This window comes from Varroa destructor, unplaced genomic scaffold, assembly GCF_002443255.2.
Source record: "Varroa destructor unplaced genomic scaffold, Vdes_3.0 BEIS01000003.1, whole genome shotgun sequence".
Classification (NCBI taxonomy): domain Eukaryota; kingdom Metazoa; phylum Arthropoda; class Arachnida; order Mesostigmata; family Varroidae; genus Varroa; species Varroa destructor.
The window spans coordinates 16,695,103-16,839,281 of NW_019211456.1; the positions used below are offsets into that span (position 1 = coordinate 16,695,103).

Below are 144,179 nucleotides of genomic sequence, written 5' to 3' on the forward strand. Positions count from 1 at the left end.
GCCCAGGTCTAGTTATTGTGGGATGTGAGTACAACACATTTTCCCTTTAAGCCAAAAGCATCGTCAGCATAAACGTAAATCTCCTTGTCCTTCTCTACCGGCTGTCGCGCTACAATTTTGCGTAATCGGAAGACCTTTCGGCACACTATCATACACGATGGCAGATGCTAAAAATCAACACCAGTTCATCGTATCAGGTTTTACAGGGTGGACTAGAAACACCCTGTAAATGGCAAACTATTAGACACTGATAGGCATTTTATTAGTAGCAGTCTATTTGCGGTCGTCGACAACCTCCGATTCATACGATATGCATATCTAATAAAAAGATAAATAAAGATAGCAACTTCAACGCAACACGTATCCTTTTTTATGATGATGCCTAAAAATTTCTGAAGGGTTCGCTATGTTTTTTGAGCATTTTGCAAATATCTGCTATCCGGTATTAGGTGTAGCAATATCACTCTTACTACACTATGTTACTGCGTATTAACTGGAACCGGTCTCTAAGATGCCCAGCGGCACAAGCTGTCACTCTAAGACTTTTCACATGACCCAATTGGTGTGTAGTTTTCGCCATTTTTTAACTTCAGTGGCTGAAACCGTCCACTACTATTCGTGTCGATTTATCCTACAAGACAGACTAGCACAGGGTATGCTGTCGACACAAACATATCATACATACGCTCCTGTGGAACATTTCTATTTCAAGCGACAGAATTCAATACTCGTCGTTATATGTAAATACAAAAAATATGTATTCTTCAACAGTCCTGCGGGTCTGAGTAAATGTAGTATAGAATTTAGTATCACATGGCCCACTTCGAACAGGTCATCAGTCCAGTCTAAATTACCCAACAAAATATATTCCTTTATATAGTCTGCTTAAATAGGTATAAGTAGTGAAATACTACCAAAAAAAGCTTCGATTCCCATTTTGACCATGCTAAATGAAACCATTTGGAAACAAAGATCTTGGTACCTTGGGAAGCGCTTATCAAACAACTAAAAAACTTGAGCCTTCCACCAAGTCTATTCTTAATCTTGTTTCGAGCGTTTTTCGTCTACTGATTACTTCAAATGATGTAAGACAACTGAGCCTAATGGGTCTAGAGTGTTCTGTCAGATCTCTTGCTCAAGAATGGTCATTTCACGACAACTATTCGATTTCAATATAGCGGAACTCCTTTAGCTGATTTGCTCTGCGCTATCCGGATTGTTGCATTTGTTGATAACCGTACGTGTTTCATAAATATACGGGATTGCTGCATACGAAGTAGGGCAAATAGTTGGTGGAAGGCACGTCTTCTGTCCGAACGATTATCTGGACGCGACTCAACCGTATCATTGTTTGTATTTTTAGATCTCGGATTTGCCAGTGGCACGACGGCCGGGCAATCGTACCTGGCTGGCACAGAAAGTGCAAAACAGGCAGGGATTACGCAGTTGAAAAGTGACTCGAGTTTTTTTTTTACAGATATTGATAAACATGGCTCCCAGTGTTATCCGTCATCAGTCCACTCCTTCAGATTGGGTGTGAATGATTAGTTTCACTATTTGTTTAAATAAAGGTCGTGAATAACCTGATTCCTATCGTTATTAAATTTTTTCGACTGATCTCTCAACAGATAACTCCCAGGCGTTTTATGTTGCGTCTCCTCCGCTGGATGTTCCTCACATGAGCATCACGCAGGTATCGCTTGATCGTGTGGTTGCAAGCCCGCGTACGCATTTGGCGGAATGCTTGTAACAAAAAACCCCACAAGGAAAGGAAATGTTTACCTGCTTATCTTTGAAAAAGCCAGTTTACAGTTATCGTTACTGTTGTAGAGCAAATATCACCTCGAGTGTCGAGCGCGAATGTTGGGCGCCATTGGCAAGCGAGCTTGCTAGCGGATTTGGTACTTCCTTCCCCGTAGCTGAGATCATGCTGCGTAATAAATGATCGACACACACTAGGGGGTAAACACCGCTGCCGTATGTCACACTTCAATTCAATACATCTTCGGTGGCATATTGCCACGAGGAAAAACCGGTCTGCTTGATTGCCTTTCCTTATTGGCGGGCACTCAAATACTAAGCCATTGGTAGGAGCTATTTTGTTTGCTTTGTCGTGTCGACACACACACACATATATATATATAATTGTTTAGATTTATTCATCTCAAAAACGATGTAATGCTTTTCCCATATGAATCTGTGTGCTTTTTAACGCGCTTAGACCATACGATGCACACTTGCGTGATACTACAACAGTGATATCAGCAATCCAGATCTTACAGTTATTTGTGAATTTATTAGTTCTAATTGGTCGTTTATATTGCGATTGTCTCGTACTCGTATGTCGACAGTCATTGCAAACTTTTTGATGGTGGATTTATAAGGTTAGAGTGAAAATCTTTGATAAACAGTACCGTTTCTTCTCCAGTAATTTACTGCGAGTCTTCTTTTGTGTAATCTTTCCGCGTCGTGTTCAGTGTTTTCTCTATCAACCCTCTGAACACATCTGGACAATTATATGGGCTGAAATCTACAACAGATTGCAAACTCTTAAGTCGATTATGAAACCTTGCGATCTTCTACCGCTGCTGTTAACTGTTTGTTGAGCAGTTTAGGGCATGTTTCGTACTAGTGCTTAAGTTTGAGAGTATAATAGTCTTTCCAGGCTGTCATATAATTTATTAGAATCGGACTCTTGGATTATATAGTGTATCGGGGGGTACTACCGCGAATACTTATGGTAACTCTCTATAGGATTTCCAGGGGTTAGCAAACACAGACGAGTTGCTTTCAGTCAGTCCGGTCAAGGGAAGTTTCGCCCCCTGAGTTCAATCTATCTGAAAGATTTCACAAGTTCACGTGATGTTCGTTTGCCTACCTAAACAATTCAAAGATAGTTCTCTAAATATGTTCTGGAGGCACATTTTTACCTCATGTGGCTGCGTCCGTTTGAGGCGGGAAATTAAAGTTGAGTTTAAAGGGTTTGCTTCTTTCTGCGAATGGGAAAGTCTTGAGATCAGTTATTTACCGTTGATCATAACTTGTTACTGATTTAACCTGCGAAGCTTCCAAGCTTGAATCCTACCCCAATTAAGAAGGAATATAGGACTACTGCAGTCGGGTAGCTCCAACTGATCATCGATCGATTTTCAATCGTCATCAGGTTTAGTTTTTGAGAAATTACGCTTGGGGAAATGAGATTCAATCGATCTCTAAAAGAGGTGACTATCTTAATAGAAACTTGTTTTTTAACGATTGTTGCCAAGCTGAAGTATCACAGCGGAATGTGTGACGTACGTTGCAAAATAGTCTGATAGTGTTTTTGTTGAGCGGCGGATTCGTCTAGCTTTAGGAACGGGTAACCTCATATACGCAATGTCACCTGGCGCCACTGTTGAGCGTGGCTTCAATTTATAGATATACGCAGTTTTCCTAGGTTCTCTGATCGTCGATCGACATCTTATCCACTCTTGCCGTTATTATTATCATCAGCATTATTATTTTCTTTTAAAAACGAAGCCCTTGAGAAGAAGTAGTTAGTTTTGATTGTTTTTTTTATTTTTACAATAATGCGCAGCTCAAAAAAGACAGTTGCTCTTCTTAATGGATTTGATCAGCCCGAACGTTAGGAAGCAGTTGCTGCCTCCACCAAGCGTCTTTAGCAGCATCTGAGTTCCTTTAAATGCATTGATGACGTTCATCCTAACGTACCACTGATCGTGAACTGACACACAATCGTGGCTCGTATCAGGAATGCTCTCTCAATTGTCTATTGGTGACAGAAAGCTAAGGGAAATACATATTTGGCCTAGACTGCATTATTCTAGTAGCTGCAAATCATCCAACGTAATACGCGCGCGTTTCTGATCGTTTGACTTGTTATCTCCGACCACGTCGGTATTGGTGCGCACAAAGAAGGCCGGCTGTTGGTTTTTGACGAAGCGTAAAAATGCGATTACCATCAGCCGACGCTACCAACGTTGATGAAAACTTCGCTATGTTGAATTCCCCTTCCAGAGTCTAGACCCAGTTCGGCCATGGGGCCGATGTGTCTGACTTAAGGTAGCGTCGACACACAAGAGAAAACACAAGCCAGCTGGCCCCGCCCCATCAAGCGATAAAGGCTGCCTATCGTGTCATTGCACTAAGACGTATCATAGAAACTGGAAACCATTGGGTGCTTGCTATAAACTTTTGTAGCGCGCGCTACTTTAAAAACACACTTCGACATATCCACACTTTTATATACAGACGGAGAAAAACGGACGGTGTTTCGGCTACAACGTCATAGTCATAATAAACAACAAACCCAGAAAACGGTCAAACTGCAGCAAAACTGTCGGCCGCTCCAGCAGCAGCGTCCATTGTGTTCTGGACTCTGTGTCCTGCATCTGTCTTCGACTGGCTATACCATGTACACTAGCTCAAAATATTTATCATTATTACTATTTGATGATATATGTAAATTGGAACTGGAGCCGAAGCTACTTTCAACGCCAGCGGCCGTACCAAGAGCGTCAAGTGTAACTCCAACTGCGCATAAGCAATCAACGGTATGCTCATATATGAGCACGCGTGGTTTACAGAAAACGCGCAGAGAACAAAATAGTACCAGGTCAATGATCTGTTTTTGTGCATCGCAAGCCCATAGGTTGGCCCAGTCCAAGCGAATGTTATTGGAGTTTCAAAAAGGGCAAGTAGTGTGCCCTATCTGAGGGGCTGAACCTCGCCTGACCTAAAATATAAAACATCGCAATTGAAATCCTTGTTGACGTTGAACTTAAATGTTTATCTTTTAATTTACTATATCACTTTCAGTAGTTGTTTTACTGAGCAGTCGATAAGTCGATTTACTAAGCGGTACATAATTGTTGTGGTGTATTAATATATCGTACACATCCTATTTTATCAACTGTACAATCTTCGCTTTATTTATTACATAATCTTGCAAACAAAAAGTAAAACACAGATAATCGGCTCTTCCTATTACAATCGTCGTAGGCATTATGCCTATCTAATCATTTAAACAACATGCGCCTATGACAAAATGCGCATATATGTACAAATAACACTGACAGTCTTATGAAAATTTTCAGTTACTCTGAAGAGTGGTGTTTTTCTACAACTAGGACAGGTAGCACAGTAACGGTAAACAGCAGACTTTTCTAAGAGCTTGCCAGTTACTTGCTTTTGTATAATAACACGTTCTTTTTCATCTTAACGCTACCGTTGCCGTTTTCAATTTTTTCACAAATAAACAAGTGGTCTTTAATTTGTGGGTAATGGCTGCTAACATTTGTAGGGAAATCAAACGGACGTTAATATAATATCATGCTGTGCTCTATCGCACTAGGTTATCATTTTTTTTGATCCGAAAGCTCCGATTCATGTATTTTTTTTTATCAAATCTCAATGAATTGATTGAATGATTGAAAAAAGATAGCCAACATCGAGCCCGATAATTCGGGATGGTTTATTCACTTAAAATAGACCTTTAATATCAGTCGTCAATCGCTTGTCTACTCAGTAGTGAGAGGAACTGCTGTTATCTGTCCGTTTGTAGATGTCGCACATATGCCCGTTTCGTATTTGTTGCCACAGTGGTATACGATAAGGAACTGCAAAGAAGAACGCCAATTGAAATACAGTCGTTTGTCCTATACAGTGTAATAAATGACGAACAATATTCATTTAAGAAATACTACAGTCAATAGATCGCACCTACTCCACTGGTGCCTCATATTTACGACGTAAGCCGCTCTGGCTCCCGATACCGCTGACTCTGACACATTGGCTTCCGATTATCAACTGGAAAACGTGGCTAACAGCTAAGCTACGGATCCGTGCATTTCGAAATAGAAATGCCACAAAGTGCGGTACTGCTATTGCCATTGTCGGCTCTGCTTGTCCTGCATACAAATCCAATATCGGAAAGCAATTGAAAGAAGATGCCACATGACGAAACGAAGGGAAAGATACAGAAGGCAACAAGATGGAACGAAACCACGACCAATAAATGTGGTTATGTCTGTGCATTTGGGTATCGTTGGCGTCGACAGAAAACGCTAACGATAGAAAGAACGTAAGAAAAAGAGAAAGGCAAAAACCGTGCGACAATTAAGCAACGCGTACCTTCCTATTTCATCCGGTACTGGTCGTTCTATTGGATAATGTATAACAGAAAATTGTTCAGCGCAATCATTTTGTGAACGTACACATTTTTAGTCTTGAGTAAGGTTAACGCTGAGCCAGCTAAACATAATCGATGCATCGCAATAGGAAAAAGAGGAAACTAACTATTATAATCACTCGTTCATTTTAGTAGAGGAACAACTAAAATGCTGCGGCCTCTCCGGACGTTGAAAGGGCAAGTCGTTTTCTTGCCGTCGGTACGGACAAATTTACACATGGAGACCTATCTCATCAACGGGAGTTTATCTCTCGAGTCGGACGCACCTATACCCCAAGCCGGTAGATAATACGCACAGGTACTTGTTTTGGGTATTTTAGATATTCAAACCGTAATTTTAAAATATAAAAATTAGGTAGTCGATTTTTCCATTTTCGTATTACGTTCTTTGTTGAAGTTAGCTATGGTATAATAACCTAGTAAAATAGAAGGAGGTAAGGGTTGTTGATTTTTCGAAAAACCAACAATGCATTTTCATTGTTGATCGTACACAGGCGTATGTACACACATACACGGACGTACATACATGCACACGCATGCACATCGTTACAATATTGGCTTCGATGTAGACTCATCGCCCAGTGTTTGATATAAATTGGAAGCTGTTTCTTTTTTTTCATTATCCGTATAATACATAACGAGACTTTCGCGTTCTGCAAACGCTGCTATCGACTCTTTCGTATTTAATCTAGTCATCGCTGAGTGTTTGGCAAAGCCTTTTGCTAAAATCATAACACCTCGTGCATGTTAACTTTGTCGTTTGCTTTACTGACCACGACGATTTGCGGATGCAGATGCTGGTGCCAGGACCGTCTACAGGGATTGTACAGTTTGACGCGCATCTGATGCGAGTAAAATCTGATAATAGTACTTATATAGTAAATACTATTCATGGGCATCCGAAGTTTCCGTTCGTCGGTAGCGTCAGCGTCACGGTCACCAGCCGAGAAATCGAACATATCGTAGATAGCAGCAGATCCAAACAACAGCCACCTCACTCCTCAGCCAAACTGGCTAAGTTGTTTCGTCAAAGGCGGGCGTCATGCGCTACTCAGAGAAAGAAATAAAAAAAAAAATCCAGCAAAGTCATGACTTGCTGCATCACTTTCTGCTGTTAATAATGACAGCGATAGCCGTATTGCTGTTGTCTCTTTGAAATCACAGTGAGTCTGTCTTCAAAAAAAAGAGATTCTCTTGTCCATGTTATTGGCGATGCGATGCCAGCGTCGGCAGTGTGCCTGTAAACGATGGTTGTCCTGATCATAGCATCAGCGACAACGACAAATAACCGTACTTTAACATCTTTTTTGACTATCAAATGCAAAACCATCTGTAAAGCATTTTCTCCTGGTTTAGAACGCAAATCTTTAGATGGCCAAGGAAAGGAACCTCAATGATGATCTTCAATTTAAGACAAGAAAAATCTAGCTCCGACCATATTCCAACGAGTTCCTCACTGATATGCCGATGCGGCTCTCGAGTATGTACATCGATAGTAGTTAGTCACATGTGATCCACAAAAAGCTGAAATGCGTTGTATACGATAGTGACTCTTGCTAGATGAGTGTATCCGTGCCAGCATTCACAGACGGTTCGGGAATTGCCGTTCAGGCAGCGTCCACAACTCTTTGCGCCCTCTTTTCGTCTGCTTGAGTAGGTCCCTTTTCTTTTTTGTTTGGAAATAACAATGCTCGACGTTGTTACAGAAGCCATAGAGAGATGACGGGTGAATGAGGCCGACGAAAAGGAAAAAGATCATCATCATCACCAATATCGTCCCGCTCTGCGGCCCCACGCTGTTGATGCTGATCCCGTAAATGTTCACCACACTCAGTTACGGTTATGGTGCGTTCTAGGCGAACGAAAACGATAAATAAATCGATCTATGGTCATCTACTTCGCTAGCAGAACGACAGAACAGAGTCATATACGTATGCTTATCGTCACAAATTGCGAAGCTAGTGCTTCGATACTACCTTCTCGATACGCTATGTGGAACCACTTTGAACGTGTTTAAGTTTGACGAGATCGAATAAGTGTAGACCTTATTTCGTCGAAACAGTCATGAGCGAGGCATCGAACATTATCGTTTCAATGTTACTCGTATTAGGTTAATAGCGAAAAGTTTACGTGTCTCCAGCTCCACCACGGTGTAAATAAATGTTTGCTCGGCCAGCGGAAAATGGCAGATATTCGTGTGGTATGAAAGCCTTTACGTATAAAGTATCTATAATTCGAAGTCTAAAAAATCCCGAAAACATGTACAACTGCACCTCATCTTCGGTATAGGTTTGTGGGGGATTTCCGGCTTCTATTTAGTCTTTTATCTTCAAGTCGTCTCTAAGTATGTCCAAAGTCAATTGAACACTCTACATTATAGAGTGGATCAGCAAAAAAGGATACGAATAGGTAAAGGCACTTTTAGAACCTACAGCGGTGAGCTCTAGCGGTGAGCGGTGAGGGTCGTCGTCCCCACTCATCGAACTCGATTTGGCTACGCTATCGACCCATTTGAAACAGGTGCAAATTGCGCCATCGTTCACCGATCAGTCGGTTAGCGTGTTGGTTACGTGCATCCGGAACGTATGTATGATCCGATTCCTCGGCATGTTGACATACATTTCAATTGTTCCGTGAAGTTAAAGATTCAATGGACTTTAACATGTATCTTGATCCGGGTATTATTGCCTTGTAACAAGGCTGGTATATAGATAAATCGTGGCTTTTCAATCGTTCGGGGTTAAGGAACAGGAAACACCATTTAGTTTTATCACAATAGTAGAAGATAATGCGAGCTACGCCCTGCTTAATCCAGCTTTAATCTACACATCGTTTACATATTGAATAGAAGAGTCTTCGTTTAAGGTATTTAAATTTCGTATTACTGGAAGTCACTTCATATAAACAGTATTTTTCGAATCCTGAAAGTGTTCTTTATTTAATAATGCTTACTAATTTAAATAGGTTATCAATGCGCGTTTGCTAATGCTGAACTCTGAATTGCTTTCATGATATCTATATAAATTTCAAGCAGGTCACGTGATGAGCCGTTAACGCCTACGGCACGTATTAAAGAAATGCTATTTTTGGCATTCAGGGCCCGTCGCCGCCCTCGTAGTGAGGCGCGAGTATAATATTTTCAGATCCAGTTGACAGCAGCGGACTGCTCTGTTTTTGGGTGGAGCTCTGATATCTCATCCGAGAGAGGTTCTGAGAGCACTCAGCCATTTTCTCCGACTTAATTAAAAAGTCAGACATTTCATCTGGGAGAGAACTATTTGATTTTAGTGTTATTATAAACAAAGTACAGAATTATATAAGTACTGGCCGGAAATGAGTGGAAACGTGATGATTTACATAGCCAGGTTGCCTTGTTTGTAATGGTTAACAGCCGTTAACGCTATGTGGTGCCAAAGATAAACATTTCTGGAGGCAAAAATATATACGCCGTACATCGCTCTATTGTAGAAACGAATTCGAGTCGTCGTACGTTGGATTACAGATAAAATTACGTCGCAATATTGTACCAAACAAAAAAAGAACAAAACTAAGCGTAGTAGGTTCATCATAAAGATAAACATAACAGGCCGCTAGACATAATTGTGAATAATAAGCATATAAAATCAAAGGCAGGAATCATTCTAGGACATTGCAATCCGGCAATTCTTCATTAGTAAGAAGAAAATAGTTAAGTGACAACATCAAGCTCAATTTCACTACATTTGCTTAATAAAAGACCCTCTGAAGTTAACAAACGGCATTAAAAACACCTTTTAGGGCTTTCCAGAAAGTGACGTCTATCGAGGTTACCCAAAAACCTCGTGCACGGAGTGCTAACGCCAACAGGAAGTTTACTTGCCGTTCAACGAATGGGCATTCCTCTACTAGGTAGATCGTAGACAGAAGCGTATCATATGCACAGAATCAGGAGCGCAAGACATCGTATAGGGTTAATTGTGCATTTTCCATACGTCAACGTTTCACAGATAAAAGAGGTTAAATAAGCCGCTTGAAGACTGTAGAGCTATTTGACTCATTTCCCAATGGTATCAAATCGACCACAAAATAATGACACTATTCCGTGACCAAACCTTGCTAAAAAATTTCAAGAAAGTACAACTAAATTTGACCTTATATATATATCTGTGGAATCGTAAGCGACTGGTCGCCGATCGTTACTTTGGATAAAAGTCCATCAATTCAAATATTTTAAGGCCAACGTAATAAAAGTCGATTGGTGGGCAACTTTAAGTTTCAATTTTTAATTTTAATGTTCAGCAGTATATATATATATATATATATATATTTCTAGTTACGTGTTGTTCTAAACAAACGCACGACGTTCGTCTATTACTTGGTAGCAGTACGTCGACCTATATAGTGCTTGACGAACGACGATAAAGTATAGCTACGTCTTGGTAGCCATTAAACTCTGAGATTAGATGATATTTGCGAAGTGACGGCGATTTGTGACAGTTATGTGGATCTGGCCACATTTTTGATGCGTGGAGAGACTACTGACTGATGAGCTTTTTCTGCAGAAACACCATTATACATAAATGCATGTTTCATCTGTTGAATTTAGCCTGTGACTACCAAATTCGTTCGGGCATACGAGCACGTGAAACGAAGTCCACAACGCCGCAAAGCGTCGTGAAGAATCCTTGTAATATTGATCCTGTATTTGAATCGAATACTGAACGTCACAGGCAGTAAATGCTTGACCTGATACTGTCCAGGACCGTTCTACTGTAATACGAGCTTCTTTGCTGTTCGCCATGATGCTTCTTGGTATCCTTAATTCAGTAGGATCATTTATATCCTGTATGCGTCTACGTACGATTTTTGTGTGTTCATGAATCATCATACCTCGAGTTATCTATCCGCACACATTTGCGTCTCCATTCATATACGATTAAAGCGTCGATTTAAAGTGGGATTATATTTATATGACATTATATGATGTCGTCGCATTGGCTAATCGCTCTAGCATCGAACAAAACTTACTTTTTGTTCAGTATCATAATCCAATAATTTTTTCAATACCGTGCACTGACATTAACAAAATAGAAGGAAGATATACTTCTAAGAGGTTAGCTCTTCGGTGCTCCGAAACCGATATCTGCACCGGCAGCACCATCGAAATAAGATGATAGACAAACGCTTTAGAGGAATGCGTTTAATCTTCTATACCTTTTTTCTGTTCTTCTTTAGGTAAATCGCACAAGTTGTCATGCTCGCAAAAATGCTCAAATCACATTTCATCGATTACCCAACCTAGATACTCTAGATATTTTCCAGCATTAATTTATGTAGCTGCTCCATTGATTCAATTATGAAAATGTATTTTTGCATTTATGATCGCAATCATTAAATATGGCAAACCTGCATCAGTTGTTATGATTTCGTGCGTCACCTGAGTGCTATGTAGCTCACTAAATTACTGTCAAGGAAAGTGTATTACATCACGTTCTATTGTGAGATTAAGTCTTTCTCTAAATAGGCCGGGGTGGTGTTTTAACAATAACGAGCCACTAGATGGGGTAGCATTCACGCAGTGATACTGCGAGTTGAAGTTATGACTGGAGACGTAGAACAATAATTCTGAGACCGTCTGGAGCATGTATTTAGCCAAATGTCCGAGACTTTACTGAGAAGTTGGTTTTTCTCCGATAATCAAGTCGAGTGCCCGGTCGAATTTTTCTGGTGATGAGAAACACAAATCCACTCAAACCTATAAGTCCAGTCGCACAGAGGACAGCGAGCGAAATCGAGGTGTACGCGAAAAGAAGGGGTAGTGGGGGGGGGGGGGGGTAACTTAGAAAAGAAAACAGAATAGATGCAACACCGAAAACTTAATCGACGCCTCTTTATGGTTACGCTTAACAAAATTCTACTTTATGCCATATTGATGCCACAGAAATGTTGAATAGAACGTTCTTGAGAATTACGCAGAAAACTTGTAAATTCGTTTTATTGTCCCAATGTATTGTGCCTTGTGAACTAAATTAATTCTGAAGAAAGAAAAGAGGTATATATCTTGAATAAGTAGGTCGTTTTTAGTAAAATAGAAAAACATTGAAACCTCAGAAGGCGTTGATTGTTGGACCTTTATTTTCAACTGTACTAGTTTCTTTAATGCAGAAGTACCGCTGAATACAAATGTCTGTAGTACATTTATAGTTCTAGTATAAAGAATGTATAGAACTGTAACTTTTGATAAATAGAAAGCACATGACGGTAAAGACGGTAATAATATTTAAGCCCCAGGCGCGTCGCAATAGATGGAACCATTTATATATAATAGATGCAGTATCGAGCGTAAGTACAATGTGGCGATCGCGGGTGAGAGTCAAGCGCTGGGGGCACTGTGCCCCTTTACCAAGTTGGTGTCTCAACTCCGTTATTTTTGGCCTCTTGGCGATTCTTATCCAACGTTCGCGGTGATCTCGGAATGACAAAGTAATTAACATAAAAAATTCAGATGCTTACATAACATGTTGTGTTCCATCAGTTTCAAACGAAACTGTCGTTTGATCTAGACAGGATTAGAGTGATTCTCATACGGCGAAAATCTATCAATCAATTGGGTGATTTCCAGTACGCTAGGCAAATACCCATAGGTAAAGCCAGTTGACATTATTCATATATCACTGCAATACCAAGTGGGCATACCACACGGGTCCAATTGTCTAAATTGGATCTTGGTTTAGGAAACGAGCTTTGGTGGCCCACCGTAACCAAACTCAAATTCGATAGCAGTTTTGGGAACTCCCCACTATCTGACCTTTATTACTTACATATAACTTTTCGGTCAGCTAAATAGACCCAGGTTGTTAGCTCTGATAGTTTTGGTACTAATAATACTGATCAGTTAACACAAGTATGATGGTAATAATGTTTATAGCGATGGCGACAGTTCCAGCTGCTACGCGTGCCATGTTTCACTTGGCATTCATATTCTGTTACGTGAAAGATTACCATCTGCCGAGGGCGACGACGACAGCTGGTTAACAAAATACACGTTTGCGCTGGCGCTACGGTGGTTATTTTTATTGCTGATACAGGACGATACGATATACGTCAGGTTATAGCAGTTTCCAGGGCCATTATTTCTTAGGTATTGTGCAAGCGACTATCAAAGCAATGTATTATATTCTATGTCTATATTACATACACTAATAACGATCAGGGAAAAAAAAGTAACTGAGAGATGATAGGTAAAAATATGGCTTTGTTGCAAAGTATCCAAATAAGCATTGGCATTTGCAGCACGTCTTTCATGCAAAGGGAACATGGCTAAGTGTTGCTGGATGTATAACGATAGGGCCTTTTTTTTAAATAGAACTATATGTAATCGTAAAGTTTCAATTGTTGCTACGCTAATTTGGCAAGAATAAGCATAACACATTCATGTAAACAAAACCGTCACTAATAAATTGAATCATACGTTCATATACCAATTTAATATTAATGATAAAATAGAAAACGCTTTTTTATTTGAAATAGTAAAAAGCTTCTTTTTTTCGTACTACAGAACGCTGTTGCGAATCCGAACATTGCTTTAAGATGCAAAATGGATGCTGATATAGAAGCGATCGATGGACGCTGAATTTCCTTCGACGACCTTATGACCTACGGCGGCCTTGACGTTTGTATAGGTGATCCCAGAGTAGCGGATTTCTGTCGAAGCTCGATCCCCACGACGCCTGATTTCCTTAAGGTGTCGCCAGATTTTAAAACGCAAAAATGAAAACACAGCAGCGTAATCTTGAAGGTGATGAGAAACCACTCGTAATTACCAGCTGAGATTTGAAGCCATTCTAAACCGTCTGCACTCGATATCTGGGCGACGTGAAAAAAACTTCCGGAAAAATTACTTGTATCACAGCTATCAAGCCTCATAAGCCGATAGATCATTAGTAAAAAACATTGCTTGTATATTTCATACTAATTATATATAAATCTATCTAAAATATAGAGGTTGTTCTACCAAATCAAGAAATTATCCTTTTTCTTTTGGAGGAAAAACGGCGTCCCTTGCTGTATATGTATGTGTGAACTATTAGCATATATATTCGTTTATCCTAATGGAACGTTGTTGTTGTTGAGACGCCGTTGGCAGTGTTAGCAATAAAGGCGCAGCTGAATGCATCTCGAGTCAGTCACTATTAAATTTCACTGAAGTATGAGGTATTCCTGAATTGGGCGTTTAAGTACCAAGGAAAGCTTGGCGGATGCATTCGTAGCTCTTAATATGCATAATCTCGAGTTGGTCGGAGAGCACGAATAGTGGTCGATTCTAGCGAAGAACGATCCGGGTGTAAAATCTTTGCTCGTCGAAAAACCCAACAGCGCGAAATTCAATTTTATCCCCTGCCTAAAACGGGTGACCCCTTATCAAATTGCGCATAAGGTAACTGCACTCTTACGCATACTCGCTTGACATTCAATATGCGATAGCAACACTCAGCAGATCGGCAACGTGTTTCCAACGCCGGGAAAATGGCTTTCCTATCGGTGACAGAATACCACTTAGATACGAACACCATCAATACTACAACAAGCTTGAGTATCATCCCTTTACACCGTCTATGCTTGCGATAGCAATCCGATGTCCAGCAGACCACGCAAAGATGGAATCCAAAGCCAACATGCCTGGGCTGCCTTGACTCAATTTTCTACACGTACGGTAGAACCCAATCCCTGTCTGGTGCGCTAGCCGCCTACGATTCCTCGCGAATTGGATGATTTTTAGCCAATAAAGGTAATATCTTGCCTCGTCTCCACAGGTATGCCCGGCTGGTTGTCAGTCGCAAGTTACTATGTTCCCAGTGCAGACAATGATATCTCCTACGCGAACCGACCAGACCCTCGAGTGTGCACTCTCGGTCGCGTACTCTGCAGATTCCTAATGCATTTGGTCGTCCACCCAACACCACGTCGAGCTGTTGTCGGCTTTCAAGCTGATACAAACGAGCTTAAAAATGCAACTCCGCTATTACGTGGAGCGGACTCGCGGGAAAGGGCTGTACATATGCCAGCTTGAACCAATACCGCAACGACCGTCTTTTTCAGGTTTGCCTCTCAGAGTTCGAGAGGTTTGTTCACCAAAAATATAACTGCACTCGGTACGCCAGGGACCATAATACCATTTTGCAAAACCATTACGGTATAGTGTATGTTTTGAGATTTGTAGACGGTTTTAACACTCTCGGCTTGAAAATGTAAAGTAAATGAACGCGGCCTATTAGCTACACGAACGTTTGACATCGGAATAACACGGAATTATTTGATACAATTTCGCTCAACAAAAAAATGTAAATGTGTCTTTATATATTGGTAGCCACTGCAGGAGTGACTGTTTGAGAACAGACACAAATTTCACTCGACCGTAAGGTCATAGTCATTTCGCTAGATACAGATCGATCTCCATTAACGATAGGAACGCGTATGTAGTAAGGAATAATACATTTGCATGACTCAGACAACTACAAAACAACGTGTGCTCTCCCGTTGACCCTGCGGGACTGACTGCAAATATGTTTCTCGAGATGCTATCTTTATGGTTCCAGTACGAGCCCATTAATTTCAATTTGTTTCTTTTCTTAGTAATCCATTTCGAAACCTGAAAGAGCCAAGATTCATGTTAGGAACTAGAATTATTCTCGAGAGGTATGTTTTGCTACTTGTTTCAAATCGTTGACCTCTCAAATATTTTGCTTGAACAGTTGCAACACACCCACATTCGCTTAGGATTTACGCGAACCAAGTGTCAGTCTAAGAATTCGCGTATCTTCCGTAGTAATGAGTCGTTGGAACGTGGACGATAAACATCCAATTTGCATCGGCTACAATCCACATTGACTACAACACAAACGTGTCAGTTGAGAGAAAAAAAAAAATAATAATGATAAGTATAGCTTAATCTGTTTTTCGCCTATCTATCTGACAGAAGAATCCGACGAGTTACCACTGACGCTATCCCAGCTGGCCGTATTGGCCAAGTTAAAACATTGTTTAGTTGAATTCAATTGGTAACGACGGTAATATTTTGTCTATCCGGTCGATCACTTTTAATAGGTCAATGGAACGTATTTGCTGATGACAAACCATTGGCTGCCATTATTGACCACTGCCAAATGGTTACTCTCCGTCCTTTTACCCGTAGACTTATCCAGGAGTTGTGTCGTCGTCCGCACGACGCTCTGGCTCATCAGGCCATCGGCACGTCGCACCGTCGGGGCACCACAACTCGCTATACCGGTTCTCCGGGCTGTCTCCGTCGATCGTCAGTCATCCTCGTTGGTCGATATCGATCGTTGGTCGACGATGCTGATGAAGGGCAAAAGAGCACTAACGATAGCCTACGGTATGGCTTGGAAATCAAATTTGCGCTGCTGGCTGAAGGCGGGAAGAATCAACAATCGCTTTTTTTTTTTTCGTGCGTCCTTTTTGCGTTTTTATTTTCGTTTCGAGCTACGCCACAGCTGCGACAGCAGAAGCAACAATAATTTAACTCTCCGTACTAGTGGGTTCCATCTTTGTTGTAAACGTTATATTGTCGTTGTAGCAATGATTGACAGTCACATAAAAATGATCAATTTAACAGAAATTAATAATACAGTTTCCTCTTATGATGGTGGTGACCGTGACAATGGCGAGGGTTACGAATATAGCTAGGCAATGCTTTCAGCTCTAAGCAGATCAGATCACCGAATAATTTGTTGAGTTGCAATACGAACATTTACGGCATACGAGAGAAACTCTTCTTGATTGATTGGCCTTATTTTCAAGATTTCAGTATCGCTTTGGCCATATCTCACATAGGCCAAATTTTTACTTTACGTTTTCTACTTGCAAAAAGCACATGCCAATCAGCTCAAACAGTAGTTCAAGCTCTCTACGTAGCTTGGTGCTAGCTCAAACAGACGTATATTATATGCCTTCGTCAGATAGCTGCTATACGAGGACCTCACAAGACTGATCATGTCAATTGTAAAAGCTGAAATATTTCATTTAACAAATACGCCTAACTGGACTCTACAGCGTCAACCATGAATAACAGTCGAAACAATGAGGCGAGCTTTGAAGCAAACCATTAAAGCGATGGCTCCTAGATACGAGTAATTAGCATGGATACGTTACTACATATCGAAGAAGCGTAGACAGATTGCATCCGCGACGAAAAAACATAGGCAAGATAGCCGACTAGACGACCGTCAAAATTTGTCGTGCACTTTATTACACACCACTAGGTACATAGCGTACCTTTATTTCATGCTTACCCTTAAAATAAATGAGTCTAGCGTTAATTAACTGGACGTTCAAGCGTTGTGACGAGATTGATAAAATCGGCAAATCACTTGAGTGAATGAGCAATAGTTTACTTCGTTGTTGGTTAGACGGTGACGAGAAATTCACTCTATTTATCAAGCATTAAATAGCCGTCACTCTACGGGAGCAGAGTGGTCGGCACAATCATCAATGTCAAATAAAAACATTATTCAGTTAGCCACTTGGTAGAACCACGGTTTCAATAGACCTAAGGATTACAGCTCAAGGTACGTTTTTATGGACGGGTAACACAGGAAGAGCTTTGCACCTCGCGAGTAGATTTTAACTTCAGCACCCTTCCCTAATTCAAAACTGTTTCGCTAACTGGGTTTCTTAGACTTGGACTTCTTTTGTCTTCTCGTGACGCCTTCGATTGGTCATTTTCTACCTACTTCAAAACATAGTCTATCTCAAACCGATTTAATTCCCCAGTATCGCTCCTATATCTCACGATATGGTTAACGATTCAAGATGCTCGAAGGTTGAAAACCGGAAGCTCAGTCGACAACTGCAACGACTTCGGATTTCACCATTTACAACTGTTTATTTTCCAAATATCAGTGAAGGCTGCTTCGATTATATATATATATATATATATATATATATATATATATAGTTTTATTACGCATATTGAGTTAAGCCTAACCGAAAGCATCCAGTTTAATTCATAGTACTAATAACATAAATATATGCACATGGATATATAAATAAATATAAACATGGATCTGATTTTACCAGTTCTACGTTAACAACCACTTTGTTTTTCTCATGACACCAGGAAGCAGAGTGTCAATCAGCTGCAAAATTGCAATCTTGATCATTTCATATGCATTGATACGCCTATGGACGATGTCTTTCACAACGCTTTATTTTGCAGTTTTTCAAGAACGTACAAACGAATTAAACTCGACTGTAGATTCATCCCCATTTGGTAAGTACGTGTATAACAGGCTGTGTTTTGGGAGTATCCTGAAATATATAACGGAAAATAAAAGAGAGAGCTAGAAGTGTATCGTATAATAAGCATGGACTCTCTTTGATCTTGTAAGTGTGGAAGGCACAGACACGATGACGACGACAACCTGCGTTGAATTTAAACTCATTTACGAATGTTCTTGACGTGTCCTTTCCCTATTCTGAAATAGAAACTCACCGAATTCAGCTCCTATTCTCGGGATGGCTTTGGTATAATACAATGTTGAGTATCGGCTTTTGACGAGGTTATATGCGCCCAACGCCCACCTTAGTTAAATACTTATTTGTTTGCCTCCTAGAACATGTGTCTTGTGTGAATACTGTGCAACAAAGGTATTGTGATATGACCCACTTAACTGGTCTGTCTGATTTCGTACGCTTAACCGCCCCTAGCTACGGACAAATCATAGAACGTTTTACCGAAGAGATTGAGCTCTGGTTACTCTGCTTCTTTCAGCCTCCGTGTCCCCCACGGGTTAGGATTTCCCTGCAATTCGTCTGTCCGTGAAGCAGACTCTCTGGGTTTTCCTTTGGAACTGCAGGGCCAAGAGATGCTGAAAAGACATTGCGACCGCAAAGCTAACGAGGAGTACAGTTGACGCACACAGGATTCCTTGGGATTTTTACGACGCTGCTGCGACAAGCAGAGGCTTATGGTGTTAGCTAGTGGCTAAGGCGGCGATAGCAGCAGCGCGAATGTCAGATCGACTCATGAAGACTTGACGCGTCACCCACGATGAGTCAACTCGTGCTTGAAAGCGTCCTAAAGCTACAGCCGAGGTAAGCCTTATGCTTTAGGCAAGGTGGCTGCACCAGACGTAAATACTCGATGCGGCAGCTTTTTCTGGTAGTTGATATTGAGCCTCAGAAATAAAAAAGTTGAGGACCTTGCCGGAACTTGTGATCCGTAGGTCATGCCAAAACGAAAATGCTTTTCCTAAGTAGAAGTCAAACTTATTAAGTTATATAATTGCATCAAAATTCGACCATGTTTACATAATCCGCTTCAAGATAGGCTAAGCCTTTTTTGACAGAAAGAAATCTTGTTGTGCTTTGCCACTATACTGGAAAAAAAGTATAGTATATATCTTTGAATTATTTTTGTGGACTACTTAGAAATACAAAAGTTATCGAAACGGTTATTAGGTATGACACAGTGAACCTATTTAGACACTTATGTTTATCATTCAGTACACATAGTGTGCCAAAGACTAAGCAAAATAGTCGATTATCAGTTCCTTGTCCTTCTGCATTAAGCGCTCGATGTCCTTAGGCGCAGCAACGCTGTTAAGAAAACGGCAGGAACTTCACTTTCAGCCTACATTCTTCTGTAAATTGATGCGTCTTCAACGCTATTATCCTTATGATCGCCAAATGCAAATGAGGGAATTAAATGATACGATGATGACGCAACGGTAGCGGTGTGAAGTATAATACCGCCATAAGAGCGAGTTCACTACAACGTATAAGCCCGTATGTATGCACAGCTCGCGCTGTTTTACAAAAGCCGAGAGGCCAGCCGCCAGTGTGACTACGCCATTACATATACATATAATCTGAAGTCGTGTGACGGGTAGCATGCTGCCAGCGGTGGCAGAACTGTGTAGTAAGCAATGTAATTGGCGTTTCAATGAAAGACAGGCAGACAATAGTGCTTCTCTCACCTTATGCGCACGCTTTCTCGTTCAAACTCAGCCTACCGTTGTATGTCGCCCGTTCGTCCCTATTTTCCGTAGAACAAGGCGTTCTTACGTGAATAAGTACCTTATTAGCAACAGGGAGCAGAAGGTGCGGTAGACGCAGAAAGGCAGGCCCAACTTTGCTGTTGCTACTGCTCTTGCTGCAGCTACGTTCGTGGCTGCTTTTCGCATAGGCAACGAGCGGAAAATGCGCCACACAGTCACGTAGATGTCATCTGTCGCACGAAACACTTCGTTGGCAGCACAGAGCACCGCGGTCACCGGGCAAAAACAGCAGCTTTTGCCTGCTGTCATCACCTCTTTCTCTGCCACCTCACCGCCACAATATCGCATCCGTTGACGCTTTGAAGAACTGGTAACCACTTTTGTTGTAGGTGCCAGCACAACGAAGCTTGCCCTCAAACACCAAAATGACAGCGAGATGTGAACGCCCCTTTCTCCTGTGGTCTCTGAGGCTACCCTGTGCTTCACTGAATTTTCTGAAGCTGTTTTTGTGCTTCTGCCGAAGCAGCTTACCAGTTGAGAAACAGAGCGACAGCGGCGGTCGCACCAACCGAAAGGCCCACCACACACCGACGCAGTGTTGATGAAGAACAAGTATACATATGACGATAGACCTACTACGCGCGGGCGAAGAGCCTTTTGCCGCCGCTCTTGTTTGTCGTCATCGTTTGGTTGCTGCTGGTTGGTTCTGCCTAGTGCGACTTGGTACTGTTTTCCGTGCGACTTCGCTATCACCGTCTCGTAGCCTTTTCGTTTTGACGACATGGATCCATCGAGCTTCTTCTCATCTCTGTCGCTGCTGTCAGCCACGACGGGGATCCCTGTGCGCCCCCACTGCCACCAGCGAACGCTGACAGGACGACAACCACAATAAAGATTGTTCTTAAGATCCTCCTCTTTGCTCTCTCTCTCTCTCTCTCTCTCTCTCTTTTTTTTTTTTTTTTTTTTTATAGATTGCTCTTGTTTTTCTCAAAAGCATCAAATGCCCAACTAGTCCGGCACAGAGGGAGATTGTGATGATGATGGTACAAATGATGCAAACTTGATGTGTGTCTGTCCGAGGGAGGAAGATGAAAACGTAAATGATGAAATCACCAATACGCCAACTTTTAGTCCGGTTTCGGTCTTTTCTTGTTGCTGTGGGGCACTAAAATCGCGTCGGCACGGTCGATGGCTGATGCATGCTCTAACTGCATACGAGGGTATCACGGTTGCGGCCATGTCAGAAAAATGGTATATGATCGTGTTGGCGGAGCCGGTAATGGTGACCGCGGCAGAGCTGATGATGTTGGCCATGGTGTGAAGTACATGTCGTCAGCAGTCCGAACATCTTCAGCAGTCTTCAACTCGACAACTTCTGACGGCAACAATAACAACATCCGTGTTGTGGGCCATATCGCGCTTTGAGCAGGTGCGAAGTGAAGACTTCTGCCACCATGTGAATCCGACAGTTTCAGGGCATTACCGCCTGTCTAGTTTGTGACGCTTCGAATACGCGTCAGGGTCAAGCTTGCTCTCCATTGCTAAGAGTCATGATTATCGTAATATAGAATCCTAATGGCGACAGTTCGTTATGATCAACGAATGGAGTAGTCAGATGTGTTAGTTGGTGAAAAGAAAAGTTGGAAAAACGCCGCACGATATTTCGGAATTTGAGTTTAAGCTAACACGAGTAATCTACAAAGGGAAAAACAATAGTGGCGGGACATTTGAAATAAATATGTGTTTTAGTCTGTGTACCTTTTTCTCATCACCATCATCGTCATCATCATCATTATCAATAGATGCACGCTTGGTTATTGATCGACAATACAATGACGATTTACGCTGTCCAAAGGAAATGTTTCCGCTATCTGTGATTGTACATGCACGCTTATATCAATAGTTATCATCTAGCTATTGATTATGTGATTGCTCTGAGCAATTGCTTTTGCCAGTATATAGCCACATGAAGGCTTGGAAGGTTCGAGCCGTGTGAACACTGATACGTCAGCGCCTTGAACTCGGTTTGATTTGCTCATTTCATAAAATTTCCACCATCGTACTATGAACATTACTTAATGTACAATAAGGTACTAATGTTGAGATATTTTATTGATTGTTTGTAATAAAAAGCACAAGGTGTCAATGATTTTATAGCGTCTAAATGGCTACTTAAGTTAATTCTTAACTATGACTGTTTTCGAAATACGTTCGAATTACGTACGAGTAACAAACATAAATTCCTAACTGTATCATTCAGTAAACTACTTAATTATTATAACCTTATTTATATATATGCATATTCATTTTCTATAAAAGATAAACAGCACTATCGATTTCTGAAAGCAGGATCCCTTTTTAGCCTGGTTATTATAAAGGGGTTTTCATATATGTGTGTTGTTATTTATTGACCAGATGTCACAGCCTGTGACAGAGAAATACATTGTCAAGAAATGAGTGTCTTTAAAAACACTCAGCTAGTAGCATTTTTGATGGGCCGGCTATTTAAATCCAATAACTGGGCTATGTGAAACGAAATCAGCTTTCTTCATAAGAAGCCATCATAGGTTCTGCTTTTCTTTAGCGGCTACAGACAATTTTCCACTGGCACATAGAGAAGCACTCATCTGCAGTAGTGAACTTCAAGATGGCACGTTTAGGCGATCGTCACCGATCGCATAGCTGAACCCTTAGGAAACTATACTCTATATCATACGGTAGTAGAAAAGAGAAAATCATGCAAGCAGAATTAGGCTGTCACCCAACTATTTCAAAAAAAGACCTTGTTCAAAAAAGCTGAGAAATGACTAAACGGAATTAGAAACGTATGAACAGGTAAATCTGATGCTTTGAAAAATGAATGCTAATACCCAGAGACAGACAATTGAAGATACTGCCGGAATGACAATAGTACGAGTCCAATAGAGGAAGCCCTATTCTGTTACATTTAGTTGATTGAATAGGGTTCAGCGCGTCATAGTACAGGGTTCTGTGCACAACCTTCGTTTGCAAACACTAAATACAGATCGAACCATAATCACGGGTTTCGGGTATAGACGGGCCACGAAAACAGCGTCGTGATTTGATGATAATCACAAGCTTGCGACCGATAGGAACATCATATATCGACACTGATCAGGAAATCTCATTATTTCTGACCATGTTTGATTATCGCCTCCGATCATCGACGTAGGCCCTAGTAGCTAACAATTTTGCCGTGATATTGAGGTCGTTGTAAGGACTCATCAATTTGATAAATAACTTTTGATCAAATCAATAGATAATGTGAAATGGCGCGACCTTAGGTCACCTGTAGGTACGTCGTAAACAGACTGATTAGAGTACCTGAGACGCAGTACGTGCGAAGAAAGGTAGTCGCCGGGTACTTCAGTTAGCGGAACAAATAATCGTTTTCAACATGGATGAGAATATTTGACATTTACTTCTTGGAAACGCGGTAATGTAGATAGATAAAGGTACGATCGAAGCCGAACACCAAAGCAATCGCCGGGAAGCCTACGGCCAGTGCTATGCGTTGCAGCTGATCAATGTGTGCTCATGGTATGTGTATATAGCCTTTGCTTTCTCGATGGTACAGTCGAAATTGCTGCATCAGGCCTCAAAATATTTACATGACAACAAATATACTTGATTTGAAAAATGTTTAAATTTACGGAGCTCGTTCCGGTACTGACCAGTTTTTTTTTAAAACTCATCTCTTAAAAAGTAGATCAGTGTCAATGAGATCCATGACGGACGTTTCGGCGGAATCTGTTCCCTAGGATGCGCTTGTATTGGCGATGAAGCTCTGCTTAAACGTTCGCACTAATGTGATCCCATCGTAGCTTCTTCAAGATAATACAGATTTAATTAAGTCAGCCTCGTAACCTGTTGACGATAGCATAAAACGAACTTCTCGTATTGCACTCGTAGCGTAAAACAATTTTCTACTTTTGAACAAAATGGCCTGGCAAGGTAAGTGAGCTACAACCAGGAAACGGATTTGAAAAAAAAAACTGTATACTTGTATTTAACTGTCATCGTTATAGCTAAGCTAGACACTATCGTCGGCCGCTATTTGACACTGGCAGAATTGAATAGCGTATCTATCATGTAGCGCATATCCGACGAAAAGGCTGCTATTTTGGCCTGCTAACGAATGAGCCTTCTGTCGGAAGTGTTGCACTTGCGAGCGACGAACGATCTCGTGAGATCACATAACTCGATCAGAATCATCATACTGAGATCAGAATATAAATACCCCAGCCAACTTCCTTTTTGGCCATTTTTGTTATGAAGGATATAAACAACAGGGGAAAAACGCAGCGATTCATGAGATCGTTAGGTAAGCGCTAATCATTAAACAATCTGCTACCATCAGTGACTCCTTACTGGTTTCTATCGTTGTATTAAGTGTTTGTTTTATTAATGCATCAAAGACACCCTCCACTGGATAGTGCACGTACGGTTAGTGAACCCATTGGAGTCGTTCAGGTCAACCAACAATCTGGCACTTTATTTTAGACTACCTGAGAATCCGATATAGTTCTAGTTGTGCACAACTATACCGCGGCTTTGCCTTCAAGTTCCCTATTTGCTACTTTTTACGTAAAAGTGTAATTAAAAAAAAAAAAGGCTCAAATTGCCTAGCTGCTGCGAGCAAACGCTTTATTTAGGCGCCGCTTATATTTTCATCATATTAAATGATATTCAACAACATATTGTTATACCATTACAAATTAAAGCCAACTGAGCGTCCTATTGAAACAACAATTTCACATGTTCATTGTCTTCGCTCGATCTTTAGCCCAAAAAAAAAAAGAAAGTTTTCTGTGGGAAGTGTTCTTCAGGTTACGGACGTATTTCGCTGAGTGGCGTGAATGGTGTGCGCACTACGCATACGGTACCAGCTGAGATTCTACGTTCTCTTTTAGCGACGGCCGCATTAATCATCGTCTCGGGAAATTGATGTGCCCATAGAATGGCAAGTAACATACGAAAAAGCTCTACTAAGCCCTGATAGAGAATTGGGACACGAAACTCGTCGGTGGGCGACAATCTAAATCTGATGATGAGGCAAGGGCCGTTAGTTGATGATCCTGCACCGTTGAAGAGTTAACAGATGATGATAGTCTTGGGGATTAACTTCTTCTTGTTGTAGGCTCACTATGAGAACAACGAAGTTATTCAAACCATTGCATAACATGTGTCCAACATGTTGAAATACAATATTGAGAGTTATAAGGGACTCAGGTTCTATTTTTTGCAGCAGGAAATTGTCATTGTTTCAAACACAGAAAGCACATTGTGCCTCTGAATGGCTGGTGATACCAGCTGGAACTTGTTTGAGAATGATAGATTAGCTTTACTTGGCCCCCGCAGTGACCGGAAGATACGATATTTCGAGGGATATAACTGCGAATTAAACTGTTAGTCCGCAGGAAAGCACCATGTTGAAATTATTTACATGACAACAAGTTGTATAATCAGTTCGAAGGGCCGATTATTCAGATTTAGTTAACCAATTCCACCGAGCTGATATAACGTCAAGACATACAGTCAGTGTGGGAATGTATGGATATCGACCTATTATACCTAAATGGACACGAATAAAGGAATATGCTTCATGAAGGCATATGGATGCACAGTAAAGCAATTAACAACAATAATGAAAGCCATCGAGTGTCTGGCCAAAGCTTCGTGCTAGTATATTCGCATTAAAGAAAAACTTGTCCCGCTTTATGGCCACCGGCGGACGTCGTTGTAATTTAGCATTGTGACACGTATGATGCGTCCTTCCAGTGTCTTACTGGCGAAAGTATCCATGGAAAAGAACTACGTGCCGCTTTCTTGAGACATCTTTTTGCCACAGTCTTTAGGCATGGGTAGGCAAACGACTCTTTGTAAGGTGATCAAAATTCAAATTGAAAATCATAGTCAATTTCAGTAAATATCTAGAGACTAAATTTGACAATTATTGCTTGTCAATGCACTGAAATCGACGTGCCGGCACATATTACCTAGTGATACGACCTACAAAATACTTCGTATCTCTAGGTCTTAGTAAACGGCCTCTAATCGTCCATAAGAGGGATCATTCATAGAAAATGGTAACCATGCGCGCCTGCATGTAGGCGCACAAGGACGAATGACATGAACGCATGGCTTGAAGAAAAACAAGCGAGATAACAGCGGTCGGCATACAATAGCGTTGCATATGAAACCTCTCCAGTATGCTAGATTAGCTTGCCATACGTTACCAAAATAACTTCCCTATTATATACGAACGATTAAACTATGGCCGTATTAAATTTTAAGATTATTCAGGTATAGTTTCCAGTGTAAGCCGCTGAAGAATGCCTCATAACAATAGCTTCAAATGTACTGCTATATACGCTGATTCTAAAATGAGCATGATTTTGTCGAAATCGTGCTCGTCTTGAGAACACGTGCCTTGGGCTTCGGAAAGGCAAACAATCACAAGAGACCGAAATAGCCTCCCGAAATAGGCCCCAGATCCATTACTTTTTTCGGGGGTGTTTTTTTCTTTTATCATGTATGCAGCACTGGGTATAAAGTGGTACTTTAGCACTCTAAGCATCTACACGTCAATGTCTGATAAGGCTTTTTTTTCTTCTGTTTAATTGCTTGTCGAATTAAAGCACGAGTTGAAAACAGAGGCACTAGCTACATGTCGTGAAATTTTATACAATTTCTTTGTCATTAATTACAACCTAAAGCGACTTGTGACGCCGCCGGTGTCGTTTACCTACAAGGCGAACTTCTGTCCCTTGTAAAATTAATGTATGATTAACGATAACTCGGCGCAATCGCTTCGGGTCACTCACCGTCCTGAGAAATCGTAGCCATGCAGGAAATAAACACATTTGTCAAAAATTGATGTTTCCATGTAATGAATCAAGAACACCAACTCGTCTGAATGGTCTGGCTGTACGTGAGGATCGAAATGTCTCTCGCTTTTTGTAGCATTAAAACGCTTAAAAAGTCGTTAACATATTTCTGCCCAATTCAGGTGTCTGAAATCGTTGACCCGAATAGCCGGGCTGATGAAAACAGATATGGACTCGAACCCAATTTTGTCTCGAACAATAATAAGAAGTGCGGATGATTACGGCGATTTCTCTCAGCATTTATACACACCACAAGGTTGATCGTGTCCATTAGGTTTGCAAAAGCGTCAATTGCGCAAGGCAGGAGGTACGGAAATGGAAAGCGGGAAAAAAAAGCGAAAATATTCTTTACTTCAGTACGCCTTACCTTATCTTTAAATGATTAGTGCGTTTATTTATAGGAACATTGCCTTTCAACGTGTTTTTTCGACGATATGCGTGTTCACGAAATACATCGTGACTGCTAGAGGATTATTCTAGAGAGTCCCACGCGAACAGAGAGAATTAAGTAATTGAACTTGATATATCATCGGTATCAATTAGCTGACGAATAGAATCAAAGTAGTTAGTGTAGCATCACTTTGTTCGTGCATGCACGCCTGTTTCGAAAAGATCAAGCGATAACCTTATTTTTCTACTGGAAATATCTATCAAACTGTAAAGAAACAACAAATACACGAATATTTACCCAACCGTGCGCAACAATTTTTGAATTACAGTTATCAGTAGCCACGTCCGCGTCATGCGTCGGACGACGATGGTTTAAAAAGATCGTGAGATTTACTTTTAGGCTTCGCACGCTACCAATTTCTTCCATAATTATAGTCATTTGAAAAAAAAAAACGCCAGTAGTCATTCTGTTAGAATTAACAACTTGTTGCTCTCAGTCTGGCATGTTTACAAATACCACCTCGCATAACCTCGTCCCGGCGTGAGAGGTGTTGGTAGGCTGTCGTTGAAGGATCGGGCGGCGTAAAATTATTTTGTTGTCGTATGATTCGTACTAGTGGGGAATACTTTTCGGAACGTCTGCCTGCCTACGTGGTGTCACGAGGCCATGGGAAACAATTTGTCTTTCGTTCTTCATAAATGAATAAGGACTGCGTATGACTCGGTTTCCCCTCAGTCCAGTCGACAAGAACAAGCTAAACTGGCAAGTACTTTAAGGAGGACTGAAAATTTCTAAAAATTATGCTAATTATTACATCAATAGAAAATGGTCCTGAAGAGACAAGAATAGGCCGTCGGTAACAAGCTGCCTTTTGGCAGATTTTCTCTATTTTCATAATCAACTCGTAATGGGACGACGTCGCAAAGTACGAAAAGGTTTATTAGAGCACCGATTACAAGTGCGTTAATTCTTGCTCGACGTGAAGATTTTAGCGACGGAAGTGCGGGACCACCCTGACAAAGTTTATCATAGTCAGAGACGAGCTCATAGTTGGTGATATCTTCAACTATACGATGCGTAAATTGGGATCCAGCCAAGCATGTCCCAGGTGAAAACACAGAATTAGCTCGACCAGCTATGGCGTCACACTTTTAGCTCTGGAAAGTTTAAACAGTCGTATTTTCAACGACTCGAACAGTGTTAATTAACGCTGCAGTTGAAAATGCCAGCACCAACGCTCAATCTGCAGCAATATATTCAAAAAAAAAAGCGATCACAGTTGGCAACGGGACGTCATGATAAGGACTGTGTATCATCAGGACAAACCGGAGTCAACGTTCTGCTACATACAGGGTGGATAAACAATAGGCTTATAGTAGAAGCCTAGACGAGAAATACCCACACACGCATTTTGTACAGTTGATTGTTCGAGTTTTAAAAATGTAAGCTCACCATTGAAGCGGGACAGGGCTAATAAGTAGGTTTACGTGCAAACACGGGAGAGAAATATTCCATAGTTATATTGTCGCAAGCTGCCCGTCACGCCTTTAATAATATACTGCGCTTCGGTGACTTTGGTCCGCTCTCGTGCTAAGTGAGAAGAAAAAACATGATACCAGTGACTCAGACTCATCACAATGCACCTTCTCTATGCATGAATGTATTACACATGTAATCGTGCATCTTAGAGTGACTTTTTTTTTTGTTGCATCGTTTGTACATGTGTCAGAATATCAACTACCGAGCATATATGGACTAATCTTGTCGTGAATAATCAGTCAAGGTGTCAGCGCTGAATAATAATAAAAACACATTTAATAAAAGTATACTGTTTTAATATAGACATTCGTATGTAACGAAAAAAATATACCGTGTATCCATCTTGCATGCCTATCTCACACTTCAATCTTAGCTTTCAGCCCATTTTTGCACAGCTTATTCTTTTCCCATTCCTGTATTATCAGCTGAATCTACTCGTGAGATGGGCATGCTTTTGGCGGTAAAAATCCAAAAAGGCCCATGTTCTGATTCATAACTGCTCCAACATACGGAGAAGCGTCCAGGCATACTTGTTAAAATGAACCAGTCCATCTAATTTGATTTAATGTACATAAATATAGCTGAAGATTTGCAATAGCTGCAAATTGGTTGAGAATAGCTAGCTTGATATTTGAATAGTTCTCAATAGAAAACACAAAACCTATTCGAATTAAAATTTTCTTTAATTAAGAAGATGTGTTATTTGCCAAATATCCGTTCCTGGTGATTCTAGTTTACAATGGATTTTTTTTTAACATTATTTAATTAGAAATACACACGTATGATGCGGTTATCATTTAACGTTGAATGTTTGTTGACGATTTATCCATGGTTGATACGACCCCACTAAAACTGCGAGACGTTGCCTTTGCACTGCACGCGGTAAGCACATGTCACGGGCCTGCCTCGCCCAGTTTTCCGACAGCGTACGCCTTTCGTTGAAAGGATTTAAAGTCATTAATTGGCACAAAGTCAAATAATCGAATCCCTTGAGGATCGATAGAATTAACAGATGGAATTCCTGCGCTATAAATTTAATTTATAATAAATTTAACAATAAAAGGAAGATGATTGAGTCTGCCTTTTTTAGCGTTTTATCTCTCGTTAGCCGTTTACCCATCGTTCACAAGTTCATAGCAGTTGAAGTTTGAAGAATAACGTTTGTGCGGCCCATTACGACGTCCAGCGTCAACAGACAGAACGAGTGAACGTGCACGAAGTGCGCATTGTTACGAAAGAAAACCAGCCCTTATTCTTCTTCCGTCTCTAGGGGTCATGACAGACCTTACGGCAAACCGTATAGCGTTATTTTTCCGAGAGAACGTGCGCCGCTACGCCAACGAAGATTATTCGAATTTCCATGAAATCATACACGATAATATTGTTTGCTTAATAACAAGCCAAACTTCGGTTGTCACAGACGACACTGCCATAGAGCTTTACATTGTAAAACGACGTCTATTTTTGGCTAGTTAATGGCATGAGCGAGGAAAATAAGTGTCAGTTAGGCCGCATGATATATTACAGATAAATAACCAACCAGCGCTAGAAACGAGTTCTCGTTTCGTAGTTACGTAGCTTCAATATCGAAGCGTCACTTCATTGGAGTAATTTGCTGATGTGTGAAATCTATCCTGTGGGTGATCGTATTTTCGATAACTCGGTCCAACTCGGTAACTTCGGTATAAAATATAACGATACATAGAATAGAATAGAATCCAACGAATAGCGATGTCAAAACTATCGACCACTGCAAGAACTGCTGAAACATTGTAAATGTCGTCAAAATAACTTTGATTGACAAAATTATTAAGGCATTATTTTTAAAATAACAATATAATTAATAATAATTTTCTTAAGAAATTCTTCGAACAACAGCCCTATACTCGATTTTAGGAGGAACAGCGGCAAATCGTTTGGCAGTAAAGGCTCGAGGCCAATGTCCATTGTATAACTACCTTATTTTAATGGCCTTCTGGCTTAGTTTAAATGGCGTACCAGTCTGTTTATTAGAAACCTATTTTAAGAAAAGAACTACGCTTTGATCTCAGACAAACATGGTAAACAGATTTAGGAGTGACCTATGCGTAGAACAGCCTTGCGGCAAACGATATATTGGACGCTATCTTCGACATGATCGATGCGCCCATACCAGACAGAAGCTAATATTTACCGACGCTTTAGTGGACAAACACTCAAAAATTACGTCCATTAAATAAAATCCTATACACAAGATAGATCTGTTGCACAGATTAGCTTCGTAAGTATCACATTCTACGAGGCACTCTATAACAGACCCAACCTGAATTTTAGGTGATAAAAGGTCTCTAACAGAATTCATGCAGTACATCGTGTCTACCATCAAGGCTCTTTCTCTCCAAGCAAAAAAGGACATAGAATAATAATAATTTTCCAGTACCGCAAATGTCATCTATTCTCTACGAAAGGATAATACGTTTTTCTACTTTTCTAATTCTAACGCTAGAATAAAGATGGTACGCTTATTTTAATCGTAAAATTTTTAAAAGAGCCTCTATATTTGCCAGTTCATCGTTGGTAAGCGGTTCGACATCCGAAGCTCTTGTTATCTAAATCCATTTTCCAATATTTAAAAAGCTATGTGTTCAGAGAAAGCAAAACGAACGTATTTCTTACGACTGTCGTTTGTATAAGATAACGAAATGTACAGTAACGCGCCACTATACAATTACTAAAATTCATATATTAGTCCCAGTTAGTTATTTTTCTGTCTGACATTTTAGGGGATATATTTAGTGAAAGTTGATAGTTTTTTCTTAATTTTCGTAAGCGTCTGTGCAAGCCTATTGTAAGGTAAGTATAAGAGTACTTATCTATGCAATAAAAGATGTTCTTCAAAGAAATAAAAGAACTTCTCTAGGGCTGGATATACTGATGAAACGTTTACCACATTAAGGATTTGGCGTTTTTAGACACGACCGTTATTAAAAGATATGGATACAAAGATGGTAAATTCAGAATAGTACTAGCGTAGCCATAAAAAGGTAAAGGGAACCATGAAGGCAAAAGCCATGACGTTTATTTATATTATTGATATATATATATATATATATATATATATATATATATATATAATATTATTGACAAATCCTACTATTTATTACCTTTATTATTTTAACATACGTTTATTCTCTATTTAAACATTATAATCAGGGAGAGCTAGAGAAATCGATCTCACTAGCGAGAGACGGCATAAGACGAGCTTCTTCTTAGTGTTAAATAACGAACGACTCTATCACCTTTCTTGCATGAAGATTTTTGCTACTATTGTACGCAAAATGTATGCTTACATGCACCCGTCATACTCTCCGAATTTAGATGTGATAACTAAATATGGACATCGATATATATATATAGAGAACACCGATAATACTGCTCAGTCGTTGTTTATACGACGTTCGACGATAACTTGTCGTAGCTCTCTTCATTTATAATAATGCAGTTGACGTTCACTGATTCGGAGTTCGGGTTGATAACTTTCTGTTGGATGTATGGAACTTAAATAGACGCTCGATCTATTGGCCTCAGTGTGTGAAACGTGACAAACGGTGCTGTCCATTTCATGATTGACAGCTACTGCCGGCAGACAGTATACCTCACCAGGGGTTTTGATACCGCTACTCAACGTATTCCTATGGTTCTATCGGAACGGATAGTTCTGTGTAGTCGATCTAGAGATACTGAGCAGAAAAACAGTTGTTAAACGCGTCGTACGCAGCTACGCAGACCTTCATTGAAAACTAAGCTTTACGATGCTCGGATTCGAGTGTGAGCTGACCTTCTGTGTTCTAGCGGTTCAAGTGCCGGACGTCAAGCCCAAAACGTAGCACGTTCGTGTCAATTAGTAGCAACATGTTATCACTATGCTGTCGCAAGGACATCATCTTTAGAGTAAAGTCCCTCGTCGAGAAATTGGTATATATAGAAACTGGTTGTAGCGAGGTTTTCTTCGCTTGCTTCATACTAGTCCCTGAGCTCAGTGACCCCGAACTCTTGAAACGTCTAATGAAAAAACGCTAGCAAATCTCTTAATGTCAATTTGATAAGAACTACAAATTGATCTGTCTACACATTAAGCCTATGCTTCATCCTGTTCCTTATAATGATGATTGCCTAAACCTATCCGAAAGCCCGTCTTATTGAGTCAGGTCATTTTATTATTCAGTCTCTGATGCCGGTTGAATCGTTTCCTCTACTATTTAATTGTTTACCGAGGCAAAGGTATTACAAATGTTCATGCAATATACCCAGCTCACAGTAGATGAAGTTAAATTGACATCAGAGAGAAAACATTACCTATAAAAGGCTATAAAACTTGGTACTCTTTCTAAAGGAATCTTTGCAGTTTTCTACTGCAGATACTTTCCTGTATCTAAGCGGCCATTGATAATTGGCAACAGAAACATTCAGCTTTCCCTAGTGCTGGTGCGTCGTAATTCATTTACGCAATAGGAATGTCAATTATTGAGTACTGCGTAAATTTCTTCACACTTCAAAAAAATATATTTCAAATAAAATATTAGATATAATTACCGAAAGGCCATCGAAATATTTTTTCTGTGTATCTTCTATGCAGTTACGAACAGTATATATGGTTCACGTATATTATACATACATACATACAAAGTGTTTAGGTAATCACTTTACGTGCACTGTTACTTATAAATAAGATATGGCCAAAGGGGAATCACGACGAATTATAGAGGTCAACATTATATTTGGATTAACAAAGAGTGGCTTATAAACACGCAGTAGATAAAAAGAAGTCCGTTATATTCTAGCATACCAGAACTTTGATTGGTGCACCAGATCTATCGTTGTGTAAAAGAATCAATTCTACAGAGAATAGTAAACTGATTATCGTAAGTAGTCAATTTTTAGCAAGCGTAAAACCCAAAATAGTTATCTAGATTGCCATGTCTGGATAAGTGCGACAGTACTATATCTTCAAATGAAGAGCCCACAATTACTAATGATAAGTCCGTCTAAAGGAATGCCCCTTAAGATACGTTTTTGAGAATGGCCAAAAACTTTCGGTGTCAACCTAGACATTCTTTAACTCTCATAACCTACAAAACAATAGTTTGTGGGTGTGCAACCCAGTGCATATGCAGTACATACTGTTAGATACTTGCCCAGTATATTGCATCAGGTGCTTCAGCGCTTAGAACTATTAATACTAAAATACCGTGAAATATATGGTCGATTTCGTTTGACCTTCTCTTATATTCCAGTAGGTTCGATGTAAGAACTCTACAGACTTAGCGCATAACGACATAATGCGTATTACAAACTAACAATATATAATTGCTTGAGGCAGAGGCAGTGGCTTGAGTATAAAATCAATTGAACGCCACCGAACCATTCACAATGGGAGTTGCTTCGCTGTTTATTCATTTGTTTAATTCGGTGATAGGCTGTATCGGCGTGTTGTGCCAAGGCGAAGGTTGGACACAGCGAGAAGAGGCGCGACGAGCGAACGTAGGACTTAGTTGGACAAGCGAGCACTGCAGATCAAGGCGAGCTGCGATGGAAAAGAAGCGAGCAAAGGAGCAGATCAAATAACGCAGATTATTATTAACCAAGAGCAGATTAAAAGTTCTCGCGCCAGGAAGTCGAGACCGGAAGCAGTCGAGCAGACGACGCGCGCGCCTTCGGCCATCCACAGAGCGGCCGTGTTTGTCCGTGTGTATGTTTCTGTTTGCCCTTTTTTACGGAACATTAACTTTGCATATCCTCTACTTCGCCCGAGGGCAGCTACTACTACAGCGACCGACAGTACTGCTTCTGTCGCTACCTTCACAAGAACCACAGCCGCCGCGACCGATTCCTCTCGCTGCATCCGTCCAAAACCGACATTCGTATCGCCGCAAACGTGCGACTAAGCAAACCGTGACACTGTGCATTTCGTCGTCCTATTCGTCCTCACGCTCGATGCCTAGAGGGTAAGGAGCGGCTTGCGTACGAGCCTGTAAAGACAGAGAATAGTCGTATGTGACATGATGGCATTCGCAAGGCTATAGTAATGGTACAAGAGACAAGTTAGCAGCTGTTCACATATTGAAAAAGAAACGATTAAGGCCTCTGAAACTTATTTTAGCTGGTGGTTTTAATCAAATTTCGTGTAGAGTTAGCTTGTCATTAAATAGGGCCATAAAATACAGTCAGTTAATATCTCGCGACGACTATCTGACACATTACGCGAATGTAAGCTACTTCTTTGGATTTTGCTTGGCAAGAAAAATGACGCCTAATAAATGACCCAGATGTGCTATTCTAAAGACGCAACTGTGCATGCGGTATTAGTTAGTGGATTAAATTCTATGTATGAAACGTCGGTACGACGCCATATTTGCTTATCTATCGCAACTCGAAGAGTTTGCCAACGGTATTCGTTTGAAACAAAGGGTGAGCGGGGAACTGAGTAAGGAAATATTGGATAGCGCCGCTGAAAACTGTAGTAGCGGAATGCTAATCTCATTAAATTTCCGGTTCTGCAATGCCGTGTTTATTTCGTTCGCCATTTCTCGCCGCTAAATCGTCATTAAAAATGTTATTAGCTATTTCCTGAACTGAACAAACGGCACAGTTAATTATGAAATTTGAAAATGAGATAGCAACGGCGTCATTTTTTCATAACGGTATAACGAATGCATCGTAATCGGATTAGCGAACATTATTTGTCTGTTTAGGTTTCTTTTTTGCAGCATTATCATATAAACTATGCCGATAAAGTAACTAACATTTCGAAGACCTCAGACGACAAGACGCTTATCATGCTCGAGCATCGAGGCAATTTCGGTACTCTAAATTAGCGCAATGCTAGTCTAAGATAGTTTATTTTTGCGCAATATTCGATTTTTAATATTCATCTAACCTTCTTGGTAGTAATGCTATGATCCTCTGACAAAGCTGCCTGTGGTTTATAGATCCTTGCGAATCCTTTATGTAAACACCCTCTTTTTAAACTGACACACAATTAGTTATGTTGTTTTTGTCAAAATCTGTATATATATATATATACACATATATATGTACGTGATCAATGAACTTTTAAAACTTGACAAGGTGATGTAGCACATTATTCCAATGAGTACCTAATAACTTTGCTAATTAGGTACTTGTTCGAACGTTTTTCGAATCTTCGACAATTGCGGCGAAACAGAAGGACAGAAAGCAACTTCGTGAGTACGCACTTCGTCATCTGCTACTGCTAAACTGACGAATGGGTAAATATTTTGTTTGCACTCGTTGAAATATGCATGGAGATCGCCCAGCTGTTTGTTCGACAGGCCAGCATCTGGCCAATTTTTTCCATCACATAATGCTATAGGCCAAGCCGTCTGTTACTGATGATGCTAAGGCTATGTCACCAATAGGAGACTTATGAATTAAGACTATTTAATTAAAAAGCGTGAAATCAAAGACTTGCTTGTCGGGGCGATGGATTTAACGTCAGGTAGCTATGAAAAATCATCATCGTCTAAAATAATTTTTACACGCAACCTATATCTCTAGAGCCCGCGATAGATATGGTAAAATAGGTATCTACGGTGTTCACGTACAGCCTGGTTATTGCGGACAAGCAAGTGTTCCGTGTATTTGAGTCTATGGCTGCAAAAAATAATAATTATTCTCTAAAGTGTAATAACATAAAAAAAACTAAGATCGAAAAAATTGTATCCGCTTTTCAAATAGTTTAATCGTAACATGCTATAAGTAAAGGCAGCTCAAAGCAAGCGGAGCTGCGCGTAATGGCATTTTTATTTTCGCAACATATATACAATGGCGTATAGCATGTCACGAAAAATGCGACTTTATCAAATAATATAATTAAACTAAAACGAGCCATATGGGAAGCAAAAAAATAAATTCGCCAATAGCTGTTTGTGGAGAGCTTCATAAACGAGTATTCACTCAAACCCTATTTGATTTTGCAAAGATATGATATATCAGGATGACGGCGCATACGAGCGAGCTGACTCGATGTTGTCAACTTATTCAAGCAAATATTAAATGAAACATTGATAAATTCACTCACTTGATTCGTTTAGCATGGCGTCCGTATATGATAATAGCTTATTGACGTTTTTTCCAGTCATTTAATTCTTTGCTTTAACGTTGTTTAGATCATAGCTTGAAACCATTACGAATACATTTCTATTAGGCCGAAGGGAGTTACGATACAACATTACATCTGTTTGTAACGCTCAACTATCTACAGTTGATAGACGTACCGTTAGATCTGCATACTATACAGACGGCCTGGAGTAATTATCTAGCGATAAGTAAAAAGACGTAAGCACTTTGTTGTTAGCAATCTAATTATTAAGTAAAGAACATCGCACCGGTCGACAAAAATTCTAATTGGACCGCTAAATTAAGGAGGCATTGATTTCGTTTGATAAGTTTGGAAGGCATTTTTCAGATTCATCTAATTTATATTAATAATCCAATCGAATTTATGGTCATGGCTCTTGGATATTTGTTTTCATTTTCTACCCTAGATGTGTATGACATTTACCTGGACATCTGTTTCAGATCTAGAACACAACAGTGACGTTATTGATCAATAATAGTGAAGCACTCCCTAAATACTGTTCTGTCGGTAGTCATTATATGATTCAGGCAAACAAAATTACCGCCTATTTTTCAGATGTGTGATACAAGCATATTTGTCACCAAGTTCTAATTGCAAGCTAACATCTTCGACTCGTCGATATAAAGGAAGAACGTTTTATATGAATGTTATCGTATGGCGAAGGCTGTTTAATAGGTATCGTGCAGAATATGAAAGGCCTTATAAAATACCTTCAGGCATCTTTCTTTGGTTTCGTTAATAGTCCACGATAAAGAACGACCTGTAACTCCGCCTGGTGGGTACCGCTATTTACATCGCCAAGTGCCAGCCTATTGCATTGTTCAATTCGCTCTTGTTATGTATCAGACCACAAAGTAATCTTAAGCGGATTAGTCCGCTTTCCCTTGTGACGTCTTCAACATCATTTTTCTAATAAGAACTCTTCCTGAAATGAACAAGTCAGTTGTTCACTATAGTAAATGAAAAACTATTCAATTTTATCGATCCCTTCCAGCACGTTGGAATTTACAAACGAATTTATCCCCTTTTACGTACAATCAAAGCTTGATAATGGTCGTGTCACAAGCGACAATTTGGTCCATACTTAGCTCAGAAGCTTCCGACAGAACATGCGCTTGCGCATGCGCATCAGCGAACTGCAGATACGGCTTTTTCCTAAAGTTGCCTCTAGGGAACGTAAATCCCTTCTGAGAACTCTAAAATCGAATACACGACGCAATTAACTATGTCGTTCTTACTGGTGACTTGTTTTGCCTTTGGCTAAGTATATTAGTGAAATCAAGTCTTAGTTATTAAAAAAAAAATGAGTAAGATCGCATTTGCTATAGCGGCAAGCAGTTCAATGGGCTGACACCCCGAGCCAATATGATGGGCCATTTTAACTAGTTCCGAGGTAAGGTGAAATACCTTAGTCGGAGGCCTTCAATCATATACACATTTAATTAGATACTGAATAAGCAGTGCAGATAAAGTTAGTTTCGTTATATATTGTATATGGATAGATAGGTTGCCTCTACCGCAGGCTTTTGAAGACATATAGTGTTCGAATAAAAAATTTTCTTAAATGAAGATTTGTTAAGTACACGAAACTTTTTCTAGATGAGACTAAAAGCGATCAAAGTATTTCATTAAATCGATCTTCATTGAACGACTCCTGCGTTGTGTCTTGAAGCGATGCAAACTCGCATAAACCCTTTCGTTGAGTCTGCTATTTATTGGATGATTACGGTGCTTAGAGACAAGCAATGTTTCGTCCTAATGTTCGCGGCCATAGGTACGGTGATGAATGAAACCTTCCGGCGGGATGCCTTGTTGAACCAAAGGAGTCAGGTTTTGGTTCTCAAAGGCGAGTACGTAAGGAATACACTGCGATGAGAGAGGCGCTGTCATCAAACACTACTGTATCTAACGGTCGTTGAATATTATACATTGCGTTTAACCAGATGTTAGCGCTTGAGCTAAATACGATCGCTATACCTCTATGCTTTGAGTTTTTACGTCCGGTAGCGCCGCTAAACGTTTCATCAGTCGGCTTGCTTCCAGCACAAAACGAAGTGTGTCTGTGCCGCTGAGATTAGCAGGCAAATACGTTACCCACTGATCTATTAGGATCTATACGTAGAGTTTTTTTCGTGACCCGACTTTAGCCACGACGACTACTTATAGGCGATCCGTGACAAACATTTTAAAGTATCTAATCTATCGTAATCATTTGTGACGAAATAAATTAAACGGTAATAGAAACAATCACTATGCCGTGTGGCAGCCTTCATTCTCCTGTGAGGTCCAAATTTCATTCCTCATTAAAAGTGATGTTGCAGTAATCGCAGCCAGAAGAGCATCGCCGTCGACTATATCTGCACCTCTGGTGAACTGTGCAGTGACTGGAAGTTATTTCTATAGATAGATAAGTTCACTATTAGACTAGTAATAGCCACAAAGCTAACATTCATGTCTGAGTTCACGTATACTTCAAAAGATGGTGCCTTACTCAAATATGGCGGAAGACCATATCGATATTGCTATTTTCATATACAAGAAGCAAGCGGCCCGACTACCGTTCGAACAGCTTAAGCTCAAGATGTTTCTGATATCATTTGAAGTATAATGGATGAGCAAATATAACGAATACTAACTAACAAATCTTAACGGCGCGAGATGATTTACTCTGTAAGGATCGATTGCGTCAAACGCTCATGTAAACAACAATTTGTGACGTTTGAACTTAGTCCTTGATGATACCAATATGCAGTCTGAGTATTTTCCAAGAGTGGCTTTCGCTGTTCAATTGACTGCTTTATGGCACTTTAACCCCTTACCCCATTCAGGTTTCGTAAAAAGTTGGTATTTTTAGAAACAACGAATTTTGCTTTTTGGTGTGTTCTTCGTTTTATCTCAACAGGTTATTATCAGTACCTATAAAACTAAAATTGTGGCTGACCTCCTGAAGCCTGAAAGGGACATTAAGGGAAATGGATCACACCATATATGCCTAGACAATAATATGTCGGCTCACGTGGAAACGGCTGAGTGCGATCGTATATTCGATCCATCAGGACAAAAGAGTACGATTTTATACATACGAAAATATTATCAGAGAAAGACTGGCCATGCCTCATGAAACTCTGAAAAAAGGTCGAGGCATGCAGCAGATCCGTTAGCATGACCTGCTTCCTAGGACAGTGAAGTTTTTTTGTATAAGTCCTGGCAACACCAATCGTTCTCATGACAATGTAAATATCGAGCTCGGAATAGACAAACACAAACTGAACCTTCCATGACTACTTGAAGGCACATACTGTCACGATGGGATCGTAATTGGCATCACTTTTCGTAGACTATTAATACTAAGACGTGATACGTGCAAAAACGAATTGCTCGTATTAAATATCCCACATTGCCTCTATAAAAGCCTAGTGGGTAACGTATTTGTATGATAATCACATTGTGGTTTAGGTTCAAAACTTGGGCACAGGCACACTTTGTGTCGTGCTGTAAGCCAACCGTGACGATTAGCGGTAGTCTCTTGCCTTCCTTGAAGTAATGCTAAAACGGCTGCACGTAGGCCTTACGAACAAGGCACAGCTAATCGTCAAGTATAGACAAAGTTTTAAAGGTATTTTTCTCTGAATAAGTATGATTTGTCAAAGGTTCTTTATTATACATCTACAAGCACCACTAAGCAATAAATAATATAGAATATGATAAATTATTTGATCTAAAAAGTTCTGCCAAAAACTAGAAATACACGGTGAGTTTAACATCGAGCTCAATGTTGCTTAAACTGTTATGAGAAGCTGTGCCTTTGCTGGTAAATTCGTGAAGAAGGGATCTCGGGTGTAACAAGAAATCCAGGCTCTATCTATCCAGATCAAATCATCGATGGATTTGAATATTAACACTATGTCTAACAAACAAAGACGTGGTGCCTACTTTGTATCAGATGTATATAGGCCGTGAAGCTAAAATAGCGTGTTGCTAGGTGCAGGAGTATACTGAATAATTTGTCGAAATAGATCATATCGACAAAGATGGAAAAGCTAGCTTTCTTTAATTCTTGAAAGGTATAAAATGATCCTTGAGAGGTTTAAGAAGATGAAAATATTTTGCAGGTTCTGTTACCTAAACTTACGCAGTTTGTTACAAAAACCCAGCTTTTTCGTACATGTCTACGTTTTCACTATAGACTTTTTTGTTAACTGAAGTGCCGTACGTACGTACGTAAAACTACAAAAATTGTTCAAGCTGCTTTTTCAAAAAAGGTATGCGTTTTTAATAGATAGTAGACGCAAAAGCTTCCTGTTTTGCTCTTTAATTTGCTGTAAATATAATCGACAATTGGTCGAAGCGCTCGCCGTTTATGTGTCTGCTAGAATGTCCTTAGGCAGCCAACGTTCAGCAAGTAGCTACCCTGTTTCTCGTGCCATTGCTTTACTATAAAGAAAATAATATCTTTTAACAGGAGGTTTGGCATTCTTAACCGTAATAAGCTCACTATTTCAATCTCTAACATATGCTAAATTATTTAACATAGCTGAATTATAATTGTAAATAGAATTTTCTTCATCACTTATCTGCTAGCATTTCTTTCTATTGGTTGCGCACCGCAGGTGGGATCAGACAACGCTTGCGCACAGATGCAGGATGTTAGTTGCCGGAGACGATGGTCAATAACTTCCGTGTTCTATTTATGAAAATTAAAACACTGAGACATACTTTTAACTTACTGTATTGGATTAGACATGATCAAAGCCATCGCATTTCGAATCGTTCCAATAACTTCGATTTGAAAAATGCCCTCGTATATTCTAATCTCACGATTCGTTTTTTTGCTGTGAAGGCCAGATGAAACTGTACCAATCCCGTATTTAGCCGTCTAGAAGATCAGATTTTATTGTGAGAAAGGTGTCACCGTTATGGATCACTGTATATTTCGCGTAAAGGGTACCCTAATGTACAACCCCTGAGATCCGCAAGGATCTGATCGATCCGTTTTTTTTTTTTTTAGCTAGCTTCGCCTCAACAGGATTTCTGTGATCTGTGGGTAGTAGTGAAGCAATCTGTGAGGGAATTGCTGATATATACAGTGTCGATTACTAGCGTCGCCACGTTAATGATGAAGCCTTCATTGACTCCTGTAGTCCCGTAACGCTTCATTTAATACATATATTATTATGAAGCTAATTTTTTGTTGACAGAATTCGTATTCGACAAAAAGCTAGGACTTTTTCGAAAATTCTAAATACTGCTCAGACAAGTGAAGTATGTCGATTATACCATTTGTATCATGCAATATTTACATGCGCCATTCTGGTCATCTGGACACTATATATTAATAGTATGAGCTTACTGCACAGGCTACCAAACTTAAACGAGCTAACAAGTACGCTGCTAATTGCATTTTTTTCGAAGCCACTGGAAAATTTAAGATGATAATAACAATAAAATAAAAAAAACTATAAGACCGTTAGCGTTAATCAATCAAGAATTAGCCGTGACTTTCAAATGCGGAAAGAGTCCCGTAAATAGTGCATGATGATAACTGCCCACTGTATTGTAAAAAGCCAAATTAAACGCGTCAGTAATTAGGTTGGACCTGTCAAGATAGGCATATTAGGACGTAAATATATCTGTATTTATTTACATTCTGATATGGCAGTTCTGATTCTTTTTTCCCAGTTTGACAACAGTATTAACAGAAAACAGTTGCTTGGGTGAGTATTCGAGAGGTATAAGTGGACGGTTCGGCGCCGAAATGTTAGCGCATGTCAACCGGTGTCGGCTTTGCATACTGTCGAAGATAGATAGGGGCAACGCTGGTGGTAAGTGCGGGGGTGTGCAATGAGAGAAACTGCACACGTTCTCGATCAGACGATAAGAGATTGTGCAATATAGCATAGAGTAGTTCTAACAGCGACGACAGACAATCGTTGCAGTATAGCCAAAAACGGTGAAAGCGCAATCAGGCGGCCGAAACGCGACAGATGCATCGATTCCCACGTTGCTACCACAGTATATACGAGCAGCAGCAATGTCCAGAAGGGACGGCAGTACATTGTACTTCATTCTGGAACAATAAGGGCTGTACCAATTGACACTGGTGGGTCCGTCTCGCTTATCTTGGCATCGTTAAGTCAGAGACACACAAAAGTTAGATAAAGGAATGCCAGCTTATATTGAAGGCTGAATAATCTATTTTTTTTTGTTCAGATAATAAGTAGCTGTAGGAGTTAATGCAATGATAAATCTGTAACATTAATATTGCTAAATACAATCTATTGTTGTCGTACTGTGCAGCGAGGCTTGCCGTTTCGTTAAAAAAACAAGCTGGTACGCAAGGATAAGAAGCCATACCAACTCTTTATCTGTCACTCTGCCAGCATAAGCGGATGGTATACAAATATGTAATTTATTCAATATTCATAGTTTTGATTCACAAGATTAGTTTCATCCAGCGTAGTATTCTATGACCGATAAGATATCTATGCGGCTGTGTGTGTTTACTAGAAATACAACGGAGCACATGATATCCTGCAGAAGCTCACATGGTAGAGATAGTAACGGTTCCCACTACGAATTGATTAGGTCAAGTGTGCAGGTCATTTTTCCTCTCCTACAAGCTCCTTAAGAATACATGACTCTGATCCCCGCGGAATGGCGCAGAAATAACGTCTAAGACTTGGGACCATAGAATCTAGTTTTAATTCTTGAGGAAATATCTAACTGATGCGGCCTTATAGTTATTACTGTTACAACAATATTAAGCAATACTATAGCACTTCCAGTTTAATAATAGTGAGATTATCTTTACGTCATTGCCTAACTAACATAAGTAGGTGGACAGTGTTGACAAAGAAAAAAAAAAAAGATAGAATATTAGCCAGCAGCTTGTAGAAGTTAGTTTCCATGTTAGTAAGATATGCCTGAATATTTATTGTGGCAAACGCATAGCGGCAAAAAAAAGCTCATCTCTGCAGTTTTAAGAGCGATTTACGTATCATCCAACGACCTTCGTAAGCCCCAGTTCTATGGCAGAGTTGTTCATTTACGCTCGATAAACTTCTTTACTGCCCAAAAGCAGTATCTATGATGAGCTGGAACTATCTCCTGCTATAGGCTATCTGCGGTGGAATGTGTGCGATAGGCCCAGTTAATGCGCTACAGATGCCCATGATCTGTACGCATATGCTTCAAAACGTCTTTATATAGGTCTCCACTTTCTTCTGCTCAAACTTTTTTTCCGCTAATCTTGTGCAGATAGTAACAAACCTTGAAGAAGAATGTAATGAAACAACCCCAAAACAATATGCATAGACGTTCTGCATGAATCCATTCTAGTAGTTCCGGGTGCACTCGTCCTATCCCATTTCTCCCGTCCTTAGATTGCCATAATGTCGTGGGTATTAGAAAATATGAGTTGAATACCGCTTTCAAGAATGTCTGACTATTCATAAGCTCGTGAAACATTAAAAATCAACCGCGTTTCTACATATTCCAAAACACAAAATAACCGCTTACGTAAACCGAACGTTAAAACCGCCACGACAGCCTTCCTGTGAAAAATAGCATAAGCTAGACAACGGCAAGGGACGACGTGGTCTAGCTGGCTATTATATATATATTTGAGCGTGTTCCTATGATAACCATAGCTAACGAGCGTGGTGATACGCTGATTGAAATCTCGATGTTGGCCAAAAAATAGTACCAATCCGTTAATAATCGAAAAAACAAAAATGTAAGGGAAACCAAAGAATTAAAGAAAAATATTATTGCCAAACTTAGTAGCTGCTTGTATGATTGCTTGGCCGCTTCATAGGTCTGTTGAATATAATCCCACATAATTTTACCGCCAGTTGTTACTCCGGTTAGGCCGCTAACAAGGGAAGTTTTTGATGCTATACCTAATAGTAGGTGATCTCGACCATATTTATTATAGTAGATGATTTTAATAACAAAAGAAAAACAGTTGTTTTTCTTTTGTTATTAAAATCATCTACTAGAATGGTGAGTAAACACAAAAAGGAAACAAGTTTAAAAAGGTAGAAACGGCAAAAATTCTGAACCAGGCCCGTATTCAGAGGCTAGAAAAAGGTTTGCAATGATCATTTTCTGATGACACTCTACGGTTTCTCCCGCGAACTTTGGACATTGCCATGGCAGTAGCTTCTCACGGTGCTTTGCATGGGTGATGAGTTTGGATGCGTAATGCATTAGATATAATGCAGAGTCTTACTCGTCGCTCTCAGCAGCCTCGTTGCCATTGGAGGTGGAGGGTTCTGTTCTTGGATCGCGTCTCTGGGGGGTTGTTATCTTCGGAGATGAGATAATGACTCGACGGGCTACGTACCCCCCCTTCTCGCTGTTGTATCGATTTTCTTGCCTACATAAACAGAGTTTGTACTTGAGCAACATGGATCAAGACTAGCAAATAATCGAAATCATCCCACTAATTCAAACTAATATAATTTAAAATGCAAGTACGATCATTTCTGCATAATAAAAACCTATATGATAGGCCTCAGTGTGAAGTTTAGCGTTGAGATGATTGTTAAATATAGCAAATTAGCATATGAGAAGGATTATGTCACAAATATTCACTAAGAGCACGATTATAGGTTAAAAGCATATAATTATTATTGTTCATTTAAGCCTTTTTCTCGCACGTTTCACAAATGTTCTAATGACATACCTTGTGATCATAAATCGTGCGAGGTAGTCATTTTCCGGCTTTTTTTTTTTTGCAAAAGGCCCCGTCGTTAACGTTATCGCGCCGAAATGAGGCATACGTTCGCTGTTTCGTATCGTTTCTTTATACTGGCGATTATCAACTACAGCAAGCTCTACGTCTGCATGATCGTGCAAGCGTCAGATATGAAATGAGCATTCAGTGATGCGTGTTTTTGTTGTAGCGTAAACGATCTGTACAAAACTCTTAGAGTTCATATTTCGTAAGCTGCAAGGGTTTCAGCTATAATCCCGTAATGAAATGAGCGTAAGATTGATTCATTCATAGTAGCGTTCATATAGTTAGCTACGTTCCGCTGTTTAAGAGATACAATATTATAGCGAAGAATCTTATGATAATTAAATAACACCTAATAAATAATAAAAAAATATTTAATAAATATATGCACTGCAATCGAATCCGATGTACTTCGAAATCATTTTTTAACTAATTGGACCAGAAAGATGCTTTTTTTTTCTTTTTTTTTTTTTTTTTTTTTTTATATATTAGCGATACTCTCCTTTATTTTTTACAAATTTGTGGCCAGCGTTTTGACAGTTTCTGGACAGCCATATACCTATCATGCGCGTTCTCATACGCACCTTCAATTGTCTTGAAGTCAATTTATGCCGGACCAATTCTGCACTCAGTCTTCGCATTTTTAATATTTGGGTTATCGTGTAACCTGTTACATGTAGAATGTCTGTTTTACATCCGTCCGATACAGCTTTTAAACTGCAAGCTCTAATGTTATAGAAAGCCTCTTCTATTTTAAATTGATGTAACGCGTTCTGGTACTTCGGGTTTCGACATCCGATCACTTCCTCACTTATCCCAACATTCCATTCTCCGGTTTTGAAATGCTTGCGACATTTAAGCACTGTGCTTTTAGTGAAGGCCTCCTTGCCAAATGTCTCTAGCAATTTTCGGTCCATTTTTGCAGCGTCGTGGTTTTCGAGAAGCAAAGGTCTAACAACTAAGCGCTGATCTTTGGCTACTCAACCGGTTGCAATTCGTTGGTTTCTAGAGGATTCACTAACTGAATTTCCTAGTTTAAAAATATTTGATTTCAAAATCCGCCGAATACGCTTGTAGTAGCCTCATATTTTAACTGACCTCTATGTCAATTTGTGGGTCACCTAGTTTTGAAGTGTTTGCGTACATCTACATGTATATTATGCTAAACGAGCGTTCCGTTAAAAGTCACATTATTAGAAAATGCCTTATTCAAAAAGCACTCCTCCAAATTCGTCGGACTCTGAGCTGCTACCCGAATTTTTATCAACGATATTCTGTAATTGGATTTGTCGAGTACTGTTATAAAAATACGGTTGCTTGCATGATTAAGCGTCTGCTTTAAAAATGTCGGAAAAGGCTTTAAGTTTACCTCTGCAATGAAAAATAGCGTTTGTGTTGCGATGCTAACCAAATCCTAATGAAACACGAATAAAGAATGTGGTTACATATATATCATGGGAGGAAACTGCATGGTCAGCTGAAATTAAAAAGTCACATTATTTGAAAAAAACACTGTGTTCCACTTGGAGATTGAACTCAAGAAGGCTTCATTCAAAATTTGTGTGAGTAAAAGCCATTATTATCTTAAACGTTCATAAGTTGTACTCGGTATACGATTTGATGGGTAGAATTCTCTCTAGAGATATCCGGTGAATGAGGACTTTGTTTTTCTTCGAGTTTCGTGCCCGGGCCAATCATGAGCGCTGTTTTGCCCTTGTGACCAGAATCCACCAACGGAAAAGCAAGAACGAACTCGACGAAGATAAACAGACTAGTCTGAGCGATATCTCAATGATGCGATTGTTCCATCGGGGCCTAGCATACAACTGAGCGGTCATGAATTCCACTATTTACATCGATGATCTATGTTGGACCGTTCCGTCTGTTCGATTTGCTATCTCACGAAAAGGATAAAGCGGTGAGAGCGATAGACCATGCCCATCCCAGTCTGCATTTGCACGCAGGCGTGCAAGATCCAGAGTGTGTGCACGCACACGCACGTGCAAATGGTGTGGAATCGAAGCCGCCATACGTGCTTGGTCTCAAATCCACTTTGAAATAAGGGGTTCATTTACCGCTTTCGCATTGGTACTCGTCTGTTTGAACGTTTGCAATGGTTTTTTCGCACTGTTCGTAAGTATCTGTCTGCCTAGGAAAAAGGCGAAAAAATTTGGACGGCTCGTGGAACAATAAACAAAGCTTTGTTGCAGATTCGCTTTGGGCAGAACCAAGTAACGATGACTCGAAAGACCTCAACGGGTCAGTTGAGAGAGAAACGAGCATCAAACGTCTTCAAGCTGACGCTTTCAGGTAAAGTGCAGGGTTTCTGATGGTGTTTGTTTAGTTTACAGTAATGTGCTCTGATACACTAGCAAACCATGCAGAAACTACGTGAGCGAGGAGAGCGATAATGGCGGGATACCAAGAGCTGGATTCATCGAAACCAGCTTCAGCATGAAGGAGCAACAACTCTTTCATTTGTTTCCGAAAAAGGCCATCGAAGATTGATAATATATATATATAATAACTTTTATCTCTCTCTAGATTGTACTGTAATGCAATTTCCTACCAGATAAAAACTTATCTGCACAAACCATTGCATTAACTTTTTTTTTAAAATAAAAACATCATTCTAAATTGTGCATTGTCTCCGTAAAAATAATTTCTTTAATGTTAAGTAAATATGCATCTCTCCCAAAAGGGATTTCTCTGCCGAACTAAACCTGCTATTAATTTCTGATGTGGTATCTGCACGGTAATAATCAGTCTATGATAGCATGGTAAACGCCGAAGAGGGTTTGGTTGATTTATACTAGTACCCAAGTCTGTTACGTCTGGACAGTATTGCTGTAGGTCAATACAAATTTCCTTTTGCAACTGTCATAGACTGAAATCTTCTATACCTTTTATTTGATTATATTATTATATGTTTCCAGTCGTACAAGCCATTTTCTAATCTCTATGATGCAATGATGAAGAATGCAAGCTCGATAATTATATCATATATTGTAGTGACTGAATGAAATTTGCAGGACCTTATTCGTACACCTCACTATTAACTTCCAAACAATATTTAATGTATTTTCAATTATGCATGCAGACGTCACACTACTATTAAAAGTCTGATATAGACGTATGGATGATTATCATATACAGGACAGAAAAATTATACAATTTTTAATAACATTTATTATGATAGGTTATCATCGCTTGATCTAAACGATCGCGATCAAATGGTGATCAGGGTATCGCGTGCCACTTAGCTATTCAGAACTGTCGAATTGGGCGTCTGTGACTCACTTCGCTAATGCTTAGAGTGCTTGCAGATACTCGTTTTACCACAAAATTCCCTCTTGAAGAAGATATGGGTCCCAAGCGGTATATTCAGGATTAGAAGAGACACGTGTGCACCTTTTCTCAGTAGTAACTAATAGTTGTGACTTTCCCAGTCACGTCCCTCAAACTTTGGACCAGCAACAGCACTTCGTACAAATGATGACCGCTCAGAACCACTTCACCTAAGGAGTCAGTAAGCGGTCACGATCTTATAAACATTTGAAATCGTAGTCGATGTAGGGTGCCGAGCAGATACTGCAATTAATGATATGGATTTCTAAACGTATGTATATAAATAACTATTAGGTGTCGAGTTTTGTTTAGGAAACGTGAGGAGAAAATCGTTAATCCCCATCTAATACTCATAGTGCTGGTAGACAACCGAAGTCGGCGTCCTGTCATTCAAAATATTCCAGCAAGGCCCTAATTTGAAACGCGAAAATTGCCTGCTAGGACGAAAATACCTAGTGTTAAGGCTACCACTATACAATAAATACACGACGCCATCCTCATTAGGACTTAACGAATTGTAGTTAACTTAACGAATTTTAGCAGTTATCGTTACTTTATATACCACCATCTCAGGTTGGTCTTATAGAAAATTACGCACCATCAAAACGAACTGATATCCTATCCAAATCTGTTTCCACCATACAGAAGGTGATTATTGAGCATTTTCACAATTTGTATAGTTTCTTTCAAAATAACAGTGTCTCAATGTCTTGCACACGCGTAGATACGCAGACAGTCATACAGCCGTACGCATTTACAGGGTTGCAGATACGTATACTGTAGATACACGCGTATCAAAGGTTACCAAAGGAATAAATTTTTTGTTTTTTTACATATTATTCACATTTCATAAATCGTTTCCGTCAAAATCGATCGTCAAAATGTCTCATGAAAATTCATAATATATGCCCTTTAAAAATGTCTTGGTAAGCCACATAATAAACACCTTCAAGGTTGGCCAAACTGGAACCGAAGAAATGTTTTATCCTTCTATAAATCTGGATTCCAAGTCCTTTTTAATATATGCTTTTACCACAGAAACTGCAGAATTAGGCCTTGCCGAACTCATCCAGTTTAGATGCATCAGTAGCTCTGTCAGAATAAAAGCTCACTTGACCCTATTATCTATTATTCTTAGAAAAAAATCGACTTTCTTGATTTTATGGTAACTTTGGAGCTTTCTGTACGCCAACCCTTCATGTGTTCAAAAGCTAAGCAAACCGGACAGTTTAAAAGAGACCCTCTTTTGCCCTTTGTTCCCCGAGTGACGCTACCATTAGTAGACAAAGCGCAGAGACAATTATGGTGGCTAAATAAAAAGAGAAACGAGCGAAACTGTTCGCTTTTGCCATATACTCATACGCCGTAACCTCATCGTTTTCAGATTTATCAAATAACAAGGTACTAGCGCTAGCCTCATGTCGCAGTTGTACTTTGGGTATTTCCATCGCACTATCTAAAATGTATACATAAAAAAACAAAAGGCTCGCAAGGTCAATGATGGCGCCCCTCAAACTGTGGGCACTAGTGGCAGCGCGTGCAGCTGATTCTCGTGACGGCTGCAGTTCCTGTGTGCGAGATTGTTGACACGACGCAGAAGCGACTATGGATAGGAGATGACTGAGCCTTTTAATTAAGAGCTTTTTAATAAAAAGCGCTACTCTGGTCTGAATAATGACCCTCTGTAGAATCAGCTGGAAACAATAATGCCAGTGTAAGCGCCGGAGCACACTTACTATCAAAAAGTATCGCTTCTATTACACGTAAACGGCTCTCTGGGCCGCAGCCCTAAAATTACGCGACGTATCCGTCTGATTTTCGTGTCAGCAGGACGTAATCGTGAATGATGGTGATAACACAGACAGATAGTCTGCGTGGTCGGCCAACAGTGTTGTTATCCAATGAATGTCAAGCCAGTTTTCATAGCTGGGATAGGTAGATTTTGTCGTTGAGGCAATTATCGCGCCTGAAGAGGAAAATTAAAAAAAACTGAATAAGATTATAGTAATGGTTTGCTATGCGCCATGACGTAAGTATCGATCAGAGTGATAATCTAGTATTAGCTATGTGTTTATTGTAATGACATTATGCCAAGCTGGAGGACGTAGTCTAATGAGCCGGCAGGCTCAATTTTGCAGATACATAACCTTTACAAAAAAATAGAATATATAAAAAATAGAATTTTTTTATGTGTATAAAGACGATTTCTGTATGATGATACCAATAGACATACATAAAGTTAAGCGCATTACATTATATCTATCTGTGATAATAAAATTTACTAACAACTCCATTTAAAGAAAATAGATTAATATTTTTTATCGATAAAAGCTAAGTGGGGCCAAATAAGAAGTTCTTTCGTATTCCCGTCCATTGCAAGAGATCATTGAGAAACATTTTGGTGATATATTTCAGTGCTTTTGTCAGCTATTTCGGAAATTATAAGCACTACATTAAGTGCTCTAACAAATATCTTTGGTATAAATCAATGCGCACTTTGAAAACTTAACATCATCTATAGCTTATCTAGCGTTTTGCGCATTGTTTCGTTGAGATAATAGGCGTACTTTGCTATTTCTAAGTCCAGAAACCGCGCGTTAGGCTAAAGTGGGGTTGACGTTTAAAATAACAATGGCACCATCTATCCGATACGCTGCGGCCTTATGGTAAATCATCCGCGATGAACGACTAATCCATTTCCTACGTAATTTATAAAACAAAAGAAATCTGAAGCACTTCTATACTACTTGATTTAAGCGCCCTAGGCATAATTTCGATCTCGGACGCATATATGAGTAGATATTATCCACGAATATACATACAGATATAATTATATGCTGAACATTAAGTTGTCACTGTGTCAAGGTAAAGCATGAGTTGTCTGGCAATGTTTACTCACTACCGTCACCCCTTCGGTTTGAAACACATCATCCCTGTCACGAGACACTATTCGCCTGACGGTCACTGAATCCTCATTCGGCTGGTTTACTTCAACTTACTCATTCTAATATTACCAGGGACGCAGGCACATACCGAGCCAAATGGATCTGCACTACAGTAGTATGTGCCTGTAAGGAGACAATTCCCGTCTTCGTCAAGGGGAAATCCGATGGTGACGAATATCGGAAAGCGGGGTGTGACTATCCAATTGTTCTTAATCCTCGATTAATTGATGGCTGAAAGAGCCCCTTGGATACAGCGCTGACCAAGAAACATATAAAGGGAGAGCTAACCAGACACTCAAGTAGAATCCCTAGCTTTTGTTCGATTCTGACAGGAGAAACGAAGGAGCTGATGTGGCTTAGACGATAGCGGCAACTACTGGAAATGCATATATTAATAGCAGTTCAGATTAGCGTACGAAGCATGGCTTGCCGTAACGGATTCGATCGGCTCAACTTTTTGTCATATAAGCTCATACCTTACGAATGGATGCATTTTCTGTTCCAGTCGCAGTCTATCTTGTTATAGCCAGCTCGACCGCTCACCTGATCAGACTCGAAAATAGGGTTCGAAACCTGTGTGAGGTGCTGGCAAGGCAGTCATACTCATCACATCACCCCACCCTTGCTCAGCAGTCATTTACTTAGGTTGCTGTGCATTGCGAACCGGTCGCCTGGCCAGCTCTGAATGGGTTCCTCAGCCTGGAAGAATAAGCACACTAAAGCCTGATTAATCCGATGGCAATACCCTCTTCACTGCTCCTTGGGTGGCTCCTTAAATCTATGTTGCACTTTCGGGTGATCCAGATGCCAGCCTGCAACGCTAGCTTTAGTACGTGGAAGTTATGGTAGCGCCAACAATATCAGTTAGTTTCAAAAGGTACATTATAGAATATACAATGAATTCCTTCAAAACATTCTTTACTGCTGCTATTATTACAGAGATGGGCTTGTTAATGCTACTAATTATGTTGTACATTTATATTAGGAAAAAACATGGATACACAGTGTTTGTGTAGAATATAGTATTCAGTAGCATGAAGTAAAGGTCAGCTGAATAGCTCCATGTTGAAATTTGCTACGTTTGACCTAACCTGTTACTATTTAGAGACACTGCCTGTTTGCTGGCACTGTCAACATGACAAATCAGATAAAAACCATTGCAGTTCATAAGAGAAACACAAATTTTCCTACATGTCATAGACATAGTCTTCGCACAGACATAATCACTCAAAAGCTGCTATCGGAAGATGTGAAAAAGGTGTCTTAGCGCAACGACTGATGCGACACTATTTACTTATTTCATTCACTTTTTTTTTTTTTTGTTATTATAAAACTAAGGACTATGCGCTACACAAATCAATAAAGTATATATAAGATCGCAGCGACATCAATGTTCGTGTGACTCTCGGGTACAAAAGCTTCCCTTCGCAGTGTACACCAGGTCCATAGCCACTATTATTGTAACTCTCAGCCTCTTCTTTAAGTGGTTTCGCTTGACCAGGTTTTTTGGAAGTTGTCTTGCACGCTTGTCACAGGTATTATAAAGTGCGTGCAGCAACAGGCTTCCCGTTGCTCTGCTCGCGCTGTTAGTAGTACCTATAAGTGCATCGAACGATGTTGGCGGGTTAGTTTAGGAGGCGCGAATCAACCCACGCATCTGTCCTCGCGCTCTTTCAGTAACCAATGATGTATGAGTTCGAGCTAGCCAGAGTCTGTCAAGGGTCTACTACCTTGAGAGCGCCGCGGATGCAGTTATAGCGGCGTCGGCACCAGGCGAGCGCTAGCCGCAGCCTTTTTTTTCGTCCCGCGCGAGGAAACGACAGATGAGCACCTTTAATGTCCTGATGACACCTGCCGAGGACCGAGGCTTTGACGACAGCAGTGTTTGTTGACACCATTTTGACTTCCCAGTCCTTCGACAACTGGTGCGCTCGTGCCGGTCGGTTGCCCCTGGCCGCACGCCACGCTGTGAACGATGCACGTGGTATGACTGGGAGGTGTTAACGTACAGCGAACGATTACTGTCTCAAGCTGTTAACAAAAACCCTATACAGCGGCAAAGATCGACAGCAAAAGAAAGGGAATAACGAAATGTCAGTTGAATTTTTTAACTAAGAACTGTTACGCTTGTTGCCCAAAGTACACCCTACTTTTAACATTACCACGGGATCGAATAGACATGATGAGGCGTCGTGGGTTCCCTCAACCTGTCAACCTGGATGCACATCTGGTTGAGCGAGAATAAAGGTCGTTCTTAGTCTAGACTTGATAGCTAGAAATAGGAACTCGAGCTTATGTGCACAAAGATAGATTTTCGTTTAAAAAATCACAGATGTGGAAATAGCCCCTTTAGAGAACACCGAGTAAAGCACGCGTGAATCTTCAGAATAACGACGTTGCCTGTAAAAAAAAGTATATCTGTGGGGCTACAAAGTAGAACGATTTCCCCGCAGACAACGACTCCAACGTGTTGTCCACAGTGCTTATGAACGCAAACTATTAATTTAGGACAAAAGTTCAAAATCTGAATAACGTTTAATAATAATACTTATTGGGTTTGTATGGAAAAGGCAAGAACATTTTTTACATACGGAACTCGTGGCTTAATCCAGTCTCTTACGAAATTTACACAAAGACGGAGCGTGAACGTTGTCTTGTTTGCATCAACTACCATTGTCATAAGACTGTAAAAAGAACGGAACAAAAATTGCATCATATAGGAATAAAATTATTTTGGAAACGGGACTACATGATAATATTCGCCACACGTTTTATCAGTCAACGATACGCAAGTAATGTATTTAACCGCGATCATCAGAGTTGGTTAGAAAGGTCCAGTATTTAAGGTTAGAAACAATAATCACGGGTACCTTCTGTACTGTATTAATTCTTCGAAAATCGGAGGTAGCCACCATTAAATGAAAGACTGGTCACAGTTTGGCAAAATGCATACACGTAGTAATCTTATATTCGTTCTTCTTTCCGTGTTAAAGATGCTCTATAGTCTTCTGAAGTTTTAACATGTTTTTATAAAAGGTAATGCACCATTAGAGACAGCTTCCACGATGTTTTTTTAATTTAAAATTTAATATCAAGAAATTTTAAACATATTTGAAGGTATCACCTCAGATCTGCAAGCTGAATTGTTTGCTCTGAAGTCCCAGTCCTACACGTAGCTCTGACTCGTTTGGCACTAAGAAGGATGTTTTTACATATAGTATTTTGATTAGCGTCTCAATGCATTTGACTTAGCTCAAGACCTCATCGGTATTCTGTTCAAAAAGTTAGTTCTGTTAAACGTATTAAAAAATAGATGCCATAAACAAAATAACTGGTAATTTAAATCACCCTTGCAGTAGTTCAATTCTATCTGTCTAAGACATGTCTGCGGGCAAGATTATCTATATTAGAACAGCCACGTGTACTGTGAGCATCAGTACCAATATCCTTTGGGGCCTACAAGTATTTTCACCCTAACGCCACTGCTCTAGGCGCCTATCTGCTGGTTCACTAACCATGAGCAGCGTTAGTGGCGGATCGTGGTTTCCATCGTGTTGTAACGGTGTATGTATGTATGTATGTAGCGATCGTTGTAGTGTAGTGAGTTGCGGGTGGTGTAGCGTTGTGAGCGACTATGTCTCATACGTTTTGTCATCAGGCCGAAAGTCGTATCCCTTTTGCTGATTGTCGATGTCGCTGTTCGCTTCTTTGGGCCCTGTGCAGATGCACACACAAACACACAGTCAGGACAGGATCCCGTAGTCGCCATGTATTGTATTCTACCTCGCTTTTCCCACTGTGCCCACGCTGTACAGTTGTAGTGGGAGAACAACAAACCGACATAGACGTGGCTATAACGAAGAACAAGGCTTTAGGCTAAATTTAGCGGGTAGGGCAGAGTATGATGGGAATCATATAGAAAAAAAGATGCGTGCGCGTTGAACATCCCGTTCCTTTTCTTGCCAGCAGCGAGAAGGCAAGTAAGGTAACAAAGAAGTAATGACAGCATCTCTAGTTACAATACCGTATGCGTTCAGCGAAATGCACGTAGTCAACGCACAGCGACACCCAGTGGGTAAACGACAACTCGCGCTTCTTGGTCCACGTGCTCTTTGATTTACTTCGACGGTTAGCATTTACCTACCGCTCAACCAACCACCGCCGCTGTCACTTGTACAAGGACAAGATGGCAGCCGGTCCTTCTGCTTGTGTTGAATCATGATGATGATGGTACAGCTAGTTCGACGAGTAGTCGCTACACATAATCATTGTCATCATCAACATGACGCAGCCACGACCGAGACAATCGACCACGCTCATAAAGAAGGTTGCCTAATTTTGCTCTACCCTGCTCTGGTGATGTGCGGTTTTCTTAACATCTTCTTGCCACCTTTCGCACGATGACGAAGAGCAAGACAAGTGGACAGGTAAAGTTCTCGTCGAGCGGACCAATTTCTATTGCGTCTGGGACGCTTTCATGCCGTCTCCCTTCGAGCCTTCTTTTACCGAGAGCTGAGCAATGGCTGTACCCAGTAAGAGGAGTGTCATTGTCAATAGAATGAACAGAGTAAGCAGCTACTGAGCGAACTCTTACGCGCGCCCCGACTTGGTTGACGCTGCTGCTCTTGTAGGGACAACCTTAGGGAAACACGGGAACTGAACGACTTTCATTAATCTTTCTCGTTGAAACCTCGCACCTCGGTTGGAATTCCCCGCCAGGCATCTAGCTAGGCGCTTTGGACAGTTCTAGCAGTGGTAGCTTAGTGCAATAGAAGACGACGAAACGAGAGAAACGACTCGACTGCTATCTTACAAGATGGCAGCACAACGTGTGTCTACAACCAATAGTGGTTGAGAGGGCTTCATGATGACGACGGTAATGATCGTCTTTAAAAAGACAACACCAGGGTATCTAGTAATAAATTAGAAACGGATATTACGAATATCGAAGTACAAATGACACTTTTTATATGTAGATGTACTTTCTCTCCCTAAAAAAACACGCCTGCCTTGTTTCAACTCTTATGGCCACACACGAATGCATTCATGTAAGGTTTTCGTTTGTGGAGGCCTTGCTGTCGATGCCTGACAGTTAAAACGATTTCTATTGATTATTTAGATAGCTCATATTGATGTACATCTAATAAGTCCTGAGATTTCTAAGTAATTAATCGCATATATAATATTTCAGTCTTATTTAAAAAGCACGGGAAATGTTGTTGAAGTTATAGGGGAACATACCACATAGACCAATAAGGCTGATTATAACGAAATCTAAGACAGACACGCTGAAGGATTTAATAACGTTTGAAGAATGGTTATAGATGCGCCCAAGCACTGCAATAAGCTAATCAGTATCTCAGATGCATCTACCATACACATTATCAACAAGATAAAGAGTATTTCGTAGCTGTCCATTCGTAACGTTTTTCGCTATGACTTGTGATGATTGTTAAAATAGCGAATTACTGAAACGGAATACGTTCTACGTTAGGCGTGGACAGATGTTGGAGTTGTCAGAAACGACAACTGATGGGGTTCGTCGGAAGTAAAGCTCGAAGCATTCGGATTGGTAATAACAGTTACACGTTGGATTCAAGTGAAATTATTGAACGGCAAGTTGTAAAATGTAAACTTACTTATAATTTTCTAGGCTATGCATAATCTGATTATATTATCTAAAGAGTTGCCAATTCTGTGATGGTACAACGGCTCTGGGTAGGTTGTCAGGACTCGTTTCTACGCGAGATGAGTACTGACATCATCTGGGTAAAACCGTTACTCTCTCTATTAGGAGTGTGCTTGACCTCACACAGAACCCTAGATCTGTATCGCTCTCGAAGTGGTGTACTCGAAGACCGCAAAGAGACACCAAACCGTCGAAGTTTCCGCTGTAGCAGCCTATCCAGGTGCGTGCAACCCTTTGTGGTGTTCACGCCTCATTGAACACTCTGTTCAAACTTAGCCCAAAGAGAACCACGACACACAAAGCTATATTTGTAGATTTAAGTTGTTCAATATCCTTCTTGCAGGAACACTCCTATCCCTGCTATAAGAGCTAATTTAACTAACAGTGGTTGAAATAATCCAGTCCCGAGCTGTGGAGCAGTTCTGATGAGCATAGATCTACAAATTTATTTTCGAACACTCGCACAACCATGCACCAAATGCTCCACAAGGTGTCCACCATAGTCATACTATGTAGAAATAACACAAACATTTCTCTAGATGTCCTCTATCGTAAGCTCACAGCAGTCCAGATACTGTAGCTGGAATTCACATCGATACAATTGGTAACGTTGTGGCCACTCGAACGGGTAGGGTTAAACATAGTGACCGTGATTACTAAGAGTGTCATGCGCCATCACCACAGCGATCACGGCGTTAAGACTATCATTCTGATACAGTGTCTGATCTAGTTATGACGACCTTATTCTGAATACTTATAGCCATTAGCTTGCACCGATATCAAGACTGTATTGCGGTAATCTAGTTATAGCTTACCAGGACACGGACGCTAATGCATTTGAATGCTGACTGGGATCTCATCTGTTTATGCTGTATGTTCCTGTAGATGTGCATACTATAGTATACTTTACTTAATGACGAGGCAAGATAAATCGTGCTTGTGACATCCTTCAGTTCTTCTCAGAAACCGCAAGGCCGAACTTCAGAGTATATAGAGTTATAACAAATGCCGTTCTGAATGCGATTAGCGCTTAGAGCTAGTTAGCGAAAATTATGCAATAAATCGCCGATTTATTCAGTCTCTCCACGCAGGCATCGGCGTAATAAAATTAATTTTTATTATTAATTAGAGCCACTGTTGAATCGCTGAGGAGTAATTAGTATTTTTTAGAACCTCATCAGTATCGACTTCTTGGTTAAGGTGCTATAAGCATACCGTGCTGGGTGATCGCACGCAAGAATGACGAAGCTCTCTGACGATTATGCCTCATAGACAACACGGCCTTTGTTACATCGTTACGTATATGTCGTTAAATAACAAATTGCCCCAGTTATTCCCAGGCTTCAGGGCCTGATCTTGTGTGCAATAGCCAAAAAAGTTCAACTAGAAATATTTACATGTGGAAATAATTTTTGTTTGATAAATCTGAAACTTTTCGGCTGCATATACTTCTTCAATGTGAAGCCGCAGACTACGGTGGTTAGCTAGCCAAGAGAATATCAACCACATTTCTTGCATTTTGTTCTCTGTCGCAATATTGAGTCCTTCTTATTCCAACCGTATTACTAACGTGACACGTTAATGCCATGTGCATTTTTTTCTAAAAATAAATAGCTAAAAATTAATAAGTTAGCGTTGGAGACGGAAAGATAAGGGATTCGATGTCCAACATAAACTGTAGTGACTTAGATTACCATTACGCTGTATTAATATACATCATTCACAGTATAGAAAAGCAGTCGATATCTACTCCTTGCAAGATAGGAACATAATTAGTAGGGATAATAACCAACTCCTTGTCACCTCATCTAGCGTTGAACCGTTTCGAAACAAACCACTAAAGACCTGTAGGAACTCGTACAACGAATGCAGGTCTAATGCGAGTGTCAGTGTCGTCCGCTTTGCACTTAATCCATTCCGGAAACCGCTTCGCTCTTTTCATGTTCGTTCTGCCGAGTACTCTGCATCGCACCAGGGTCTCGTATGTTTTGTTTCCAAAAATTTCCGAAAATGTTTTTTCTCATTACATAGTAGTGTCTTGAGCAACCTGTTCGGTATCGACTGACGTACGCAACTAAACTCTGTAAAAAACCAAACGTCTAGCTTCCTGGCTTTCCACCATCCGCTGACTGGCCCGTCTTTTACGCGTGTCCTTCGCGGACGGACGGAGGTAACTGGACTTCTGACAGATCGCTATCGCTCGGACCAATTTGAGAAATCGACTGGAAGGTGGCAAGAAGTTTAGCACACAAAACTCCCATCACGAGGTCACGGGCTGTCCCTTCCTGGCTTCACTCGGTCTGTACCGCTGCGCCCAGATTGAAGACCTTCTTCTTGAAGCGATGCCCGAAATAGACCATTGAGATCGGCCTTGATTTGAAGTATTTCGTAGGAGAAACAGCTAGGACCTCGACTATAGCATTTATATCATACCCTTATCATCGTTGATACGTCGTTCGAAACCTCATGAAAAGGCAAGGCGATGCTACGGCAGTTAATCCTCCCGACCGGCTTTAACTTAAGGCTAGAAGAGCTGGTAAAGTAAGCTAGGTACAGGCTTTGAGCATTTAGTAAAAACTGGATAACATAGTTCTTGAAGGCATTTTGACTTCTTCACCTAAATGTGCACCTAAACAGTAGAAGCAAGCGTTTGTTGGCGATACTTAGATCCTTGTATAGTAATTTTATATACTACTGCAATAAACATTCGATGTTATCCAGTAATCAAATTTTGTAAACAACAGTTATTTTGTTGCAGAAATTTGGCAATTAAAGATCAGAAGTTAGTTCTCTAGTCTCTACTTTTAGAAGTTTTTTTCCGTAACAAAACGTACCGTTCGGGCAATAACGGCGATTCCGTTAACCGCATTTGTTTTACTTGCTGATAACCAGACATTGTACACCGTTAGGAAGCTCTGGCCTTGTCTGTTGTCAGCATTTCGTACAGATCACAAAACTAACATTATTAAAATCAACTTCAATGAACGAAAAGCAGTATGTTTCACGTCACTTCATCGCGAAGATTTCGGCAGCAGAACAACTGCCATGCGTCGAAGATCCTTTGGTACGAAGCTGACTCGCTTTGCTTCACTCCCAAAAATGCTGGTATTTTTTGCGGGACAAAATCTTTGTCGCAATTCATTCATTTTTAACTAAAATCACAGAACTGCCGTAACACTCTAACATAGATATGAGGATCCTATAGCTGAAAATACTAGCAAGAACTAGTTCAAAAATGACGTCTTTGATGTTTCTTAGGAACCGTCTCCACTAGCTGCTTTGAGTTCGTCGTTGGAAGGATTCGTTTGAATCAGCCTTATCTCCAGTGTCAAGAGACGGCTTAAGCAACTCACTAATTGGAAAAAAATAATGTCTTTGCTAGCTGGCGTATCCATCTTTGTAGTTCATTAGATCAACAAAGTGATCGCAACAGGCTGCTAATTAGATATAACGGTATATTAGCAAACAAAAAAGATCAAAACGAAGCAGTCAGTCGGAACTGTCATCACCTAAACTAATGTAACTTTTATGAGTAGAAAGAAACAAACGATGGCAGACGACAAATCCACTAACAACATGCACAGGGTAAGGGATCCTCATGGATAAATCAGGATAGAGTTCTCCTACTTAGATTTGAACGATACAACAATCTTACCTGTACTCCCTAACGTCTTTGTAAAAATCTTCGTGTGCAGCTCTGAAGTGTACAGTGTTATTATGTCCGCTGTTCGGTGACCTGGTGGTCCAGGATCGGCAGGTAAAACTGCTTCGAATTTCTCCTATCCTGCAAGCTGATCTTCTGCTCTGTTGATACCTAGTGCCAGCATCGTTTTGGCTCTAGTGGTGTGCCGGCACCGCAACATCAGCCTAACGTCCTAAATTCTTCAATAGAAAGTTAATAGATGTCAAAGGGAAGGAGCTCAGCGAATGGATAAACGCCGAACCAGATGCAACGTATCTACACTCGTAAGAGACGCGCTATTACTCCTATATAGCATATACTTAGTGATATGCTACAATGGTCCAGCTCGTTTAAATCTCGGTTTGCCAGGCTTTATTAAATTTGTTGGCATCATTCGCTTGTGGCTGCGATCGCCTAATGCCAACACAAGCTTCGTTTAGATCTTGACAACGTTCGTTATTTTCGCCTCATCCGCAGCAGATTTTGATTATCTCATTTAATCAGTATATCTTCCAAATTTGATCGTTTCATCAAGTGGCGGACCACCGCAGAGATCGTTATATCTGTCGCTTCGTGTATTCTTCTCACGGCTGTTTTAGCGCCAGACGGTCTGAGGACAGGAAGGGGCGGGCCAACAATGGGGCAGTAACACTAATAAATGAATGTCATCCAGCGTATTTCGTTTCGGCAACATGCCGAAGCGGTCCAGCTCAGTACTATAGAGCTGAGCAGTGTTAGTCAGTGTGTTGTTTTCTTTTTTTTCCTAGCCACACTTAACATCGAAGTACGTTACCTTGCTGGCCTTTCTGATTAACCTTATTAGCCCTAACCGGCAAACAACTGTTGAACTGATTCTGCACAGCGGCACGGTAACTACTTGATTTTGTCACAGCATCTGGTTTATTTGGTCACCGGTTGGTGTCATCTGGACAACGCTGTGTGGACGTTAGCATTCTGTGTCGTCTAGTATTTCCCATTATCAGCAACAATGACATTACAATTTATCATGCTTGAGAAATCACCTGGAGAAAGGTCAACACATGGTCGAAGAAGAGCTTAGAATAGTTTATATGGGTGGTCTAGTTCAATGCGCAATAGATGAAGACGCAATAGTTATCTAGGCCACACGCATCAACGCGAAATCTAATCTTCGCATGAAATGGGCAATCTAAACAGATCTTTACTGGGCATTACCTGTTCGATAAAAGGACTGACAGATATTTTGCAGGTGATGATATGTAGGCGAACTACGGTACGCAAACTCGCGTTAACCTCTGACGCCAATGCAGCCGCGCGCTGTTAGAAAGCCAACTGTAGTTCTAGAAAGTATCTCAAGACAGTTATATGTCTTGACAACGTAGATATGTCTAGAAACGTTGTTAAATTTAATGATGTTTTTTAAAACCGCACGCGAAGCCCATTGTTGAGTCTGGTGTTAGTAAAAGCTAACTGAACACAAATGCAGCATAAATGACTGAACAAGAAATGATCATAATATCAAGAGAATCGATTTAAATGTATACTTCTAACCTTTTACTAATTGAGAAGTTGGAATATTTCAGTTTTGTTAGTTGAAGCTCCCTTGAGAGTTAGTCGTCGTTAATGATTTTTACTAATTCTACTAAGTGGGCAGGTGAATATCTGCCTCCCTTGGAGAACGCTAGCGTTACCGTTTCCTGCACGAACAAGCAGTGTTTACGCAACTTCCAGTGGTCGACAGCTAGTCATTGGAATCACGTTGGTTATAAAAGCGTTTTTCTTCGCGAAATTTTTTTTACTGACACTTGATTGGCCAGTAATAAGTATAAAGTCGTTGAGTTCTAGTCGTTCCCAAAGGAGGCCCGCGCAACAATAGATCTGAATTAGGATAGGTCGCCACAGCCGGCTAACCGTTGGTTGAGCGGTTGAGAGCGCAGGCACACATAGTGACGACAACAAGAGGAGAGAAGCCTTAAGAGGGAGAATACACGTCCTACACCGAGCCCAAACTGTGCTACGCAGTCTTACAGTTCAAGCCTTTACAAGGCTTACCTGACATCTAGATAACTGGAGTCCGTTTTTGCAAAAAGTAGTATTTTGTATGTATATATATACTGCGTTAAGGGACGCATCCCAGAAAGGGGGCAACAGCTGGAATTGCAGCTAAATGCTAAGGCAAACAATCAGGTAAGTAAGCCAAGGATCAGCAATAACGGAACGTTATGACGCTCTGTCTTGAAGTTCCAACATTGCACTGCTACAATACGCAAATGGTTTTCATAGATGGATGGTCCACGTTATCTACTTTGTGCCATACCTATGTAATACGAACATGTTAGAAGATATTTTTCTTTGTCAAAAGTTCTGAATTTGTATAAATTATCCTTCAAATCAGCTAACTGTCTAGAAAAATGGGCAAATTCGCGAAAAACAATCCTATGAAGCGTTTCCGTTTTATTGTTCGCAGTTATTTTCCTTCATCGTCGTTTCACGTTCTCTTTCAGCAACTAAAATTAAATTTGGTTAATAATTTCCACAATTTAAGTTTGCTCCTGATCCTCGCGAGAAAGCAAACAGCCTATCTAGATCTTTCGACGCCATTTCATCCCCAGGAGATAAAGTGGTTCGCTCCAATTGGTGCGGCAAGCAATTCGCTTAAGATTTAGAAAAGATGTACGTATATGTTCTCTTAGCGAAAGTGCGCTGGACATAGCAACGAGAAGATGAGACGATAAAGAAAAGAGTGATGATGAAAATTAGTAATTGCTCAAACGTAAGAACGAGCAAGCACGCCTCATCGGTCAAAGACTCGGGCTGGGAACTGGTCGCAGTAACAGGCGATGTGCTTTGGTTGTACGTGCAGTACCGTGCAAAACGTAGAACTACAGGTGAGCGATTATCCAACGATGCAAGAGTACTTGCCGCATGAGATGGATCACCTCTCGTCGAAGCGACTCTATGGGAGGCCACGCTCGATAGAAGGGATCAGGCGAATAGGGCTAAGAAAGTCTGCCGAATAGTAAGAAAAGTATCCCGCTTTTCTTCGACATACAGTATCCTCTACGTCTTACAAAGCCGAAAGGAACAAACCTTCACGCGAGCGAAAAAAGGATACGTGAGTAACGTCGGAAGCAAACATCCGAGGCTCGCGCCGACACCTTTCGTCTCAACAGACCCGGTCGTCCCTAGTCGTTATATCCGTGACATTTTCCTAACTAGCACTAAAGCTCTCTCTAAAACCACTATTTCGAAGTTTTGACGAAGCCCATATATATATATTCCTTACTAAGTAAGGCCATATTGATGTGCTGCTGTAAATACAGAAGGAGCAAATACGAATTGTGCAGCTCTAATTTAATAACTAACTTCTTAATATTATCATAGTATTATTATTATTATCTTTTTATACTTCATATACCACCTATATAATCGGCATATGGGTACGTCACCGTATTCAATAGTATTTTCTCCAGTTGTATTATAAAGGAGATATTGGAAGTGAACTGTCAAATTAAACCCAGTGTATCACGTTGTCTAAAGTATCTCAGCGATGCTAAGACACACACGTTAAAAATAGCGTAGCGGAGCATGACTGTAGCTACGTACGTAAGCCTTGTATAAGACGTTAAGTATACAATGTGGGGAAAAGATGGCCTGTAAAGTTTGCGGAGGTTAAGAACTGCTCGATATTAATTGCTTTTGCATTTTTAGACAATTGTACATTCATTGTTCAAATAATATATGGAAGAAGGGGCTAAACGTCATAGCCGTACAGATGCAATTATTTTCAATATCGTAATGTGACATACATATCTATCACATTACGATTACCCTGTGTCCTCAGTAGTAAATGTACCTGCGTTCGTACCGTTGTTGATATCAAGCTTATGGTCTTGCTATCACAACAAAAGCTGCCATTTCAGAGCCGCTATCCAAATCGTTACCACGCAGCCCTCAACGATAGCAATCTGCACTCGGCCGCATGTAGCAAAGGATAGGCACGGACGAATGAGGCTTCGAATTTGTTTGCATGCGAACGAATTCTCTTTCGGTGTCTGTGGCTGTCCCTTTGCCTTTCTGAGCATCGTGCCCATAAATGTCCGCGCGCTACAGAAGCGAGTACAACGAGTATAAGACCAATAACATTCGCCACGAATATTACGGCCACCACAACCACGAGTCGCCCTTCCCTATCCAAATATCATGACCACAGTCCAGTGGCCGCTCCTAACGCTGTTGTGTTATCGCTCGCGGCTTGTTATCGACATTCAGTTATCACAATGCCCAGTCCCGTCGGCATCCTCGGGTATCCCCCTTTTATGTGGCTCGGACTATGTCTGTCCGTCAGCCGACGCGTCCTTCACTAAGCAACTTTATGCTCGCAATGCACACAGCACTCTAGCGAGCTACTGCCAGTCAGCTACTAGTAATCATAACGCTGATGATTATTACCCCGTTGTGGCGACTCTGCCCGGATATCCCCTTAAAGTAACCCCCTGCTCTCACCCGCTCCAGGCTATCCTTACCCGGACGCAAGATAATAGTACTCCCAACAGCCTGGTTGATACCGAAAATAAATATCCTCCCAAAATAAGTCTGTCTTCTGCCCATGGTGGGGGATAGCTCTGTACAGTCCTGCTTGCGTGCGTAAAGCATCCGAGGGATCTCGCTGATTGGGGAAAGAGGAATTCTAGCGAGGAATCGTAGTTTTATATAGCTACCACTAGCCCAGTACGTTGCTAGTAACAGCTCCTGCACCACGTTGTCTAAAGCAATTCACAAACACTAATACACGCACACGCACAGAGGTGTACATATTGTACTGCCAGAGTACATTAGCGACAAGGAAACAGGCACATAAATGCTGATCGCAAAAACGTATTCATATGCACATACGTATACAGTGCGTCATGGAGGGGTAGGAAAGGACGCATATCCGAGTGGCCGATATAGATATTCTCTCTGTTGTTTACGGAGGCTCAAGGGGGTTTCTACATTAGCAGGTCAACTGTTAAACAATATACATGTACAAATAAAAGATTCGTATACCAATACGTTCATGAATGTCTACTTCCGATTAAAGATAAGCAAAAATAAACAAGCACTAGTATCAATCAATCAATAGCTTTGCGTTAGTGATTAGCTGTGTTGCAGGTCAGTAAACATAAGAAATTCACCGACTACTTCTAAACTTAACGCACGATCATAGTTGCTAAGTGTTTTTTTCACTGGTTTATCTTCCACATTTTACGAGATAATGTTCGACTAAGCGACAGGCACTGTTAGCCATCAAAATAAATAACTAAAATTCACTGTCAGCGATAATCAGGAGATAATCAGATAAAAGGTTTGTCCTCTTTAAGCTACAAAAAGTGTCCGACCTCGTAATGTTTTCGTTTCACCTCGGATCCCCGGTCCAATCAAGTCCACATATCTGATTTTAGCCAGTATACGTAGAAATGGGGCTAAATTTTATGCTTGCCCGAAACATCATATCTAATAAAATATATGGTAAAGGGCTGTCTCGAACGTAAGCACAGCATTAGAAGCCTCAATGAGCGAATGGACCTGAGCTTTTACCGTTTGCGAGCAATGTTCGAAAAAGCCTTTTGCAGCAGTGAGCGGTTATCTTCTTTTATGTGATGCCGCCCCACCAATATGGTAACATTTTACGCTCCATATTTGATCACGCTACGAGGTGCGATTTGCAATGCCCGGTTCGCTACATGCAGTGCGCGATTTTCCAAGTTTACCTCAGGCTCGACGTGAACGCATACAAAGTGATCTACATTCATTGCTCTTTCTAGCAATTCACTTACGTACAAGGCTTATGGTGGCTACCGATGTGCTGCTCCCTGTACTTAAGCTAAATAGCAGATTTTCTACGTAGGGTATACCCACTATCTCTGGGGCGCGCTATCTTAGAGAGGCTTTCTGGCCTCTTATCTATCGCACGCACAAGACATACGAAATACATACCTAAATACAAACCTTGTTGGGGTCGCTTATCGTACGGGCTTCTGTTAGAATAGTCTGGTTATCGCCATATTATAAATATTAAACATGTTACTAAGCTTAGAGACTGGCTGGTGGGGTTGGTCCTACGTGCTTTCTCTATCAAAGCCAAGGATTTAGCAACCGTCGGTAATTTTGCACATAGCAAATCGTAACACAGTGCGTTGTAAGGTGGGTATGAGATGGCCATTATTGAGTTACTTGATTGTGAGCATTCCTCTTACATTTACTTTCTACAGTTCCCTCAAATGCATTATACGTAGATACGATTTAATTACTGTGTTATTTATCTCGCTATCGATCCCACTCCTTCATTTAGGACCGACGCGACTGAATCGCTGGGACAACGACTATGGCACATTGACAAAAGCATGCATTAGCTAGAATCAGTTTATCACGAGTCCGTCGATTAACAGCTCCTTTTGTTAGAAATGCACAGGTTCAATTTCGGATGGCCTGCGACCGTTGTGGACATTCAGCGACCGCGAGCATTGCTCTAAACCATTTTCAGTCTGCTACTAAATGAAGTAACCTAACAAGTAAACACCTGATAATTGCAGATACAAAACGACTAAGCTAGTACACGTTCGGTAATAAATCAAAACTTCCGCATTTTTTAGTATTATTTTGAAGCTCTCCTTGACCCTCTCTGGTCTGACCAGACCCACCGCACCTACATTGTGAACCTATCGATAGTGCAGTCGTTTGCATAAAGCACATCTTGCTAAAGTCTAAAGAATCGGTCAACACCTGTTTGTACGACCAGCTAATGAAACATACACAACCACATCATTGAATCTATAATAGAACCGTGTCTGAAATGATAAGTTGATGTCTACATATAGTTTGCTTATAGTCCTTTTCATGCGTAGCACTTGAGGCTTTTTGCTGGTCTGAAAATGCTACCTGAACGTAGCGAAAAAGGCCAAGTAGCCTTCTCTCGCCTGTGCACTGACTTCAGACGCGGCGACAAGTCTACCCAGTTCTGTGTGAAGCTTTTGAACGCGTATGTACACAAAAGACATCTGCAGGTGTAGGCTTCTCAGTCTGCCCCTCCGGTTGTATCCTTGCTGACTTTTCTAACCACGTTTCTTTTCTACGTCACAACTCCTTCTTCCTTTGGTTTAGACGCCTTTCGAGTGGCGCGGTGCTTTCCACTTCTCATGAGGTAGATTGACGTGTAAATTCAGACTGACAGGACGAGGCGATCTATTAGGCTCCTTACCTTATGACAAGGACGGCGTCGTTGTTGTCTACAAGTGACTTTCAAGAAGCACCGCATGTCGTCGCGTGCTACCAACCATCAAAGAGTGCCCATGCACCGTGATAGGGGCTAGCTTCGTGCCTGTGTAAAGCTTGAGCTAGGCTATTGCGTCGGTCCGCTTCCGGCGCTGTTGCCACCGCAAGTGGGAAAAGCTGCTCTGTGATTGTCATTGCGCTCACAGATATGAGAACGCAGTTGCCAGGCTAACGTTTATACTGTACTCAGAATCATCTTCAGCTTGCTTAGATCGAGCGTTCGCGTCTTCTAGGTTGCTCGTCTGCTTGAACCGTTCGTCCACACGCAAATATAAAAAGCGTCTTTGTCGTCGTACGCATCCTCGTCGCCCGCTTGCTTGTTCGTTGGCGTTGCTCAGAATAAAGATAGGATAGCGAAGAAACTCTTCGCATGTCGTCAACCTGCCAACCAACTTTCGGCGTTGTGGCGTGTTGGAAGCTACTTCTTTTGTTTGCTGAGAGAAAACAAGAGCGATGGAGAAGGCGAAGAAGAGACAGAATTGTAGGCATGACACAGGTTGGGGTATTCGTTCGAAAGCTGTTTGACACATCTCATACTCAGGTGCACTCAGTTAGAGACATAGTAACCCACGCAGAAGCAAGGAGCACATTACACGACGTTTAAAGTTGAGTCGCTTACGGAAGGACAACTCAATACATGAATGCGTCGAACAAGTCGTAAGTTGACGTGAAAGGATTTAAGGGCTTTTCAAACATACTATTAGTTACATATATTCGAGTAGAAGTATAATCGTGCCATTACGAGTTGTCACGGTGTAGCTGCTTAGAGCTAGCAAAAAAAGCGAAAGTACGCTATGTAAAGAGCAGAGAGGTAATCGAACCGGCACTAAAGGAACGCGCGTTTCGGAATCTGAGTTTATCGTTGTGGCACATTGACCTTGTCCTCAAATATGCGTGAATCAGCTTGGCCATTCGGTGATGTCCAACGAATGTGCTTAAGTCGAATTTTTCGGCCGACGTCAATCTATCCCCCGTCCCCCAAAGTAGAAGGCTGATTCATAAATTCGTTTTTTCTACACCGCCAAATGAAGTCGTCAAACCGCGCTTTTTGAGACAGTTTAGTTATTCCTTCTTCAACACTCAATTCAGTTATTCAGCAATTAGTAAATATGAGTTAATCCATTGTACGTATGAAATGGTCAAAACACTTCGCGTAGTGAGTCCGAGCGCATGCTGGCGGTGCAAGGAGATCGACCAGCTGTCTCGACAGATCTCTTTTTCATGCAAGTGGGTCAATAACCACGCTCTCTTCTAACAAAAAAGTCACGCCCTTCTAACAACGTTGCGTTCCCACAACGAATGAACAAGTCACTTCCGATAAGGGCAGTGACTCTATTTGTGCTCAACTGAAAGCTACACAGCTTCGACCTAGGGGATTGGGGCGAGCTAATGGAAATACATTTTATTCCCTCCTCAGGATGGGTGCGAAAAGGGTGACAGGAATGAGTTTCCAAGCTAACAACTAGCTATGTGCCACAAGAGTGAAGGTTTTCGTTTTTGAAAGTCAGGGACCAGAGTGAGGCCCTGGGGCTACAACGATCGCGTGCTGCAGCTGTGATCTCCCCAAATTGGTAGTGAGGTGGGCTGCGCTTCCCCAAAGCTTCTAAGGCTGCTACTGCTGGTGAATTGTGAAACGCCAGATCCCCACGGTTAAATGGGGCAGGGGACCGCGAACCGCGGTTGGGGTGTGGAGGGACAATTCAAGAAAAACGATTCATTACAGGTCTCCGTTCATTCTTGCATTTTGCCTGACTCTGCTCTCGCCAGTTCTGTTCTGCTTTCACCATGAACCGAGCAACTACCGCAAGCTGCTGCTACTGCTGACGCTTCTATGCTAGGGTTGCTGCGTCAGTATCGGGCGAACATTGCGAGACATGACGCGGCACGTTGTACCCGGCCCTTGGGCTTGGTGGACACCCGCCGCCCCTTTCTGACTCTCTTACACGTACAGACACGCATGCAGATGGATGCGTTCAGCCGCAAAGATAAAAACTACGTCGACACGCCCAGGTGCACACATGCCCGATGATGTTTGCTGTTGGAAAGATGCAAAGTTAAAGGTTGCTTGCGGTTCATCTATAGCTTCTCCGGTCTCTAGCGGTACTAGAACATTCGATTGTGATTATGATTTTGTTTCAACTATGATACTCATAATAATGTTGATGAAAATTGACATTGAAGGGAAAGCCAGCCGTGCCACAAGGAAGTTGTTGCACTTGAAGACTGTGTTTCATGTTGTGCCCCATTTGACGTATGCGATACTAATGACAAACTCTATTATTAAAAGGTTATTGTAACTTAAGACATAAGTGTCGTCTGTAACTAACAGTGCTTTACTATTGATTCAGTTCTCTGATGAAAATCTGCTTTTCCGAGTATTCGGTTATAACATTTTCAATTGTTAACATCGATGGGCGAATTCTCTAGAACTCATAGGGAATAGCATTACTGTAGTATGAGAAACTCATGCACGGCCTTGCTAGAACTTTATTGCGTACTATCGTTTCGACGCTTGCAAGACTTCGGGACTATTTTCATCTATCTTAGGTTGATCCCAATTTGAAAGAGGCTCCCGGACGTAGTCATACCAGACGTCTGTGTTTCAGAGCACCGCGGATATGTTCGCCAGATCGGTCTCTTCGTTTCTAGTAAAATAAATATTCATTAGGTAAAGGCAACACGTGCTTTGGAATAGCTCTATAGTCTACGATAACCACCCCGTATTTGACCCTATTAAAAGCTATTTTGTTTTACTTTGCCAACTATCTTATGCATATGTGTTTGTTTTAGGTGTTCCGCCAGTAATATTACGAAGAGTAAGTCAAGCGTATCACATGCTATTGAAATTAGAAAAATAACTTCTTTTAAGGTGATTAAGAAAAACGCGTGCGCGTTTCGAAAAGCTAGAATAAGGATAAGGGCACGAACTCAGTTCCTCACAGGTTGTTTCTGTAAGGAGAACCGTGACGGTCCGCAGTATAGATTCGTGCATTTGATTTGCTTACCGAGTTACGGAAGTTAATTGTTATTTGATAAATTTGCTGCCAACATACAAAAAATGTTTCTCTAACAGTGAGTTTTGCATATTTGTGTTAAATTCGTACTGGAAGACTGAGCCCGGACTCGGGACGGTCATTTATCATAGTTTCTAAAGATTAACATGCTAGACACGCTTATTCTGATAATGGGGGGTGGCTGATAATCCTTAATGATCCGCCACCATACTCGATCCCCAGTCGGGCAGCGAATTTAAGAGGTTGTTTAAACTCGTTGAGCTGTTCACAAGAGATAAAGTTGTCCGCGAAGGAACACTTAGTAGTACTACGATTTGATGAGTTCGTCGTCATTCTCAAAGACCCTGTGAAAACCTGTCGAATGAGTTTTTTTGGCAGTCCCTTTGTTTTATTATCGCTTTTCATATAAAAGGGTATTCTGTACACGACTGGTGCCTGGCAAATGAACTAATTGAAATTATCAGTGGACAGTGATGAACCTACGTAAGGAAACGTTGATTTATTGGTTAGTTTCGTTATCAAGGACGCGGATGGTAAGAAGTAAAATGAAAAAATATGATACAATGTATATGTGTACAGTGTTAAACCGGAAAAACAGAAAAAAAAATGATAATAATAATATGATAAGTTCTCAGTGGACCCACCTATTTTATTGAACGGTAGTTTTTCCTGTAATAAACCAGACTTTTCTGTTACTGGATCGTCGGGGTTACTTGTAACTAAGAAGCAAATTTTTTCTAAGTTTCAACAGGAGTCGAAGGTGCTACAAGGAAAAGTTTGTTTCCACATACGGGGTTTGACGCACTGGAACGCGACTATTGGATACAAACTATAGAAAATCGATGTTTGTCGAAAATATAAGCCACGTATTGGAAATCATTTTTAGCATTTGCTGGTCGTATCATCGATATATAGTAATTTATTTACTTGGATAATAATAACTACCTGCGTAGGCAATCCATCCTTACGGAGCTTATTGTCACTAGTTCATAGCTATACGTGCTACGGTTTCAAATCGCCTGAATTTTTAGCTACCACATTGTCGCTCTGTGATCTCCAGAAGTTAAAATTCTTCAGCGTCAATTATATTCCTAATTAATAGAAAAGTATTTTTCTTTTAATTGGATTATGTAAGGAGTGTCTATATAAGCATGAAGTGCTTGCAGAAGGAAAAAGCGAAAAACATGCAGTGAGGATATTATTACAGTTTTATAATGAAGGTGAGGTTGATCGAAAGATCTTAGCGTAGAGTGATAAATATGCAACCTGTTCATATGACGTAATAACAACTATAATATTAGTAATAGCGGTTTTTTAAACAGCGGTTAGCTATCAATCAAGTTTACAAATTCTGTCTCTCCTGATAGATAACTAGTACTTAGTCAGAATCAGTACAATGTGTTAGTGTTATCCGAGTCCTACTGGATAGTCCTCGTGATAGCTGACTTTAAGGACACGCTTCATTTCTTGTTGGAAACCAGCTGTCCGATACGGCGATAGCGGACGTAAAACTCTAGATATGAAAAGTGTTACTTGATAAAAGAAATGCCCATGAGTTTTCCAGTTAATGTAGTTGTTCGTTTACAGTAAACGAACTCGCTGAAGTAGACAGTGATTTGAAGCAAATCGCTATTAAAATTTAGCCACGATACGCTCTACCCGACGAGGGTCATCGTTGAAGTTGTATACTGCACGGCTATGTGTTTCTCAAAAAACCGCGTTAATCCACGGGGCTAATCGAAGTCCAGTAGAAATGACGATAAGAAAGATGCAACTTTTGTCCATTTTTCCGTCGGGACGATTAGCGGTAAATCGTTTCATTACATTTCTAAGATATTAATTAAAGTTTTAAGAAAATTAGTTACGATTAATGACGTCCATCCATTTCTCATTTCTTTGTCATGTATTCGAAGATGCCCTGAAAACACGCATATCTTACACCGCTGCGAACTTGTGCTATAAATCTGCTTAGCAGAATTGCTGGAAGGTAATTTAGATAGGATATATTAGGTGCCATACGAAGTTTTAAAATGATAACGTAATAAATGCAATAGGGGAAAAGATAGGAATCTCTGCAATAAAAAGACTCATAAATTTTCTTAACTTAAAAAATGGCTGTAGGAAAACAAATTTTAATCATGAAAGAGTGATCTCTATGAAGTTCGGAACTGGCCCTATTTTTAAGTCATCTTATTTTTTGACATGTATTTCCAGTCATTGAGTATACCATTGCTAGATCTTGCTTACTAATAGAGCACACTCCGTCGTACATTTGTATTAAGTACATCGATTTGCTATGCCTTTTTCAGCGTCGGATAGCTCCCTAGGTAGAAGTGTTATGTTTAAAGATATATAATAGTATTAGCGCTTTTTCTCGTTATTTGGGCCCTGCAGAAATTTCATCACTCATTTCGAAGGTCGGATAAAAGTCAGTCTTCGGGTAGATCCATGCGACTACATACTCATTATTGTACTCCCCCTTTAATCAATGATGGAATCTAAGATACGTTATTACGAGTTAGTGTAAAATATCGATTGTGAATGAATGCAAACTGTCTATGGATTATAAGACGCACCCTTCAAAAGAAGAGTGTTTCAGTTGATTTCAAAATTCAGCATAATACTCTACGATGCGATCATGTAAGCCATAAATTTAGTTTTTCCTGTTCTGATTGAGGGATATTTTACTCCATCCATGGAAGCTGAGCTAATTTCATGACATACTCTCAGCGAGATATATTTAGCTTCACCTGGCTTCTGCAATTGTATAATGAGCCCAAACATAAGTAGGTAAAAAAAAAAGATACAGCAGAATTACTCGCGCTATCTGCCTAGTAAGATTACTCAAGCGCCAAAAAACGATTCTACCGTGGCCTGAACTTAGTTGCTATGATGTTAGTACACATAATTACCTTGACGCCGAGAAAATAACATGGATTTTTTTGTATACCAAGTTATTATTCCTGCCTTTGGGGAAACAAATACACAGTTTCTGCATGAAACAGCCTGAGGTCACGGACGTGGCATCCTTCATTGAGCGATGCGATAAGGGCAAAAAGTGCAAGCGCACGGCCATAGCCATCGAGAGGGAGAAGGCTGTGGATGAAAGGAGCAAATATCGCTTGTTTCCGATGTTGGATGACCACACAATTGTGCCCGACAGACGTCCAGCTCCATAGACACAACAGCTCGTCGGAGGGTTCGCTATGGGGGACGTTTCTGAGCGACGGCGGAGAGAGAAGGGAAAGCCCTGTAACAGAAAAAGCGATCGTTTCTATCTTCGGCCCCCGATTCTTTGCTCTGAGAAATAGACAGCAGTTGACTACAAAAAGATTCGTTGCAATCAAAAGACCGCTCCTCCTGACCGAACCCTAGCTGAATGTTTGAGTCCTTTCGGATGAGCGGCAGCGCCTGTCGCCCATGGTAGAGTTGAACCTTCATGCCAATAGAGCCTGCAGGCCGACTATGTTGGGCGTTAGCGGTGGTTTCGTCCTAGAGTGTACATCCGACATACGCTGACCATGTTGGAATGGCCAGTGCTTCCTGGGCCATGGCAGCAAGGGAAGGGTCCAGTTTAGACCCGGCCTGATATCAATTATATGAGTGGACAGCAAGCAAGACAGGGTAGGACCATCGAACAAGTGGGAGGATGGCTCCAGATGGAAGTGAATCGAGTGGCAAGAAGATCGTGTTCGATGAAACAGGAACAAAGTATATGAAACAATCCGAGGTTAAAAAAAAGAATAAAAGGAAAAAGAACTACGATCGAGAGCAACTTGGCATTGTGAACTGACTAACAACGATGGCGTGGATTCTGCCTCAATATGGAAAAAAGACAGAAGAAAATCACTTCGTAGACTTAAGTTCGGCTAGGTAGAATAATAGATCCAGAGGTGAAAATGTACACTGGAATAACTTAGTTTAAAGTAAAAATGAGTACGTCCCATATTTAGTGCAATTTATATTTAGGAAAAGACAACTCTACATAATAAGCCTCATAAAAAGAGGTAGAGTAAAACAAACGAGGTAGAGCGAAAGACGCGATAGGTATAAATCAAGTTTAATTGTTCCATTATAATTGATGATGTAAGTTTGCCAGTTGATACTACATGAAGAAGTTAGCCGCAACGTAGATTCGCTCTTCATTACTGTTTGTGTTTACGCAACCATTCTAATATATCAGCTATTGATTATTTTGATCTAGATAGCGCTAGATCATTGTCAGCAATCCTATTCATCTTTGGTAAACCACTAGAGGTAACAATCTGTGTTATATTATTATTATATTTCTTGCGCACACTTTGGTGTTCTTTTCGACTTTCCAAAGCCCCTTAATAAAAATAAGCCGCTCTAATTTACTAGATCGTAAATAATCAACAAAATTTTGTCCTTATTTAAATAATGTGTGGATTCTCATTGGAGAATCTGAACAATTTCTTAACTTGTAAATTCGAAATGAATTAAAATCAGGCATTTATCATTTAGCAAGCGGATGCGTTATACCCTTTGGGCGTTCTGCTTCATGATAAACAGCGAGACTGCCATGCATAGATCAAACGACCGGCAGGAAAATTTTCATAGGATAGCCGAAGCAATACTGGGCATAGCTTTGTGGATCTTATTCTTTGTCTTTCTTTACGATGCTTTCTCCCCTCTTGTGGAACAGAGTTCGTTGCAATAACGGGACGAGAGTGTTGAAAAATGTACGTACCTCCAAAAGAGTCTGGCTGAGCCACGGAGTGCTATGTGACTCTTAATGTTCTCAACGCTCCTATTCCATGACTCAGCTTGTAGAGACCGTTTTACATATGAATACAAAGCAGGCAGTCTGTTTGCTACTTCTTAGCGCTGTTATGTTAGAGAATTTGGACCGGAACTAACCGCGTTGCGCTTTCGAAGACTAACGGGAATAAGGAAGGCCGAAAACTACTAGGTTAAAGAAGAAGACAAAACAAAGACCTCACGAATATATATCGTACTGCTGCCAGCGAAAAAATTAAGGAAATACGTTACCTAACAGAGGTGTAGGGCTACATATAATGCGGTTTGACTGAACATCTTGAAAACGAAATGTGTAATACAGTGATTGTAGTTCGTCGGACTTCGTAAAGCATTTGCATTCTCCCTAACTTCATGTAAAAAAGCAAAAAGTACTCAATCGTCGATCTTCTTATCTCGGTAACTTGCAAACGAAACACACGCACTGGCATATACCAATTCTTTCAACAGTTTTTTGAGGTTGGTCGCCTAAATTAAATAATGCGTGAGGTAAGCCTTACATTCGTACATTGTAAAAACTATTGTTTAACATTAAACCTATCGATTTGTGAGTATTGTTCTCCGGGTAACTATTCCTGTGACCAATCTCTGAAAAGAGTTACTGCTTTTATAATTAAGGTTTAAATATGTGGTGAATTTAATGTTAAGGTTAGAAAATATAAAAACATTGCTTACTTCCTTTTCATTTTTTACAGAGTGCCAATGTAGCATATATATATATATATATGCTACATTAATTGAATGTAGATCTTACTTCAGTCACGTAGGGCCAGAGCTTTATAAAGTCTATAATTTTCGTTTATTAATTAATATCAAAGGTGTATTTTTCTTTAAAAATTGCGAATAGTTTCAGATTTGGACAATATCAGTTTAATAGACAAGGCAGATTTTTGTGTTTATCTATCTTATTTTGCTTAAGGCAGATATGAAACTCGCATTTATTGCGAAATGGACGCACCGGTCTATGGGCGTTGGCTGTCAAAATTACTGCATATCACTTACACCGATTATTGCGCTGTAAAACATCATCTCCGAAATGAGTGAATTCTGACACCGTAGAAATTCATATTTCGGATAACCATCTATCAGTTCGAGTTCTATCTGTGCTCCCACAGGGATTCGTGTGGGCCTTGACTGTCAAAAGACTAGTTGTTGCACCTGTCCGCAGCACGATATCCTCTCTCCTTATCCATGATCCTGACAGAGCATCGCCAGGTGTAACTGTTATAACTGTACCGGTCATGGATACCATTTTTAAGCCTATATCTCTACCATATTTCTACAATGGTCTCCCCGAGAGAGTACTTGCATCGTGTCATGTCTGAACACCGATCCCTGCAGAGATAATACAAGGAAACGTTGATGTGGATGCTAGATACATCGATCAGGTTCAAGTTAGTCAACATTCACAGCTCCAAGCATAGGGTGTGCCCAGATGATTGACCACCGATCACGACATTTGCTGCACATAACTAAGATTTTTGCTCGGTTCTTGGTTATACACTGATGAACGTCTAGATATCTCCAATCACGCTCGTAGACTCAGCATTGTCATCGTTCGACAGGACAATGTTAGAAGGATGAGGGAGTACGCAGCAGGCAACCCTGATGCTTCCCCAAGATGATATCCTGAATCGATGTAGCGTGGGGGAATCCAGGGGAAGAGAGAAAGAAACGAAGTCTGGGAACGGAGGGTGCCGAGGCAGAAAAACGAAACACGGAGCAAGCAAGAGAGTCAAAAAGGAGAGAGCAGGCCTGTGACTATTCTGAAACGACATGCCTTTCTGCGACATGCAATCTCCTGGGGTTCATCGTCTAAATGGCCTCACTTTGGACACTTTGGAGCTCTAAAACCCGCTCTAACCTACCTCTAGCCTGTGACCTGCTGGGTGTATTTCTATTCCCTTGAGCCGGTCTGTCCCCGCCTAACATCTGGATGGAGTAATCAACTGCTGGTGGGTGGCTCGCGTATCGGCTCGTACTCGGACTCGAACTTGTAGTAACTTCACCCTCGTTCTCCAAGAAGCTTTACCTGGCGTCTATGTAACGTTGGCATATGTTTATTGCAGTTAGCTTAGCCTGTTGGCTGTGACAGAGCGATGTCCTCTAAGTTCCAGCGCGAGGGATTCGCTTGACCCCATTTATGGCATTTATTCTGCCCATTCTCGCTCAGTGTACAGTTAGCGTTTGTATAATATAAAGCATATATTTTTCTTGTTTGCCGTAGGTTAAGGTAGCGGTTCGTTTGAGACAGCAACAGTCTCCCAGTTGGGAAGAGCGCTTAGCACTTAAGACCTACTATATAGTGCGATATAGCGATACAGCCTAGAAATACCGTTGGCCAGTGGCTATTGTCAAACCCCTGGCTTGCTAAATGGTCTCTCACAAAAAAACACCCACACTCACCATATGTGTGTACACAAACACGCACATATACTGAGAGCTCAACAGATTAAGCCAGGATAGCTGAACGGAGCTCCTTTATTGGCGTGCAACGCACACAAAAGTGGTCGCGAGTTAAGTGACTCACATCGGTTAAACTGTTAAAACAACAAACCAATTAGATGAAATAGGATGGACGCGCCCTACGAACCTGTGTGTGTCTATGTTTAGGAAGAAATCGGCATTTGTGTGCCATACGTCTCATTGACTGAGTCTTGAAGAGGTAACAAGGAAAGTTCTCTTGGGCACTTAGTTCTTTACCACGTGCAGTGCCAATTCTTCGAAACGAATGGAGCGGAACAGTCGCAGAGTCCTGAACGAGATGTAAAGGAACTTTTTTGGGCGCCGTGTGTGTAAATAACGAACATCAGCATAAAAGAACATGAAAGCACAGTCGTCCATGGTCATGCACCACAGCGGCCGATGACTTGAAACGTGTGTGTGAAGGAAATGAGATTATGAAACGGGGCAAGTAGAGCGAGGACAGCAATGTAATAACAAATGAGTAAAAATGCAATGCCAATTACCAACAGCGGCAAAGCAAAGACAACACTTCTCTCAGAGGAATGTAGGCATTGTAGAGCCTGGAACTATCCCGGGTAGAATGCAGCATCAATAGCAACAAAGCGGAAATCATTAGAACGCTTGAAACTTGTATTTTTTGCATTTACATGGTTAAAAATTAACAGGCTAATAAATGAGCGTGTATATATAAAGGTATGTATGTACCTGAGTGGGTAGGTTTCATTCGACTCCACAGACAAGTACATGCTTGAGGTGCACTGCACGCAAGGCATTATGACCCTATTCGCAGAAGCAAATTGTGCAATGCATGTTGACGCGAGGTATGTCTTGAGCAACATATCATACAAATGCCTTTGTTTTTATGTTTATGGCTTCTATATAAATATTTTTAAGAGAACGATTATATATTGCAATACTTCGATATACCACGTATAAGATGCTTTGATGCCCAAAACATATGTTTGACATTTCCTGCCATGCACCCTGTTGCAACGATGTCGATGATTTGACAAAACAACGAAGATCATAGAGGTGTGTCTGCTGGAACAGCAAATTCGCGATGGGAGCGCTTTGTCCTATAGCCAGAACGCACTCAATCAGTTACTTTATAGCTGGAGTTTACATACTTCTCAATTCTGCTTTGGATCGTCCGATAAGCACCCAGATTTCGAGTAGATAGTGAGACTACTGCGCGTTCTCACTGATTTACAGTGTATATATCCTGATAAATGAAGCATAGCATCAGTTCGGTCGGCCTCAAGCTGTTGTTCTTTTTTCTTTTGCGTCTTACACTGTGTCTGTGTTACGTATTGTAACTTCAAGTTTGTTTTTCTGATTATTAAATGGTTACGTAAATATTTGAATATCTGTGTCGTCTCTATATTTCTGTCGCAGGAAATAGATAAGACTATGTTCCGGGCGTTCTCTCCCTGTGATAATCTCGTTTGTCTATCGCTTCTATACCGTTCATCATTATCAGATTTATTGATAATATCTCATTCGGCGACGACCGTCGTGCAGGGGCATGCACCAGTTAGTGCCTATTATGACAGTGAGGCCAAGTGCAATTTCTGTCGACGAAAGAAAGCATCGTTAAATATTTAATTCGTAGCGCGAATCTAGTCATTGTCACGGAAGCCGTTTCCTTGCATGTGATGTTGGGTGGTTTCTACAAGACAACATGCGCGCCTTCGATGAGATACCAAAAGGCTGTAAGCTAAGGACTGCGAAAAAAAAAAGTTAAAAATGTTACGACTGGATAAACAATGCCATTAGAATTCGTACTCCGATCAAACAAGAGACTTTGCCAATATTTGCTAATTTGCAGGTCAGAAAAGGCTCAGGAATTGTTTAAAATAGTCTAATTAAAGGAAGTGGGTCGTAAAATTACAATTATTCCGCTTTTTTTGGTCAGTTGATACAATACAGTTACCTTTATCGGCTAGCCATGAGGCTACACAAGTACAGGCTGATGTTTTGGACTTGGTAACAATGGCAAGCACGATAAGAAGTGTCAAGCTTGCAGCAAATTAATAAGATTTGAATTGATAGTATGAACCATTATCAATAATGTCACACCATTATCTTACTTTAATACTTGTACTTTAGAATAATATAGAGTTGATTGGCTGCCAGCTCAGGCCAAACTAAGAGATCTCTATTCTGAAGCTTTGTTCTGCTAGATCCGTTTGAACTATTACAAGTTGTTTTTTTATCGGTCAACGTTCAGGTTGGCTAAAAAAATCCGTTTAAATATATAAGGTACATAGAAGAATAGAGAAGTAAAACTTCTCTTGCGATTTGTCACATCAAAACTCAGAAGTGGTTGGTACTCGAGAGTAGAGTGTTAATTAAGCGGGTCCAATTCTATTGGACCAAATAGAATTAACTGTGCCAGTCGCGCGTAGAGTATGTGTCAGTGTTAGCACAACCAAATCAGACATGTGTTTTTGGGTTACGATAAGCTAAAATAACGGTCGTTTTTTAACAAACGCTTTTGCTATACGCTAATTAGTAAATCGACTGTGAGAAGCAAAAGTGCCACAGAGCGCCAATTTGAGTTATTCGATCATTTTGTTATAATATTCTGTGTGCCTATCCACCCGTATCAAGTCTATTCTTCTAAGTGTTCAGGTCTCAGAGTACCTTTCGTACCCTGCCTGCTTCTGGGACGCTTTCCTGCTCGGAAAACATTTGTAGAAAGCACGTCATCATTTAAACAGAACAAGGTGGTGAAGAAATTATTTGATTGTGAGAAGAATACAATCATGTGCTTGCTTAATTTCAGCAATTTAGTCTAGCAAAATGGCGATAAAAACGTCAAAAACTATTTCTATCTCCTGAAAGAAGCTTTTGGACCGTATTATGGTTCCCTGTCTTCACTAAAGACATCTCGGGCTAACTTACCCTTTTACCGAAAGCTCAAATTTGTTCTTTAAAGTTTTAAAGATATCCACCAGCCATGTCAGTTCGCCCTTATATGATAAACAGGCCCATGTTAGCCTATTCAGAGGTAAGGCCAATGAATTGCCTAATACACGTCTGTTCGCGGTTCACTCTTAACATATGCTGTTCGGTTCAATCGCATAAACAGGCAACTCCACTTACCGCTTTGCTAGTCCAGAGGCAGTACGAAGCGTAAAGCCGTTTCCTATAAGGTTTTTTCGATAGTGCAAATGAGGAAGCAGAATATCACAGAAAACCGCACAAGTTTACTACATGATCTCTGAAAGGGCAACGAGTAGCGGGAATGAACTTAATCATTACGTTTTTTACTCTTTCGAACAGACATCCACCAGACTGTACGGAAAGCTTTCGCGGTCTATACTTTTGCCAGAGCCCTGCCCTCTTGGCTACGTGGGATGCGCAATTCGTTTGACGCTAGCTCAGAATAGATGTAGAACCGTTTTGAATATGAAAATAACCAGAGTAACAAGACCGAAAAGATGAAATGTTTACATCACACTGCGTGCAGCATAAGTTACTTGAATCTAGAGTACTCTAAAAAACGATAATTGTGTTCGTCTGCGTTTGGGTTGATATGCATGGCCACCTTTGCCGGTAGATATACGGCGCTATAAACTTTCGCGCTACAATTAAGTAAAAGTGATAACGGTGAAGCATATTGCAATTATGAATACTATTAATATTAGCGCAAGATGAATTGATTCCGTCAAATGATTGATTACCTATGATATCCACCTGAAAAAACGACGGCGTTGATATGGACTTTTGTGGGGCAGTCTTCATCTATCATGGTCATAAAACACGGTCTTCAAAGTTGCTTTGGAAAAAATTGGACGTATCATCTCTGCGTGCATCGTGGATAGCTAGGGAGTTAAGAGAGTGCATGCTAACTCAATTTATTCTTTGTCTTGCTTGCCTTTTTTCAGTAATCATTATTTCAACTAATGGAATCATTTAGTATTTCATAGAATTTCGTCATGATACTGCATCATTATAACTTTTAACCTTCCGTTTAGTAATATAAATAAACTGCTCTAAATCTTCAGATGTCTGCTGTTATTGGGTGCAAATGGTTTCATAGATCCGGACAAATATAGGAATTAGTTGCGTCAGAGTCAAAGCTGCATAATTGCGGCTTTAGCGAACACGACAAGGACATATTAACGTAACCCCTTTATTCTGCCCTTTGCCAGGTGTTTTCAACCTAATAACGTCATGATGGTGGGCGTCTCCAATACCTAGGAGACTGAGCTGGATTTAGGGGTTCTGTCTCTACTTTTAAATTATCTCGTGCCGTGATTATTTGGGCTGAGGTCTTACAACCTACGATGCAAAGTATTTTTGGCCACAACGATATTAAGTAAAGAAGACAGGTTACCGATCGGTAACTTCTTTAGCACAGACTACTCACTTGCTATGGCGCTCATCAGGAATCACGCCAGCCCATCATCACCTTATCGCAGAGGTCCGAACAACAGCATATTAGCTTGAACGTTGCGATCGAAGCGTCCCTGCCTAGATACTTCGATCCAAGGAAAAGAATTGCCGTTTAAGGGCGTTTGAACACATTACGTTTACTATGAGCTCTTCTGCAACACCGTCGTGAACTGCTTTAGACGAAAGGAGTTTGCTTTAAACAAATCGCTCGTGAGTCTAACAAAATGACGCATAATTTGAGTGACAAATTGTCATTTGTGTAAAATAGTACAAAGGAGCAGACTAAAAACTGGTCAAAAAGCCACTTGTCAATAATTTGCTCTTATATTATCTTAGAGCAATAAAAAAGTAATGATTGGGTCAATGCTTTAACTTCATTGTCGGTGCTTAATAGCAGGAAGCAATATTAAGGCTGAATAAAAGAAAATAATAACCGTTTCGAGTCTTTAATTCCTATAGTATAAATGCACGAAGAATGTATAATAATCCACTAGAAGTTTAGCTCGATTGAGACCAGTCAGTTACGCGGGCCTTTGCGTGTTTAGGCCATTTAAGAGGCGTACTGAACTCATGCGTTCTGAACCGAGCAAAGTTAAGGCCTGCCTCTTTACAACTTGAGCGTTTAAAACTACGAAAATTAGCACGCTTTAAGGTGAACCGATATAATGTTGTTCTTCAGCTATTTCCCTAATGGCTAAATGAATGTTAGTATAGAACTGATACTTATCCATTTCTCCCGATAAACCAACAAGAATACGTACGTTTGCTAGGACGCTGGCGTAATCTACTATAGTATAATTTAATTATATTTCGCGACGCCACACATTGATTGTGTAGTAATAATAATGGGGTTAATCGTTGAACGCGCTGACAGAACACGTTTAACAGCAGTCGCACCCTATAGATAATGTGGCAAGAAAGCGGAAAAGTCTCTATAAATATGAATTGTTGTACACCTTCATCTGCATATGCGATAACACGTACCAAATGTCTACAATAGATACAACCGTAATGTAGACACAAGGAGGGAATCCTGCTGCCTCGCAGCGACAACAGTTTGCGTTCTGTTCACTTGCAGTCATGACATGTAGGCGGGAAAGAGCAAGGAAAACCGAGAGAGACATGGCGTTGGCTCGTACAGGAAACGGAAAGCAGATAGTAGTGGTGGCCGTACGCCTCTACTGCCGTTTCCGGGATTGCCAGCTGTTCCGGTTCAGAAAATTGTAGTGAACCTATGTGAGGTCGCCGTTTCGCCAAGATCTCGCCTGCCGCCCGAGACAGGAAGAGTTTTAGCACAGTGAAGCTCAGCTCTGTTAGAGATGCAAACGTAATACTAAGCAGGACGGTGTCCGTGCCGGTAAGTAAGTCATTAGCGTCCAAACCAAACGCTGTCGGCGATCGTTCATCCAATGAACCCCACTGTAGAAGCCGATGAATACAGTCCTATGTTGTAGATAGGCGTGTAAACGCTACAATCTTTCATTGGTCTAGAGCGGTTTTCGCTTCGAAACGAAACACTTGGCTAGCGCAACGCATGGCAAGACTGCACGTGTGCAATGAGCTATCTCGAGTTATGGGTTGTGGGCATTTTGAAAGTTGTATAACGAACAACGAAAGAACTATTCGATACTAAGCTTTTAGTTATTACAGGGTCGTGTTACAGCAGCTGCATCGTGCCACGGGAATTCTCTGGGCTGTGACATGACTTACGACGAACTCGGTAATGGCGTTTACTTGTCACACGAGCTACCTCGCAGGACAACTTTTGCTTCCCGACCACTTTATTCATGCATGGCAACATATGCATATAGATCTGTGCTCGTATAAATTCAAGCGAATAATCCAATGTCACGGATCGGAACGTCACGAGACGAGCATGTTGAAACACATGCTAGCATGATTAGAGAATTACAATATTACGCCAGGCGAAGTATTGGAAAGTTGCCAAACTTTGCGTTGTGCATTTTAACCTGTGGCGGCGGCTCTACCACTCGTATCGGTTGCCTGTAATCGTTATAATCAGGGGTTCAGCACAAGCCACCTGTTCCTTTTGCTTCAACTCGTAGACGTTAAACGGCAGGAGATGGGCAAACTTCGGAACTTCAAAATTACATCATCTTCTAATGATGCCCTTTCCTATACGCTGCACTGCCAGCGCACACGGTTCACAAGCACCTAACTCGCTCTCAAAGGGTTAAAAGCTTTGCAAAAGTTTCTCCTCTGCAATATAACTCTTCAATAAACAGAAAACTGTCAAGATAGTCAGTGTGGCAATACTGCCCTATGCAAATGCTGTAGAGGACTGAGACGGGTAGAATCAGTATGGTTTGTGGATGGTATAGCTCATGCTAATGAAAGGTTGAACCGAATATATATCTATAATGGCTCATCATATCTTTTTCTTCAACTCTTATGTACGCTCTTTGTTAGCACAGCTAAACATTTGCGTTTTACTAGTTCAGCGAGAATTTTGCGTAAAAAATTATAATCATAGGATACGAGTCCCACTACAGTAACATGCACCACCGTCAAGGATAAGCATATCTGCAATGAATAAGTTAACATGTACCACCTGTCCGTTACAGGTTGCCATAGCAACTAAAAGTTTGTCATTTTTTGTTTGTTCTGCCTACACGTAGTATCTAATTATTTATCCATAGCGGTGTGTTCATCGTAATTCTTTATGAAAGCAATTTTCCAGCCCAATTACATACTCTCTCTCACACGTTCTATGGTCTTTCTTTTTAATTTTATTGTTCTGTTTTTCGCTCTCTCACTTTCTCAGAGCTCCTTTACTTGCTCCTTGTTCACTTCCCTTATTCGTTCCTTTTGGGAGGCTCCATTGGGAAAGAAGTCTGATATCGATTTGAAAGTCTTGCTGACTCAGTGAGGCTCTTGCTGGTGCTACTGAAACAGGACCAGGGCAATACGGTTCCCGGGCCCGGCTGGTGGCTCTGTCGTCACCGCCCTGTTCTCAGACGGAAGTTCACCGTTTCGATCTCACACCACGTAAACGCCCCACACACATGTGAGAAACGAACCACTTCTACGTTTATGCTAGTTTGCTCCCCGTGCCAGTGTCTTTTACGATCTCTAGCTTTCTTCATACTTGCATTATCTCTCTCTCTCTCTCGCTTTCTCTTTCTATATATATATATTTTTTTCCTTTGTTCTCCTTCTATCGACTTATAGTTTGAAGGCTAACAAAACTAGCTGCTAGCTCTACACACCCTCTTGTTGCAGCAGGAAGCATTTACTCGGAGCTTCAATGTAAAGACACTGCCGAGCTAGATAGACAGCATGTGATGGGTACACGACGTAAACGCCCTACCGCTATAAGGAGTACCAATCATTACTCCAAGTTCACTTGCATTTATTGTTTACTATAGTTATTGTTACTATCACCTGTTAGTATATTTGTTGTTATAAAAAATGCTAGTAGAATGTCCATATCCGTAAGGGGACCTTACAGTAAACTCCGAGCACATTTAACATCATAGCATATTATATGCGTGTTTAATAATGCGGTACAAAAAAAAAGTTAGTTAACTTGTACTTTTACTTTAGTGATTATATTAATTAACATCGTTGCACAAAATCATATCATGATTTTGTAATTGCATTGTGTTTAGCTATGGAACAAACCAATTTCATTTTCCCGTAGCTATCGTCACTCATGCATGACATACAGACTAACGCAGATCAAAATATCGCACTTATGAGAACGTTCGAAGACCTAATACGCGTACAAATCTGGCGCCCTACCAGCTTTGTTAGATGCTGAAATGGAATTTACTGCTATTTGAGGTGGTTTTTAGGATATTTTTTCCTTGAGATGAAGCGGAAACGGTCGTTTTCGTACGATACAGTCTGACAGGAAAAATACGTGAACGCTGCGAGTCAAAATGGTATATCAGATTTGGGTGGAACTCTCATAGAAAGAGCTATATATCCTCGAATCGAATACTTCTGTCCCTTTGATCGTTTCATGGCAAATTAGACAACGTATATATTTCAACGCATTGCTTTTAATAAATGTAGTCGCGTCGGATTATTAATATTTTGGCGACAGCCTATAGGTCGAGAACTGCCTATAGCATTACATGAAAACTTCTGTGTATGGTGTTAATTATTTAACATCAACTGTACGATCAATCTATTATCTATCATGCACCAAAAATTGACAAAAGGTCATCAATTGTCTACGGCTTTTTTGGAGGGTCTTTTTATCGCTTCGTATGGACGTAGTATAGGAGATATAAGTACTACCATAGATCATGGAGTGCTTGTACAAAATAATAATAACACAATTTGATTCCCAGCCAAGACTTGATGCCATTTATTTTCAGTCAACGATGCATCGGCCCAATAGTCTTCCAAAATATATCCTTTGCAAAATCGTTCTAAGAGCTTGTTTTCAGAGAAGACACCAATATTTATTACTAGATCAAGAAACCAGCTGATCTTATGTCAACATCTGCCTATATAATAATTAGCGGGTGTTACATTTGCCAGTTAGGAGATACTCTTTTGATAGGTGAAAATTTATTTTTACGCCATAGGGTGTATTATTCATCGTCACGACCGCCTTTTTACACCAGGCCATATCCCAAAAACATTAGACGAATATGTGTGACTGAAGTTATTTTCCATATCATTAGATAGTGATGTGTTTTTCTAATATCATGTTCAAGGTATTCTGTGCTTATTTATCATCAAGCCGAATCCGACATTTGCATGTTTTTTAAGTCATGTAAAAGCCCTGATCGTATGTTCGAGCGCTTCGCTTTTCGGCGTCAAACTTGTTATGTTCACCGTGTGGGCATGCTGTTTCTTTACCTCTAGTAAGACGCGTTTCCAGTAGGTTTTTCTGCTTCGCTCATAACGTAGGTTTTTACAGGGGCATAGGCATTTCTGCTTGTATATGGTGATACACTTCGGCAAGTGGGCATTGCGGTAGGAGAGATCTGTATGCCCTGTTGCAATAGGTTTCTGTCAGGTATGCTTACCTTTTCCATCTTCTTGTCCATAACAGCTATACTATTGAAAGCCCACTACTCCTGCGAAGACTTTCTTTCCGAAGTAAGTTTGTTTGAATTCACTGTTTCGATCGTGTACTCAAGTTACTTCAAATCAATTTATGCACGCCACCAACTTGGATGCAAGACATATATAAGTTAAACTATTTAGTGTTTGGGCAATTCATGAAGAAGAATGCAGTGATTCTAATAATATAATATACATCATTGCCATTCACTCTGTCGCTATATCTCTGCTCGCAGCTGTGTTCGCCGTATAAACGTATCTCTCTTTTTCTTTGCGTTTATCTTGAAACATCCTCGCCTACATTTTTCTGCAACCAATTGCTGACCAGTGACGCGGAACCTGAAATACTGAATCCGAAAGACTGGATCGGTGGAGGTGAACGGCAGTAGTAGGCTGGCGGCTGGATGGTACCGGCTAGGATCAAACCAAAACAGACGATAGCTAAAGACGACCAGAGCGGCGGAACGGACAACGAAGAGTGCAGTGGGCTTTCAGGATGTCTAGGGTCTTTTGCAAAAGGCGACCGAGCCGAAGCGGGGGCGTGGAGGCACAGCGGAGAGGCTGTACTAGAGCAATTGCCCCCATAGTAGAAGTAGTTGCCTACGAGTAGAGCCCGTCCTAATAGTGGTGGCATTTCGTGTAGCGGTAGCGCAAAACAAAATGCTTTCCTCTCGTTTCCCAAGCTGAACGGATCGCTGATCGTTGGCAGAGGTCAGTGAAGACCGGGCGTAGAGGAGTAGATCAAGACGAACGAAGGCCAAATGAAGGTAACACAAGAGCACGGTGAAGCTATGTTGTTGACCAACTTGCATAGTTGCTTCGATGCTTTTATTGGAGGCTAGGTTCTCCTAGAGCAACCGCTGACGCCTGGAAGAACTGGAATGGAAAGAGGGAAACTGCAGTTTGTTGGCAAATGGAGAGTAAGAGAGCAGTAGGAAACGAGTCTTACACGACGACTATTTGAGAGCAAACGGCCATGGACATGAGTGAGTATGGCAATGAAGAAACAGAACGCAAGGAGGAAGGTAAGAAACAGCGAGGATATGGGTCGAATAAGAAGCTCCACTTTACGATTCCAGGCTGCTTAGGACCGGCTACTCACTGTCGGTGTCACTTGGTCTTTATGCCGGCTTAGACGGCGCTAAAGATATCCAGACCATATTGATACCATAGCCAGACAGTATCGTGGGTTTCCAGCCCACGTATTTGTTCCAGCGGCGAACAGGCAAGTGAAATGTCGAAACGAATAGTGTGTGCGTGAAGCGTATATTATGGCTGACAAGCATACTACTAGCAGACTAGTAACCTCTGTAGGTATATTGTCTTGCTGAATCCATTCTGGTCGCAATACAATGTAACAGTATAATCACAATGTCAAATTCAAAAAAGTATTCGCCTATATTGATTCTCCTTGCGTTTGGATGCCGTGACTTTTACAGCATTTTTTGCGTTGCGAGTCATGAAATCCTTAAAACTCAGTTTTTCATTCGTGCGGTTAAACGTCAATTATAACGAGCTTCACAAATACTTTATGGTGTGACTTTTTCTATCGTGCATCTCTTATGATTGATAAGGAGTGTGAAACATTATTCATCCTTCTGTTATTAAACTTAAATTTAGTCAAATAAGCTTTTAGAAATGTTGCTGAATAGAAAAGGTAGCAATTGTTAGCTTACGAAAAGCAAATAGCTAGAACGAGGATTCCAAACAATCTTCTAAGAAAACAGGCTTGAGTATCGTGTTAGGTTTACCAAATTAGTTTTAGAGAAAAGACCATAGAAAGAGACGGGATTCAGTTTCATATTCCTGACCATTTTCTCAGAGATAGGGAATACTCTCACAGAAGAAACCGACCTGACCTGAGGTTATAATAGGGTATCGTTCGCATGCAGACATTGAAAGGGCGCTGAAGGTTCGGTTACAATGAAAACTCAATTTTCTTCTGCCGTACAATTATTTAAATGGAACACTGCGGTTATAAATCTAAAAAAGAAATCTAGTTTTCTTTCATTTAGTCGAAGCGTCACTTGACGTCACGGTTTTTATATTTATCCCGTAGCTCTGTTCGGAATAGTCATTTCAGATGTTTTGAGGAAATTGAACAGTATTCAGTTCTCTCTTATCGTTCAGCAGCAACCGCTCCTATGGAACTTGATTGCACTCAGGAACGCTAAAAAACACAAGCTATTACCTGAATTTAAAAAAAAAAAAAAGCCCCCGTTTGCCCAATGCATCAGGGTCGAACATGCAAAACAAACAAAACAATTTCATATACCCAACTATCGACTTTCACGTGCTGACGCAGTGAAGCAAATCACTGTTGTGCGAAATCATATTTTCCCAGAGCCCGGAAGGCGAGCTCGCACACAGCGAGAAACTGCCGAGCTGAATTTACCCGAAGGATTTAAATTGGATCACAATAGTTCGCGCCTTCAGAAGAGTCCACAGCAAACGCCACCTAACATCGTAGATTTTATGCATTTGCGAAGGGTTTAGATAGCGTTCGTGTATTGTCTTTTATGCAGTATTCTGTAGTTTGAATTTTTTACAACATATACCGATTTGAATCATTTGGTGAAGCTCTTGCAAGCTTCAAGAAGCATAAATGCTTTGACGTTATCGCCGGTCTGATAAAATGGGGCATCACAAAACACATGCAAATGTACTAATTTTCAACTAACTTCGTTAAGTGGAGCAGTAGACTCTCACATTGTATTAAAGTTAAGTTTGTCAAGCTACCGAGAAAGTTCACCTGCACACTCTCTGCCTAGGAGAATAAAACCGAACAGCGTTACACGGACATTCCGTATTCCGTTGATTAGCAATTATTTAGATTGAGCGATGAAGTAGACGCACGACAAGAGCCTGATGCCGTGTATTATGGGCGTGAATGCATTTTAACTAGGTTGACCAATTTTTCCCGTACGAGTCATTTATCAATCATCTGAAGAAATCAGGCCAAGTTATTCATGCACGTCTGTCTATGCAAAGTATGTGCTATCGCCTTGTTAGCCTTTTCGCACGTGAGTCGCCGAGCAAAATAAAAATCCCAGATTCACCGAGGCGAAATTTAGCTTTACCCATCAACTCCACAAGCTTCTGCTGGATGTCTGTTTATCTATATACGCCTACATGTCATAACAATGATGGGTTTCTTCAATTCACGTTCTTCTACACGTATGATAGACAGCAACTAATTCTACGCCGCTGCGCGGGATCAATATTTTTCCTAGAGCGAATTTTTATCGACAAAACACCTGGATGGAGCCATGACTATCTAAGCCGTTAAGAATTATGCTGCCTGTATGGTGTGAGCTCCGAGCGCTAATCTTAAGTATTTAAGTAGGCATCCTTTAACCAAGCGTTTGGTGCATACGATTGAAATGTGCGATATGTCTACAAAGCATCTACCACCAAAAAATAGCTGGATCTAGTTAGAAGAGAACAAGCACGCTAGAATATCGTTCCGCGCACGAAGAACAAGCCGTACGATTTGACACACGCTAATGTTGGGATAGGTGGGCAAGACGCAAGCTTTAAATGTCAAGAAAAGATCGGAAAAAGTAGAATTGCAAGTAAAGCAGCGTCTGCCTCGACTATGAACGTGTTTAAATCACGTGTGGTTATATTTACCTCGGGCCCGCAGAAGCTTTACTGTACAGTTATTATTTCGTATTCGTTGAAGCCTCTATCTATATTGCTTACATCATTTAGGACGATTTTAATTAGAGATACGGCTCAGCAGCTAAACGTGGAAAGAGCACGGAAAACAGGGTACCGAACTACTACAGAAGCGTCTTGCCTTAAAAAACGTATGTTGTTCCTTCATTTAAAATTAATTCATTCTATAAAAATTCCACAGTTAGCTACACTTTCCCGCATTTGACTCCTTTTAACCGGGAATAATTGAGATCGCTTTTTGGATGGCTAAAACCTTTCTCCTACCCGTCGTGTTAGTAAGTGAGAAGCGTCGTGGTAGTAGACGACACAATAGAAGCCGTCATTGCTGTATGGGCTCTGCTTAATTAATAAGCTACGACCGATATTACCGACCGATATCATTACATGTTATGCGAGTAAATCGAAGAACAGAAAAAGATGCTTCTTTTCTTCACATTATGAAACAACAATAGGCTAAGCCTGTCCTGCTTTTCCAGACGTTTGCTATTGTCCTCCGTTCCTTTCGCAAATACATGAATCGATAACACAAAGCTTTACGCTGAAGAGTCACGCGCTGGGCTGACATGGTCGCTGCTAGTGCTTCGTCACCTTCAAGCCGAGTCCCGAACGGAGTACAACCGAACCGCTACAAGCGATGATGCGAATCGGAATGACGATGTTGACCAACCTTCCCCAGCAGCTGCCAGCGCACGCGCAACGTAACTGTGGATGACCCGACCCGTAAGACCTAGACTCCCGGCATAAAGATTCTCGCGAAGCTCCGCTATTTGCTACGTCAGCTAGGACACCCTAGGGTAACATAAACATGCCATGAAGTCCTATTCAACGTGTCGGGATTGTTTATGAACATCCTCGTTTCGAAGTCAGATGCCGACTATATGAAAACCACTGGTGTACTTTAAAACAAGATACTGTTCCGCTATTTCTGGGCGCATTTCACGACGAAATCACGACCTGCAGACGTTTATCAAGAAAGGGCAAAATGGTGTTTTGACCTGTAGCAATGTTTCGCTCCAATCAGAGTGAGTCACGTGGCAATTTCACAAAGCAAATGTTTAATGAAATAAAAATAAATTTAGGATCTTTCCGATGGTACAATAGTTCTCTGAGTTGTCAAGCTATCTTACTAAGTACTTAGAACACGCCCGTGTTTTGTATCTTATGAGAGCACATACTATCAAGCTGATTCTACTTTATCAAATGTCAGTTCATTAGTATGCGCCCCTACGGATGAGCACTACGTTTCTTCACCTTTGAAGTAATTTAGCTACCGTTGAAATGATGCTTACTTAGTTTCTTTTGCATTGATTGTATCGTCTTTGGGCAGAAGCTATTCAACTCTCGTTATCATTTGAACTGGGAACATATTTTCGGCATCCTCTATCGTTTCACATTGCTTTTCTCAGGTAGCAATAAGGAAACAGACTACACGAAGAGATACAATGCAGGCGATCTAACAGATTAGTCCATTCAATAATGAGACGATAGACCATGAAACAGGGACTAGCACGGGTCGAAAATAAAAGTTCGTCCATTACTTCTAGATTCCCGTTAGACACAACTACCAACAGTCACGAATGTTTCAACAAACAGTTCCAGTAGTAAGGCGCTATTAGAAAAGCCAGCATATTAGCCTGCAGCGAAGGTACTGGCACGCGTAGGCTTCTAGCATGCATTCGCATCTCTCGATTCGAACGGGTTGGCGTCATCATACGCTGTCTCCAATTCTTCAACCAAACGATCAAAAATCGTGTCATAATAAAGCATATATTAAAACTATACGAAAATATTAAAACAATAGTTTTTATTATTATTTTCATATTAGTGGCAAGTTTCGTTTCCTAAGCGTAGTAATATGTGATACATCCAAAATACACAATGGTCGTCGTCAGGATCGACGACCTTTGTTGATCGTCGTTCACCTCAAAGGCAGTTGTTGTATGAAACGGGAGAGCTAAAAGAAATGTAGCTTAATCCTCTTCTCAATATACCTCTTGACGCACCAAAAATACCCTATTCTATTGCTCGGGCCAAGGTTAGTAACCACTAAACAATTGGGAGTGAAATATTGCCCCTGTCAGCGGCGCGTATTATTTTATAAACAAATTATAAAAAAAAGAAGCGTTATTATTGATAAGTTTTATCCTTCCGGGTCATATTTTGTCAATACGACATGCTGTATGAGACACTATAGAAGTACCACAAGGATTTAAAGTAAAGATCGCTCTAATCATCAGTCGATCATATGTGTATCTGTCAGTTAGAAAACGACAGATTATTGCTAAATTCGAGCTAGCATTATTAACTTAATACAAAGACGTATGTATTTGCGCCAGCTAAGGTTACTCCTTGGATCAACTGGAGTCGATCTTACTCAAAACCTAGCTCACAGCATACTGTGACAGTCGTATTCAGAAGATACCGTTACCTGTACTTTATAGCAGCAGAGGCACGTGCATGTGAAGTTCTAACTTACATAAATGCGTGCTGCCGTTTCCAAACGGAACTGTTGGAAGTGGCGACCCTGACTGTTCAACGCGTGGCACTTGCGACCCCCCTTCCCCTCTCCCCCGAGCGACCAACCAATCGGCAGCACAGTCATTTTCCTCTTTTGTAATTCCGTAAGTGGCGCCAGGGTATGTATAAGAACCTCACCTCCCCCCAATGGCCATCTTTTTTTTTTTTATAATACAGATGGGAGCCACACGTGACCACCTGCGCCCTCGATGAGCTGACCCACTCCGCAGTAGCAATAAACAGGGCAGCAGTGGTGTAGAGCCCCCTGCATTGCGTTTTACTGCCGCCATACCTTCTCTGCGCTTGCCACCTCTAAAAGCAACGAAACGAATGAACGGCCTGCCTGCGTGCCATGCTTCGGTTCGCGTTCCATTTGGGGTTAGACGGGGGGAGGAAAGTTCGGTTTAGACTCCGTGCAACCCACCTGGCGGCCGCACACTAGCCGATGGTGCTCTCAAGAGGCTAAAGCTGCACATTTACCACTTTCGTAGGCGAAAGAAGGGATCTGTCCAGTAATGTTGAGCTTACGAGTTTGTTATATAGAGCTACAGGTGACATGGCGGGGCAACGTAAATTCCAACCCGCTGGTCCAACAGCGCTTTGCTGTGAATGGACTGGATTTCACAATGTACAGGGGTCGTTCGGTTATCCAGAAGCGCTGTGACTGGAAGCAGATGGGGTGAAAGCGTCATGTCGTCGTGCCATCCCAAACCGACGCTTCGCCTGCCGGTTTCCGAGCGACGTGTTCGCTTGCAGAAAGGTCGGAGGTGGAAGCTTTCAGCTTTCTCTCGATGTTCACTTCAGTGCTCGCTCTGTGGCCCTTGCCGTCAGCTCGGGTCTGAGAGAGCTAGTTGCCCAGTGGATCTCCAAGTCCCTGAGGACATGGGTACAAGCGGCCTCGCGCATTAGCCTGATTGGCACCTCAGGTTCTTTCAATGGCACTCACCTAAGCAGTGTCGGCGACATGTCGCCTCATTTAAAATGGTATCTTATTCCCTCTCACCCTTTTTAGCTGGCTAACTCCAACATATACACAGTGTAACAATCAGCACATGACCAGCTGCCTACCGTAGTGTATGGTGGTTAAGATGGCTAGTATTAAAGAAGTGCAAATTACTAGATGCTGCTTTCAAGTTCGCTCCATAACTTATCGGTAGAAGTAATGGAATTCTGTGGAAAAGCTATTGTCAGAGAAATGTATATAGCAATTTTTGTAACGACGTCGTCACAAATTCGTTTGTGGAGATTAGGGTAACACCCGTGAGACGGATCGTACGCATAATCAAGCCTTTCCTTTAGATACAGTCTGTCGTCAAATTATCGCAATACTCCCGTCCAAGGTGCTTACTGTAAGATCATGCTTAACAGTCTGGCCGCTTATTGTTCGCTTTCACTGCGTTTGTCCACGGGGATACATCGTGGGCAATATTCAGCAGGCTGGGGGTATAATAAATGGAAGGTCATTGTATAAGTGAGTAGTGACGTACCTGCACAAAAATGACACACACATTCCATTTCAGTGCACATAGAACTGGCTTACAGCGTAGTCTGGACGACTTCCTTTTCTATGCTTATCTGGCAGGTGTAAGAATGGTATGCAGCACACATTGGCAACAGCGTCGTCGTAGCGGACGACCGTCCATCCTAGAGTTATCGCCTGCTTAACCGAGATTGTCCGTAAGGTCCGGCACACCTGCGAGATTTGCAAAGATCAGGGCCCCGCTTACTACTACCATGAGTAGGCTCATACATATGCGTCGTTGGCCTGTGACCGGACAGGGTTGCTTCGAAATACGATAAGGCAACCTGGATATACATGTGTATACACATATATATATTCATTAGGGTTGTATTCGGAACAGCTAAATCAATTCCCCTGCAGGTTGTAAAAGATTTCCGTATGCGCAGGACAGATACGGCCAGCCAAACACAATACAGAGATGGAGTATGAGGCAAAAATGTTAGCGCGGATACCTTTGTGGAGTTCACCCTATCATCATTGTGATCGACCACAGCCAAGGCCGATACAAAGGGCGACAATTATCTAAAAGTTATATCGCATGCGAGATTGTGGATTTCTGGCTTTTTTTTTTTTACATAGGCTGCTAATCTATAGAATAGAATAGAAGGAGATTAACACATTCATATGCGAAATGCTCCCGATATTCTGAATACGTGAGCGATTATACATAAACACCGAGAACTTCTCGAACCAATTATCATGTGAAATGTACGTACACTCTCTCTGAACAAACACCAGTGCCAAAACATTCGGTCATGACAGAAGGACAGGTCCTAACTCATAATAGAATTTCATCACAATTAAAAACAACAGATGAGTATTCTGATACATTTGATGGGTTCAACGATTGCTTTTTGATAAGGTGTTTTTTTTCCTAAAATTGATAATCTAAGCCGACCTATTGGTGTAACCTTTGCCAGCAACAATGCGTAAGATCAGCAAAAAATGATACCCTAAATTAAACCAATTTTTTAATCGGACGTACTACGATACAAAATACGAGTTGAGAAGCGTCTACAATGATCAAGAATGAACGACATTATTCGTATTTGATAACGACGAGCAATAAATTCGGGTTGACCCCTATTAATTATTTCTTCGAATATCTGTGATGTACAGGTATTGATTTTCAAATACGTCTAAACTCACTCTTGGTACGTCGGCGTAGCGGCCGATATATATATATATCAATTTACGATACGTAAATTAATCGATTCGGACGTTTATCTTAATATTATTTTGGATTAAAATTGAATAAGAGCTAGATAATAAGCGACAGCATAAGATGTCAGAAACGTTTTGTATACGTATGTAACTGCTCGCTGTCCTTGCATCTATAAATTGGAGCAATGGTCTTCGATAGCGTGCAATTGTGCTGGCTCTCTGGCATGGCGTAGTTTCAATATCTATCGTGCGAGATTTCCTCTCTCAGGCCTCTATCGCTGCCCTGCCCGTTCACACCTGCGCACAAGATTGGAACAATTATGAGGCAGGTTTCCTTCACGGGCGACGGTAACACGAGCAATGGAAATTGTGACCGTGACTGGGGGGTTGATCGTATAGATAAGCGTGAGCGGCTTTACTCAGCGATACTTCTATCCTTATACGCTGGCTGTATTTGCATGATGTTACGTGTCAGTCGGTAGCCCCCGTTTTTGCCCCATCTCCGCCCCCCAACACCGCCGTGGGATATTTCTAATAGACGCGCAAGGTAATAGGAGATTGGATGCTTATTGGTTCCTATGCTATACAGCAGTGGGAAAGATAGCGTGGCGGTGCAATGGCACCTAGTGACTAGATGAACGCGCTGCAGGTCGCTATATGTGACTTCCTAATCTGCTGTTACAGTTATCATTCCTACCTGCGAACAAGGGACGGTAATTTCCTTCATTATGTCAGGACTATAGTGAAAATAGCCAGCAGAATCAAAGCGACTATAAGCAGCGGGAATTGTCAGTTGAGGAAATGATCTCATTTCCACTATCGGATTAACTATCCGTACGGATGTAATGCATACAGGAAAACCGCTCGAAATCAGAGTCCACTAGCGTCAATGTAATGTTTTCTTTCTACGTACATATAAAAACAGCATGACTATTTAGACATTGTTAGAAGTACGTTATCGAAAACAATACGGATCGGTATTTGCTAACGACCTGTTGTCGTTCTCAGCTTCATGAAGGACGATAGCATTGCGCCTCAAGGACAAAGTGTGCTCTCAAATATTACACGAATGTGATTTCAGCTTTGCCCTCGCGAGGCGTGAAGCGCATTTCGAAGTCAAATAGAGTTTGTCGAATATGAAAAACTGTCGTGTACAATGTGATATAGAGAGTGGTACTGATCGCGTAACAATTCGACGTTCGTTACTAATTTACGAAACACGTTAGTTGTTTCAGATGTGGGCTTTATACGAAATACCCCACGAAGTTCACATGAGCAAAAGTCCATTTACTCGCCCAGTACAAACTGGTCTGCTTTTTAGCCCAGTAGACGGTCTCGGTTGAATTTCCAGTGCTTGAAGAGTTATTTTAAACTGGCTGGCATGTATTACATCTAATATTATCATGTCTCGAAATTCGTTTACACAGCGTACTGCACCCCTTAGTTCGAGCAAATCATCCGTCCGTCTGTGGCAAAAGGCTAATATCTAGTACACACAAATTAAGTAAAAAAAAAAACCTAAGTTGGCTGTAGGTCAGAATTACTTAGGGATGACGAATACCAACTTAGGTCCTCTACTATTTAAAACCTATGTTTTGGCACCTAGCTACATGAATGGCAGGCATCTTTTTCTTCTTATGTGTATCAGGATCTTAAAGTAATCTGGCAAGAAACGATATGGGCCTCATATGTGGTTGAAGCATTCGGAACGGTTTAGTTACTAGAAACAAAAAGCTTTCAGTCTGCTTGATGATGAAATGAACGTATTTTTCTACTTACAAAAAAAAAAAGAACCTATTGTCATATATGCGTGTATTAGCCAAGATTGAAGATTCTTCGTTCTGTGAAGTCGGTTCAACAAATGTATAGTCTACGATCAAAACTGAATTTTACTAGACGACTGATCACACGAAGCAGGTGAGGTTGAGTATAGTGTTTTGAACTGAATAGATACAGTGGAGAGTACGCCAGTGTTACGTTGTTTGCATAAAAGCAAAATGGGGTAACTTTGTTTGCTAAACGACTTCAATGTCCATAGGTAATTTCTTTAATGCTGTTTCTAGTAGCTGACGAAAGACGCAGCCAAAATAGTAGTTATTCTCATCTTGAGAGCTAGGATCGTATTGAAGGTGGTCTGCGGCACGTACTTGCTAATAAATAGCTGCGTTGAATTTGCATTGTGTATCCGTCTGATGACTCGGTATTGTGTGAGAAGCCATGTGCCATAATTGCTATTGGAATACTTTCAAAGTAACCCGCGTTGCTTCTTCTGGCTAGAGGCGGCCGTGCTCAATGTACAGCACATTTTGAAGGAGTTCGATTTTTTGGACAACACTTTACGAATAGACATATCTGCAAGTCTTATCGCGAACCCCTTGTGCGCCGCAATGCTAGTTCTAGCCGAAAGGCTTCCAGGAGAAACTTGTCCCATAGACACGACACAGACAGAGACCGTATGCCCGAAGTGTGGTAGTCTCCCATGTTTTTATTCAAAGCAATGCTTTTCAAAAGTGGTGAAAAATTAAATCGATTGAGACGAGGGCTAGGCATCAAAGTTCTGACTCAATTTACGGCAAATTTAGGATTTGTCAAGTAGTCACGCGTCAAATATTCGGATCGTTAGAGATGAGGTGACCGTTACGACCCCCTAACGATATTTATCTGGAAAGGCAACGATGTATCCCGGGAAACCACAAATAGTCTGCTGAAAATGTTTAAATTGCTTCGACGCGCTGAGTTCATAAGCTTGAGGAGAAGCTTTGCACCGTAGAATAATCTATAGATTTTGCTAAGATGAACGTTTCGGTAAGATGAAGCGAATAGGACTACCAAACAACGTCGAAATTCGGGTGGGGAAGTCTTAGTAATCGAAAGCCAGATAAATTATTGCTTACTATTAGGTTATTCTGTGATATTTCACTGGTAACTATTTGATTCGTTGCTTCGCTGATTTCAGCCGATCCTACTTTTTTTTAGTTATAGCCACTGCAATTATACAACATTGAATTAACTCACTAAACCCTTGCGCTTTCCATTACCACTAATACCAGTATACACTGATATCCATTTCCCAAGTATTTATAGCATATCTCGCATCAGAAATGGGGAATTTGTTTCTCTGTATACAAAATATGGAAACGATTTTTGCAGCCGCCTGCAACCTTATTTACCTCAATAAATTATAATGTTGCGAAAGTAGAAAAAGAAACGTTGTGTGAGGAGCCATGTGCAATAATTTCTGTTAGAATGGATTATTTATTCGGTGAAAAGTCGATCTTCTATGCCATATCATCGTATTAGTGATCTAGCGACCACTGATTTTGCTTTGCGCCTAGATTAACGAACTATTTCAAGCTTCGCTCATAACGATTGTGAAATCCTAAGGAAAATATTTACACTGGTGGCAGGTTCAGTTGACTGTTACTTCACAAGATGCCCGAATATTGGTTCCAATCGAACACACAATTTTACCAAGTTACGCTAATGGCATTATTGTTTTTTCCTAGAACATACGGGCCACTTTTAGTGCGACTTGCCTTAAAGTCAGATGAGGGGGATTTCATATCAACAGATACTTTCGTTGCACTTGTGTCTTCAGTCTTCAGTGCACAGATCTTCAGTCTGGAGTTCGCATCTTTACAATAGCTTTGTCTTGAACTCTTCTTTCAAAAACCCTTTTTTTCTCATATGCAAACGTTCAACTGTGCTTTAGTTGTCTTGCATTGGCATCATGGAAATAATCGAGCTCGTTTAACATTATACCTCTAAGCGATTGTTCGTCTACGATCAAACAAAGCGCCCATAAATCACAGCTTTGTTTGACCTTGAACTGGAATAGAAACAGTGCAAAACATTTCAAAAGCGGCCCAGCCCAAAGCGATCGGTAACTGGCTGATCCTAGTAACACGTATCAACCTCTTCCGCACCTATACTAGCTAGCTTATCATTATAAATTTAAAGGAAAAACCGCGTTACTTAATGTTAATAATAGGAGCCAAGAGAAGATAGTGTCGGGTCTATGACAAAGTAGTTGTCAAGCTATACGGCATATGTTCGAGCATCAAAAGACTTACTGGGAATAACACCGAAACGAGGCTTAATCTACGGATATGAATGGATACCCTAGTTTCCCATTCTGCATTGCATCCTAGCTCGAATCTCAGCAATCGTCGAAACAAATTAACCTTCTAAGTAAGTTATTTGCCTTAAATGTTTCACTTAACATCACAGAATTCTACTGACCAACATCTAGTACAATGTGTACAAAGCGCGCATTTTATCTTTCGTTGTTCGATCAGCGACGATCAAGTTACTTCGAAATTGTCCCGCGGTAACAGAGGCGCTGGGTGATTTAATCGAAAAATACGGTCATATCCGTCTGTGAGTTTTTTAAATCGTTTTTTGTCCACATTTGCAATGCTCGCCCGAATGGGTGCTTCTCTAGCAGTGCTCTTCACTGTTCGATTCACGACAGACCTAAACAGCCTAACAGAAGCTGTTGTTAACTCAAAATTATACTTAGTACTTCTCGGATATGTAGCTCCTTTTTACTACCTTAATACATAATCGAAGCTCATATTATCGCAGTTGCCCCCTGCTCGTTGAGTAATTAAAGAGTGTCTTAATATGCCTGAGTTTGTCCATGGCTATTGCTATAACACTGTTTTTCATACAAGGGCAAAAAGGCGAAGAAGCCCATATCGTACCACGGAGCTTCTTACGGTTGAACATGAATAGAACTGGATATCAAGCTTTGCACCAGCTGATGAAAAATGCTATCCTTATTGTTTGTGCGCGCTGGCTATGAATTATGTTGATCTTCCTACAATACAGAGCCGCTATTTCTGGAGTTGGATAGTTGTACATTTAGCGAAAGTCACTAGCCATGAGTATAGCATTAACTTAGGTGCTTCGAACAGATGAGGTAACGAATTTAATAGCAGAGGCACTGTATGTAGCTCGTATAGCAACGCTTTCGACTCTGGATGCTTCGGCCAAATCTGTTTTGTCAAATAGGAGATCTATAGATGGCGACGTTCTTTGTCACGGCGTTTGTGTGCAGTAACGATAGGCGCCTGCGTGTCCGGGATAGTGCTGCATCGTTTAAGCGCATCGAAGGGCTCGGAGCCTTTCCATTGAGCGGTGGGCGGTCGTCTCACTGGTTAGTGAGTGGAAAATTGACCATCACCAGCCGCAGACTCAGTAGCAACGAGTACGAAACGCTAGGGGAACAGTGAGTGCACGACATTTACGCATCATAATCGCTTAGGGTATATCTGGTCGTTTGAATTGACGAATTTGGTCACTGACATATCGATAACTATGCATAGCATATGTGATGAGGTATAAATAGAGAAGCAAGCTGATACCTCTCTTGGGGACCTCGCTGACAACTCCACCATTATCATGGCTGATTGTGAGTTAGATGATGTTTGTATCGATCACAGGAAAATACAAGGTTTCAATAGGACTTTTTGATTACCCGTGTTCTATTTGTTGATAGGTAACCACTGGGTTAAACGAACCATAGCGCATATAACACATTAAACGAATGCAGAACTTCCGCAAACAACGTAAACGATATGTTCAGAATTTTATTAAAATAGCAACGCTTTCCTCGTCATTGAATTTCTAGAATCTAGTTCTGGCTGAATCTCACAAATTGACTGCACATAGTATTACCAAGATGGTGTTCGTGTATATGAGTGTAATTCGGATGTGCTAACATCTTGTCGGCTTTTTTTTTTACACAGCAGCATGTACACAGATTTCGCGTTCGTCTCCTACTCTCCATGTGGTTCGATGCTACGTGTGCTATTTTGCATAAGTAGCCGCTACGTAATTCAAAATAACAGTATAACATAATTCTAAAAATCTTTGCTTTCTTCCTTCTTTTTTAACTGTTATCTCGTTGTCTCGCTTCTAGAAATGTCCAAATAGCTTATTATGCATACAGTAATGCTTTTGTAGCATCTTGTGGCTTTATCCAGGCGGTAGCGCCGCGTCCCATCCTTCATACACTACAGCCAGCCGGATCGAATCTCACCACCATAGCCCGCTAACGGAACCCCTAGTCCCTGTCCTTTTCCCAGTCAGTCCCCTCGCTCACTGCTACGCTATCGAGCAGTAACAGCTAGCTAGTCTTTGTTTACCTACGGGAGAAAGAGGGGAAGACAAAGAGCGGATTGAGCCACTGGGAATCGTGCGCGGGTGTCGGCGAGATGCTTCAGTGTTCGCGTCGTCCCCTTTGTGCTTTGAGGGAGTGACCTCTTAGTGTACTTTACGTACACACGGACTAGCAATTTACTCAGTACAGCAAACGGTGGCTTGAATAGTAGCGACGAAGATTGTGACGAAGGCCGGCCTTCTCGGGCGGAACCATCCTGCCGATGAGTTTACAAAGCTCAGTGGAGTTGATGGGGCTTGGCGGCGACGGTATTCAGCAAGGCGATGATAACGCGGGTTGGCGAATATAGTATACCCTATGCGAGTAAACGCCAGTTGTGAAGACTGCCCCTAAATTTACTTACTTCAAGATGTATTCGAACTTCCTTGTTAGCAACTAGCAACCGAGGCGTCACAGCTGTTAACTAGACACTGAGCGGTTGTCTAAAAGACTAGCTGGGTTGCAAATCACACGATTGGTTTGGGTTATGCGGCCTGCTTTATGTGCTAACCGGATTCGAAGTGGGCCTTGCAATACTACTTTGGTGAGGATATGCAACGAAGATGAAAGTGAGCAAACCTTAACACTGATGGATGGGCCGTTTTCAAACTAGCGTAATAAAAATGTCTCGATCCATACATTCGAAGCGATGGAAGATGGTTAGGCCACTCAATGATGCGGTATCAACCAGTGTTGAATAATTTCAGCCCGCGATTCGGACGATTAGTGAGGCCGAGTAAAAATTCTAAGCTGAGTCATAACAGACGATTTTTGTTTGCAAAGATAGTTATCTCCTTTGTACGCGATAAGAAACCAACAAATCTGTGCAGTTCAAAGTGTGTCCTTTTCACTTGACGAGTCCAAATAGGTCATATTGAATCGTTAAATATTAGACGTATTTGCTAAGACATCGGTATAGTTAGCGTTTTCTAGTTAAATCAGTATGCCCTTAAAGAGTAGGGCAGACAGTCATCATAGTCAAACTATATCTGTGATTTTTTTTGCAGCGAACTTTGATGCCACGTACCACACAGGAATACCGAAGACATCGAATAAAAGTGAAATCAATTTTCAATAAGCGTAGTCCATCCGCAACCTCATACCTCAGGCACGAATTCGGTTCGATTTGGAGAACTAAAACGTTTCACATAAAGCTGTCTGCTTGCACGAGATTTTACTCTGTGTATATAAATTTTTGGTCGGGTTCGATTTTTTCTCGATTGAACCGACCCAAAGTTTTTGCGAATAAACATTTCGGCAGATTTCAGTGCAGTCGTCTGAGCAATAGAAAACACTTCCCTAACTCTGCTCAGAACTACGGTATAAAGTCACATTTTGCATGTTTCGAAATTATTCCGTGCTATTGTTTTTCTGCATTTTATTCGTGTTGTTAAATGCACATGTTCACAGTACCACTGCTCTGTTTTTTGATTGAGTACACTTATCAAAACTAGGGTAAGTGGAAACTAGAAGTTTGCGTCTCTGACTACGATAGTAGTAGAGAAATTTTTTTAACTATCGAGCCAAAAAGAATTTTTCTAAATGATGTCGTGTCTTCATCTACAGGACGATAGCTACATCTTTAAAAAGTTTTTATATCGCTTATCTGTAACCCACATCTATGAAAATCTGCGTTTAGATTACTTTTTTGTACGTGTCCGCAAGGATGTCCCTGACAGACGCGTCATTATATATCATGTTGGTACAACTGCTATATGTATATATATATGGTATATACATTGCTACTCGATTCAATCGGTGTTTCGGTTCAGTGCCTAAACCACTTATGAGTAAGTGTCAAAATATTCCTATTCATATTATTCGGATAGCTGCTTGGCTTCGTGGAAAATTTGCTAAAAATTAAATATTTACAGTGTTTAGCTGTTTCATCATTTTGAGTGGCAGCTTATATAAGCATTGTTTCCTTTATTGTGGGACCGTATATTATCTACGTAGATTCTGTTTTGTTTGTTGTATTGTTGTTGAATTTTGAATCTTTTCACTTGTTTTATTGTTATCACACTGCATCAACGTACAGGCTTTAGGTATCTTTAAACTCAGTGATGGTAGTTCATGGTATCTCACCTCATGCCAGTTGAGCCCCATATAAGTAGATTATATTCTAATAGATTTGTCCCCGTGACAGCTGAGTGGGTAACGTATTTGCCTGCTAACCCTAGGGACACGCTGTGCTTTTAGTTCGACTTGGGGCATAGGCACACTTCGTTTCCAGCTGGAAGCCAGCCAGCCGTCTATTTGATGGAACTATGCCTAACGTCGATACCAGACATAAAACTCGGAGCATTGAGGTTTAGTAGATTTAAAAATAAGCGACTTTAAACCATAAAATAGCTTTAACATTTACAATCTACCCAGGTATACACAATGCTATTTTAAATATTTGTAGTCATTTTAATATTAGTTTCGAACATATACATATTCGAGGACGTCTCATGTTCTGCTCATCTTGCACACCTATATTTATCAGACGCTAATGTCTGGTGTATCTTTAAGGCATATAGCGTTTTTGCAAATTTCTTAACAAGTTGCGGACGCCTAGGGAAGGTTACACAGCTAAAAATCCTATCTAATTGCAATAGGACTACGTTTCGTAACGCTTAGATGACCCATTCCAGGAATAATCTGAACAGAACTAGTCTAAACGCGTTCTTGCTGCCACTGATATCCCACATCTCAGTCAGAACAGGCTCCGTCAACCCATTTGTCCGTAATCTTCTACGGCATATTGTTGTCTGATCGATGCTCAACTGAACTGTTTTGTGAAATAACAACATAGTGTCGGCGTTAAGAGCGCTACAGAGAAAGTTGATGAGTACCCAGGCAGGAGGGCATTAGATAGAATAGTTGAGTTGCCTTTTCTTGGGGGGTTTGCTGGAACAGCTGACACCTCAAGCATACATACGGTGACCGTGGTGGGCGTCCTCCTGGGAACACTAAGACATCAAAAAATGTTTCTTTCAGCTCTTCAGCATCATTTTAACTGGCTCAATAACATGCAAAATTCAAAAAATTGAAATACAGTTCACATAAAATACAGCAAATGGGAGTGTTTTTTTTTAATGCAGCTTTATCTGTACTATGTGTCCTGAATGCAATCTTTTTTGTGATATCGGCTTCGATGGGGCCCAGACTTGGTCTTACACTTTTTACGAGTCCCCGTCTTTTTGGAGTTTCGTACAGAAGGTGAGTCGCATCATTAATTTAACGTGAGACGAACTATTAACGATAAATGGGATTTATAAAATATCAGAAGACGACCCCTTTCTTTGTCAGTGGATTGAAAATAGCATTAAACACCACTAAGTGACTTCACGATGAACTAAAGCAAGACAGCAAAAAACGCCCACTAGTATATGGAAAACGAGCAGTCACTGTACGAAGGTCTAAGAAAAAATCTCTTCAATGGGGATAATGCGACGCGACGATCGGCGAAACATTCGAATACCACTCACAGGCCGATATCTGCTTCTGCCGAAAGAGCCTAGTACTATTGTCAGAACATTGCTGTCCACGTACTGCAGATTCTGAAAATAGTTGTAGCACATTGTCGATGGTTCAATTTGCACGTTCACCAAATCGCGAAAAAATGTCAGCCGATTCACTTTGCTCCCGGCTGGCGTAAAAAAGATTGAGGCACGAAGGCTGCAGTAGGAGCAGTCGTTCGGCTGAGCGGAAAAACGAGCTCAATATTTTTCAGGGGTAATTCTACTCTGTGCCTTTAGGGTTTTTCTTGTCCCCTCTTTTACTTCTTCCTGTTTCCCGTTTTCCGCTCGTGTACCACGTGGCTCCGTCGCAACGACGAAATACGTGTAGCCCTTTAGTAGATTTCGTCTGCTGTCACCATTTGTACCCCCGCTACGTCTTTAACGTTACCGTTCTAAAATGCGTCACCTGTAGAGAATCACGGATACAATATGTCCCGATATTTTTTTTTACTAGTTCACGCAAACGCATTAAAACACTTTGAGTTATAAGAATCATAAAACTATTCTCCTTTATTTGTATATCCGTTGTATATGCTATTAATGTAACGAACAAATGATACAGTGGTGGAAAAAGGTTCCGTGATCGCCTATTGGATTCGTAAATTCGAATTACCAAATGGAAACTCGACAGTCTACCGAATGAGGTATAATTAGGCCATACACGTATACACGTACAATACATACATGTATGTATTATATACGTAAACTGTTGTTACGAAGCTCAGAATTGCATACATTAGCTCTTAAAGTCTTAGTGCTTGAAGTCCCTTATCATTTCTGATATAATTAAAATTAGCAAGTTGATGTCGGCGAGACATGATGTGATTCCGTGCGCATCGCGTAATGATATGACAATTTATCTATACACATCACTCCTGAGACTGAATCCAATTAAAGCCTAGATCTAGGCGTTAAACTCGAAAAAACGTCAGTCCCTCCCACCGATTTCAGAGTGGGATCAAATTGTTCGTCATAAAATATTCCCACCCCACCCACCCACCTTGAGACCAATCTTTTGCTTATTGCTTATGTCATACTCTCGTTGTGTACATATACCATATACAAACCTAACATTAGTCGGCACTTCAGTCTGGGCGTTTCTGGATTGCAAATTCTTCACTCGTCGTTGCTGTTTCATTACCGGGCTACCTGATGTAGTTCTTCCGACCAACACCCATTTCAGAGAAAAGGCTCTGATCTCTAAGAGGGCTGTACGAGCCCTCATATCGGTTCAGTTGACAGATGGCGTCAATCATATCGGATTCATATTAATTGTTGCTTTCCATTAACCTAATTTGATGTTGCGTAGCCTAGTAACGCCTCGTGTGGAGATGCTCTTCATCCTTCCGAATTGCTCCTTCTGTCTGAAGGCTCATCCTCATACCAGTTTGGAGTATTTAAATTTCGTCAAATGTGTCTATTAAGTGTAGACAGAACTTTTTTGAGGTTCCAGTTTGAAGAATTATTCTGGTGCCACTACATATCACTAAAGATCATATTTAGCATCTCGTTCTGTAGTATTCTGATCTATGGTTGCAGTCGTGGCACACGCAACGGTTCCCGTGATGGGCTCCAGACAAAGAGTCGTTTGATCGGATGCTATGTATACGAACGTATTAAATTATCTTGTTTAATATATGGTATAAGAGCGAAACAAATCAGCACTGATTTTGCCGTAGAACGCGTTGCCAAGAAATGTATTTTCTTACAAAAAAAAAAACCCTGTGCACAAACACATCTATTCGCTTACCTTTAACCAATATTTGCTTCGTTTCATCCGAGCTTGATAGTAGGGTAACAGATCCTTGTCGAACAACTTGGATTGTTCATAGCACTAGGTAAACATTTCAGAGCTAAATAGCATGTTCGCTGCCACGCTATCTTTTCAAACACACTCTCTACCGTTTATCTAGAAACTCACTGCTCTTCCAAGCTGACAAAGCGTGGTTCCAAAAAATATTGAAGACAGCCCAGTCGGTACAGAAGTTAATTGAAATTGTATCAATAGTGGTAAATCGTATAAAGACTTCCACTTATCGACAAGCAGCCATGTTTATTTTTAATGCAGGGGTGTCGTCCCGTAGGACACTGAGCGTGTACTTAAATATTGTTGCCTTGGGCAGCTTGAAATTTACCTTTGACACCCTATTATGAACATGCTTTCATGGGCGAAAAAAGCCTTTGGGTTCTCAGGCGTTCGAGATGATGTATTTTGGAAGTATTTTCCTTTTTACATACGTTTTAGTCTGGTAGGTTTCGGATTTAGTGGCTGATATAAGTGCCATGGTTGCCGTTAATATCACTAGCTCCCGAAAGATCCGCTGTGAGCGTAGCTGATGGCTAATTAAATTTGTGCGCAATTAGAGATTATTACTAACTGTCCTATGTTTTGTTACTACTAAATAAGCGCAAGGTCATCAAACCGCTAGTCATTACATGTTATCAAAGGGCTGCTTTTCTTTCATTGATGTGGGTGTGACGTTTAACTTATATAGCTTAAGTGATCCAGCTGGTATGGTAGTGCAGGGCCTTGTACAGTGGGATATGAGGTAACCTTAGACGCGCTCATGTCCGAACCGTCGGTGAACCCTATTATCTACGATTGTTCTTTCCCGTACTTATTGTCATTGATTGTTTACCCAATGGCCTTCCGTAGCCAAAATAGGATGATATCGTCACTTCAGTGTCACTATCTTTCGAATATCACCTACCTAAGAGAGGCTGTGCATATAATCGTGCTATTGTAAGCTAACAAATACGTACGACATACATAACCGTAGGCATAGTAATGCCTGCTGAAGGCACACACAGGCGTTCGTTATCAAACCACAAGTAGTTAGTAGATGATCTTACTGCTCCTCTCGACGTTATCAACAAAGCAATCGCATTCATTCAACTGTCGTTGTTGGCTGGCCACCGTTAAACGAGTCGTTAGAGATAGGTAGGTACACCCTCCCGCATATTGAAGAGCTCAGGGGCCACAACGACGACAGTGACAACAACAACCACGACGAAGTGTTTGGTTGTAAGTGGCTAGATAATAATGACGAATAGGAAGCTGTTGGAGGTTAGAGTTGGTAGGGGATGGGGCACAGGGGAAGCGTTGAATTGCCGCTTTACTCCCGATTAGTACTTCTACTGCTGTTGCTGCTACTACAACGGCTGCCGGCGAAACAGCTACTGCTACGCAGAAAGTCGGCTTGTTTCTATGTCTCCTATTGGCCCCTACTGCTGATGCTGCACGGGTAACTGGTGCATTTTTTGCGATTCCTACAGAGCCTGGTCATTTTAAGATGAAAAATAGGTAAAAGAGGTCGAGCGGCACTAATGAAAATGTATTTGCTGCGAACCGCCGTGGCCCGTGGTCGCTCGCGCCAAAGGACAGTAAAACAAGCGACAATGAGAGGGAAAGTAGTTCATTGATAAACCGAGAAAGGAACATCGTAAATGGTAAAGTTGGCTAACGATAGTGTCTGTTTTTTGTGACGAGGCGTATACCTCATTTACTAGTGCAGCAAACAGAGTGCGCTAGGATCAAACAGTATCGACTTCATGAGCATACGGTACGAAATAGCCCTAAAATAGATAACAACGTCATATGAGGTATGTGCTTACAAGGATCTCTGAAGAAAATTGAAGAAAAGGTGTAGGTCTATAAAACAGCGTTCTCGAAATTCGTTTTGTTAGTTCTGCCTGAACAGAAATGTATTGCACCCACTTTGACTCTAGATCATATTTCGAATGTAAGTTTGATCCCAATTTACACATGCGCATGGCAAAGAATATGCTACGAAAAATATATGGAAAATCAGCGCACCTTTCGAATTTTCCTTCCACGTTCCAGAACTTTTTCCAGCCAGCTTTTGAAGACGTGAATCGCTAGCTAATTTAGATTGATTTTAGATGTACAGCAGAACCTCCATAGAGTTCACCTACACTCAGCCTACCTGGAGCACATTATCTTTTCATGGCCTTGGCTTTTACCTTTTAGCGAAGATTTCCTTGCGAAGCTTGGTTCGTAGACTATCATATTGTATTAGAGCGAAACGTCTAAATGGGAGGACATTACGCACGTCTTCGGCAACCTGATTGAGGTTGGCTTGTCCTCTAACTACCTTATTAAGGCCTCCATCCTGCTCTAGAAAGCAGACGTTGTTGGAAATATTTTGATCAAGTGAGCCTTTGTGTGGCATTGGTTTCCTATCGACGTTACTAGGCTGGTTAAGCGAAAGAGATACTGTGGCTTTATTATTAATGACTTGAATTTAAATTGACTATATATTAGACTCAGCTGAATTTCTGCGTCGTCGGAAGTACTTATTATCTAGATATTTTTTGCTCCATTGAGGCGATTGACTCTATTGCTTTTTTATTGAATTACGCCGATATAATAGAACAAGAAAACTCCTTGCTATGTTTAAACGAAGAAAACATTTTTTGTCGATTCTATTATAGTATCTTAACGGAATGGTAGCCTTAATTAGCGCAAGTAATTTGGCTCATAGTATATTCATTTTTGTTTTACACAATTCAGACGATTTCGCCGAAGGAACCGTTAGCAAAACAATATATGTACGCTCGTGAATAAGTCCTGTCTAAGAAAAAAGCTTCATGTGGGTTGCATTGTTCCAAGGGCTTTATAAAACGACACATTTCAGTTTGAGCTACAAAAGTCAGTGCTTAGACCAATAACTATACGTAATTTAGGCTTAACCCCGCCCAGTGTTTATTTGCAGGACATAGCGCCCGATTAATGCGCTCCTGAGGCCCGCAGTCGACATTTATTACAAAGCAATATAGCTTCCGAGAAATGATCGCGAAGTTTCTAAATAATGCAACCCTCGATCATTGAATTGACGCAAATTAATGGCCAAGTTATTGCCAGCCAGACTAAATGTACCTTTCGACGTCGCAGCTTCATCGCTAGGTGCGCACAAAAGCCGACGCTCACAGATGCTTCCTAAGTGTACGTAAGTGTAGTGTGTTGGGTTCTAGAATGCTGACCAACTGACGATAACGATGATCTAAAAATCACAGCCCTTCTCACTGCTTGAAGAGAATGTAGAAGCACTCCGACCTGTCATTTCATCAAAACAGAGAAGAAAATATGAAGAGGCTACTCCATCAATACCACTAAAATGTGACGAAAAAGTCAGGCTTCGTTTTTCGTTAGCCCTTTTTCAGGCACTAGGTAAATTCCAGAAGGCATTGAGCCTTTATCAGTAACATGGCCATATGTTGTTCATAGCATATGTAAGGAGATAGAGATAACTTGGCTCTAAGAAGAGAGAAGTTAAAGTTTAAAAGATGTCGTGTTAATTCAAGAGCTATATGAAATGAAGCCACTTCATTCTATCGTTTACTTGCTCGAAAACGGCGGCTTCATGACGTAGCCATTGTGTAAAAAATGTTAGCCTGTCGATTCCGGGTTCCAAGTTCGTAAGTTGATTTTGAGCTTATATGAAATAATCCATTGCACCACATATAAGGTATTGCATATAATAACTTACTTTGTCCATAACTTCACAAGTACAAAGCCGCATTAATGAATAAATTTAGATTACTCGGCAATGCATCGCACTTTTTATCATCATAAAATCACTATTTGAGAGCTGTTGAGGCTAAGGAATTTTCGCAAAGAGGCATGGAAGTTTTTTTGAATGTTTTGGTTATTTTGCTGCATACAGAAGCGCTTTTAATAACGCTTAGGTAAACAGTGATTCCTAATACCTCTTAATTTATCAACTATATCACTTTACCGACTCTGAGCCTTAGAAGACGATAGGTTCATTTAATGAGTATTAGTGGTAAACGTTACCCCCTTCAATTCAGTGAAAGCGAATATAAAAACACATGAATCGTTATCAGCATGTCGACTTTCGAAATATCGTTGTCAGAAATCATTTTGTGTCTCGCCTTCGTCATTAGTGACCGTGGGAACAGCTTGCAAGGTGTTAATATTCATTACAGAACGCATTGTCAATTCTATGCCACAACGGGACTAATCGTCTTGGACATAGCATTACTGCTAAGCAGCTGCAATGTCAGACCTAGTACCTGGTAGGATGTTAGTGAACAGAGCACCTATTTTCTAGCCGAGGCAAAGGATGAATCCATTGCTAATGTTATGGAGGGCGTAAGTTTTCGATTCAAACGTTCAGCCCAGGCTAATGCTAGTACAATACGTAGAGCTCGCGCATCTCGTATACCAGAGCAAGCTTTATTCAGGTGAAGTGTTAGAGGTTTCGATATGCTACGCTAAAACCTGGATTAAAAAACCATATCTAATAAATTCGGTTTTTCTTCGTTCATAGATAGATGGTGGTTTTCATTTATTTTTACCTTTTAAATATTTGTGAGTAGCGCCACTATCCTACGGGATTATCAGACTTTTCCGAGCACGCTCCTTTGTATAAACTACTAAATATGTATTTATCAAAGCTACACTAGGAGCCATATAGAGTAATTTCCACTGTCTCAGAATGAGTGCGAAGTCTTAGACGTACCAAAGTCTGGTTGGGTACCCTACACAAATAGATACTGCGTAATTATACAATGGTGATATTTGATTGGCGAAAATTTTCCTGAGTGAAAAATGGGGATCAGAAAAAGTGCACTTGATAACATCAAAAAATGAAAACAATATAATAATAATACAGGCCAACTTTCAATTAGGACTACGGCCATTCTACACAGAACAGGCCTTGGACCGTCCTTATATTTGGAGCATAGTCTGAAAAAATAATGGAAACGTATCCGGAGAAAATAACCAAGTCTAAATTCGAAAACACAATGTCATGTTTCAAAAATACTCTTATACACAGAAAAGGCCAGGCAATACAGCATAGGTTTCTGATTCCCTCTTAGAAATAACCTTTTCTCAATGGACACATCGCTAAAGTAAGCGTTCGTATATGACTGCCGCATTCCAAATGGGCCGTCAACGACCTAAGCTACTCTTCTTGTTTAGATTTAGATAAAACTTTAAAAAATATAGCTTTTATATACAGTATTTTTTTTAATTCTGAACGCTATTTCTATTTCCGTCAACATAGCTTCGAGAAGTCTTAACATTAGTTACTGCTGTTACCGCAACAACGACAAGAGCGTTTACCAAACTCAACATGAAATTCACAGCATAGAAGAGCTTATTATCTCTATTAAGGCTTCTTGATAGTCCAATTTTTGCCAAAGTGGATATAGGTTCTCTTGCATGGAAACATAGAACACGCATATATTTATTATTTATATTCGGAATGCTTTGAAAAACAGTAGTTCACTTTGAAAACGAAGGCTATTTAGCTTCGACGAAAATACACCTCGTCTTACTGTTATCATTCACGCTGTTGTGGTAACGTGCCCACCCAACTCGAAGCACTGCTACCAGTACAGTCCCATGGGTTCTTCATTAAAATAACTCAACGGCGCTTCAGAACGAACAGCCTTACGGCAATAAACGTAAGGCATAAATCTCATATACGAGTGTTCGGTCATTGCTGATACCATCCCTTGTTGGTACGTTTCACTCCCAGACTACAAAAATAATTGGAAAGCGCTCGCGTTCTATACGACTATATTGTGGCACACGCGGAAGTGTTTCCACGTTGAGACCATGCGACCCAGGAACATATAGTGACGTGATCCCTGAAATATTCAGATTACCAATGTAAAATATGAAGTCTGTAGCAAAAACAAGCGGTTCGTACCTTGAAACGGTGTCGTTTAAAACAATTCGTGCATTATATTGCTTATAATGAAAAGGGAGTTTTTGACTATTGCGAGAGTGATACCAGCGCTCAGGAATCGCGCAGGCAAAAATAACCATGATAGGTACATCTTAAAACTAATCGTTGATGGCGATATCTTGCATCTTTTCTAATTGGTAAAGTCGAGCCAAGTTTATCTTCCTTTAGGGTGACGCAAACATAACAATGTCACCCAAGCGTGGAAAGTCCAGAATTTTGCATACGTGACTTGAAAGTTCAATCAATATTAAACATGTTCTATGAAGCTATTGTACCATGATATCTACAAGGAATAAATGATAGTATCTGAACGAATTACTCCAATAATTTATCGACCCAGAATAACCATCTGGAATTGTATAAGGTCAATTTTTATCTCTGAGAGAATCAGCATCTGCATCTTCGACCAGTTTTAGCCCTTCCTGTCGCTTGAACTAAACGGCCATTCTGAGTATTCAGCGCATAGATACCATCGCTGTGGTTACATCCTGTCATGACAACCATAATGCTTAAATACAACGCGGCACAACGATCTGTAACAACGAGTCGTCATTTATCTAATTTTTCCCGCCCATTTATTGATTATAGTTTACATGTAAGTCCGTAGTGACTAAGGAGGCCACCAGGGCGATCAAAACCATTTGGCCGCCCAACTATTCGGAATTTTGCAACTGCTATCAGTTAAATAAAGCGACGAGAGCCGATCTTTCTTTTCCGAAGTCGAGGCAAATCGACCCTCCCAAACCGATCCACATTTCGACCCGTTACTTTTGGTTGGCCAAAAACAGTAACGAAAGACGCACTGCGGACGAAGTGAAGATTGGGAAAGCTAATACGGCCACGAAAATTACGCCTGATGATGATTAGAATGATCAGACGTCTCGAACGTTTCCCATCAGTATATTCTAATGACACTATACTCAAATCATGATACAATATCACCCACTGTAATTTTTGTTGGTTCTGGAAGAGGTATACTGCCTTAGGTTAGTTGCGAGGATGTACAGAGTTTGGTTTGTACGTACAGAGTGAGCAGAAGGACTTGAAGTGTTTTGCCTTTCTCACGTATTGCCAGGCTCCTATGACCTACTGGTAACTTAACTAAGTGAAAAAGGAAAGGGTGAGTTAGTACGTAGTGATCTCTATTAGGTTTTTGTATTAGCGTGCAACAGCATAATGGAGCTATATAAATGCAGACGGATTTTACATAATAATGTAACTCAATTCAGTAGTTGACTGCATTTGCTATGTGTAGATCAAACTGATTATGTGTGTACGAAATCTTCTCTGGAGCATTTCTTTAGGATACTAAAAATAAGATTTTTAAAGGAAGTCAAGGAATGCTGCTCGTTTATACTATCCAAGATCATTGCCAGTATTAAGAAAATAGCTTTAGCGTACATCTTAGCTAACCATGAGTAGCAGATAAAATTGTCTGATCTACAGAACAAGACAGCTCGTTTAGGATTCAGTTACTTTACCCTATACCAAATATGTAGTTGTCAGACATCGAATCCTATGTCTAGGAATGTATTTCAGCAGCTTCCGTCGAGCATTACTGCATAAGTGCGTTATCACTCAATTTTTGTGTTAGTATGTGGCAAGGTGATTAAAATAGCATCAAAATGTCGGCGAAGCAAAGAAGAAACGGAAGGTTCTAAGAGTGGCCCTTGGAGATTGAGAGTTGGAAGAGCGAACTCAACAGAATATACCCAACTTCTCACCTGAAGCCACTGTTTGTATGGGATTCACCCACAGCAACACGGGGAGACACATGAAGAATAGTTGAGATTTTCTGCACGGTACCGTCCTCTCGTCTGTTCTGCGTATGAAGCCTGTACGGTGCTAGGAGGGCGGGCAGTCAGATAGGCGAGAAGAGTTGGCGGCCTGCGACCCAAAAACGAACCTGCCAAGCTGTACCCTAGCCTGCCAGCTCGGTCGTGCCACTGGAGGGGTAAGAGGCTCAGGGGACTGGGTAGGCACCAATGGCCACCATCGCGCCGTAGTCCAAGAGCTAAATAGTTGGTTCCCAGATTTTCACTGGCCCACTTTTTACTTAGCTTCTCTTTCCCTTTTTCTTTCTACGTAGCCTCTCAATAACCATAAAATGGTAAAAGCAAACCAAATGAACACAGCGTGCTCAAGCGCAAAAGTTGAACTTTATCATCCGTCCTAGCAGAACCTAGGTGCACCAGAATGGACGACAGTCGGACCATTGGCAAGCTGCCCTGCTTTACCTAGCATGAGGATAAGTGAGAAAGTGACAAGAAGGGAGAAAGGACAGCTCCAGAGTCCAAAGGAGCACAGAATGTCTCTGTCTGGCCGCGAAGCGCTGGAGGGGCATAGGCCGAGGATCATAGACGAGCCAAGGTGAGGTGACCCCTTAGACTAGCAGTGGTGCTATGACGGTGATGGCAGCGACTCTGCTATGATAAGGCAGTTGGTTAGTATTCCAGGCACGGCCTCGCGAACCGTCTAGATGACATCGTCGCCTCTTCGTCATCCGCCGAAACAGGTAGAGCTGCACGCCAACGGGTAAGAGTCGAGAACAGCAATACGCCCCGCTTGAAGCAACCCTCACGACTGTGAGCTCTTTGTGTCTCTCGTCCTGATCTTGGCACAACGGGCACTCAAAAGTGACTCGAACAACACTTTCCAGCAATACTGAACCCTTAAGCCTGCAGCTATAACTTAAAAGGCATGATTTCCCACTTTGAAAAGTGTCTATATGATGAGTGTCTCGTATGGCCGAACTGCATAAGGGTTAACACAAACTCTATAAAGGTGTGGTCCATGTCTCTTGTCCCACTGGAAGCCTTTGTTTCTAATGTAGAATGAAAAAATATTTCAATGAAACGATCCAAACTATGTAAGCGAGCGAGCTAACGTAATTTCAAAAAAATAAGCATAATGCGCTGCGTAACGTTACCAGATATAATAACCGTCTGAAACGACGCTTAACGGCAACATGGCCTGAAGTATTTAGCTCAAACATAATACTACGAATAAAAACCTTTGTAAGGCAAACAATATAGGTTTCTCAGCGCTAGGGACCCCCGATTTTTTTTGATTTGAGCATTAGTAAAGTGATTTGTTCATAATAATTAATTCAATTCGTTACCTTTTATTGAATGTATTTACCAAAGGTGACAACATTTGTTTGTTTGGGCATGTCGAAGTTGATAACCCTGAGCGTATGTCTTTGTACCAGTTTCACTAGTGGACAATAATACATGTTTGCCCACAATTTTCGGCAATTTTAGGCATATGTCTAAGTGTAATTCTGCAAATATGATGGTCGTCATTTTTGCACGAGGAGAATTTCGTTTGAGATTCACACTAAAGTGCACGGTGCACATTTCTGTGTAATTAATGGACAGAACTATCACAAGGCTATCAAAACACAACAGGATGCAATGAATAACATCTGCACTTTTTTATATAACGTGTTAATTTATCTATTATATTTTGCTTTAGATAGTATCGTCGTACCTACAAACACCATCACCGGCTCTCAGCTTGCCTATGTCCAGCTGATCTTCGTACATATTTTGAATAAACTGCAGCTCTGACCGTCTGAAACACACAATCCAATTACCACGATTAAACTTAAAACTATTATGTTGCGCATATACTTACAAACTGAATGAATAAAGCAGATCATACTGCCAAATGGAGCAGACTGCTGAAACAGGAATTTAAGACCGGATTTCCCTCTATATACTCCAACTATATTAGGCAAATTTCTCTCTTCTAATGTACGGATGGCTTCCAGGTTTGTCTTTTTAATCTGTGTACAGCGTTCAGCCAAAAAGCGTCTGGTCAATCAAAACAGAGTCGATTCGTACCCCCCTTCAGAGCACCAATCCCTTTAGTCTGCTCCAACCAAACCTGGTACCCCAGCTAGATGGTGTCGATCGACAATTCTAAGAGCTTAATGGAGCTTCGTCCCGTCTTTGGTTTCTTTGGAGAACCGAAAATTGCCATAACAAACTCGCATTGAACCGCAAAGCGAGATTTAGTGGGGCCAAAGTGGCGATCGAAACCTTTGTTATGTCCTGCATCTTCCAGTGACAAGGCGGAACCTTTCGGATATCAGTTCGTAGTAGAACAAAAAGACTATGGCCTGTTACAGAGCGACTTATAGCGTCATAGCAAAAATTCCGAGCAGAAATTACGGCAAACAATATCCCTGTACCGAATATTGAGAGGGAACATATTTTCTTTTTCTTACAGAAAAAGGTTTAAGATAGAGTAGCAATCGAATGAATCGAGCTTTACTAAATCGAAAAGCGACATCTAAAAGAACATCTGGGTTTTTCCATACAGCGAACATCTGGATTTTTTCTCTATGGAGCACTTTCAGTGTGATCACAGTCGTCTCCATGATTTGGAATATTGTACATATACACGACTAACGTCTATAAACGTCAATCTCAGAATGAGATTGATATATCACACTACTATCGCCAGATAAGTTCTAGAGCACAGAAATGGGTGCCTAACATGGCACATGCTCAACAAAATGGGCAAAATGTTCAAAGAGCAATGCTCAAGCAGCGAGCGTTCATCAAGACATAAGCAAACGCTAGCGACATTTTCTAGGCCCGAACCAGCAGCAAAAGTGACCTTCAGTTAGTCCTATCATCTTCGCCGGAAGCATATTGTGTTTTTCCAATTACCGTTATCCAGCATGATTAAATAGCATCTACGTAAGATTTCTTAAAAGAGTTGCTCATTTGGCGGGAACAGTCGTGTTTACAACTATCCCATACCTCATTTTGGCCAATACAATTGGTAACTGATATTCATCTAAGTCAGCATATGTATACAATGACGACGCTCGACTAGGGTAGAAATTTGATTTGCTGGCTTCTTCAGCTGGATGTTCAGTACGGCTAGAAGCTATAGCAATACGCGTTGCAGCTCTCTTCCAGCGAACACGAAGCCATGCATTGCCAGAAAGCTAATAGTAGGCAATCTGTAATCATGTTCCGCGCTAAAAAAACAAACATGAATCGTTATCCTCAATTACGAGTACTAATCAGCTACGTTTCATGACATACGATTTGTGCCTATCGCACAAAATGGCACGGATTCGGACACAGAGAGGTTCTTATCGATGACCACTCCTGTTATCAATCCTAAAACAAAAGTTGAACGTTCGAACAATGCTCTATTCAGTTTACCTCAAAACATCAGTTTTTTCCAGCGCAAGATATTAATTAATAGGCACATACTCAATACGCTAGTGAGCCATCTAGTGTGATTACGTGCGCATGCCTCTTTGAATAACATAGCGTAACCTGCATACGAAACTGTGCCTAGGTATACGCCGATGTCAAACACTCTAATCTGTTTTAGAAGGTCGGGAGTTTCACTTTATACACAACAGTCTCAAAGAAATAAACATTACTGAACGTAGTAACTGACCCAATATGCTGCTGCTTATTTACCAGCATGTTGTGATGAAAAAAGCCCATTTGTATAAGACGAGAAATTCAAGTAAGATTATTAATTAACTGCTCTGAGTAAGGGGCATCTGAGTAATGCTTTAATAACTCACTACTAAAATACTCATAGTCGTTTAGGTAATAATGGTATCTCAAGAGCCTGTTAGATTGCAACAACTTTTATATTGACCGCGCCTCTAGACCTATGCGGCTAAATTGAATAAAATATAACCGACGTTACAGCATTTGAGCAATGCACGTATGGCAAATTAAAAGATTTCTCCTGATTCTTTGGCTGATTTTACTCGCTGTCCTATAAATACAGTCGATTTCGTTTCACAATTGTCTTCCGATACGGCTCATCCAATGGCCTATATTGGTCTTCATTGTCACAAACTATCATGCCAAATAGTGAACACGGCTGCATTATCGAATATCAAAAATCGCATTATCCATATTATACAATAAGAACACTCATTTGCTTTTACACAAATGAAGTTTGTATATATAAATATATACGCATCTATTAACAGATCGAGATCCGCTAGTCGACTATCTCGAAGACGGGTCTAATGTCTTTTGTGGGTTTCTATGTGTGGACCTGTAAGTAATAACGACAGACCTAAGCTTTTACTTTATCCAGTGATATGTTTCCTAGCAGGTGAAGAGCACAATCCTGTTTTAATTAGGGATGCCACAATAATAGAAAACTATAGCTCTTGGCTTTCGCTTATTTATACGATCCCTTTGTACAGCCGTCTTGGAAAAGGCTATTACCATTCCTCAGGAAATACAAGCAAAAGACCTTCTAGACCTAGAGGAGAACCAAGACTTATCCGAACGGCTCAAAAAAATCGTATCCCGCAGCGCATGTCCATTGATTGCTTAAAAGCTGCGTCGGGTTTTTCAAACAGTACCAATCTCATTTCAAAGACAAGTTTACCTCGAAGTATACAGCTTTACTTCGGGCTTCTGGCCTCTAAATAGCAAAAAAAAAAATAGGTCCAATCTCTGTATAGCTTCGTTGATACTGCACTCAGCGTAAAGGAGGGGGGGAGGGAGGGGAGGGTGAAGCCATAGAGGCATTAGGACACGATGGAGCTTGCAGGCCTGAGTATGTCAGATCAGAATACATAAATAAGCGAAAACTCCCTGGTACTCCCTAGGTCTCCCTCTTTAATGAAAGTCTTGAAGAAGCTTGCATTCTCTAAACTTGGTGTCAACACATTTTGAAGGTTATTCCAAATACCTCTCACAGCTTCCATCATCTTGAAGACCTATCGTCAAGATAACTTGTATGTATAGGGCTCCTTCAAAGCTAGTACAGTCCTCTGTTATTTTTCCTTAAAGAGATATTACCGGGAAGACAGCTTCACATGAGGCAAACCAATGATAGCAACTCCTAAGACGCTTCTTGTTTAAATTAAATTCACATTTAATGGAAAAAGCAAGTATGTAAATGCAGCATTCGCCGAGCTTATTTTTACCTTCGTGCACTTTAGAAGCTAGCCAGTGCTAGGGTTAGACCAACAATCGTAAGCTTGCTTGTCGATTTACCTCCAGGTCTGAAGGTCTAGGCAAAAAGCGCTCTAAGCGCAAAAAATGCTGTGCGGAAAAAAACACATCGTGGTCAACGCTTAGAATGTAAACATTGTAAGATTTAGAGGAGCTGACATCTAGACTATGAAAAGAAAATCGACAACAACGTTGATAAATTTATCTATCTTTCCAGCCGTGCAATCATGAACTTCAAATTGAGACATGCGAATGAAAACCCAAGACGACACAACATTGGCAAAAGCCCTCTACTTCTAAAGAGATTTATAACGCTTTTTGATATTATTCGGAGTTCAGATCATCTGAGACAATTTAGCCGAATGGAGTTCGCCGAGGCAATTTCTCGGAATTTCCTAAACGAAGCATTCACTGTTACAATAGTTAGAAAAAAAATGAGTAGCCGCTCGAGCACAAGATCGCCGGTCGATCAGCTCAAACAACGGCTATACATATCGAAACCAACCCCCCTTGATTTTCCAAACTAAGATCTCTACGTAATCTATCTTTCACACCACCGTAAATCACATTTTCCTAATATCCGTATTCGGCGGGACTATAAGAAATTACTCAATTTCTTATAGTCCCGCCGAAGTGAAAGTAACATGCTTCTGAGGAATTGTCCCGGGCTAGGAAATCTTCGAAGCTTCTGATGGACTCTAATTTAAATTACAGAAATATGATTTAATTGGCCAGTTTTTTTTTTGAAAATTAGAGATTAGATATTTATTGGAGTCGTTAACATTTTCGAGTTCTGTATAATATGGATTTAGGAATATGAATACCGAGCATCGGCTAATTGCTGACCGATTGTTATTTCTCATAAGTGATTTTCGAATGGCGCTGATATCTATGACAAATGGCTAAGTAATTCCAGGCGTATTCCGCTGTTTCATCTGAAAAAAAATCGCATCCATGATTGTGTTAAGTAACAAGACTACGAGAAATAATATTAAGGAGGCGAGGTCTCCCCAATTAAGCTGGTAAGCAAGTAGATAGTTGCTTTAAAAACGCCTAAGAGTAGTTAGAACAAAAAAAAGTTATGACTACACAAGTCTATTGTGTGCCCCCGTCTAACAGCTTTACAAGCCAGCCCCATCGTTGGCATTGATTCGTCACAGAAGATTAAGTATTTGGTACCTTCGGTTGTATTAGAATTTGTAATTTGGATACATTTCACGGAAAACACAGCGCATGGGGGGGGGGGGGGGTTCGCAGATTGAAATGTTCATGATGCTGCATGTTTTGCGTCTGCGGGTTCTGCGGCTTTTCTGGGTTTGTTTGGGCTGTAACTATACCTCTAATTTTTCCCGCCTATACAAAACTTGTCACACCCGACCGAGCAACTCTAAGGTCAATGTAGAAAAAAACCAAGGTTAATTGTCGGTTACGTTCAAAAACTGGATTACAAAGTAATTTTGTAAATTGTCGATTAACCGTCATTTCTCTTTGGAAGACCTATTCTCAAGGTACGAAACGTGAATTCCGCGTGATGCTTCAGTAAGCAACGGTCACGTTTGTTTCACGCTTTTCCGCGAATTTAGAATATGACTACTACCGTAAGTGTACCGTATGCTGACATATTCACGCTGGTTAATTGTAACGAAATTCAGCGAAAGTCCTTCCACGTTAGGTCCTTAGTCCTCAAGTAACCAGCCCATACACGCTGTACACAGAAAGCAGGCACGGGACTCCACAAGAGACAAACCAATATCTGTTGATAAAACAGGATCATGTGCACTTTCTACACCTTTTTTGTAACTTAGATACATTTGAAGTCATGCATACTGGCAAATAAAAACTAGATAAAAGTAAATGTTACGTCTCTATAAAAACGTACAATTCTTCCTTGTCCTTTATAATAATGCTCAAGCTAGAAATTCTTTGCATCTAAAGAAAAACTGGATGCTTTTTATTTGATTCTAATACACCAGACCCGTTAGTTTCTCGTCAAGTTCAAGCAGGGCACAGAATATATATCTAACATTGTGTTTATCCCTTCTCCACAATCTCGATAAAATTTGTTTGCTTGTTAGGACGTTCTTATATGCAAAACACCCTGCCTAGAGTTCTGTCTGGCTGTTCCGTGACGCCTTTACTGCCTGGTTCAGACAGGCGAGCGCCACACGAAATATTTGGCCCATTTTAGCACCCTTTCAGCGTCTTGGCTTAAGTCTACTCCTTAGTAAATCTTCTGTCCACGATTTCTGAAGGCTGCAGGATCCCGTCGTTCCATGTTTTGCGTGCGTCGGTTACCCTAATGGTTTAACTGTCGCTTACTTGCCGAAACAGGACCTTTTCGAGGACCGAGGATAGTTGCAGTGGCGGCATTTCATAAGGTCTTGAGTTTTACCTTGAACGCAGAATTGAGAAAGCAATGCATGCATTTAATGGAACGCTGGTTGACGCCTTTGCCACCGGTATCCTCACTACTGTCGCGAGTTGCTTCCATCATCCTAATTTCTTCTGTTCTCCCCTCGTTGGCCTTCCTACGGTCCAGGAAATGGGGATGCTACCGGGACTTCCGTTACTGCTGCCACCACCCTTGCCGTCAACTTCAGCGTGAAAACTACTGCTGTGGAAAAAACTAGTACGGCGCGAAAGGACGAATGTGGATTCACTCTTGGGGATTTCGCTACCTCTCCGACAGGATACTCTTCGACCGGAGGTAGCAAGCTCCGAGGCAATGTTTTCAGGTTAAGCATTGACTTCTGCCCGAAAGCAATTCCAGAAGCAGAGAGAAGAATAGAAAGGGAGCGGAGGCCTGCTCAACTGAAGATTGCGCTAAGGGAGAGCGCGTCTATGATGTTGATGGCGGGTTTTTCTTTATGAATTTCTACATACAGGCCACAGGGTAGCTTCACTCGTTTATGCACCAATTAGTGATACAGATAACTTAAGCTATGGTGTACATCGAGTTGAATCATTTAGTCGTAATGTTTTAGCTACAGGAATATAGATGAGCAAACCTTGTGCGGTATAATTAAAAATGAGAGAATAAGCTAATGATGGTAAAAAAACCTAATAGCATCAAGCATTCTGGTGTTTTCTTGAGAATGGTGGGTACTTTTAATAAGTTATGACATTTAACACAACATTACCGACGATATGGACACGTAGTGTTGCCATGAACGATGCCGTTACCATCCTCACTGCATCTGAGATGCTGATGTCTATAAAGGCAACGATATGCTGATGTCACACTTCTTCATCCCGTCTTGTTTACTGCTTTGTTATTATATACACGTAATAGTGAATTTTAATTAGGCACCTATGTGCCATTGCGAGTGATTCGCGTCGTTCAGCTGATGGGCGTCTTACTTCTAACCTGCGCCATGTGGACGAGTGTATCTACTAGGCCTAACCACTGGGCCCGAGATGATGCGCGGAGCCAACGAAAACCATGAGACTTGCGCTAGGTCTGTGAGCGGCACCCAACGAAAAGTGGCGAAGCTCATTAGGTGGGGTGTGAACCCTAAGCCTTGTTGATCGTATATCCGTGACACCATCACAGCCAGTGCTTAGTATAACACGCAAGTTCGCCAAGTCGCTTTCATGTTACAAGCAAGAACTGCGGCTACAATACCCCTGTCTACCCCCGCAGAGTAGACAGTGGCGTAAAGAGACGACGCCGCTGGTTAGAGCCATAGGCCAGTGAAGCAGATAAGAGCATTGGCATGACCTGCAACTTGCAGCGTGCTCATCCTAAAGGAAAGCTATTATTTCACAAGGTTTTTCGTCCAGATCTAGAGGAACTCCCATAATTAGTACGCACGGTAGTCTTAGGATGCATACTTTCTGCGATTACTAGAAATGAAGGTAGAGTCTGTAAAGATATAGTATATAGAAATGATACATAGATGAATATATTAAAAAAAAAACAAAATTAGTTATAGCTGATGGTATTTCACACACCTAAATTAGTTTTCATTAACAAACATTTTTTTCCCAGTTTTAATGCTCATTAATGTAACATTTGAGTCGTATTATTCAATGCAAATATTACTGAACAACAGATATCGGTGCTATTCTGACCTTTCGCATAGGAGCTATAGTGGCTCCTATAGGACAGCCGTGAACTCCAGCTGTGCCGTTCTACTCGTGGATATTTCGACTGTTTAAAATTTGCGTTGAGTGCAATTTTCAGTTCCAACTGACGGTCTTTAATTGACGGAATTTTTGTTCGTTCAAAATTGGATAGAGACCGTCATCTTCAAAAAGGTTCCTCTCTGTCGAACCCCAATATTTGAATATGGACCTTTGACATACCTTTAGCAAATGACCCTAATTTCAATATTTGCACGAAAACACGTAAAAAATCTTATTGACTTTATGCTAACACAAGACATTTTTACCGTCTTAATTCTAGCTCATTTCCATACCAATTCAGTAAGTGCATTAGATAGCATGAAACTAATGAACACATATAAGATTTAATGGCGTCTATGCGCCGATCATCTGTCGGCCATATTAGGCGGTTGCTGGGTTTATAATAGCTCAAAACATAGCATGTGGCTGCTGTTATCTAATCGTCTCTACAAGGGAGGACGTCTTTCGCGTACATGTTGGAAAACTATGTTAGCCATTAAGCTTACTGGCGTATATACTCTTTACCGGATTGCCTATAAGATCACATCGATCTAATGTAACTACTGATCCATAGTATCGATTGTTGATGGACTGCTTGCCAGCCTAGTTTCGAAGATGGACTCGTGGATGTTTCGAGTGTTTGAAGTTTGAGATGAGCGCCATTTTCAGACTCATACATACGCCCGTTATGCTGCGATTGCTAACGATCAAACGTAGACGGCAACGCGTAAATCGTTCTAGGAATCCTAAAATCTCCGTCCATCATTTCATGCACTTGCGGAAGCCTGCAACACTATTTAAGTACATGCCTACATGTCCAGTCGGAGCACAGAATGAAGGCTGAATCGTAGGTTTATGGTAGCTAAACCTAGATCAGTGGAGCTGGAAACGTTTGTCGGTGCCAGTTATTCGACACAAAAAAATCCCTCCCGTGCATCCCCTCACGGTTCCTTTGCCTCTAGAATACTGTACGTGAGCCTTTTATATCACCTGAGAAGACTTAACAAGATTTCAAGCGATACTTCTCTTCATCGTCACAGGCTAAAGTCGTTTTCTTATTCATTTCTCCATATTAAGGTCGAAACCACACTGTGTATATCTGGTTAAGATTTGAACCACGAAAAAGCTCGAGTCCCACGCCTTTTCTATCCTGTATGCACAAATAGAGTACTTATTTTTTTTTATCTGGGCGCCTCCTCCAGCGAAACCGATTTACTCAAGTCACATCGACGCGGGCGGGTCTTTCTCATCCAGTCTGTTCTGCTACTTTTGGTTCTAGTGTATTTTCTCTGTCCTTTCATGCTGTCGTCATTGAATAGTAAACGACTTCTCCCTGATAGTGGCATCGATCAGCCCTTAGATTTTTGTCGGTGCCATTTACTCTGTCGCTAACTGTCGCTTTCGAACACAGGTCGTCGCTTCAAATTGGCACTATTTTGCGTTTGGTTCAGTCCATGAATCCCTACGTGTCTGGCCACGCAACCATTCGGGTCGGGATTAGATAGGCGGAGGCGGACACTGTCGAAATGGGCCTAAAGTTATAGCACGAATCGACAACGAAAATTGTTGTCGTTCGTGAATCCTATCGGTTCTATGGATGATTGTGTCTTCTATGTATCCCATTGCTATGTTTCTGTACAGAGAGCCTTTCTGATCAATACTCTGGTCTTTTCGCCCGGCTCACCGCACGAATGGCTAGTCGCTATAACTTATATTGCGCTAGCTGATGTGGTTTTAAGAGATCTGCTGAATTCTACAAGTTCAAACGTCCATCCGGATGTGGTCTAGCTACAGATGGCCATTAGCAAACGAAAATATAGGACAAAAATATCGCTAAGGCTACTGTGGCCTCGTATCACACATGTATATTTGACTGTAAAAAAAGTTATCGGTTGGCGTTAAGGAAACGCAGTGCGGAGAATATATATCGATAGCCAACAGTATAAAATATTAAAACCTAGAAGTGCTTAGCTAATCGACTACTCAGGTTAACGTAAACTAGTCAGACGCGCATATGAGCTTTATGCCCTGACAATTTTTGCTTAATTTGTAGGTTGCGAAATTTTGCCGAACAATCGGTATTAGAAGTTAGGCGCCTCCGACCTCGAATCATCATATTATTTCCATAATGTTTTTAAATTTAAAATTCCAAACATTAGAAGTTAGTATACTCGAAAGAAGACAGCTTTAAGTATAATTATGTGAATTGGTATACGTCTATTTTCCGTAATGGTCATCGAAGGGTAAACCTGTGTTTTCAATTCACTTCCGCATAATTTTTTTACCTCGTTGTACAAACAGGCTTGCTCCTTTGAAGTCTGTGAGACTTCGTCTTAGAATACTAATCCCGTCGCGAAGACACGCCAAAGCGGCAGCTAAATTTCCCATGAACAAAGGGCAGCAAATAGGGCTCACAGGATTATTCTGAGTCACTGCAGGAATTGTGAAACATTTGCGCCACCTATAGGGATATTTTCACTTTGAATACGGTGCGCACATTTTGGGCCCACGTAAACTATAACAGTCGTGTTAAGGCGTATAGGATCGTTTGATCGATTTACCTGGTCTTGCCGTTTGTTCAGTATCGTCGCTTGGTCCTTCGGCACTCTATATCTATGAAGACAGCAACATCATTACGTCAACCCACGGCGTTGAAGGTATCTTAACAGGTATCAATCAAAATCAGCAGTTTTGAAAAGGTGATTTTTACTCCGATTATAGGTGACGATAACATTACTGGCGCAAATAGCCGGCGGCAGCTGTTGTATAGCTAAGTGGCTTCGACGACGCACGCACGTTTACGACCCTGGACCGCGGTAATTTTGGTCTGATTTGACATCAAATGACAATTGTGTTTGATTTATATCGAGCTTTGTATGTCCACCGAACGGGTCGTTGGCCGGACAAGAACAATCGCGTTTTCCCGAGGTGGACGCACGTTCAGGGACCACGAGCTTAGATCGGTTGTCTGCGATTCGTTTTTGGCTCTAATCAATTCCTCTAATCAAACTAGTAACGTCACAGAGAGGAAGGTACATATTTTGTGGGCTACTGCAGGTAAAAGAAAGACGCTGATTAGAGCTCGACAAAACGGTGATAAATGCTTAGAAGTGAGGCTAAACAAGATCGAGAAAAAAAAGCACTGAAAGAGTAAGCTTTTCTCCGAAACGAATGTGACTTGTAGCTGATACATTTTATAGTATTTGACTGCAACATTCGAAATAATATCATATGTTTAATTACGACACTTTCATATGTTGACTGATGTCAATGCAATGGGGTATATAACATTTCGTTTGGTCAACTTACTATTAAGTGGGTTGCATTTAAGCGTGTTTCGCAGCTAAGTTTTACTGCGTAATGGAAGTGACCCATTTTCAAGATGCTATTTTATCTAGTGTTTATTGTATTTGAATTTCTTTGTTGGTAAGCATGGCGTCAGCCATGAAAGAGTGATTTTTGCCGATGTGTGAAAGTCCGACACAAACGAATTCGCTTTAACAACAAAAAATCCTATGCAACCGGACTTGTATTGTTTACCTTGAATGTAATCGGATCGTATATGCTTAACTTTATGTACGAATTGCTGATACAAAAAATATTTCCGTGTCAGCGTGCAAAAAGAAGAATATACATTGCATACTCCTAGAACGACAGAGATCGCGGTACTTAGAAAAGAAAAAAGCATCGTTTTGAGGAGAGTTGAAGTTAGCCATTTTTGCTTCTCACCTACTTGATATACACAACAGATGTCTTACAGAAAATGTCCAGTTCATGAAAAGGGGTTCTGTTGGCTATCGTTGAATTGTTAAACTATCCTTATACAATCTAAAGCACATAAGTTTTTACATGCTTTATTTAAGTTACGTACGATATGTCCACTAGTTCAGACACTATAATAAACAGAAATTAAAGTAAGATGCATACGAGGGCAAATCAAGTGTAACAGCCCCAAATATCGTGTCTTGCTTTATGTTATGGTTTGGTACAGTAATTATATTTACTTTATTTTATATATGCGGATTCGATAGAGCTACCGTTTATACTTCAGGGAAGTAGCCATCGTAAAAGTATCGCTACATAAAGGTCTTCTCTGTAATTGTCGCTGCTCCTTCCAAACGACTCTTACTCTCTTTCCCCGTGCAAAACCCTTTCCCCTTAGGAGAGGGTGACAACGTTCTCAAAAGCTCTCTGTGCCGTACGGAGAACGGGTGTGATTGCTTTAGTTCTTCGATGTTTCTCGTGAAAGCATGTGCTAGTGGCATTACAGGATCGAGCTCAACATGAGGATAATAAGAAAATTCCCGCTGACTTAAATTTAGCAAATTTACTGCTGTTATAATGTGCAAAGGTTGTTAAGCTACTAGAATTAACTAAACAGTGATCATTCTGTAGTGATAGTTCGTCCAATTTTAATGACTGCGTAATATTCAGTCATGCTGATACTGTTTGCGATACCGCTGTCGTCGACGGATGTTTCTGCAGGATGACATGGACAGAGAGGTTCCTTTAGCAAAGGGCAACAACAAAGTATATTGTGTTCAACGCCTAATTATAAAATTAATAAGTTTTCAAAATGGATGCTTTTCGCCTCGGCGCGAGCCCGGCCATATCGACTATAATTACGTGTTTCGTCGTTATGCGGGTCACGCTGCAAGCGGTTTTCGTCGACGGACGCTATGTTCGACCCGAGGATTGCACGTGGGAGCCTATGCCCGACACGACTGGCGTTTCAATGACGTGCAGCATTGGTACATTACAGGACGGACCTAACCCCACAAATTTTTCCCTGATCCTGTCAGGACATACAACCTACTTGACAATTCTTTGCAATAACGTCATGCTTCAAAGTGATCTAGCGAATAATTCATTCGAACATTTGCGCGGTCTGCGATCGCTTCGTATCGAATATTGTAAACTCAACCGAGTGCCGCTGACAGCCTTTCACGGCCTCGTCGGTTTGAAGCGTCTTACACTGAAGACGTACAATACGGATAGAGGACATTCGACTTTGCGTATCCAGCCAATGAGCTTCCGACCGCTCAAGATTGTTGAGTCGTTGGATCTCGCCGAGAATAATATTGAGTCGTTGCCACATTCTGTCTTCTGCGGACTCAAACATCTTCGATTCGTTAACCTTTCGAGGAACGCCTTCACGAATGTACTCGATACGGGTTTCTCCGTCGAGTCGCGATGTAGTCCTGCGTTGCGTGAACTGGAATTAGCCCACAACAAATTTCAGGTTCTATCGGAGTATTCGTTCGCATCACTCATCCGATTGGAAGAGTTACGCTTAGAACACAATAATATTGCTAGGGTCGAGCCGACGGCTTTGGCAGGCCTCACGGAGCTGGAGCGTTTAGATATTGCTCATAACACACTCATTGCTCTGCCCTCAAAGCTATTTCAGACTACGCCTAAACTGTCGGAACTCTATTTGCGCAACAATAGCTTAAGCGCACTTCCACCTAGGCTTTTTTCAGGACTCAGAGTATTGACCGTACTCGATTTGGCCCACAATCAACTCTCTACACTTGAATGGTTAAGACCCGAAGCTCCAACCAGTCTCTCTCTCCTCAGTGTAGTCGACCTCAGCTACAATCGGATAACTCGCCTTGATTCCAGTGATTTGCGCGCTCTCGTCAACGTGCAGACAATTCAGCTTCAAAACAATTTAATCGACCATATTGGTGATAACACGTTCGCGGCGCTCGAAAACCTTCAAACACTAGTACTAAGCTATAATCGGCTGAAGAGCTTAAACGCTTTGATGATGGTCGGGCTCAAATCAGTGATGACGCTCCAATTAGACTATAATCGTATCACGACGATCCAGCCCAATGCGATGCGAAATATCTCGATGCTTCAAGAGCTTAACCTGGCTGGAAATCGTCTAAGCAGTGTTCCTGTTGCTGTATCATCGCTGAAAATGTTACGTTCGTTAGATTTGTCTGAAAATGAAATTCACGATGTGACCAATGCTTCGTACCAGGGTCTTACTCAGCTGTATGCACTTAACTTAATGGGAAACAAAATCGGTAGTATTAGCCAGGGGGCTTTGAGCAACCTGGCCTCGGTGCGCATCCTCAATCTAGCCCGAAACGGCATTCAGACAATTGAGCAAGCAACGTTTGATGACGTCTCCGGGCTCCACTACCTACGATTGGATTCGAATGTCATTGACGACGTGAGTGGTCTCTTCAGTAACCTGCACGACCTCATTATGTTGAACATTTCTGTGAACAAGGTGCGTTCATTTGACTATGCATTGATCCCAGTAGGCCTTCAGTGGTTGGACATTCACGCTAACCAGATTGAGGCTCTCGGCAACTACTTCGAACTCGAACAGAGCCTCAAGCTGCGCACTCTCGATGCCTCATATAACAAACTAACGGATCTCGACTCATCATCATTACCCAATGGTATCGAAATTGTTTTTCTGAAGAATAACAATTTAAAGATAATTCAACCATTCACGTTTCTTGGAAAGCAGAACCTTACCCGCGTTGACTTAACCAATAACCAGCTCCGGGTGCTTGAGGTCACCACATTTCGTCTCAGTGAGGTGCCGATACGCCGTCCGCTGCCCGAATTTTCCATAGGAGGTAATCCCTATTTATGTGATTGCCATATGGAATGGCTGCAACGACTGCAAGGTCCTATGTCGATGGGCAGTGAGGACTCCCGTCAATATCCACGCATTATCGATTTACACAATGTCGAGTGCAAATTAAGTTTCGCCAAGAACACGCAAATGCTTCCTCTCGTCAAGCTGCGGCCATCGCAGTTCTTGTGTCAATACAAAAGTCACTGCTTCTCGTTGTGCCACTGTTGTGACTTTGATGCATGTGACTGCGAAATGGTCTGCCCCGATAATTGTACCTGCTATCACGACCAATCGTGGGTTACCAATATTGTCGACTGTAGCGCCCAACGTAGACCGGACAGCAACGGCCCCCAACGTTTGCCCATGGATGTAAGTGAGGTGTACCTTGACGGCAACGACATTCAAACACTAAACCCGCATTTGTTGGTTGGTCGCAGCAGTATAAGAGTGCTATTTCTCAACAACTCGAAAGTGGTCACTATACAGAATCGCACGTTCAGTGGCTTGCACGGCCTGCGTGTATTACGTCTCGAAAACAACAACATATTCGCTTTTCATGGCCACGAATTCGAAGGCCTATCACAGCTCAGGGAGCTGTACCTGTCTAACAATCAACTAAATTCGATAAACAACGCGACGTTCAAACATCTAAAAAATCTGGAAGTTCTTTACCTCGATCGCAATTCTCTTGTTGAGATTTCGATGTTTAGTTTACAGCTGAACCCTCGTTTGATTGATCTTCGCCTATCGCAAAATCCGTGGACGTGCGACTGCCCTTTCTCACAGGACCTTTCGCAGTTCCTTCAAGAACGTGGTGGAGCTGTGCGTGACATCTTCCAAGTGTCCTGTGTGTATAACGAAACGCGAATATTACCCATATGGGAGCTCAATGTGACAAGCTGCCATAGCGCTCCAACGTTGGTTCATCGATTTTATTTGAACAGCATAGAGGATTATGTGCCTGTATTCGCTGGGGTTTCCGCAGTACTTCTCATTATCATTATCGTGAGCCTCGTGCGCTTCTGGTTTTTCAGCGGCTACGGTTTACGCATGTTTCATCGTGCGCCTGTCGAAGAAGAAAAGCTGTTCGATGCGTTCATTTCGTACAGCAAAAGGGACGAAGCCTTTGTAGCTCAATTACTCGCTCCGGAGCTGGAGTGCGGCAGCCCGCCTTACCGCCTATGCCTACACTACCGTGACCTGCCAATAGCTGGCGGTTATCTAAACGAGGCCATCCAGGAGGCAGTCGAGAGTTCTCGAAGAACAATCGTTATCCTATCCGAGCACTTCCTTAAGAGTGAGTGGTGCCGCTACGAGTTCAAGTCTGCCTATCAGGAGGTGTTGAGCAACAGACATCACAAGCTCGTTGTCATCTTTGTCGGCCGTGTGTCGTATCGTGAATTGGATCCCGACATTCGTACCTGGCTCAAGCATAGCACATTTTTGCACTGGGGTGAGAAGAAATTTTGGGACAAACTACGCTACTCGATGCCGGATGCACGCCATCGCAAAGTCGTGCGCTCTGATCTCAATTCGGTCGCCGTACATATCTGACAAGCGCAATTCGACCGATCCCGGCAGCTATTAGGATCACAACGCAAGGAACCGCCTTATAACAAGCAGGAACAACGGCAAAATACGCTACTGCATCGACCAAACCAGCAGCTATCTCCAGCCTATCCACCCGCTATTCTCGATGTTACGGGAGGCTATAGTTATTTCTGGCCGGGCAGCTGCCCAAGTGATCTACCCTAAACTGAGCCTAAAGGCTGATGTCCTTGAGAGACTTGGAGGTGCCAGCCACGAAGGAAGATTCCAATTTCCGTCGTTCTTTTGATATCGACAGTCATTCAATGTAATTGCGTTAATGTTAACGGTCTAGCGACTGTCAAAAGCATGCAAGCAAGGACGAAAGTCGTAAATATAGCAAGGACCAGTATGACACAGGAGGCCACGACGAACACATGACGCAATAACTCGACGAGCGAAATGGATCGACGTACTTGTACCTTGCAGATATTATTGTATTATGAGTCTCATTTTTCGTAGATGATGTAGAGGCATATGATGCAGTCAAGGTCAAGGCGTTCTACGGGCTTGACAAACATCTAGATATATTTTGGTCAACGTGCACATCGCTATCGATAAAAGGGGAAAAGAAATAGCTGTATTTTGATTTATCCCATATTTTTGAGATTTAATGGGATGTGCCCCGTGTCATGATGTAATGAAATGTGACGTCAATTGGGTTTCAACGCACCAATAGCAATGTAAGCTGTACACAGATGATTTTTAAATGTAATCGAATAGAGATGCTATAATCACCCGGGAGGATATTATGTAAAAATCTGTGTAATATAATAGGTAAACCGTGTACTAGAGAGAGCACTAAGGAATTATAAGTTGCGAAAGTTTGACCTTTTAATGGCTATCTGTGATACTCAATGCACGTGGAGAAGAGCTACGCACCACATTATAAGCTTAATTAATAAATGAAGCTAGGTAGAGTTAATTTGTATCTTCGATAAAAGGAAAGATTAACGTCGCCAGCGGGCGGTCTCAACACTCGTGCTTCATAAGCTGTCAATTTCTTCGATGAAAGAGATACTGCTCGCTTTAGATATCAATACACTTTAATTTACCATTTTCGTACAGACAGTGTGTTAGGGTAGGTTAGGTTGACAACGAAGCAAACGGTATTGTGAAAACCCCCCAGAGCACTTCGGGAGTGTCCTGATTGTCCAGTTGTAATATTCCGTATGCATTGCGTATGTTATATGTGTGAAACTTGGTGAGACTGTATTTGAAATTATATGGATAATATGCTGAAATAAACTAACCCTTTGTAACCCACTTGATAAAACCCACCCACATATAAGAAAAATTGCAGAATAGGAAAGATTTAAACTAAACATTATCAGCACAATTTTACTACTTCATTCCAATAGGCTTCGTATTATCTGCCACCTAAGTCGACCTGTTTATAGATCTAAAAAGGTTAGATGTGAATTGGGAATAGTGTTTGGCACAGAGATGTGTCCATTGTGCCATCCCAGCGTTATCTGAAGAAACCAAACTACAGAGCTTTTGATTAATTAATGTAAATCAACATGTATATACTTTTTATTATGCACGTTTTTGCTCTATCATGAAGACAAACAAAGTGCGGTCCGAAGCGAAGAGCTAAAAAATGTGAAAAATAACATCTTAAAAACAAATAAAACAACCGGGGGCTAATATATTGCACTTCGGAGGAGTAATTACAGTCTTATTATCGATTATATGTAATAAACGTTTGGTTAGCTTTCTCGGTGTGTGCGTGCATAGGTTGAGTTGAAAATTAACTTTGTGATTAAGTCGTATAGTACTATACTTGTACCGTGAGTCTTAGTTACTTTTTTTTTTTTTTTTTTTTTATTATAGTATTTCAACTTAATTGTTTTTTCAGTGATTTCAGAGTGTATCAAAAGAATAATGGATTCGTACTTTAGGCGGGGTAATTTAGTTTAGGGTCAATCAAATGAGATACTTGCATAACGTTAGCGGTTATCGTTCCGATGTGCCTTTAGAGTATGATATTTATGTATAGATAAGGTTATTGATCGAAGCCTTTAAAATAGTTGGGCAAAGTCCTGTTTGCCTAATTTTCTATTTCTAATGGTACTTTATACGACGACAGTTTGCGTTGCCATTTTGGCTGAGGAGGCAGTGGCTATGAGAACTAGAGGTTGCCTTTTTGAATTCCATGGCATAGCGTATTGTTGTATAACTTACCTTTTTTTTAAAGTGTATATTTGTCTACCGTTTGCCTTCTAGGTGACCGCAATCATGTTGAGGCAGAAAAAACAGAAGTAGAGAATCGAATCCATAAAATATATCATTCCGAAAGAAGTAATTTCTGTCATTTTTAGTAGACAGGTAAATTTTCGTAATGCGGATAAATAGTCGTATCGGAAGGTGTCGGGATGTGGCCATAGCGCTACGCCCCATTTAGTTAAGCAGGAAGCTAGACACGAGCTGAACTAGATAAGATGCTCTGGAAATCCGAAAACTTCCGCTAATTCAGATTCGCCCTATTCGGCTGTCTCCCATCATAAATCTCTATAGACGAACATGTCTACATGTATATGAAGCTGCATTGTATCAACGTTGAGCTGAAAGTAGCCGTGAATTGTTTACGTAGGGACTCACTTTTAATGATGAGACTTAAGCTCCATTGTTGATGTCGTTCTGCAACAACCGTTTTATATAGAGAAACGCCAAATTTCGTCTGTCAAGAAGCTAAGCGCCTCGGATTACTCTGATCAACGAATGGAAAATACCGGTGTACTGCAACGGCGCTCGCTGGCCTTACTAGCCTTTCCACCCACACTACAACGGCAATAATTAAGATGATAACAATCATAAAGATGACCTGTTTAAAATATATTGAGCTGATCATAATATCAACTGAATTACTTAGACACAGTACGTTGCATATCTTACCTATCTGTTTTATTCTAGCCTTATTGTCCACACACGAAGGATCCCGACTGACAAATGGTGGTTTTTTTAGTTCTAGGATGCACACCTCTCAAAGAAACTATCGACGATAGCGCATCTATTGGTTCGCTGCAGGTATGTGCGAAGAAGCTACGCCTATCGCGTGCGCAATTTCACGCACGACTGCTTGATCGAATGCAACCTGCATTCGCTACTGCTATTATAATCGAACGAGACGAGCACAAAAGTCTTCTACCATACTCCCGAGATTGACGTGGGATATTTTGTACCTTCCAGGGGTAGCCGACAAGTTTTAGGTCTATGAATACCTTTCTCTATACTTGTCGGTTTCTTCTGTGCGGCGTTACGAAATTGATAGATTGGTTTTTTTTAACGTTATACTGCCCCGCTCTATCTATGAGATATGTATGTTTTTTCGAATCGTTCCAGGCTAGTGTACGATTTGATGATACTTACGTGCAATGCCAGCGACATGCATTGCGATTTTCCATGGTCTCGATAATATCAATGAAAAAAAATAATAAAAATTATAGTAGTAATATTAATAACTGATATTCGGAAATAGGCGTACATGTGTCGTATACGGCGTATCGCTTGTTTGGTAAGGTCGCGTTGCGCGCTCCAGACATGGAGCTTCGAGTAAACATTGTAAGCTCTATTCAGACTCTCTGTGTTTGTTCGGTTTCCCCTATTGTATTATGTGTCTTAAAACAATATAAAGCGTAAAGGTTCTTCAGAAAGGTCGAGGTTTGAACTCTAGGACGGGCAAATTAAAAGAAAAAAGCCTCTTATTATATATCAGACCCTTCATTGTTTGAAATTGTCGCAGGAAAAATGGAGACAAATATAGTCAAGATGCTTCGTGGGCTGTAAATGAATATATAGCAGAGACTTTGCCGACTTTCAAGGAAGGCATTGACAACATCATGGGAAAAGGGGCGCTGACGGGCAGAAAAAGGTTATTGAGAAGGCGGCTATTTCCATGGAAACATACATGGCAGCGAAACAGCTGTATGTGGACTCTTTCGCCGCACGGACTCAAACCAAGTTATACAAGATGTCTGGGACAAAACGAGATGCGTTCTGGCGCGTTGTTCGCCCTCCCGTGCACAATCTTATCCCTTATTTTCGGTGCCAAAAAGGAATCAGTTTCTCTAGAATAAAACGATAGACTACGGCTAGAGCATGAGGAATACAGTCGAAGATCAGATTCATGTCAGGATCAGTTATTGTTAAACGGCTTCGCATAGCACAAGTTCACTGTCTCCACGAAGGCTATGAACGCATAAAATTGATCGCACATAGCATACATTGCCGGTCATAACATGTCTATCGAAAGGAGCTTTCTGAGCCAATAAGGAAAATCCGCAATATAGAATAGAAAAGTTATCTTGATTGACTCCTGAATTTTATACAATATTTGACACAACCTGTAGAAGTTCATGTTCTCCATTAATAATTATTCCCTTGTAGAAATATCAGTTTCAGCCGTACCAACCTGTACCATAGAAATGCGGTTAAAGCTAAATTGAAATGTATGTTATTAATCGCTGCTCCTTAGCAAAGTGTGACGCATGTTATCAAAGAATAAAGACACTGAAACTGCCTGTGTGACCGAAAGTTGGTTATCGGAATACTTAAATTTGGCTAAGTTATTTTTTTCTCGAAGATTCGAAACCTGTAAGGGAAGCGGGTCAATTCCGTAAAGAAACAAACCTCATGTTAGAAAATTAAGACAGCACACAATACATCGGAATTGATTGTCATAGGCTTATTTTAGTAAAATCATGCCGTATGTATATGTAATATCCACTCCTTCTCGACTGGCAGCATACACATCTAAGGAAAGACATAAAATAGCTTTTCAATGAGCTGGCCAGTGGGTATGTGTATGAGATGCTGAACGGCTGAATGACCTAAACTTATCCGCAATTGACTTAAAGTTATGGACTTGCCTTCCAAACCTTAAGCAAGCCCCTAAGAGCCAAAATGATTCCAAAAAGTTCTACTTAGAAATTTTTGCAGTGGCCGAGGATTTGCTCCGCTTTTGTCATAATTCACCAGAGCGCATTCACAAAAGGATGCGTTTTAAACATTAGCTGATGTGATGATCACTCGAGGAAGTACTCGTCCTGGCTTCACGTACAAATTCGAGCATGATCAAAAAGAAATTAGGCTCAATGTTCGTGAACAGACAGATCAGGAAGGATTCGGCCTCTATAAAATGCTTGTCCCGTAAGCCTAAACTGCATGGACTAGAACATATTATTGAATTGGCCTCATATTGTCAATGATACATACTTGGAGCGTGTTTCCTCTAGGAGGTTCGGGAAAACAGACTAAAATATCGCTTATCACTCGAACGATCTGAAGAATTACAGATCTAAAAGCATGAAAAAAAAACAAGATTTAAGCATCCCGGAAACGATATAAAAGCTAAGCTAATCAAGAGACTTTCTTTTTCTATCGAATATAGAGGTTAAATGATAAACTTCGTCTTCAAATGATAAACGCAAAGTCCATACTACCCATGTAACACAATCGCGTAATTTGAGGCGAAGTTCTCAAATAAACGCAGTTAGAAACCTGGTGCTATCTCTACCTGCATGCGCAAACGGTTGAATCTCTTTCTTTCTCTACACCTGTCGATAGTTTTCCGTCACACGTTCTCTCTATCCCTGGATGGACTCTCGCATTTCTTGAACTAACGAAGGGCTGCCCGAAAAGATTACGTGCATGGCGTCACAAACAAAATATCGTATCCCCAATTTCTCGGCCGTGAAAAATTACGCAATATACCAATAATATAGTGATGTAAAGAAATACCGATGAACAAATTCTCTGGTAAATTATCCATTTACCCACCAGGTCTGTCCATCTTTCTTATTATATGAGAAAATGATTGCGCACTATTCGCCAATCGAGACTAAAGCTGATTTATACAAGGGACTATTTGACTGTCACGCAATGCTTCGTTCGGCCAAAAATCGATTATATAGAACAATATTGCAGAAATATAACCCGCTAATCATGCTACAACGCCCCATAAGCTAAGGAAGAACCAATCGGACTAACCTTTACTACAGTTCTCACTTTAGCAACAAAAATAACTACGATGCAAGTTAGAAGAAAAGCTGCAATCTTCTCGCAGCGTAAAAGGTACCCACTAATAAATATGACATTTGCCCCTTTTGCTTTTGTTCGCTATAATAACAAATATAAAGTACAAATGCAGCGACGCTTTCGGGCAATGGCAGTTTAACACAATGGTCAAAATAGGTTCATCCCATTTCACTTATTTTGAATAGAATGCTAGTTATTTTCAAAGGCACGCTGTATACCTAAAAGGTCATAAGTACAAATTGTTTTACGTTAATTGAGAGATGCACAAAATGCTGGACCTTTCAACGCTCAAGCAAACGACCTTGACTGTGTGAATGAAACGATACACCGTATTTTACTCGTCCACATAATATCGTATCCGCGTCTTAATCTGGTAGCTAGCGTTTTGTTCTATTTGGATCCTCGAAAGCAGCCAAGGCTATCGTCGTCCGTATGGTCCAACCTTTGATGCTTCAATGCATAGAACTTAAGATATGTTAGTTGTGTCCAAAGTGAAGTTGATCCACTGCATAGAGCTGAATGCTATTTTGACACAACTTTGTTTAGCATTTATTGGGCAGATTTAACGTGTCGGGTCCAATTCCATGGACAGACGTGAAATGAGGCTATAGAACATGAATACCCGTATGAAAGAAGCTAAAATTGATACATGGGGTTGGCGATACAATAACACGAGCTAGTATATTGGACGCGCATAAATCGACACGCATTATGCCGCTAAGTGAATGAAATTTCACGACCTTCTCCACGAGCTTCGAACAGGGAGTGTTATCGGAAATTGTAACTGCCAAAATGTCGGACAAAGGAGGGCGTTCGTTTATGCCGCTGAATAGTTAAGAACGTCCAGGTTTAGTGATTAGAGGGCAAATGCGTCTCCGGAGAAAGTGCTTAAGAAATAGATTCCGTTCCCGTTCGTTAAAATTCAATCAGTAAACTAACTAAGGTCAAATTATGCGCGTCGTTATCTAGAATATATCATGCCGATCTTCAATGAGCAACGGATTTCAATGTTCATCCAATGATCTCTCATCCACTCGTCCGTACAAAACGGCAGTTCATTTTCTAAACTCATCAGACTGTCCTTAAGTTGTTCTCACCTTGTCTAGACTCCAGCCACAAATCTTTCGAAACTTCAATTTATATGAATTTGTCTAAAAGGATTTTCCGAGGTTAAGAGAAGAATAGACGCATGTTGCTTCCCAAGGGCGGTAACAGTAGCATCGTTTACTAGTCTCATCACAGAAAGGACAAATTTCGAAAGAGACTACTTCACTTCATGATTCATGTTGTAAACTACAGTCTAACCGTGCACGAAGACAAACTCTATTCTGGAGTTGGAAAATTTGACCGATGTAGAGGATTCTCCATTATCATTTGTGTGCTTACGTATTATATGCGTTTGTTATGAGCTTCGTCCCGTCGCGAATCTGCCAGATACTTGATAACATGAGACCGATGTCGTAAAAACATCGCTTCCCTCGTATTCCACGTATCGCATAGCTCCACCGGAAGATTAAAGAACCTTCACGACCACATTTTTTCCCGTAAACCAAATAGCTCAATCCAGACCCGCCAAACTATACCCCAGTGACTTGGAGTGCTTGTAGGGACGTTGCGATTATGTTACCTACAATTATTCGTTTGGTTTTTTCTCGTCTGGTGATCATATTCCCTCAATCGAAATGAACTGTATCCGACCGTTCCGACGCCTAGCGTTGAGCTTTTGCGTCGGATAAATATGTGTGAAGCATCTATCCAGTACTATCGCGTAAGCCACTCACTGGTGTCACGCAAATGTCTATCGTTATCGTTGTTTTTGCTGTTGTTGCTGCTCAGTTGCTATTTACCAACGTTATTCGACCATCCGCCATTCCAGGAGTCCATTGGGGTGATTTATGACTCTTATCTCGACCCACAGGCGGCGGCCTAGAGCATGACAAGAAGACCAGCCAGGGCTGAAATAGGGGTTAGCACAGCGGTTTACCCTTACAAGCCGGGCTTTCTTTCTTCCACCGATCCCATACCGATCTTATTCTCTCGGCACCTGGCAACAGCAGCAGCTGCGTTGCCCAGTCTTCATACTGAGAATAACAACGGCCAGCTGCTGCATTCCTGCATCGGCCTATCAAGCCTTCGACTCAACTTGGATACCCATCCACGAGCAGCTGCGGTTCTGGTTTCACGTGGTGATATCAAAGTTGGACGTGATAGAGCAAGGGGAACGAAGTAAGCAGCATTCACAGCAAAACCTACCTAAGAAGTAGTCATTTTAATGAGTCAACCGACCTACGCTCACGACATTCGAGTTACTGTTTCTAGTTTTACGTGCAGTGCTGTTTTCGCTAAGACGGCTTCGTCTCACACGAAACCAGATACGGCTACGATCTGTTTCCAGCATAGGCCACTTAGATCACCTCGTGTACTTGAGTTTAGCTGGTGCACAGGGTACCATTGCAACTATGCTTTTTAAGCCCTGATCTTAAATTTACTATTACGTATTTGTAAATTTAAAATAATCGAAATGTTTCAAACACATTGATTGTAGTAATGGATTTCTGTACGTATCGCTACGTACGTAAACGTAAACGAGAAGTCGCCTGAGTAATTAAACTCGGATTTTGCTATCATGAATAAATCTGATAGGAATTTGCTGTTGCAGTTATCTAAAAAACGTGTCTTCTTTCTTAACTTGTCTAGAATTATTGTGAATAGATTCTAAAGCGGCATATCTCGCTGAAAATCTTCAGTCCAAACTATGTAGACGAAAACACTCGATACATAATAGTTGTTGTATCACGTTCTGCATGTGTCTGGTAGAACTGTCTAATCTTGTTGTTATCTTATTTCTTTGAGTACGCTATGCGGGTTTCGGTTCTCTATCTGCAGGAACTCTAATCTACTTAAACTATTGTTAGTGAAAGACAGGTCAACGATATTGTCACGTTCCGTAAGGGTTTCCAGCAAGGAGGACGCAAGTCTCAACGATGTATGGGAATGGCCAACCAGTACAAACATCGTAGACTAGCGTTCAGGTGAGATTACTGCGATATATCGGTTAGGTCCGCAAGAAAAGTATACTTGACCGGCAATGAGCTGGTGAGAAGGCGAATGCTGTATGCGAATTACCAGGAGGACATCGCAGGATATGAACTTTGTCGCATAACAAAAATATTGACTGGTTACAGCAGGTTGAAGAATCTATTCATACGAGGTAAATGCAGGAGAATTCCCGTTGAAATCGAAGCTTGCCTACCGACGGTGAGGCTGGCTTAATAAAGCTAGAAGTGGATGTAGGCCATTCGCTCGGTGGTATAATTTCATCAGTTATCCTGAGTGTTTTATTACCAATGTCCTTCTTACTCTGTAACGCGTACCCGGCAAGAATATGCTTTTTGGTATATATCTAAAATTTATCTATCAGGTGTACCTCGTTCAAAATATAGTTCGGCTTAGTTTTTCTCATCGTTAAATTGTTATTTTTATCCGGCTATTAGCACTTACTTTCATAGTATATTGCTTTCAAGCATGATTGGATACCGTAGTAATTCACTTGCATTCTCAAACATTTTGCCTCTACAACAAACTTGACATCGAACGTACCCGGGATCATCCACGCAAGAACCAGATTATGGCTTTGTCGGTAGCCACCAGTTGGCAGATTGCTTTTACGGGTGGCTTTGTTTCGCAAGAGCACTGTCGCTATGCGTTGTTTTTCCACTTGCTTTTACCTCGGATTCCCTTTAACTTTCTCTTGTCAACATATACGTTGTTGGATGTATTATATAATATCAAGGTAAACGACTGCTGTTGCTAAGATTGAAAGCTCTCAGCGCCAGTAGCCTACAAAATAATTGTCGAGGTTCTTCACTGCCCTTCCTTGTCCTGGCTCTAGCCCTGTCCTAGACTTGCTGCCATTTTGAGTGCATTTTATTCACGAGTCATGTACACAGGCACCTGGGTTAGCTACTTAAA

The 144,179-nt window shown here is 41.0% G+C and overlaps 2 protein-coding genes and 3 long non-coding RNA genes across 10 annotated transcripts; 2 read left to right on the plus strand and 3 right to left on the minus strand.

Annotated features, from left to right (window-relative positions):
- Nucleotides 1-4,903: 4,903 nt before the first annotated feature.
- Nucleotides 4,904-6,153, minus strand: LOC147756590 (uncharacterized). The gene is made up of 2 exons (XR_015322868.1): nt 5,722-6,153; nt 4,904-5,618 (listed from the first exon to the last, which is right to left on the minus strand). It is a non-coding gene; the product is annotated as an uncharacterized LOC147756590 (long non-coding RNA).
- A 12,989-nt stretch (nt 6,154-19,142) lies between these two features.
- On the plus strand, nt 19,143-35,355 carry LOC111248026 (uncharacterized). Of its 2 annotated transcripts, none has more exons than XR_002672374.2 (2): nt 19,143-19,282; nt 34,484-35,355. It is a non-coding gene; the product is annotated as an uncharacterized LOC111248026 (long non-coding RNA). The 2 variants fall into 2 exon arrangements; XR_015322866.1 differs by lacking the exon at nt 19,143-19,282 and adding an exon at nt 31,722-31,860.
- On the minus strand, nt 29,693-48,126 carry LOC147756591 (uncharacterized). 5 transcript variants are annotated; one of them, XR_015322842.1, is made up of 4 exons: nt 46,496-48,126; nt 41,896-45,548; nt 37,879-38,093; nt 29,693-35,036 (listed from the first exon to the last, which is right to left on the minus strand). XR_015322842.1 is itself a non-coding variant. In XM_086982322.1 (2 exons), exons 1-2 carry the CDS (start codon nt 46,826-46,828, stop codon nt 34,983-34,985), a joined length of 387 nt encoding a protein of 128 aa, XP_086838448.1. In that variant the 5' UTR covers nt 46,829-48,093; the 3' UTR covers nt 29,693-34,982. The 5 variants fall into 5 exon arrangements, 1 of the variants encoding a protein (XP_086838448.1); XR_015322843.1 differs by lacking the exon at nt 37,879-38,093 and having other exon boundaries at nt 45,402-45,548; nt 46,496-48,088; XR_015322845.1 differs by lacking the exons at nt 37,879-38,093; nt 41,896-45,548; nt 46,496-48,126 and adding an exon at nt 36,165-36,277.
- A 791-nt stretch (nt 48,127-48,917) lies between these two features.
- LOC147756592 (uncharacterized) lies at nt 48,918-62,149 on the minus strand. Its single transcript, XR_015322860.1, has 4 exons — nt 61,549-62,149; nt 53,935-54,250; nt 50,996-51,225; nt 48,918-49,429 (listed from the first exon to the last, which is right to left on the minus strand). It is a non-coding gene; the product is annotated as an uncharacterized LOC147756592 (long non-coding RNA).
- A 68,054-nt stretch (nt 62,150-130,203) lies between these two features.
- Nucleotides 130,204-135,844, plus strand: LOC111247440 (toll-like receptor Tollo). Its single transcript, XM_022798348.2, has one exon. It carries the CDS (start codon nt 130,551-130,553, stop codon nt 134,133-134,135), a length of 3,585 nt encoding a protein of 1,194 aa, XP_022654083.1. The 5' UTR covers nt 130,204-130,550; the 3' UTR covers nt 134,136-135,844.
- Nucleotides 135,845-144,179: the final 8,335 nt, after the last annotated feature.

What these genes read in the sequence shown, in the direction of transcription:
- LOC147756591 (XM_086982322.1), bottom strand. Translation starts at nt 46,828, where the DNA reads ATGGACCGAAAATTGCTAGAGACATTTGGCAAGGAGGCCTTCACTAAA. An exon ending in TGACTTCAAGACAATTGAAG is followed by an intron (nt 35,037 to 46,495) that starts GTGCGTATGAGA and finishes CTGTCTTTACAG; the next exon opens with GCTCGTACGCAAGCCGCTCC.
- LOC111247440 (XM_022798348.2), top strand. Translation starts at nt 130,551, where the DNA reads ATGGATGCTTTTCGCCTCGGCGCGAGCCCGGCCATATCGACTATAATT.